General features: G+C 46.5%; 1 protein-coding gene across 1 annotated transcript; it reads left to right on the top strand.

The window, feature by feature from the left end:
• Positions 1 to 27,686: 27,686 nt before the first annotated feature.
• Positions 27,687 to 128,610, top strand: Serinc5 (serine incorporator 5). Its single transcript, XM_028855975.2, has 12 exons — positions 27,687 to 27,886; positions 67,370 to 67,537; positions 88,109 to 88,287; positions 88,690 to 88,772; positions 90,873 to 90,966; positions 97,824 to 98,035; positions 100,402 to 100,497; positions 103,860 to 103,986; positions 115,816 to 115,882; positions 119,758 to 119,797; positions 120,421 to 120,565; positions 124,473 to 128,610. The coding sequence occupies exons 1-12, from the start codon at positions 27,860 to 27,862 to the stop codon at positions 124,618 to 124,620; spliced, it is 1,386 nt and encodes a 461-aa protein (XP_028711808.1). The 5' UTR covers positions 27,687 to 27,859; the 3' UTR covers positions 124,621 to 128,610.
• The last annotated feature ends 15,569 nt before the right edge of the window (positions 128,611 to 144,179 follow it).

Raw genomic sequence — 144,179 nt, 5'->3', positions numbered from 1 at the left:
TCCTCTCCTCTTAAATGAACACTTGTCTTGACTAGTTCTGGAATTGGATCTCTGGATTTCCATAGTAAAAATCTTAAAAAATCTACTAGTGATGTCATCAACCTCTGGAGCTTGTTTACTCACCTGGCGCTTTAATTTTATCTCCTCTTACTCCCATTCAAGCTGCACATAGATGACCCTACTGACATCTAAGTCCATCTGTCCGTGCTCACCCCCCAGGCCTGAAAGTTAGCAGGAATGAAACCTCTAAAGCCTGCTGTCTTACTCACTGTTCTGTTGCTGTGAAGAGACACCATGGCCGTGCCAAGCCCAGTCTCTATGTTTCTCTCTCTGCCTCCAGATCAGGGTGTAGCTGCTCCAGCACCTGCCTGCATTCCACCATGCTCCTTGCCATGATGATAATGGACTAAATCTCTGAAACGGTAAGCCAGCCCCCAGTTAAATGCTTTCTCTTATAAGAGTTGCCTTAGTCGTGGTGTCTCTTCACAGCAAGAGAACAGTGACTACTATGCCCCAGAAGGCTTTAGGATTTCACATCTTGACGATGGGATGTGACAGAGATTAGCAGGCCTAGAGGCCATCGAGGATTCACCCCTCCCTCATGGTTGGCTTTGGACCCCACCTCCATTTCCCTGGTAACAATAGAAAGTAAGCTTCAGCTTTGCCCATCTGAGGACTAGGGTCTTGTTGGGCTCATGAATGGAAAACTGCTTCCTCCTGGTCAAAAGAATGAACTCTACTTCAGTCCTTGGATAGAGACATGCATTCCAATCTGCTTCAAAGGTGAAAACATTATATACCATCGTCTCCTCCCTTAATAATGATTCCAGCTGGGCCTGCTGATCGTCTGGACAGGGGACTAGCTCACAGGAAAGCTGACTCACCTGAGGAGAAGCTGATGGGAAGAATATTTATTCCTTCAATAAGAGAACGTTATCTCAGGGCAGCTGCTTTCAGAGCGCTCCCATCATCCAGCACTGCTAAACCTGTCTGCTTTTCTGATTCTAAGTCAAAAGAGTCAACTTTCCCCTTGCCGTTTCTGGTCCTTTTTCTTACAGACACTGGCCCGAATCCTAAGCATGCTGTCCCTGACACTCTGGACTTCCTCACTTGCTCTCTCAAGCCTCTTTGCCCTTTCTGCCACAAAGCTGATTGCCAACCTCCATTTTCTGAACAGGCTGGCAGTCCTGGACCCTCAGTCAAAAAGGCTCGACTTCTCTCTTCCTTCTGTCCTTGTCTCCTTCCTGGCAGCTGCTGAGATTCACAACCTGTCTGACCTGTCCTGTTTCTCCCAGACACTAATAAAATTGCCCTCAAACTTCCTTCCCGGTCTGTCTCTAAATTCATTCGTTAACAAGACTGAGACCCCGAGAGGGAAGACCAACTTCCGCAGTGACAGCCCGAGCCTTTCTTTAAACGCCCAGGCAGATGCAGTTCAGTGACAGCAAGCTTAGCAAACAGGAGGCCCTGGGCTGGATTCCTAACATTGAAAAAAAGTAATCTGGAGAGAAAAAAGAATGCACACCATGTCAAAAGTGATGTGCTGTAGCTGAAGCATTGCTGACAGAGGTTTGCAGTGGTACACCATGGAAAACGAGGTGAGCACCCAGGAGCTGAGGCAGAAGGACCACAGGCTGCCCAAGAGTATCCAAGAGGTCCGGCTGGGCTACATGAAGAGACCCCGTTTTTTACAAAGGAGAGAGAGACTCTCCAACAACCTGATCGAGGCAGCTCGGAGGGTAAAGACACCTGCTGTGCAAGCTTCATGACCTGGGTTTGAACCCGGAACCCACAGGAAGGAGAGCACTGACTCTACCAAGTCAGCCTCTGACCTCCCATGGCTCACACAGCCACCTTCACATCAAACACACACACGCGCGCGCTAAAAATAAAAATATCGTCATGTGAACAACCTAACTTTATACTCCATACAGCAAGAAACTAGAAAAAGAGTGCAAACTAAGCTCAAAGTCAGCGGAGGGAAGGAAATAATGGAAGTCAAGGCAAAAATACTCAGTAGCTTAACTTTGGTGCATGATTTTTAACTTTTTAGAGTTAAGATTTTTGTCTCCTGGATGAACTCCACTAAGGGAGCTTTTCCTTCTGAAGTTTCTCAGAAGTCTTTGTAAAAACCAGCAGTGTCCCTAAGTTTTTGTTGTTGTTGTTTTGAGACAAAGTGTCACTAGCTGAAGCTTGCCTAAAGTTCACACGTGACATGCAGCCAAGCATGACCCATGACCCGGAACTGATTCACCTGCCTCCACCTCTGACGTGCTGGGATTCTAGGTGTGCATCTCCAGGCCCAGTTTTATGAAGTGCTGGGGCTCGAACCCGGGGCTCCATGCATACTGGGCAAGTACTCCACTGACTGAGCCACATCCCCAGCCCTACACAGTCTTTGCTTCCCAATATTTTGATTTGCCGCCGACGTTTGTTGTTCCTCCCAGCCCCGTGACCGCATCATAAACCCATTTCTTCAAGAGGGTTTGCTCTTCCCTGAATACTTTGCTCCCCGAGCATAGAATACAAACAGAATACAAAATGTATTAATCAACAGTTGTCACAGGGGACGCAAAAATGCATTCATCAACAATTGTCGGAGGGGGACACAGGATCCTCCTTGCAGATTCTTAGGCTTCCTGACAAAATAATTTGAAAATGGATTCAGGAAGAACTTGAGGACAATTTGTTGGTATCTGAGAGGAAGAAAACAGGGAAGGCATTTATTTCGTCCTGTGGAATGGGCCTTAAATCCCATCAGCCAGCACGTGAGTGCACCTTTAGGGCTATCCTGCCACACTGGCCATTGTTGTGGTTCCTAGGCGTCACAGCTGGATAGGACTCGTGCTTGGTTCTCCCGTGGCAGTGACGTAGTATTTTATGACACTGTAGAAGTTAGAGTGTGGAAAGGAAGGCTTCAGGTTAGACATAGTTCAGATCTTCCAGGTTGTGTCCTAAGTGTTCAGTGTCTTCAGCAGTAGGGGCTTACCTTGAATCCCTGAAAAAAAATTTTCAACCTTATTTTTCTTTACAGCTGAACAGCATTCCATTGTGTATGTGTACCACATTTTCATTATCCGTTCATTTGTTGAAGGGCAGTTAGACTTTTCCATTTCCTAGCTATTGGGAATGGAGTGGCAATGAACCTCGCTGAACAAGTATCAGTGAAGTAAGATGTTGAGTCCTTTGGACATATGCCAAGGGATGGTGTCGTTGGGTAAATGCTAGGCTTATTTTCAGTCTTTTGAAGATTCTTCATACTGACTTTCAGACTGGCTACACTAGTTTGCATTCCCACAACGGTGAATGGAGAACCATAGATTATGGGGAGCTCAGCCTCATGGGATACATCTATAAGATAGCTAAGACCCAGGGAACATCGAAGAAAAGACGTATAGCTGTATTTAATGAAGCAATTCCACATAATTTATCTGGTAATCAAGAGAGATTTACTTCTGAGATAACTTACAGCCAATAGGGATTGGTTTACAGGATCCAGGAGCGATGTGGTACCACCCAGCAGAGAACTCTGGCTTGGTGTCCCATCCAGCTTCCAGGACCACGAGGTATCCAGAAGGGGCCAAACACAGTCTGCACCTCGAGGCTTAAGGGGCTCCCTCAGCCATGCCCCAGGGGCAGGTCAGCAGCAGGTGTGGCGGTTACCTGCCATCACTCTAGGGGCAGTGCTTCAAGGCCAAAGCTGAAACAGCCACCCACTACAGAGATAGAAAGATTGTGAGAGCCAGAGGAAGTCTCCTAGAAATGGCTGCTTGAACAAGATTTGAACAAAGACAATATCATTAGACACGCTAAGAGAGAAGGGGGGAATCTCACAGGGTTTCACCCACAGACAAAGAATCACAGGCAGCTTGTGATTGCTGAGAGAAGGCAAATCAAGCCTCTCTCAGGGACGAGTCCTGTAATCGTTTATCCAGTACACAGTGGTCAGCCCTGAAATCGTATTCACACAAACAACAGAAATGGACCCATCGGGCTGTATTTATATATTTGTGCACACACACGTATGTAACAATAATAAAAAGAGGTTATCAGTTTGAAAAGGCTGAAGGGCACGGGAGGGGTTAGAGGAGAAAAGGGAAGGGGGAAGTGTATTTTAATTTTTTAAAAAACTTGATAGTTAAAGAAAGAAGAAGAAAGAACACAACCGAGCGGACAAGCTGCAGCTCTTAGCAGCTGCCTCCGGAGAAAGCGACATTGTCAGTATCGAGACAGGTGGCATGCTCAGCGATGACGGAGGTCTTCAAGGGTGACAGTGCAGTTGGAACTAGGGATGTACAGACAAATGCCACAGTGTCGGGGCAAGCGGGCTTGGATTCAGGCTGGCATTCAGAAAAGGAAGAAGGAGCGAGGAAAAAAGGAAAAAGCCATTCTTTCTGAGGCTGACTCAGAAATCAAGTGGGCAGGCTTGGGAGTGAGAATCTGCAATGTAGATGTAACCAATCGTCTTATTAAATAAGAAACACAGGAACAATGTAAAAGAGAAAGCCGAGAGGTCAGAGCTCAGAGCTAAAATCTCACCCTTCCTCCTGCGGTGTCCCAGCTTCCCGAAAGAGAGCTATATCCTGTCTGTCCATCTTTTTATAGTATTTTGTTCTGCCTTCTCATTGGTTGTAAACCCAAACACGTGACTGCCTCGTCACTGTCTGAATGTACAGCCCCCCAGGTCTTAAAGGCATATGTCTCCAATGCTGGCTGTATCCCTGAACACACAGAGATCTATGGGATTAAAGGCGTGTGCCACCACCGCCACACTCTTGCTATGGCTCTAATAGCTCTGACCCCTGGGTAACTTTATTTATTAACATACAATCAAAATCACATTTCAGTACAATTAGAATACCACCACACTGCAAGGATTCCTTTGTGGTGGTGGGTGGGGCACTCCTGAAGAGTGGAGTATATCCCCCATTAAGAGGATAGTTATAATTCCCATTTCCTTATCATATCTTTGAGTATATCTTGTTTCTTTCTACCTCTGGCTTCAGGAAGTCTGCTTTCTGTTATAAAACAAGGTTTTCCCCTTATTACAGGAGTCCTTTGGCCTTGTTTGGGCAAGAGAAGTGCTTATGTTCATATCAGAAAGAGCATTATGATCACCCACCGACAAGCCATTTGTAAAGAGGTTCACTAATATCAACCAGGCTATTTGTGCCAGAGGATATCACCATGTTGGTATTACTTTGACTTAAAGGGAGTGCCCAACTGGTCACACTACAGTGGTGGTACCTACTGTCTATACTGGAAAGGATGTTATGGGCCACAGGTCATGCCATTTGTACAGGAGATAGTCTATATAGGGCCGGACATGTCCCAAATAGTGATCAGGCTGCTGGTTGCTAGTAGCTCTTTTCTTCCTCTTTCTCTCTGCCTACCATCCCCTACCACAATGACTATGATGTGACTGGTTGCCCTGAAAATTGTGCCATCCACAACATGTATGATCATACATAAGTGGCCTTGTTGTGAGGTCTCTCAGGGTTCTTATCTTCCTAGAGGAAAGAATTCAGTCAAGAGACACAGACAGATTAAGCAATTTGTTTGGCAAAGTTAAACAAAAGCATATCTTCTTTTTTTTTTTTTTTTTTTTGGTTTTTCGAGACAGGGTTTCTCTGTGTAGTTTTGGTGCCTGTCCTGGAACTCTCTCTGTAGCCCAGGCTGGCCTCAAACTCACAGAGATCCGCCTGCCTCTGCCTCCCAAGTGCTGGGATTAAAGGCGTGCACCACCATGCCCGGCACTTAAAGAAGTTTTTAATGAATATTTATGAAGTAGGTGACATTTTCATAGGGTCCCTTTTCCCTCTCATAGCGAACTAGATCTTCTTTTCATGGGGATTAGTTCCCATGATCCTCTAGAAGGTTCATAGAGGAGGAGGGGTATGGTGATACTGTAACGGTGTTGAGTCTTTTCGGGGTACAGACCATTGGTCAGGCCACATATGTGGGAGAAGGCCCCGATGCTTTAGCTTCCGCGATCTACAGCTTTCGCTAACTCCAGCTTTAGGGCTGTTTAACCACAAAGGGCGTCCTGACACAGCTGCCCTTCCCCACAGTTAACTTACACAGAACTCCGTGCTCTCCCCGTACAGGCTGAGGTCTCCCTTACCGAACAGCGAGACCCACATCCTCCCCAGCTTCTTGGGCCTCTTTCACTCCCTCCTCAGGACTGATCCTGAAAGCGGTCTTGGCTTCCCAGCTGGGCACGCCTCCTGTTTTTCCCCTTCCTCCACCACTCTTGGGCACTGCCACTCCAGATTGAAGGGGAGTTCCTCAGACCGCAAGTGCAGGAGCCCCAAATACAGGAAGCAGATTGCTAAGCTGCAGAAAGAGAAAGAAAGGAAGAAAGAGGAAGAGAAGAAAAGAGAAGAGAGAATTTGAGAAGATCAACCAGGTATGGCACATTCCAGTAAACCCAGTACTTGGAAAGCGGCAGCCAGCAGGAAGCCGAGGACCTCACAGTCATCCTGGACTAAAGTTCCATACTTAAGCTAAATGAGACATTGCTTTAAAACAAGACCAAGGACTGGAGAGGTGGATCAGTGCGTAAGAGCCTGTGCCGTTCTTCCAGAGGATCTGAGTTCTGTTCCCGGCACCCACTAGAGCAGTTTGCAACTGCCTCTAACGCCAGCCTTATATTGGCCTCTGCAGGCTCCTGTACTCATGTGGCGTATATGCACACAGACACATACACACTCACGAATACAATTTAAATAAATAAGTAAATATTGGGGCTGGAGAGATGGCTCAGTAGTCAGGAGCACTGGCTAATCTTCTAGGTGACACAGGTTCCATTCCCAGCACCCACCTGGTGGCTCACCACCATAATTAACTCCAGTTCCCGGAGAACCAACACACTTTTCTGGCCTCCTCAGGTACTGCACACAAACGTGCAAACAAAACATCCATACACATAGAAGTTTCTTAAAACTTCAAAAATCTTTAAAAGTGAAGGCAAACAGCAACCAAACAGAACACCTATCAACAACAAAATAAATAGCTTTATTTTACAGCACAAAGACTACAGTTAATAAAATTGTATCGCATTAGGGGTTTTTATTAAACAAGAACAAACTGTTCTTGTCCCTCAAAATTAAGAATATAAACTGACAACTGTATTAATTTGCTTCATGACAGAGACTATTTTACTGTCTCGTATCTAATAGCATCATGGTGTACATCTTAAATATATATAACGGAATTTATTAAAAAGAAAACAAGGGGCTGGGATGTAGCTGTGATAGAATGCTTACCTAGTTTGCATGAAAGCCTGGGTTCAAAGCCAGCCCTGCATAATCCAGGCATAGTGGTGCAAACCTGTAATCCCAGCACCTGGAGACATAAAAAGAAGACCAGGAATTCAATGTCATGCACTGCTAAGTATTGAATCTGAGGCCAACCTGGGATACATGAGAATTTGTCTTGAAAAAAAAAAAAAAGGAGTAAATTAAAAACAACAACAAAAACCCAAATAAATAAAAAATAAACGTGTGTGTGTGTGTGTGTGTGTGTGTGTGTGTGTGTGTGTGTGTTCAACTGTGTGCATCTGTGTATGTGTGTTGACCTTGTCTGGGTTTTTCATGAGGCTCCAATAGGTCTACGACGATCTGTGTAACTTCCTTCATCTCTAGTCTCTGAAATAGTTTTTGTAAGACAAAGATTCACTGTCCCTTAAAGTTTATTAAACAAATTCCTAAAACTTCCAGTGTGAGCTTCTGCGTGGACCGGATGGTGTCTAGACACCCTGACAAATTTAGCAAAACAAGTACACATGCTCAAGTGAATCTTTTTAAAATTATGCAAATGTTTTGCTGAGCTGGCTAAAAAAAAAAAAGTAAATAAAAAGGCAAGCGGAATCACAAATTCTGAAGGAGCAAGAAACCAGATTCTTCCCTTGGAGCATCTCCAGATCCTGGCTAAATCCTAAGGAACTGGGATCTCAGTTTTGCTGGCTGAGTCCGTTACAGGTGGGGAGGGGAGAAGGTCCACTGCAGAGCCCCCCAGAGTTCTGCGGAGCTGGGTTGGCGACAGACGAACCCAGCTGCAGCTGTGGAGACAGCAGAGACAAATCAGGGCCACAGTAAGGAGACTGGCTTCTGTCCACCCTCACGCTGAGCATAAGCAGGGGAAGAGTCTTCCTGGAAAATGTAAAACTAGTTTTTATTGGGGCCCAGAGTGGCCCAGAATAAATGTCCTCATCTTTGTAAATAGGTGTGGTCTCAGTGACTACGTATTTCTGACCAATGGGACGTAAGTAGTTGTACTTATTACATTTCAGTTTGGACTTTTCCGTGTGTGAATGTAGGTTCTTCTCTTCCTCCTCCTAAGATGGGGTTTCATGTGGCTCAGACTGGCTTCAAACTCACTACCTAGTCAAGAATGAGATCTGATCCACTGTTTCTAACTCTTGAAAAAGATTCTGTTAACAAACAATTTTTTTTAATGTTCTTTTCTGACTTGAAACACAGCTATCACATGAAGGATTCTTTAAGGAAGGTCCCAACCTGTTTGACCCAAGGTGTGTGCAGTGAAAAAGAGCCCCAATCATGGTGGAATGGAGAGGACAAAAATGTGAATTGTGTTTGTTTTCATTCCAAAGGAATCTGCAGCATTCTACGCCTGTGGGGGAAGCTGAGCTGAATTACTCAGGAAAGGAATGTGTGAGAATATGTGTGTGAGAGGTGTGTGAGATGTATGAATGTGTGTGTCTATGTGCACATGAGTGGGAGTGTACATGTGTGTATGTGTGTGAGTGTATGGCCATGTACATGTGTCTAAATGTGTGTATATGTGAGTGTATGTGTATAAGTGAGTGTGTATACGTGATTGAATGTGTGTATATGTGTATGCATATTTTAGTGTGTGTATATGTGTGTGAGTGTATGTGTATATTTTAGTGTGTGTATGTGTGTGAGCGTATGAGTGGATGTGGTGGATGTGAGTGTGTCTGTTATTTAGATGTGTTTTGCTTATCATAATATACTCATATTGGTTGGGCATAAAATGTAAACACTAAACTGAATTTAAAAAGTGTAGTTTTGCCGACTGTAGGGACAAAAGGGACAAAATAAAAGGACCAAGAGCTCTACACACCCAGAGGCAGACCAGTGACCTGTGCCGGCACACAGCTAGACCCTAGCTCCTGGTGGCTACTGCTGTCTGGCCCCAGATGGCCCATCCCAGGACGACAACCAGTGTCACAGACTGTACTGTCTCAAGCTGCCGAGCTGCCCTCTTGACCTCTGTTTTAAAAGCCCCTTACGAATGGTCCAGGAGGTAAGCTCAGGAGCCTTCTCTCCACTGCATAAAGGGCCTCCTTTCCTTGGGGACCGTTGGGGTGGGGCAGCCATTCTGAGAATTTGCCCACCATGTTTCTGTTTGCGGTATCTAATCTTTACTAACACTTTCATATCTGTTCTGGCGTGGTAAACAGTTTTACCTATATCTTGGTCTCACTGCTGCCAGCACAGCACTAACATATTTTGATAAAATACTCTTTGGTTAGGGAAGATATGAGGGGTGAATATAATCAAAGCACACGGTATGCATGTATACATTTCTCAAAGAATTAATATAAATAGTCTATTGACACACTCATGTTATTTCTTGCTATTTGTGAAAATGATGGAACTATATTTTACTCAATTATGTAAAATACCTACCATAGAACATAATTAGCAAAACTGGTCTTCCCTAAGCAATCACTTGCCTAAGCAATCACAAAAGGCTTCACTTTTGCCTGAAAAAATAATGTGTGATGCAAATAATGTGAATAATGGAATGCGTTATACATTCCACAGAGAAATTAATTACAAAATTTGTTTGAAAAAGTAGTACACTAAATCCAGCCTGGTTAACATAATAATAAATAGGTTACTATTTAATCTATTTTTATAGAAATCATAAGAACAAGAACAAGCCTATATGTGATTTTTCATTATTTAATTTATAATGTATTATTTGCAGTGAAAATGATCAATTATCAGTTACTGTGAAAGTGTGCATTAGAATCTGGTGCTATGTGTTAGTTTTTGGGTCTTTTTTTTGTTTTTGTTTTTTGGCTTTTTTTTTTTCGAGACAGGGTTTCTCTGTGTAGCTTTGCACCTTTCTTGGAACTCGCTTTGGAGACCAGGCTGGCCTCGAACTCACAGAGATCCGCCTGGCTCTGCCTCCCGAGTGCTGGGATTAAAGGCGTGCGCCACCACTGCCTGGCTCTGGTGCTATGTGTTAGAAGTAATTAAGTTCAATGTGAAATTTTAAGATATAATACCACCAATTGCATTAACGGCTAGCATTAAAATTGCTTTGTGTATTTAAGGAGAAAGTGGCAGTGATATATGTGGTATTAAATGACTAATGGGTTTCCAGGTAGCATATGATTTCAGATTTTGTTATAGAAAACATTAAACATTGTTATGTGAGATGAGCATTGGCTATAATTGGAACAAATGCTTACAGATAAGGTTTGATGACATGTTTCAAGTATCTTATTGAATAATGCCTTCCAACCCAAATCAAGTCATTTTTGAAAAATTCTAGGCAGAGTTTGATCACAGAAGTTAGCTCTGGTATAAAAAACATGGTGGTTCTACCTGAAGACACCAAATCAAGGTTAAGGGGCTTCACCATACCACCAAAGAACATTTTTTTTTAAATAAAGATAAACAAAAAGTTTGCAGCGGCAAAAATAAACCAATCCCTTTCACCTCTCACCTCAGAATCCTTTTTACCAAGAGTCCTTCCCCACCCCCCTCTACAGCAGCCCATGTCTGCTAAGGCTCAGAAAGGAGGGACCTGTCCTTATCTCTGTTATCCAGACCACAGTGTATCCGGCCACCTCACCTTCCTCTCAAAATTAAGTTCCATTTTCTGAAAGAGTGTCATCTACTGATTTATTTAGGGACAGGGTTGCCTGTAGCCCAAGCTAGCCCCACACTTCTTGTGTAATGGCTGACCTTGAACTTCCAGTTCTCTTCCCAAATGCTAAGACTGCAGATGTGGACAGTTACTTCCTGTTTTATGTGCTATTGCAAAGGTTCTTTCCCAACTGAGTGACTTTATAAGAGTCTCATTAAAAAAACAAAAACAAAACCCTTACATTTTGCGCATGTTGTGAAGGAGCCGCAGCACATAAGGAGGCCTGAGGACAAGACTCACGTGTGGGCTGTCTTCCTCCACCACGTGGGTTCTGGGCTCAAACCTGGGTTATCAGGCGTGGTGACAGGCACATTGACCTGCTTAGCCCTCTCTCTAGCCCTAAATTCTCAATTTTATTTTATTGTTATTTTTTATTTTTAATTATGTATATGGGGTGTACCCTCCGAGGCCAGAGGAGGCTGATCCCTGACACTAGAGTTATAGGAGGTTGGAAGCCATATGACATGGGTGCTAGGAACCAAATGAGGTCCCCTGGAAATGCAGACTGTGCTCTTAACCACTTAGCCACCTCCCTAACCTCTCTAAATTTCCAACATTAATTTCCAACATTTCATTCTTATGTGTGTGTACGTGAGTGTATGCACATGTGTGTACCTGGGCATGTGTGTGCAGAGACCCAAAGTTGACACTGGATATCTTTCCTGGTTGCTCCCTACTTTATTTACTGAGGCAGGATATCTCACTTGTCACCTAGTCTGGCTCTGTCTGGTCCTGGGAATCCCCTCCCGGTCTCTGCCTCCCACAGGCTGGGGTAGCAGGTGGCCCCCATGTCTCAGTGGCTTTTATGTGAGTTCTGAGACTCCAAACTCGTCCTCACTCTTTAACCACTGAACCATCTCCCCAGCCCAATGTACAAATAGAAACGTGTTCAGGTTGGAGAGATGGCTCAGTGGTTAAGGGCACATGTTGTTCTTGCAGAGGACCTGAGTTCAATTCCCATCACCCACATGGTGGCTCACAACCAATCATAACCCCAGTTCTGGGGGATCCAACAGGTGTGCATGTGGCGCACATACATGTATGCATGCAAATATTTTGTGCATGTAAATAAGTCTTTAAAAAAGACACATATATCTGGGGATGAAGGAAGACTTGGGTCGGTTCATATGTATGGATTAGTCATAAGAGAAGAATTTTCTGGCATCTTTGAAAACTCACCAGGGCACTGAATCCTGAGGAACAGCAGAATGGCTAAGGGGAGTGTCTTAGATGAGATATAAGAAGCGCTGTTGTAGTCACTGAATCTAAAACACTGTAATTGTAGGGGCTCGTTATTTTATAGGCTCATAAGGAAGAAAAACATTGCCAATTAAGCTGTGACAATCTTTTTTTTAACCACCCAGAAATGTTACACTCTTCAAAGAGCCTTTAAAAGTGTAATTATAAAGTTTTTAAAGCTTATAAAATAAATGGAATAAAGTATTCTAAATTGTCTTCCTCAGTCAGTGTGGCTCACAGAGATCACAGCTTGACTCAGTCCATTCCTTCCATGACGGTGAAGTCACACACATGGTCTCCACTACCAGACTGAAGCTAAGCTGCTGTTCTGACCCACCAAGAATGATCAGGATTACAGAGAAATAACTTGAAGTGGTTCTAAAGAAGAAAAATAAGGCTAGAAGAAGAAAAAAGTTATTTTTGTTTTACCATTTTTTACTTTTTATTTTCTAGACAAGGTCTCATGTAGCCCAGGTTTAACTCAAACTTGACTTGAATTTGCCATGTAACTGAAGATGACTTTGACCTCATGACCCTCTTTGCCTCTACCCCCCTACCACAGGATTACAGACACATGTACCACTATACTGGGTTTTGTTCAGTGCTGGGAATTGAACCCAAAACATCATGCACAGAGGCAAGCACTCTATGAAGTGAACTACATCCCCAATCAACATTTTCTGTTTCTTCAGCAATTTAAAATAAATTCTCAGGACTGGAGAGACGGCTCAATGGTTAAGAGCATGGGCTGCTATTCCAGAGGTCCAGAGTTCAGTTCCCGGCAACCACATGGTGACTCACAACCATCTATAATAGGATCTAATGCCCTCTTCTGATGTATGCAAAGCACTCCTACATAAAATATAAATAAATAAAATAAATACTCTGGGCTAGATATGGTACTGAATGAACAGACTAGGAGTTCAAAGTTGTCCTTGGCTACATAAGCTTCAAGCTACATGAGGCCCTGTCTCTAAACAAATTCTCCAGTTGAATTTATTTTAAAAGCATTTCTAAAGAAATGGACCTAGACTGTTCTTACGCAACGGAAATCCCACTGTGAAAAGCAGACAGGATTCATGGGATTCTCTTCCTGTACTATCCCAGGGGGGAAATTCTGCCTTTTGTCCCTCACAGAGCAAGGGAGACAGACATCTTTCAAGAGAAGCCATCAGAGAAAGCCTTTTATTGATTTCATAAAGCTATAGGGTTCTGAGGCCAGTTAACTGGCTGTGGTTCTGATCCGGCAACCACTTCCAAAGAGCTTACACTTCAAAGATGCTCTGAGTGTAATGACTCAAAGGGAGACACCGGGGGCCTTTGTCTAAATACTGACTGAAAAGACAGGCCAATATAAAACAGTATAGTTAAATAAATGGGCTCACCTCTACCGGGTCTTTTAGGAAATGAGAGTAGATCAGTGAGGAAAGCTGAGGGGGGTTGGGAGAGGGGGATGTAAAGAACATAATTTAAAAACCATTTTGTGTGACTCAAAAGTCATTTTGTGTGACTTTGGAATAATGTAATGCTGGTGACATGGAAGTTTGCCACTAGACAGCTCTGATAAGAGCTAGGCCTCAGAAGTAAGTCCTAGTAGGCCTCCGGGCAGCTCACTTACACCTAGTCCAGGACAGGCCTTGGTATTCGAATGAGCTAACCCCAACATGGTGTTGATGTGTTGTGAATCAGTCCCTGAGAGCACAAAGCTACCACCTAACGAAATGACACCAAAATTGGAACTTTGGGGGCGTTCTTGAGGACCAACTGCTGTGCTCCCAAAATGCCTCGCCTCTAGCTCATGTTGATACCCATCAGCAAAACTTGAGACTTTGCCAGAGACCCTGGCTTCAGGGACCCCTGAACTGTCACTGGTCCACACAGGCCTGGCTGTCAGCACTGGCCATTGGCCCGTGCTCTCTAGGACCTCCCGGACCTCCGTCAGTGCCATCCCCCTGCCTGCCACAGCTGAAGGACTTCACAGCCGACCTGCAAGCTCCCGAGCATCCTCACAGGAGAACGGAACGCCACAGCAGCCTTTCTGCCCAAACAACCATCCCCTGCTCGGGGAGATGTCTGTTTAACTTTTACGATAGCACGAGATTAGAAGGAATGTTTGTGTGAATAAACCGAGCATATTCGAAAGACAGATCTCGTGCGGACATCCTATTTGCTGAGCGCCTTACAGCCCACAGGCCATGCTCTCCGCGGGGCACAGGGAGGGTTGGGGGTGGGTGGGGGTGGTATAAATTGCCTTTGTCTCCCTCACTTTTCTGTCAATCTCAACTATAAGCTGTGCTTACTTGAAATCAGGATAGTGAACATTTTGAGGACTGAATTTTAAAATCTAAGAACATAGAATACTTTTCCCTGGTATGCAGAAGAACAGAAAGGAACCATCTTTAGAAGCGCTTTGAAAATGTCATGGTAAGAGTGGATAGTAACTGAGGAGGCCTGACAAATGCCATGACCGGCTCCTAGTAATTCAGGTAAGAGCCGGGCCTCGAGCCCTGCTTCTGGAAACTGAGCAGGTGGTTTCTGAGGACAATCAATTACCAAGGCCCCTGATAGTAAGAATGAGGCCTGGACCACACACACACACCACACACACACACCACACACACACACACACACACACACACACACACACACACACACACACACACACACACACACACACACACCACATACACACACACACCACATACACACACACACCACATACATACACACCACACACACACCACACACACACACACACACCACACACACACCACACACACACACCACACACACACACCACATACACACACACACACACACACACACACACCATCCCCCAGTACCTCAAGGCAATAACCAAATAAGAACAAAGCCTGGGACTTGTCCAGGCTTGCCCAGAACATGGAAAAGCTGTAGCCTTAGCCCACCCCTGCTAATCCTAACCAATTAGGAACGTACTAATATGATTGCCACTTGCATAAACCAATACTAGAGAGAATGATCGCCATTTTTGCCTTTGTGTTGGTGGTCTTTTGTGGGACTTCTCCAGGACCCTAACAGTAACTGCACTTTGATGATTATTTTCCAAATCACGAGAATATATCTTATTTTAACCAGGCTGGGAATCAAGCTGAGATAGCACCCAAGAGTTCAGGTCTAGGAAGATTGACTGAGGTAAACACAATGTCTGTGGGTGTTGGGATTATCCTGGCCCTAGGTGACACAGAAGTCACTTAGGCTGTTGCACAAGTGACATCACTCATAAGAGTGGGATTTATGAACTAAAAGCAATGTCCAAGATTTAGGGAAAAGGTCTTGGATAAGTATAAACATAAATTCTAGGAGGTAAGACAGAGTCTGTCTCATCAGACAGCAGAGGATCACCAGGCTGTAAAATGACATCATTTCTGGTGTTCCAGAAAGAGCGGCTTCTCACCTCATTCCATTGAAGAGGTGAGCTGTGTGTTTAACTTTCCTGGCTTCTCCAGTGCTTATCTGTGTGCACAAGGCTATTTGCTCTCTACATAGGACCATAACAAAGGCAGAGTTGGGGCAGTTTGATAGTGAAAGGTCGTAGCCAGGTCACAGTCTTGCTGGTCATTATCCCAGGACTGTTCACACAGCCTTGCAAACAGGAAGGAAATTGGTGCTGCTTGGGGCAATCTCCCTCTGCCTCACAGGATGCCAGTCTATCATAGGTCCATGATTCTGGAGCTTAAGATAAACTGAGTGTAAGAACCACTCAGAAAGGGACAGATCAGCAAAATGGAGTTGGGTTAAAAATTGGATCCCTCAAAAGGAATCACTAAAAACCTGAGTGCACCAAACTGAAAACCCGAGTGCACCTGATACACCTTAGAAATGGGGGACATGTCTCCTTACCGTTGGCATCAGGACCAGAGAGGACTAAGAAATTGAAATTAATATGCTCCCAGAAGGCTGGACAGGGTTACAAGTCTGTTGAGAAACTCCCTCCCCTTTCATTAGTGTGGAATCTGAGTCCCCTGGAGTGATGCCTAAGAGTCTTTTCCTTTGTATTGTCTATACTCAGGGGACTCGACAAGCAAATTAATAATGCGATGGGATTCAAGGGAGAATCTTTTTTTTTTTTTTTTTTTTTGGTTTTTCGAGACAGGGTTTCTCTATGTAGCTTTGCGCCTTTCCTGGAACTCACTTGGTAGCCCAGGCTGGCCTCGAACTCACAGAGATCCGCCTGGCTCTGCCTCCCGAGTGCTGGGATTAAAGGCGTGCGCCACCACCGCCCGGCTTTCAAGGGAGAATCTTTACAACATGGAGGCAGAATGTTAAAGTGCGATTTTAGCGCCTCAGAACCGTCAGCACGCTGTATGTACACAACTATGGTAATCGCACACAGGAACCATCTCTTCCTTCCGTCGCCTGCTCAGGCGACACCGCCGTAACCTATTTGTGGTCATCACCTGAACTTCAAAATGAAAGTTCTTTGAAAATTCCTCTCCATAGGGACTAGGGAGTTATGTTCGATTTTCTTTCTCTCTTGTATATAAAAAGCAAACCACGTGAGGGAGGGTTGGTTGGTCCTCCTGCAGAGAGCACCGCTGGACTTGGGAGTAGCTCCCGTGACTGTGACAACCTTTTTTTTTTCTATGCATTTTAAGAGCAAAAAAGAAAAAGCTAGAAGCTGGACTAAAGTGAGATGTGCAGTTTTTGTATAATTTAGGAAAAATTTGATCATGTTTATAACTTAATACTGTGGGATGTCTTTCTGTATGCTGTGAATGTGTTGCTCTGATTGGTTGATAAATAAAGCTGCATTGGCCTATGGCAGGGCAGGATGGAGCCAGGCAGGAAAATCCAAGGGAGACAGTGAAAGAGGCAGGAAAGACGCCATCCCGCTGTCCAGGGAGCAGCATGTAATGGCACACAGGTAAAGCCACGGAACATGTGGCAACATATAGATTAATAGAAATGGGCTGAGTTTAGTTATAAGAGCTAGCTAGCAAGAAGCCTGACCCATAGGCCATACAGTCTGCAAATAATATAAGCCTCTGTGTGTTTCTTGGGATCAAGTGGCTGAAGGATGTGGGAGCCATCTCCGTCCCTTGGATAATTTAATAAAAAGGAAGAATTGAAAATGTTCAGGAGAGCTACAGTGGTGACTCGTGCCTGCCATCACAATGCTTTGGAGGCTGAGGCAGGAGGATTGCTATGGGTTTGAGGACAACCTGGGCTATATTGCAAGATGCCACCTCAAAGAAGACAAAATTCCCAGAAGACAGAAACTGGAAAGGAAAGAGCTACAGGTAGGAGACTCAGGGCACAGTAAGATTTGGTAGGAACATGTCTTTAACTCCAGCTGCTCAGGGAAGGCCAGTGCTGGAGAAGGGCTTCTGGATGGAGCTGCTGATGTTTTTCATCAGAAATAGAGAATTAACTAAGACAGGCGACATGACCTCAGAAAGCCAGTGTGCAAACAGAAGAGAATGAGAGGCAGGTCCCGGTGACAGGGGATGCTAGGCAAGAAGAAAAGGAATGGGAGAGGGGATCTGTAGCCAGCTTTTCTCCAGACCCTGTTTGGGCCCTGTTTATCTAATGTCAACTTCCTGTGGTATAAGTGGCCTGACCCATGTCCAGATAGCAACATTTCTGATATAGACAGCAGGTGCTTCCCATGTTGGAAACTCCTTTGGGACATAAGAATAACATGTGATGTCCTCTAATACAGATAGTAATGGGCAGTAACCCCCTTTACCAGGGGAATGGGTTGGTCAGTCCTTGATAACGTGAAAGGTGGCGGTGTCCCTTGCCAGACACGGAGGAGGCCTTGGGTGTTAAGGAGACAGTTTTCCTTCACAGCCTAAAGAAAACAAGCCTGGAGCAGGAAGGTGGAAAGAAGCAAGATACATTGGAAGCCCTGATAAGCAAATGGGAGGGCTGCTGGAGATGTAGCTCCCTGATAGAGCTGAAAATGTAGCTCCGCGATAGCGCACCTGCCTATCAAGGGGTCCGTTCTGAGCCTCCCTCCCCCAACCGGAGAAGCAGCTAGCCTTCTCAGGAGGGCCATACTCAAATATTCCTCAACGCCCTCCCTGAGGGGAGCTGCTTAGAGTCACTGCTGAGACGCCCACTGTCTGAACTGTAACTCAGAAGGCCTAGCCTTTTTCTCTTTTTACATCTCGCTTTTCTGAATATCAGCTCAAACCTGTCCTCTGTTTGCCCTGACCTTCTCACTAGCTCTGAAGACATCTTTTACTCCTTTCTCCCAACGTGCACACCCGATGCAGCACCTCACAGATCTGTGGCTAAGGCACAGATTACCTATTCTGTGTGTTTGTTTTCCTTTCGAATGCCAATAAAATTGTCCTCGGTTCCCTTTGGAGTCTGTGTTTAGATTCCTTTATCAACCAGACCAAGAACTTGCAAAAAGGACTCAGCATCCCTCATGACCCAGGATGGGAGCTGTACTGTGGAAGCTGCAAGGGATCCACATTAGAACAGTGTGCGGGGCTCTGGGAGAAAGAGAGGGCTGTTGGAGAAAATTGAATTGACATGGTTGACCATGTCATGTGGAATAAGAATGATAGATCAGCAACCGGGTGGTGGTTTAGCATTCATCTGACATCCCAGGACCTACAGGGAGACAGCGGGCAGAGACAGAGAGGGTTCCGAGGCCTGCAGGCCAGGTAACCTGGAATATGCAGGGCAGCAGCAGAATCTGTAAGAGAGACTGTGCTTCAGAAGGGTGGATGGTGAGAACAGACTTTTGAAGGTTGTCCCTCTGGCCTCCACATGTGTGCAAACACGCACACATGCAAGTGCATGAACACATACACACATAAATAAGTAAGATAAATTAAATTAAAATAAAAAATTAATAATGTGTTGTTGGTTGTTTTTTACTCTTTGGCTCTTTTGGCTCTTTGTTCTTTGGGGGACCCGCCACCCAGCTCCCAAATAAACATACACGGAGGCTTATTCTTAATTATAAATGCCCGGCCTTAGCTTGGCTTGTTTCTAGCCAGCTTTTCTTAATTTAAATTATCCCATCCACCTTTTGCCTCTGGGATTTTTCCTTTTCTTGCTTCTGTAAATCTTACTTTGCCTCTTACTCCATGGCTTGCTGTGTAGCTAGGTGGCTAGCCATTTTTTTTTTCTTACTCCTTGATCTCTCTTGCTTCCCTGTCCTCTCCTCCCAGATTTCTCCTTCTATTTATTCTCTCTGCCTGCCAGCCCTGCCTATCCTTTCTCCTGCCTCTCTATTGGCCGTTCAGTTCTTTATTAGACCAACCAAGTATTTTAGACAGGCACAGTAACACAGCTTCACAGAGTTAAAACAAATGCAACACAAAAGAATGCAACACCTCTTTGCATCATTAAACAAATGTTCCAGAGCACAAATGAATGTATCACATCTTAATAATGTTCTACAACAAGAATGACAGGGTAGATGTTCAAGTCAAGAAAGATGAAGGATGGGCACAAGGGAAGCAATGTAATTTAAAGCAATGCCAATCATTTATTATAGGATAGGTACTGGTCTAAGGACTCTACTGTGTATGAACTTCCCCATGCCTCCAGTTTTATACAGAAGGAAAATGAGGTGCATAGAGACAAAAAGGCCAAAAATAAAGCAAAAATACACTACTTTCACAATGCACCCCTGACTACCAGAGCCCTGCCACCAGTGGCTTGTGATGCCTTACCTAAACACTTAAAGCCTAACTCCCAATGGGCCAGTGTCTATTTTAGTTCCTTTTCCTGTTGCTGTGACAGGTCAGTCATCAAATAAGACTCTCTCACAGATATGGCCACAGGACAGTCGGATTTGGGCAAGCCCTCAGTTGAGATCATCAGATGTCTATAGTCCAGTTGACAGCTAAGGATGATTAGGGCGGGGCCTTACCCAAATAGACAATCTCAGAGAAGATTGATGTTGTAAAATTTACTACTTAACACAATAGTGAGGTAATTGCTTATCTGTTCAATAGACTCCAAACAGGTAGTGTAAAGAGCCAGGACCAAGTAACTTCCCTTCCTGCTCTAAAAGAACTCCTGTTTTTCCTAGGTATGAGTCTCTGTCTGAGAAATCACCTGCGGTGTTTCTGTTTATCCTTTAATAACTCTTTCCTGTGTCTGTTCTGGCCTGGGAAATGCTCTTACCCCATATCTATGGGTTGTCACCGTGGCCCTAACATTACACCTTCCTCAAAACCAGAGACGGAATGGGGCACCAAGCAAAGCTGGTCCTGCTGTGGGGTTAGAATACACTGAGAAGACAGACTGACTGCAAGACAGGCTGACGGGGAGAGAATTGAACAAGTTTATCAGAAAAGGCAACTAAAAGAAATCGTATCTGCTTCTTCCTAGCCATAATTTCATAGCTGTTGGTTGCTGACTTAGGAAAACTATGATCTACTTACACTGGCAAGGAGGCAGGTAGGTGGAGGTGCTCCCCGTGCTGAGAGTTCACCTCACACACAACATCAAGACACTACACAGAAAGTGCAGCCAACAGGTCAGGAAACAGCAGAAGGGTATCATTTAAAAATACGGAGGTAAACGGTGGAGAAGTGCTTCTGGGAAAAGAACTGCAAGGCTGGGTGTTGAGACAGAAAGATACTGTTTTTCATTTTATTGCTTTAGAATGTTAGTGAGGTTTAAAACTTGTGCATGTATTGACTTAATAGAAATAAAGTTATTAGAAGGAGTGGGGTAAGGAAATCACGGGGCTCTATTTTTGCCTGGAAGCTCCACACTTACAGGTTATCTATTTAATTAGCTGTTAGTGAGAATGTTAATTAACAAAACAGTCTATGTGGCCTAGCGTGGTCTGGAACTCACTGGGTAGCCCGTTCCAATCCCCAGTTCATGGTCTTCTGTCTCTACTTTCTAAATACTGCAATTACAGGAATGTGCTGAGTGTATTTCTAAATGATTTTTTAAAATTTTTTTGTGACAAGTTCTCACTAGGTAGCCCCGACTGGCCTGGAACTTACTATGATGGCCAGGCTGGCCTCAAACACTCAGAGATCCGTCTGTCTCTGCTTCCTGAGGGCTGGGATTAATGGTGTGTGCCACCGTACCTGGTGGTGGTTTTGAACCGATAAAGTCCTTACTTAGGATTTCTATGGCTGTGATAAACCACCGTGACCTGAAACAACTTAGGGAGAAAGGGGTTATTTCATCTTACATCCCTCAGGTCCCACCCCATCACTCAAGGCAGGAACCTGGAGGCAGGACCTGAAGCAGAGGCCATGGAGGTATTACTGGTTCGCTCCCATTGCCCTGCTCAGCATGCAACTCAGGACCACCTACCTGCCCAGGGGTAGCACTGCCCATAGTGATCTGGGCCCTTCCACATCAATCATCAGCCAAGAGAATGTTCCACAGGTTTGCTTACAGGCCAACTTGATGAGGGTGTTTCCTCAGCTGAGAGTCTCTCTTCCTAAATGACTCTGGCTTGTATCAAGTTGACAAAAAAAAACAAAAAACAAAAAAAAACAAAAAAAAAAAAAACAAAAAACTAGCCAGCACAACTGACCCCTTGTTATATCACTTGTTACCCCAGATACATCACTATTCAACTACAACTTTTTCCTTTCTCGTTTGTTTCAAAGATGTCATGTCAATATCACGGTATAAAACATTTCAACGTTTAGAAGTCTCACATAGTCTTTGAAGATTCAAACTCTTTAAAATATTTAGTCTCTCTGAAACATCCAAAGTCTCCCTCAAATTCCAGTCTCTTCACTGAGGGCTTCTGTAAAATAAAAGTTAGATACTTCTTATTTTAAAAAGGAAAAGCCAGGGCATAGTTGCAGTCAGATCAAAGCAAACATCAATGTCCAACCGTGCAAAGCTCAGTGTCTGGTTCTGGGACCCACAAGCTCCAAAAGGCTTAGGACGGTGCCGCGGCTCTGGCTCTGCCGTCCTCAGCACACACAGCTTGTCTTGTAGGCTTGGGCCAGCTCCACTCCACACCTGCTGCTGCCCTTGGCGGTCATTCTACGGTACTGGCATCTCTAAAAAGCTGGGGTCTCCACCCTAACTGGGCTGTGCCCTCACCAGCAGCCTTAGCTGCTGCTCTCCTCAGGGCCTCAACTTCTCTCCATGAACCCTTCAGTCCTGGATTTCTTTTGTAACTGAGGCTGCGTCTTCACCAATGGTTTCTCCTGACCTCCGCAGCACCAAGCCTCAGCTTCTGCCCAAACCCTTCATGCCTTCAAAATCAGTACCACTTGGGGCTCTTACACATGACTAAGTACAGCTACCAGCACCAGGTTACAGCTTTGGCCCCCTCTAGACCACAGCTTCTATGTGCTGATCCAGAGTCTGCCTTAACGATGCTAATCTCTTCTTAATCGTAGCTGACTCTTTGGCCCCAGCTGACCAGTATCGATTGTCCAAGGAAAGCAAAGGATTTACATTAGTGGTTCTGGACTCTTCTTAATTGCAGCCAATTCTTTAGCCTCAGCCAACCAGAACCATAGACTCTCAATTCCAAATACTGAATGTCCCTGATATAGTCTTACAAGGACTCTCAACCTTCCCTCTGAAACTTCACGAGCCAAGTTTCCATCATCAGTACTGCTCTCAGCATTATCTTCTTGTCCAAACTATCATGATAGCTCATTAAACTCTGATTATTCAATAGCTTTTTCAGAGCAAAGTCCCAAAGTTCTTCATAATCCCCCTAAAGAACATGGTCAGGTCTGTGACTGCAATGGTCCACTCTGTGGTACCAACTTCTGTCTTTGTTTGCATTTCTACTGCTGAGATAAAACACCATGACCAAAGGCAGCTTGTGGAGGTAAGGATTTATTTTATCTTATAACGCTCAGGTCACACTCCGTCACCAAGGGAGGTCGGGGCAGGAACTGCAGGCAGGAACTGAAGCAGACGCCACCGAGGAACACTGCTTACTGCCTGCTCCCCACAGCGTGCTCAGCCTGCTTTCTCATATAACTCAGGACCATCTGCATAGGGGTAGCACTACCCACTATGAGCTGGGTCCTCCTTCATGAATCACCAAAGAAGAAAATATCCCACAGATTTGCCTACCGGCCAATCTGACAAGGCATTTTTTGTCAATTCAGATTCCCTCTTCCCAGATATGTCTAGGCTTGTGTCAAGTTGACAAAAACCAACCAACACAGGTCCCAAATGATTTTATACAGGAAGATCATAGAAAAAAATTTTGTAATACTTAAAGTTCAGCAGAGGGAGCCAGGAGGTAGTGCCACATGCCTTTAATGCCAGCATTTAGGAGAACAGAGGCAGGTAGATCTCTGAGTTTGAGGCCAGCCTGGTCTATAGAGTGAGTTCCAGGATAGTCAGGACTACACAGAGAAACCTTGTCTTGAAAAACCAAAGAGAAGAAGAAGAAGAAGAAGAAGAAGAAGAAGAAGAAGAAGAAGAAGAAGAAGAAGAAGAAGAAGAAGAAGAAAGAAGGAGAAGGAGAAGGAGAAGGAGAAGGAGAAGGAGAAGGAGAAAAGGAGAAGAAGAAGAAACTCAGTAGAGGGGATGGGGTATAGCTCAGAGTTGAGCACATACCTAAAATGCACCACCACCAAGTCCTCATGCTGACAGCAACAGCAACAACCAACAGAATTTGTCATTAGTTTTCTTCCTCAAAGTTGTTAAAGGCTAAAATTTTTAGGGGGCTGAAATTTTATTTGTTTTTAGTCAATTCTTGAATTGGAAATGAAATTTGTAATGACAATTCCTAAAAAAAGGTTTTAAAGAGGGGTTGTTGTTGGGTACGGTGATGTACACCTTGATCCCAGTACTGTGATCACTGTGGATTTCTGGAGTTTTGAGGCCAACCTTGTCTACATATTGAGTTTTGGATCATGCAGGGCTATCTAGTGAGACCCTGTCTCTAAAAAGTGGAGAGGGTGTTGTCTATTCTACATTTTGATTTTAATAACACACATACATATCTTACTATTTTCAGTTCAGTATGTGGTATTTTTAAATATTTACCTCTATCAAAAAAAATCTTCAAATTCAAGGAGGGGAAAAAAAGCAAATTACAAGCTACTTATTTCTAATTTTATATGTAACACACATATATAATTATATTATACAAACTAAAGCTAGTTTAGTTAATTTAAGAAAATTTTTGTGGGGAGTCTATTTGACTTGGTCTGCCAAGAATTACAATCTTACTAAAATAGATCTGTTACTGCTTGTTCCTGAAAAAGCCACATCAAAAGGACCTGACTGTACAACTCCCTTCAAGTTAGGAACACCATGTCTCACGTCAAAAAGTATGCAGGCTACTTAAAAATAATAATAACAAAATTAAGGTGCCACTGTTTCTGTTGGTCTCCTAACAGTACCTCTACTCTTCGTAGTGAACCACAAATATAAAGGATGCTTCAAACCAGACAGGTCCTCAGAGTGGGGAGGTGAGGAAACCTCCACGCCTGGCCACAGTAATTTCAGATCTTTGATCAAAAGTCGAAGAAGAGTACACTCTCTTTTTTCTTGCTGACAAATCCTGTGTAGAGTTTGTTTGTACAAATAACAACAAGCCTACGGCATTCCAGGGGTCAACCCAGTCCTTCAGCACAGGGGTCTATATTAAGGAGACTGGAGGGGCTGGGCACCCTTGCGAGTTGGAGCTGGAGGCAGAATTAGACTGATGTGGAGCCAGAGTTGTATCTTGCCTTGGCTAGAGGGTTGGCCTTGAACTTTGGCTTTCTGAGCTAGTCCTGGCCTTACAGCAGCATGCACACTCTTGCTGGGCTTGGCTTGCATGTCAGAAGTAAGTCTGCTGGATGTGCAGCTCAGGGTTTGGGGTTTGACCTCCTTGAGCTTCATGAAGGCTTTAATAACTTAATAACTTCAGCAGCCACAGGGATGGTGCTGGCATTGCTGAACCCAGGGCTTCCTGTATGCTAGGCAAGTGCTGTATCACTGAGTTCCCGTCTCAGACTATAAGCTCTTATGCTGTGCTTCTTGACAAAGTTTTCTTCAGCAACTTGGACTCCAAACCATGACATGATTCCTCTCTGTTGCTGGAGTTTCTATTTTTCTTTTTGTATTTCTGGGAATGGAACCTGGGACACAGTGCCTGTTAGTGCTGATGTGAAACAGCTCTGACTCTCAAGGGAACAAGAGATTGTTGATTCCGGGCCAAATACGGATAACCACGGCCTGGGAACATAACTTCAGGTTGGCCTGAATGACATTCTGTTGCAGAAGAGGGTACATGAACTTTTATAGTCTCAGAGAAAACTCATAAATGAATGTATTTACCCAACACTTGGGTGGGGATATTAGCTCGGAAGGACACTGCAGAGTTGGGAAGTAGCTATAGGTTTCAGATGTGCTCATAACACTCAACTTTATGGTTGGAAGCTAGCGCTCTTCTGGGCAGTACATTCCAAAGGTTTTACCTAATAGTCATGAACACGTTAGGTCAGATTCTGGAGGTGGGCAGTAAATGGTTAGTAAGATGACTAGAGATAGCCCAAGATAACTTTGATTTTCGATCTACAACATCCCATCCTTCCACAATCATGAAGATCCAGTCTAGTCTGCCAGACTTCAGCACTAGCGTGTTAAGAAAGAGAAAGCACATAGCGTCCACAGAAAACTTCAGTTCACACCAGGCATGGTGAGGGTCCTACCACTGAGCTACATCCCAGCCTGCATCCAGTTTTCTTGATGCCATTTGTAAAACCGGCTATGTATGACGTGATGTTTGCACCACACCACGGTCCACATAGAGCTTGAAGGGGCTGGGACCAGAAGAGAAAATCACAAACTATCTTCTCATTTCATCCAAACATAGTCATTAATACAAGTGGTGGTTAAGTCAGAGCTTCAAAGAGGTCATGTTATCTAGCCTGTTCTTAGTGAAGTTAGAATTTGCAACTTCCTGACTGTGGGAAGCTCAGGCTTTTGTTAACGTGGTTTTTTTTGGTAACACATTTGTTGGCATGTTGGGGAGAAACTCATGCATGCTGGGCAAGTGCTCTACCATTCAACTCCAATTCCAGCCCTTCCTCCAGTTCACTGCTCTCTCTCCAGGACATTGACATCCATACTCTGAATCCTAGCATAGGTTTGGCAAACAAATAAAAACAAAAAAAGGACTCCGGTAGGAAGCCTCTGATCCTAACCCATTGATATTTGGTGAGGATTCTCCTGAAGGAGTGGATAAGTCCCAGCTCAAAGGTTTGTGGGTTTTGCGCCCCGCCTACACCTGCTGGGCGGTTTCCACCAAGACAGAAACTCCTGGGGTCCAACCGGTTTGCCCAGGGGTTGAAGTTCGAAGTCAAGTGACCTTCCTGCAGCAAACAACAAGGCTCACTGTTAAGCCCCACGGAGATCCTGGCTCTGAGTCACAGGCTGCCACCCAGCAAGTGGCTGTGCTGACTTGATTTGGTGTACCACCTCCCACACCCCTTTATTTTTAGTTACAGCCACCGTCTTCATAACTTTTCTGGCCTCCAAGTAGGGCCTGCTCCGTTGTGTATGTCACTCTAAACTCCTGGATCTAAGTCGCTGGAAGATAAGGCACCGATTGTTTTCTCTAGTCTCTTTACCTCCTAATCTTCCCGAGACACTATTGTCAAAGGCTGTCCAGTGAATATCAAGCCCTGGGTTGTGCGCGGGAGGACCAGACACTAGGATTCCCAGCTTTGCCTTTTCGCTTCCTGAGACTTCAGGGCAAGCTATTTAACATGCTTGGGCTTCCACGTCACCTTCCTCAAATGGGTACAGTAATGTTTATCTGCAATACTCTTTCAGTAAAAAAGGAATTGGTGTAAAATTCATACTAACAGAAATAGCTCTACATTCAAAGTGACTATGAGGAGAGATTCAGGTGGAGAGAGAAAAACGCGGCCCTCCCTTGGCATCCAACAAACAATTGTTAGAATCCTCCTTTCAGCGTGGGTCAGGTGAGAGGAAGCGGGGACGCCAACTGAGTCCCTGGATTCCGAGACCGACTCTCGGGACAGAGCTCTTACCAGAGCCCAGAGACCCCAGAGTTCCGCGGGACAGCAGGTGGGAGAGAGAGCCAGGCGCCGGAGGATGGGTGGACCCCGCAGATGAGGGGGTTGGGGGGCCAGAAGGGTTTCCCGAACAGGGATCTGGCGGATGCCTCTGAGGAGGGGAGGCGATCACAGCCCAGTAGCAGTGGTCCCCCGGTAGTGGGACCAGCGCAGGACAGTCGGGAGGGGTCTCTCACTAGGGCTCCAGGCTTTACTAGCTAAGGCAAGCGGTTCTAGTTCACCGGAGCCAGGGCGGAGGGGCGCCGCCGCGAAAACCGGGCGGGCCGGTAGGACCCGGAGGCTGATCAGACGCATTCCCACCGCCTAACCCGGACGGAAGTGCGGAAAAGGAAGGAGCCCACTGGACCGCCCGGGGAGGGGCGGGGCCGGCTAAGGGGCGGAGCCTGAGATATGGGCGGGACCTGCGAGGTGGGCGGTCCCGGGGCGGGGCCTGGGCGGTCGGGGCGGGGCCTGGGCGGTCGGGGCGGGGCCTGGGCGGTCGGGGCGGGGCCTTAGCGGCGGTTGTTTTCAGGCCGAGGTGCGCCGCTCTCAGCTGGGGCTGCTGGGCTCGCTGGCGGCTAGCAAGCCAGACCCGCTTCCGTGCGTGCGTGCGCTCGCTCGCTCGCTCGCCGACTGAGCCGTGAGGGCCCGAGTGGCGGGCCCAGCGGGCAGCGTCCCCGAGGTCGTCGGCCGCGGCGATGTCTGCCCGGTGCTGTGCTGGCCAGGTGAGCGAGACGGGCTGCCGCGCGGGTTGTCAGAACCGTGGACGCGGCCGCGGGGTCGCGCGCCCGGGGCTGGGGTTCCGGAAAACGTGTGGGCGGGAAGGAACGCGGGGAAGCCCGAGAGGCAACCCCGGCGACCTCGGCGTCAGGCCTCTGGGATTCCGGGCTGGCCGGGCGAGCGGGGTTGGAGCCGAGGATCCCATCGGTGCCCGGGACGTGTCACCTCCTGCCGGCGCCTCGAGTGAGTGAGTGGCGCTGAGCTCCGCCGCTCTCCTGCCACTGCACCGCCTGTGGGATGAACCGAGGGAAAACGTGGGGTTGGACAAGATCTCTGTTTCCACACTCCGAATAGAACTCGAGTCAGTCCAGGCAAGGCGCGTTGGCATCTCTAAGTCTGGAACGTGGGCTCTGTAGTCGTGAGAACGTCCGGAAGCCTGATTTGCAAACTCCCGGGCACAGGTCTGGGCGCAGGGAAGGCTCAGCCCTGCTTCCTGGCTTTACAGACCGGACCCGACCCAACCCTGACCGGGCACGAGCCTTCACACCCTCCTTTGCAGCTTGTCTTGCTGGAACCTGTTTTGTAATTTTGCTAGTTGTAATTCTCGATAGCCAAGCCATAGGCGTCTCCTAACAGGAGAGAATTATTAGGTTTTAGCCCTTTAATGCTAATTTCCCTTCTATCTGCAGGGTTAGAAAAACAGCAGCGAACTAGGTAAAGCCATCTGGATGTTCTTCTCCCACGATGATTATGTCTTTTTGTTTGGTTTTAATGGGTTACTAAAAATAAAAACAAAACCCCCGGAATCTGATCGCGGTGGGTGGGCATTGAGGTGCCGGACTGGTCTTGTTTACTTGGAGCATCAGGACAATGGAGGCCAGCAATAAGGGCTGTGGGGTTAAGCTGTGTCTCAGGACCCACCGGTTACAGTGGCCAGTAATCCGTCCTGCCTTCTTTGAGGTGGCCGTGTGGAGTCATCTTGGTTTCTGAGGTCTAATACTGTGCTTGGCGTGTAGTCATGCTGGCATTTTCAGAGATGAGGAAATCGAGGCTTTTGATTTGAGCTAAAATGACACCCCTCTCCTCAAGTCTGGAAAGCAAAGAGCAAAGGACAGTGTCCCAGCAGCGTCCTCCATTTTAACGAGAGCTTTTGAGACCAAGAGGGGCCAGAAAAGATTGTTTTAAGAAAATTGCAAATCTCCCCCCCCCCTTTTGCCCTCTCGCTCGCTCGCTTGCTTTTTAACGTGGTGCTGGAATGGAACCTCGAGTCTAGTGCCTGTGCGTGCTAGGCAAGTGCTCTGTTACTGAGCAGCACTTCAAGTTCATTATTCTTGTTCTTTTGTGATACTCTTCAATTTAGTGCAACACTTTTCATTGTATAGTAATTGCATGTCTGAGGACATCTGCCCTTCTCCCTTGGAAGCCCTTTGAAGCTCATTCGGGACAGGTGCCTGACTTCAGGCTCTGAAAATTTTTGTTAGTACTTAAATGAGTTTTAAGAAAATATTGGTATGAGTAATATTTTGCCAGGATTTATGAGTTGTTTCTAAAACCCCCGCTTAGGACTTAGGAAAGAACCAAGTCTTGGCGATTCCCCACAGGATAATGACTTCTGCTTTCTCAGTGCTACTGGAGGCCTCACTGTGGTCGCTTTCAGTGGAGTGAGCAGCCAATCACACCGTGATTTTATAGAGTTGGGAGGGACTGTGGACCCCCTAGCAGGAGTTTATGTGAGGGTATGTGGATGTAGAGGGTATGTAAATGCTAGAATGCTTGCCCAGCATGCACTTGGCTGAGTTCAGCCCCTGGCACTGTACAAAAGAAATTAAGCCTACCAGTTGTATCCTTATTGTCTTAAAAACACCTACTAAGTGCTAGGAGGAGGCTATGTTGTAGGAAACCAAACATCTCTGCTGGCAATGACCTGTGTGTGTACATAAGTGTAGGGGCATTTCATTAGCGTGTAAACAACAACAATGAATCCAGTAGTGTGACAAGGCTGGGTGGTAAAACGTCCTTGGGAGGGTTGAGTGAGAAGCTTGTCTGAGAAGATGCCTCTAGAATTGAGGTGCATTGGAGGGGCACAGGGGCCAGACTGGCTTAGAGCAGATGAGAGCACTCGATGGGCCAGATATGATTGGAGATTGTCAGCCTGTAATCCCACACGATGAGTCATACCCTCTTTTCTTACTCTTTAGTCCAGACTGAGCAGGAACTCAGCCCGTAGCCCAGACTGCTCTTGACATCGTGGTTATTCCCCTGCCTCAGCCTTCTGAGATGACAGCCATGTGCTACCACACCCAGCTCCAAGGCATTCCTGGTCATTTCCTGCCTGCCACAGGACAGACAGTCTGCCGGTCATCTTCCTCATGCTCTATCTACTGTGATGCTCAGATTTTGCCTAGGTGTTGGCTAATGGATGCTAATGGAGGCAGAGATCACATAGTAGTACCTCACCGTGACACAGGCCTCTAGGGACAAACAGAAAGCTTCCTGGCTCTTCTGACTTAGGGGCTGGCAGGGAATGAAGGTGTCAGAGCTGTGACACCCTGTTAGAGGTGAAATGAGATGCATGCTTTAAAAACCATCTAGACAGCCTTTCCAAGACAGTTGGAGAGCGAGAGTGGTCAGGGTTTCCTGCAGGCAAGTGTAAGCATTCATGATAATCATGGGGCTGATGATGGCGATGACAGAGATTTATTTCAGTGCCCAGTATGCTGTCTGGTTTGCAAGTATATCGTCATTTTAGGTAGCAGCCCTGTCTTTCACAGGTGAGAAAACTGAAGTACACACACACACACACACACACACACACACACACACACACACACGTACATACACACATGTACACACACACACACACACACACACACACACACACACACACAAAGAAAGAAAAGAAAAGAAAAAAGAAAGGAAGAAAAAAGAATCAACAGACAGATCCAGACCTTTGGGTAATGGTTTTCCAGGTTCTGGTTGGCTGACTTCTCTGCTTGACAAATGTCCCTTGTTTTTCTTAGTACAGCACAAATAAGTGATGGCACTGAGTGGGCTTTTGACTGTTTTGGTAGACATGGCTGCCCATGGGAAAGGGTGAGAGAGGTTTAGTTTCTTCCTCATACCTGGTCCAAGTTACAAACACCCACTTAGCGACTTAGGTTCTGCCGAATTGTTTTCTGTGGCTCTTCCTGAAGTTCTGGGAAGTTGTGACTTGCCTTCTTGATGCTGTGGCATGCATATTGAGTGGAAAGATCCCTGGGGCAGATGTGAGCACCCGAAGTTAGCAGGCAGAACTTGGCTAACTTCCGGACAGCCTCAGGCAACCGTGACTGCCACAGGAGCAGGGCTTGTGGACAGGTCCAGTGTATGATTGCCATTGGCCAAGTGAAGACCCAGTCCATCTCGACAGCAGTTTCATACAAGGGTAAAGTGCCCAGATGTTTACAGACAGGTCTGTACATCCTCTCCCCATCTCTCCCTCCTCCGCTCCTCCTGCCTCCTTTTTTCTTGAGACAGGGTCTAACAGAACTCACACTGGCTTCCAACTTGAGGGTGACCCTAAATTCTGATCTTTCTGCCTCTAGCTCTACAGTGATGGAATTGCAGGTGTGTGGCTGATTTTTTTCTTTTTTTTTCTTCTCTTTCTTTCTTTCTTTTTTTTTTTTTTTTTTTGAGACACATCTCATCATATAATTCTGACTGACCCGAGTCTCAAACTGAAGAGTTTGGCTTGGCTCTGCCTCCTGAGTACTGGGATTAAAGGCATGTGTCACCATATTTCTTCTCCTTCCTTCCTTCCTTCCTTCCTTCCTTCCTTCCTTCCTTCCTTCCTTCCTTCCTTCCTTCCTTCCTCCCTCCCTCCCTCCCTCCCTCCCTCCCTCCTTCTCTCCCTACCTTCCTTCTTCTTTTCTTTCCTCGAGACAGGGTTTCTCTGGGTAGCCCTGGCTGTCCTGGAACTCACTCTGTAGACCAGGCTTGGCGTCAGACTCAGAGATTTGCCTGCCTCTGCCTCCTGAGTACTGGGATTAAAGATGTGTGCCACCATTGCCCAGCCAAGAGCATATTTCTTGATCATTGAGGTTTTCATTAATGAAAAACCACTCTAAGGTCTATTATGTTATTCACAAAGCCTTTAATGCTACCAGGGACTATCATCCATTGTCGAAGGTTAGAGAGCGAAAAACAACCCAGGACATTTGTTAAAGCATAGTGTTTCATTTGCTAAGTATTGGGTAAAGAACTGAACTTGCATTTCGTGCAGCATGAGCTGCCTATTTGTTCTGACAGGGCCTCACTGTGTAGCTCTGGCTGGCCCAGGTTGTACAGAATTTGAGAAGATCTCCTGCCTCAGCCTCCCAAGCATTGGAACTACAAGTGTGGGCCACCTGAAGAGTCGGCCTCTTCGGGAGGGGAGTAGGAAAGGGGGGTGAGTAGTGGCCCAAGTACAGTTTCGGGAGGGAAAAGTTCCGAGGCTAGCCCTTGTAAATGTGGCTGTCAGCTCTGCCCGCTAGCCGCTCTGGTCGGTTCGGTTCTGTCCTCCACAGAGCTGGAGCCTTGGTCTTGCTAGTTTATCATAGAAGAACGGGTTGTCTTTCTCTCTCTCTCAGGATCTGCTTACTCCATCTCTGTCTCTTCATGCAGAGTATCTTTAATTATTATTTGTATATGATGTGTGCGGAGGGGCGTGGCCACCACGGTGCACGCATGTAGAAGTCTGAAAACAGCCTGTGGCGTGGGCACTCTGCTTTCACCTTGATGTTGGATTGGGGTATTGAACTCAGGTTGCCAGGCCTGCATGGCAAGCACACACACACATGTGCACACTCATGTGCACATACACACACACACATGTACACGCACACATGTACCCGCACACATGTACACACACATGCACAGAGAAAGACAAATAAAAAATATAGACCACCTACCACAAAATCTTGATGACACCCCCAAGAATATTCTTCTAGTGCACTGGACATGTGGCCTGCTAGTACAGTGTATCACATCTTGTGTGCAGAGCATGTACCATGACCTCGCTGAAGGTCTTGATGAGGCTTTGGTCACAAAGCTCCTGTCCCCCTGTTCTTTGTGGGGTCTCATCCATCAGATGCTCTCACTTTGGAAGGGGTCCAGGCACAGATTTATTCTTTTCAAGATTGATACTCTTTTGAAATTATGTGACAGTATTATGAAACAGTGAGGAAAAGAAAAATTACTGTTACCCAGAGAGAGCCATGTTCTGATATTCAATATAGCCAGTCATTTTTGTTTAATACATGTGATTTTATTTTGTAAAGCTGAGTCATTTCAGTCATTTTTAGTCTTTTCTTTAACTTTATTGTTTAATATGTATACTATTGTATTGTTTAATATATATATACCGTTGTTTAATATATATACCATTTAATATATATACCATTTAATGTATATACTGAGTCATGGTTCTGACTTTTTTCTTGTTGTGTCTAGTTTTGTTTTGGTTGCAATGAATTTGAGTCCTGTGCTTATCACTAGTATGGGCACTTTTAGTTTTGTAGTCATTTACATTTTTTTTTAGTGTAGAAAATGCAAGCAGAATACAGTGGATGCCTGCACACTGCCTCAGCCCTGCTGTCAGGCAGTCGGTGGAGCTGTGTGCGATACAGCTCACAGTGCGCCGATACTGGAGTAGTGGCCCAGCAGTATCTTATCTTGGCAGGGTTCACCACATTCCAGTGTTGGAGAGGTAACTCTCTGCCCCATTTTTCCCTTGCACAGAAAAGCGAGTGAAGGTTGCTGGGTGATCTGGGTGGTTGGTATGCAGGTGCCTCCCTCATGTCTGGATATCTGGCATGCAGGTGGCTCCCACACGTTTGTTTTCTTAGAATTCATGGTAGCTGCCCAGGACTAGCTGACAAATGGCTTTGGGCTGGGTCTTTGTGGTAGAGCAGAGAGGGATGAGTGCTGCGGAGCCACTGGTACGTAGGAAATGGAAAGAAGATTGTGACTCATCTCTGGGCTAAAGAGATAAAGTCACACCCCTGCCCTGCTACTTGTTCCCTGCCTGCTGTTTTCCATGTCAGTATTGCCAGGAGATTTCCCTCAGATCCGGGTATCCGTCAGTGAGTAGACTGAGTCCCATCAGCCTTATCAGTAGTTGCCCAAGTGTTTAAATGTAATTATCCTTAAACCTCTCAGAGGATAAAGCAATGATCATGATGCATGATGGCATGGCTACTTGTTATTTCAGAGCTGTGTAAGTCCAGTTGTCTGGATCCTTTGATACATTTTGATACACACACACACACACACACACACACACACACACACACACACACACACACGGCGAGACCTTGCTGTGTAGCCCTGGTTGGCCTGTGTGGTGGTCTGAATAAGAATGGCCCCCATCGGTTCATATATTTGAATGCTTAGTTACCAGGCGTGGCACTATTTAAAAGGATTAGAAGTTAAGAGGGGTGGCCTTGCTGGAGGAAGTGCGTCATTAGGGGCGGACTTTGAGGTTTCAAAAGCGTAAGCCAGGCCCAGTGTCATCTCAGCCTGTGGACCAGCATGCAGCTCTCAGCCACGGCTCCAGTGCCACGTGTGCCACCAGGCTCCCGCCATGATGACAGTGGACTGCACCTCTGAAACTGTAAGCCAGCCCCAATTAAATGTTTTCTTTGATGAGAGTTTCCTTGATCATGGTGTCGCTTCACAGCTATAGAATAGAGACGAAGACAGCCTGTTGCTTGCTGTTGGGCCAAAGTGGCTATGAATCCTCCTGCCTCTGCCATTTTAGTGCTGGAATGATAGGCATTCTTCTCCTTCTTTTTCCTCTTCCTCTTCCTCCTCCTCCTCCTCCCCCTCCTTCCCCTCCTCCCCCCTCCTCCTCCTCATTTCTTCTTTTTTTTTTCTTTTCGATTTTTCAAGACAGGGTTTCTCTGTGTAGCTTTGGAACCTGTCCTGGAACTCACTCTGTAGACCAGGCTGGCCTCCAACTCACAGAGATCCACCTGGCTCTTCCTCCCGAGTGCTGGGATTAAAGGCGTGCGCCAACACCGCCCGGCGCCATTTCTTCTCTTTTTTCTTTTCCCTCCCACACAGGTCTTACCTGTATCCTAGTTTGGCCTAGAACTATGTACGGATAGCCCCGGCTGGCCTTGAACTCACTGCAGCCTTCTGGCTTCAGCTTGTGCAGTGCTGGAGTCAGGTGTGCCCCGCTAACTCAGCTAAGGAAGGCCCTCACACAAGCTGCTGGACCTTCGGTACTAGCCTTGCCTCGCCTGTGATTGCTTCTCCTTCCGGGACCACGCCGTGTCTAGTCCTTTGAAAGGTGGTAAAACCTGCCTCACATGCCCATGCTCCAGTGTCCTTGGTCTTACCACAGAGGCTGAGAAGTGATGGCCCACTCCCCCGATGACTAAAGCCCACGTACCCTCTTACCACCCCAGGGCGGATGCTAGTGAGTTTTCATTTCGTACTGCTGTTTTTTGGTTGAGTTTAGTGATGATTGAATGTTGAGAGCAATGTTGGTCAAATTACCGAACTAAACCACTGTGATTGTCCTTAAATCTAGGCTTTCTGAGTAGTCAAAAGTGACCCTCTGTGGCCCTAGTAAAAGAATATTTTAAAGCATTTACTACATCTTCTAGTTTGATATTAATTATTTTTCTTATTAATGATAATTTAAAACGATTTTTACAGTATAGCTGTGAGTCAGTGTAGTATGTATAGGAAATTCAAACAGTGGTTTGGTTTGATTATATAAACCATCTGCCTGCATTTTAAGAAGGCCTTTGCTCTTGGCTTTTCTTCTGTAGCTTGCCTTGTGAGATTAAAGTTGCTGAAGTGTTCGGAAAGCAGCTGCTATGGAAAAACTTAGTTGGACTGGGTTTGTATCACAGGGCGAGTTTTGAAGCTCTGTGGGTGTGTAGTCCTGTTACAGTACAAAGTGATTAGATAGCCTTCTTTGCTTCTCAAGAATACTGTCTAGTCAAAAGAAAAGTGGGACAAACTCATATCCACCCCCAAAGTCTTGTTTATGAGAAGATGGGGAGTGGAAGGAAAATCAGACTTCTGTTTACACAACATTTTTATAGACTGGCTAATTGCATTTGGAAACAAAGCTTGTGAGGTCTGTGTGGAATTTTCCCCCAGCCTTTTGTTCTTGGACGTGGTGAGTCCTTTAATGGAGGGCTGGCTCTCCTGACTTCCTCTGATCTCAGGAACAAGGAGGAATTCGGTCTTTTGTTCGTGACTTCATGCCCTGATCTGCACTGGTGTTCTCCGGGACAATGGCAGTGCTTTGTAACCATAGTAATGAGACTTCTCTGACATAGGATTCTGCATCTGTGGTGTTCCTCAGCTTTGCAAGTGGACCCTGGGGCATGGTTGACTTACTCCATCGCTGCTGTTTTTGTGTTAGAGCTGACAAACTCCTTAAAGCAGCATGTCAGCTGATTGGGGATCCAGGATGATACAAATGAAAGGCTGCCACTTATCGACAGCTTGTGAATCGGTAGTTTTGTGGGGTACTGTCTATCCTAAGGTGGCTTTCTTCACAGCTCACTGAAGGTTGTCCCCTCAGCTTTGGAGCTTTGCTCTCTGGGGAAGGAGAGTGGATAGGGTTGTGTAGAGTGGGACACTCCCCTTCGGAGCATGCAGAGTAAGTCCACACGAATGGGCTGGAGGTATCCCATGTAGCCCTGCAGTTGTACACACAGCTATGTCTGTGTACCTTGACCGTGTTTTCCAATAAGAAGGTCCATACTTTTTGCTTTGTCTCAGCCTTGCACAAGAATCTTTTATCCAAAACATATAAGGATAAAAATAAAAGCGAGGGCTCAATGAGATGGCCCAGCTGGTCAGGGTGCTGGCAGCCAAGCCTGGTGATGCGTGTTCAATCCCCGGGACCTGTGTGGTTGGAGGACCTGCAAGTTGTTCTCTCCCCCACATGCATAGTATAGTAGTCCCCACTGCCGTGCACGTAGAAGTCTGTACATCTCAGCGAGCTTCTACCAGTTAGAGTGGCCGTTCGGAAGCTATGGGTGGTGCTTCACATTGGAGTTTACACTTCCCATTATCAAGTTTATTTTTAGGTGCTTAGCTATCACCCAAACCCAAAAGTCTGTGACAGACTTAGAACTAGAAAACCAGCCCAGGCTGGCCTGGAACTCACTCAGCAGCCCAGGCTGGCCTGGAACTCACTCTGCAGCCCAGGTTGGCCTCAAATCTGCAATCCTACTGCCTCAGTGTCCTGAACCCACTATGCCAAAAATAACACAGTGTGCCTTTTTACCACGCTAGAATTCATTAACCGACAAGAAGTGCATGAGGTCTGCCAGTCTCTTGGCTGCCATTTACCAGGTAGTCAGGGTTGGACCCTGCCCCAGGGCCACAACAGGAGGATGAGTAGATATTTGTCACCATCTAAATCGTCATTGTCAAGGTTCATGCAGCTTCATTTGACAGATTCTTCAGCACTGGGAAACAGAGCTGGACGGGGAGGCGTCCAAGAAAGAGCCGGAGTGCCGAGGCTGCAGGCTGTGAGCATGGAGAGGATGCTCCACACAGCACTGGGCCGCTCTGGTGATGGCTGCACCATGGGGAAAGTGGAGCCTGCCGAGAGCAGGTGCTGAGGGGCTGGGGTGAAGGCAGGAAGGTGGGAAGAGCAGGGTATAAACAGAACACGTTTCTCATCTGGTCTGAGAGCCAAGTCTGCCCATTTTCCTCCCGCCTTCTTCCTCAATGTTGGCCAACACTGCCTGTAAGTCAGTCCTTCTGCCACAGGTCGGTTCTAATCATACCATCTCTGGTCTGAGTTGTCAACCTGACAGGAGGTGAATGTGATGGATTTCTGAAGGGCTAGTCCTTTGGAAATGTCTCCTCTAGGGCTGGAGAGATGGGTCTGTGGTAAAGAGCACTTACTCTTCCAAAGGACCCGAGCTTGGCTCCCAGCACCGCGTCAGGTGCCTTTACAATTGCCTGTAACTCCAGCTCCCAGGAGATCTGATGCCCTCTTCTGGTCTCCAGAGGCACCTGCAGGTACGTGTGCATGCACACACAAATAAAGATAAGCCTTTCTTTTTTTTCTTTCAAGAAAAGAATCTCTTCTGTTAGCTTATGATTATAAGTGTCAGGTTGTTTGACACATATTTGTAGTCATGTCTCCTTTATCATTCTTTTTTTTTTTTTTTTTTTTTTTTTTTTTTTTTTGGTTTTTCGAGACAGGGTTTCTCTGTGTAGCTTTGCGCCTTTCCTGGAGCTCACTTGGTAGCCCAGGCTGGCCTCGAACTCACAGAGATCCGCCTGGCTCTGCCTCCCGAGTGCTGGGATTAAAGGCGTGCACCACCACCGCCCGGCCTTTCCTTTATCATTCTTGATACTGGTCATATGTGTTCTTTCTCTGTTTAATTAATGTAGCTAGGATGTTTATTGATTTATTACTGTTATTATTACATCGTTATTATTGTGGTTCTGGAAATGGAAATCTAGGGCCCTGCACATGCTAGACAAGTCTTCTACCATTGAGCTTCATTCCTTTCTCTTACTTATTTGAGACAGGCTCTTTTTTGCTACATATATCTCAGGCTGGCCTAGAAACATAAAATTAATAGATTTATAGATAAGATAACCCAAACTTATTAAAGCCTTCAAAATTAAGGAGTTTAATTTTTTAACGTTTATTTATTTGTGTGTGCGTGTGCATGTGTGTGTGTGTGTGTGGTGTGTGTGTGTGTGTATGTGTGTGTGTGTGTGTGATTTAGAGAACAACCTACTAGATTTGCCCCCTTCCACATGTAGATTCCAAGGATTGAAGCAGGGATGGCAGCAGCCGCTTTACTGATGCGCCATCTTGCCAACCCCTTTTTATTTTATTTTTCACGGGGGCAGTTAGTTGGGTGTTTCCCACCGTCTTTCTGTTCTTCTAGCTCAGATGTTTTCTGAGAACCACGGTGTGCAGCAGGTAGGGCAGTCGGCATGCTGGGAGTGTTGCTAGAGGCCTGGGAACCTCGCTTTGGGAGCAGGTGGGCAGGGCTACCTGGCAAGTTGAGTCCTGGGTCTTGTGCTGTCACTGAAAAGCAATCGAGCTGCACTCGGACAGTAGCAGAAATAAAAATTTATTGCAAGAAAATGGAAAATACTGTCAAGTCTGGGTAGTGGACCATTTATGGGCCCAGAAGTCCCTAGGGTGGGGAGTGTTTTACTGTTCTGAGTTTCCTTCCTCCCCACGCCCAGAGTGGAGGTTTGAAGCTTGATTGGTAACTCTAAGAGCTGTGTAAGCTGCTGCTCGCTGACCGTGCAGCTGCCTAGAAGTTACCCGAGAAGCCCCAACTGTCAGTGCAGGGGACACAGTCCGGACAGTGAGCCTGAGGCTATTGCTGGGCAGGGCCAGGCCTAGCCGCTTGAAGCCTGTGCTCTTTAATTGGGCCTAAATGTGGACTTAAAAAGTTGCTTTCTTTAAGTGTTAGTTTTGTTCCCGCAAGCAGCTTTAGTAAGATAATTAGGAGGGACCAGGCAGCTAGAACACAGGCTGCGGTAAAATGCCACATTCCCCCGGCCTGCATTTTAACCCTTTACGTTTCACTGCTCGTATCTGGCTGCCTATGGGTACTATCACCAATAGACCAAGTTCAGCCATTCACCCCAAAACAAAAACAGCAAACGTAACGATGAAGTAGGAAAGCAGTTTATTGAGAAGGCTGCTGAGATCCAGCAGCCACACGCCTGCCTTCAAGGAGCTAATAGAAAGCTTTGGGTCGTATAGGGAAGGAGCCAGAGTCAGGGGTCGGGGGTGGTGGGGCGGGGGCAGGCATAGTGAAGCCGTCGTGCTCCAACTGTAGTCTGCTTGGTTATGAGTTCAGGACAAACCAGCAGAGCAGCAAGAAGTTGGGCTGCTGCCTGCCCGTAATTTCAGTTCCCATCACAGGAAGCTTCTCTGTCAGACCTGGGACCCTCGAGTCCAAGGTGTGACTGCAGTCGGGCAGACGGTGGTCTGGAGCTGGGCAGTGGATAGTGGGCAGTTAGCAATCTCTCGTTTATGATGCCCGGCAACTCCCGGAAGTGTCTTAGTTGTGTATTGATGTGTTCAGTCTTGGAGGGGGAGGATTCCCTCCTTAGAGGAGTACTCTTTAAATGAATCCCATGTTTGCCTCCAGATTCTGCCCAGAATATAGGATAGCAAAGGGAGGCAAGTATAAAATGAAGGCAGGCGTAGTAAGCGCGTATCCTGTTTCCCGTTACCCATTAGGCATCTGCAAGCCTAAGTGAGGAGTTGGCCTCTGTAAGTAGCAGTACGTATCAGAGGGACACTTTTTCCTTGCTGAGGATGACTACCAAGGCACAGGGCTTTGCATGGTGCTAAGCAAGGCCTCTGCTGCCGAACTGCGTGTTAGCCCCAACTGCCTGCCTCACTCTTAGAGTGTTAAAGTAATAGCACACGGGAATTAATTTTAAAACAGTACTAAAGTGACTGGAAGGTGCTTCAGGGCTTGAGTACTGCTCTTCTTCCAGAGAACCTGAGTTCGATTCCAGCACCCAGTGCCAGGTGGCAGGCAACCTCTTGTAACTCCAGATCCAGGGGAGTTGATGCCCTCTTCTGGACTCCAGGATGCTCACATACATGGCAGACATTCACACATGGCAGACACTCATACACACACAAATGAGAATAAAATCTGCTCCCTCCCCAAATCAACCAACAAACAAAACCTCAGTGCTTTATGCTTTAAAAATATATGGTTAGTATAAGCATCTAGGCAATACGATTATAAAGAAAAAACTGTGACTTTTGACCCTAGGAAGAACAATCCCTGTCAGTACTTGGTTGTGTTTCATTCAAGTGTTATAATAAATTGGACTGTTCTCTGTGTTATAACTTAATCTCAAATAGGAGAGAATATTTTCAATATTTTAAGAATTCTTAAAAAGCAGACCTCTGGGCAAGGGAGATGGCTCAGTGGAGAAAATTTGGAAGGTAGGGACAGGAGATGCCAGGGAAGCTGGCTAACTGGCCTGGAGAACTCTGCGTTCAGTTCAGAGATCCTGCTTTAATGGTCAAAGTGAAAAGTGGTCAGGAAGATACCTGTCGTCAACTTTGAGCCCCACCAACACACTCACACGTGTGCTCATGTACCATCACACACACAAACACACAACACCTGTATGACCTATTTCATTTATTAAGATTAATATTTAATAAATAGCATGCACATCTGTTTCACTATTTTTCTTTTAGACATTCGGTGCATTAAAAAAGATCGTATGTGTTATGATACAGTGCACGGGAGGCTTTGGTAGGTAGAGCTAAGGTGCCTGCCTCACAGTGGGTGAGAGACAGAGCTCAGTGAAGAGTTTTATTTGGTGGGGAAAGAGAGAGGGGAGAGAGGGAGGGAAGGGGGGGTGCACACTTTGTAAGAATAGAGAGAGGAAGGGGCAGCGTTTTTCTTTAAAAAGAGGTTTTTATGTCAGGATACAGGGCGGCACCAAGGGGTGGGATTTCAAGGGGTGGATCAGAATATTAACAATAAATAATATCTCTTATGCTAGGCTTAGAGACCTGGAAATGGGGTGCTGCAGAAACCACTGTGCACAGTACACTGTATACTCACACTGTGTGTGCAAGATAAACCACAGGTCTCATGGGAAAAATTAACATGGGGCATAGCACTAAACATCAACACTTTGTCACTAACACATTCTTAAGGAAAAGGAAGCTTGAGGCCGGAGAGGTGGCTCATCAGTTAAGAGCACTGTCTGCTTTCCCAGAGGACCTGGTTTCGATTCCCAGCACCCCCACAGTGGCTCACAGCTGTGTGCAATTCCAGTCCAGTGGGTCTCACACCTTCTTCTGGGCTCGGTGTACACTAGGCGCGCAAGTGGTACACACATGCACATATACATCTATACCCATAAAATAATTAATTTTAAAAGGGAACCTGGTGAAACTAGTGTTGACAATTTTACAGACCTAAAGTTGCTAAGAAGTACCTAAGACTATGATAAATTTGTCACTTTGCTTTGAAAAAGACTTGGCGTGCTTGCAGAAATAGGTGCTGGAAGTTCCAGCCTCAGGTTGCTGTGGCGTGGCGGGAGGAGGGGCATCAGCAGTTGGATGGAAGCCGGTGCCCAGGTCTGCTGTGGTGTGACCCAGCACCATTTCAGTTGTGTGCATCCGGAGGATGATTAGGCAGCTTAGTTCGCCTGGGTTCTGTTCTCTGGTATCTCACAGAAAAAAACAGCGCTTCCTGTTGAGCTCAGATCATCCCTGACACACAAATCCTGTTGGAACGTGTGTACTTTGAAAATAAGAAGAGGATGGACAGCCTAGAAGCTCTGGACTTGCAGGCTTTCTTCAAGGAGGATAACCCAGTCACACTCCTGTTGAGACATGAGGTCTGGAATAGCCAAGAAGCCCTGAACTTTCAGCTTTCTTCATGAAGGATGTCCTCAAGTCACACTTCTGTTCAGCTGTGAGGTCTGGTGTTGGTCCAGCAGGCCCCCTTTGGATCTGCTCCCAGAAATTTGGTGCTGGAAGGATCTGCCCTTCTGACCCATCTGTGTGTTGCTTTCTTTTACTGTATTAAGCAAACAGCTCCAGAGGCAGGATCTTCCTGTCTGGAGTCAGCTTTTTTCATTTTCAGTGACCTCTGACTCAATCCTTCTTCCTGCTAGCTGCCCAGGCCCGAAAGAACTTGGCTGTGTCCTGCAGAGGGACACAGTATGACAGTCAGAAGGGACAGTACGGCCTTGTCAGCGTACAGCACAGCTTTCATCTCAAAGGGAATAAGAGAGAGTTTTTTTCTGGAATCCTTCTGAGTGGTCAAGACTTGGAACCACAGGTTAGGTGTCCCCGTGTGGTAGTTTGAATGAGACTGGCCCCTGATAGGTTTGAATGCTTGGTCCCCAGTTAGTGGAACTATTTGAGAAGGATTAGGAGGTGTGGCCTTGTTGGAGGAGGTGTGTCACTGGTGGTGGGCTTCGAGATTTCAAAAACGCATGCAGATCCAGTCTTTCCTTCCCTGCCTGCAATTTGAAGATCACGTGAGCTCTCAACTCCTTCTTGCCACCAGCTCCCTACCATGATCACCATGGGTTAACCCCTGAAACTGTAAGCAAGCCTCCAATTAAAGGCTTTCTTTAAAGTTGCCTTGGTCATGGTGTCTCTTCACAGCAAAAGAACAGTAATTCAGTCACTCCGAGTTGCCTGTTGCCACATGGAAGTGGTTCCATAGTTTTACAGAACAAAGACATTTATGAATTAAGGGGGGAGCTACAGCAAGGTAGAGGGAGCTTTTCTCGAGGCCTCAGATGTTAGCTGATGACATTGTAGCTTTCGGGTTGGTGGAAGTTAGTGGTCTGCTAAATCAATACCTTTAAAAGGCTTTTATCCAGTAGTCACTGGATGTTAGTTCTGACGCAGAGGTGGGTGAGCAATGGCTGTTGAGGCTACAGCTCGCCCGAGATGAAGAGATTGGACCCGCACTCTTCCAGCCACTCCACATCCCAGCCCTTGTCATCCTCTGTAAACACAGCTGCTTTCCAGGATTTCCTTCAGAGCCTCCGGCTCCCAAGTCACAAAAACTCCCAGTTTGGCTGTTAGTCCCGCTGTGTGAGCAGCTGAAGTGTCCACCTGATCCATAAACAAACCGGGACACTAGCAGAAGGGGGTGTGGTGTGCTCTGGAGTTGGGAGGCGTCACCTTGAAGCCTGCAGCTGCCCAGGTTCCCGTGGCATGCTGCCAAGCCTCCAGGTGCTCTCCAGGTGCCGCGTTTATCGGAGCCTCAGAGTCCGGGAGGCCACAGCTCATCTTCTGGAGCCAGAAAGATGTGCGCTCACCTCCAGTAACTAAGGGGAGCAGGCTCCCAGCATGGGACCTCTGTCAGGGCCCCACATTGCCATGCAGCTTGCAGCAAGGACAGCTGCCCTGCTCCTCTGGCCCCTCCCCCTCCTGCAGCACACCAGTATGCAGTATGCAGTATGCAGTACATCTTGAGAGTCAGTGGCTGGGCGTCCGGCTTTTTTCAAAGCAACCCAGCAGAACTCATGGCTATAAATTTTAAACACCCTCTTGTGGTTTAAATCTTGTATTGGCTTTTTTTTCCCTTCCATGTTGTATTTTTCTGTGATAAATTTGGTTTAAGCTTTTTGTCTTTTTATGTCTCTTAAACTCCCAAGCAGTTGCTTACTTTGTTGTTATTGTTCCAGAAAATTCTACCCTGTATGTGGATCACGAGATTTAACAGAAAACAGTCTTTACAAATACTTTTGTACCCTGAGATGTACTCTGGGAAAGCTGCAGGTTGCTGAGTAAGGGAAATTAGGCCACTTCAACAGCACTGGCTAACCAATGAGGAACCTTATGCAAATCATTTTGCCCAGCAGTGGCTTCTGGCTGGAGGCTTTGGAAAGCTTGAAGCAGTAAATTACTTCCTTATGGTGGTGGTGTTGGGGGGGTGGCCTGCTGCACTTGGAAGTTTCCTGCAAACCGGAGGTCCAGTGGACCTGCCTCGAACCCTTCTTATCCCGCAGGGGTGAAGTGCAGAAAGCGGACTCCTCAAATAGGATGCTGCTGCTCCTTCAGGCTTCTTCATACGAGGCCAGGGCATGTTACCATTGGGAAAAGGTCTTTTTCTTCCACTCAGTGCCGTTTAAAGTAAGTCTTTGGGAGTATAAAAATTAGCAAATTGCATACAAAGTCTAGAGCTCCTGATGGAAAATATATCTATTCTAAGGCAGATACAGTGGTACAGTCTGTAATCCTGGAAGGCAGAGGCAGATTCCAGCTAGCCAGGGCTAGACAGCAAGAAGATGTCCCAGGAGACCCCAGCCCAAGGCAAACCAGCAACAAACCCAAACAGAGCACCCCCCCCTGCTGCTGAGGCTGAAAGACTGAGCATTTAACCAGCCTCAGTAATGCAGTAGAACCTGTCTAAAGAACAGTCCCATATGTGTAGTCCCCCCATCTATGTAACATGTAATATCCATGTATAATACATAACAGGATGTATTAGAGAGAGCCTGTTAGGTATTGATAAGAGACAGTAGAGAAAAGCTGTGACGTCACTCTGTGAGCTGTGACATCACTCTGTGCTGAGCATCACCAGCCAGGGCCTCGCTGAAGAGGGGCGCTGGCTTTTTAGCTGAATCAGTCCTTTCATTCTTTTTTAAAAATTATTTTATGTTTATAAATGTTTTGCCTGTGTGTATTGTACGTGTACTATGTGTGTATGTGCCTGGTGGGTGCCCTTGAAGGTCAGAAGAGGATGTTGGATCACCTGGAACTGGAGTTGTGAGCTCCCAGGTAGGTTTTGGGAATTGAACCCAGGTCCTCTACAAGAGCAACAAGAGCTCTAAATCACTGAGTCGTCTCTCCAGCCCGGGCAATTCTTTCTTAGGAAGGAAGTCCATGCCTAGATCTGTTCTTTGTGGAACACTGCCTCAGCTTGTATCGGGCCCGGGGGATATAGTGGTACTGCTCAGTTAAAGACACTCAGACCTTTGGGTACAGATCTCTTCATACAGCTTAGATCTGCAGAATAGACTTGTCCTGCTTCTAGTCCTGTAAAATTGAAGGACAGATTGGGACCTAGACGTGCTTATGTGTCTGAGGACACAAGGTTGGACTTTAATAGTGGCTTCAAACCTCAAGGGCATTGTGTTCAACAAGACAAGCCAGGTGTAAAAGGACAAATATCTATATTTCATTCAAATGAAGTAGTCGAGGTACTTTTTTTTTTTTTTTTAAGATTTATTTACTTATTTACTTATTTATTAATTATGTATACAGCATGTATGTCTGCAGGCCAGAAGAGGGCACCAGATCTCACTACAGATGGTTGGGAGCCACCATGTGGTTGCTGGGAATTGAACTCAGGACCTCAGGAAGAGCAGCCAGTGCTCTGAACCGCTGAGCCACCTCTCCAGCCCCAGTAGTCGAGGTACTTAAAAACAAAACAACAGGCCCGTGGTTGTGGTAGTGGTGGCATGCGCCTCGAATCCCAAACAGAAGCAGCAGATCTCTGTGAGTTTAGACCAGCCCGGTCTACAAAGAGAGTTCTAGGATAGCCAAAGCTACACAGAGAAACCAAAACAAACAAACAAACAAACCCCCCCCCCAACAAGAGAAATGGGCTTTCTAAAGGTTGGAGGGCAGGAAGCATAAGGGGCACCTGTGTTGACTAAGGATAGTGAATGTCCTTAATGCTGATGAACTACAGGCATGAATGTGGCTAAGGTGACTTAATTTAAAAAAATGAGATGAATTTGGGTGTGTGGAGGGGAAGAGATGGCTATGGCAGTAAGATTTCCCCCCTTGCTGGAGGGAGTTGGAGGACAGACATGGTGATGTATCCGGTTTGCAAAGGAGAAAAAGCACAGGAGTGCTTCTATGTGTAGATCCTTGTGCAAGCAAGGACGTTTCTGAGAGTTATCTCAGCAGTGATCTCTACAGAAGATTACTACAAGAGGTTGGAGGGTAGGCAGTATCTCTCTTAATTTCAGAGTTTGTTGTGCTGTCTAGGTTCATCTTGACACATGTTGGTTGCTTTTTAAAAAATTCAAAGCTTCTTTCAGCAAAGCCAAATGTGTAAAAGTTGCCATCTTACATAATTGCCTTCCCCAGAGTTTGATAGTGATTTTGATATCCCTGCCCTTGGAGAGGCAAGGGGTATAGGGAGTCCTGGTGCTTGATGCCTTTAGAAAATGGCCTGGACCATATCAGAGTCAGGCCACTTTTGCACAGGACGGAAACCGAGATGCCAGGCTGGCTGCACATCTGGTGTGACTGTGGTGTCACTTATTTTTATCTGCAAGCCCACAATTTACATATGTAAATGGAGGGTTTTTCCCCCCCTAAAGTACTGAAGTGTAAATAGAACTACAGAAAAGGAGTGTGCCACCCAGAGCAGTGGGTGTGAAGATAGAAACTCAGCTGTCACATTGCTTTGTCTCTGTTCCAGCTGGGCTGTGGGCTATCAGCAAGTATCATTCCCAGTGCTGTTCTGGTGCAGGACAAGGAAACAGACAGGGAGCCCCCGTGTTAAGACTGAGCCATTTCAAATGTGCGCTCTCAAGAAAACTAAACGTTGAAAGAGCCATAAAACACTTCATGTAAACTCTATAAAGCCTTTTACAGCAGGCTTACAACTTCAGGAACGTGAAGTGCTGCTAATTTGCCTTTGGGGGCACTTGGTTCGTGTTAAATGAACAGGTGTGCAGAGACCCTTCCTTTGCCGAAAGTGGGCTTGGACAGATGCCTGGCTCCCACTTCCCTCTTGAGCAGCCATGCCTGACCACATAACTTAAGAAACCCTATTGTATTGTTGTTGGTGGTAGTGTGTGTTCGAGCAGGCGTGGGTCCGGTGTGTGAGAGAGCAGGTGTGCGTGTGCCGTGCTGCGCACGATCAGGTCAGAGAACAGGCTTTTGGGAGTCGGTTCTTGCTTCTCACTGTGGGTTTTGAGGACTTGAATGCACGTTGGCAGGGTTGCAGAGCACACATTTTTCACCGCTGGAAAAATGATCACTATTTAAAACATTGAAATGCACGGAGTACTTACGGAGAGGAAACACACTCCCCTGCCTTAGGATCATCTTCAAGCTCTAGTCTGATACATTCATTTACTAAACAGTAACTTTATTGGAAAATACATTTTGATTTAAAAAATAATTACTGATTATTGATTTCTTTTTTTTAAAGTGTGGTTCTGGGCCTGGAGAGAAAAGGCCCGTCAATAAAGTATTTGCTTTGTAAGCATGAGACCCAATTCCAACCCTTGAACCCATATAAAAAATGCCAGGCATTGGCTCCTGCTTGTAATCCCAGTCCTGGCCAGGCACGTAGATCCCTCAGGTTCACTGGTCAGCCAGACAAGACTATTTGGCCAGTTCCAGACCACTGAGAGATCTTTTCTCAAAAAAAAAAAAAAAAAAAGTGGCTGTCACCCGAGGAATAACATCTTCACATGCGTGGGCACGCGTGCACCTGTACACAGGTACACATTCAAAGTGTGATTTTCCTGTTCTTTTCCACTTGGGTAGGCTTGGTAGGACATTCCTTAGGCTGGCTTTGGTGTTGCTCCCAAGTCTGGTCCTGTCCTCACCTGCAGAGTTGTGGCCATGATCGTCTCGTTGCCAAGAGTCCGAGCTTCCCACAGCCGCAGTGGAGGCAGTGGCAGTGGCCCCCTCAGCAGCTGGAAGAACTGGTCCAGGCGTCACAGCATCTGTCACATCTGTCACAGGACTCAGCAGCCCTGCTGCATATGTGAGCAGTTGTCTTGGTTGATGTTCGTTATTTGTTCTGACTGGTTAAAAAGCTGCCTGGTCCCTCCGGAAAAGGATAACCAGGAGTTGAAGGTAGACATGCAAAAAGGAGTCCTTTGTTGGTTTTCTTTTTGTGGGGCCCAGATATAAAGTTTGAATAATGAAGCTGTTGCAGATTGTCCCTCAGAGGAAGGGCATCTTTGTTTTCCTGTCCCCTGAGATTTCCTTAAGCAGGGAGGGAAGCCACCAGGTAAGCCACCCTGAGCAAGTGTCACCAACGAGTTGTTGTGTTTGAGGAAGCGAGACTGCCTTCCTTGGAAGCCCAGGCTGTGATGATGCTCAGCAGCTTCCTTGTCTGGAGCTCCAAGATCGGTGCAGAGCTTTTGGAGAACCCGCACTGTGGGGAGCCACCTCTGACTCCAGCGAGTCAGCTCCCTGCTGCTTTCTGGTTGTGACTTCCCTGCCTGGTGCACTGGCCCAGGCTGTGAACCCTAGTAAATCCTTCCTTTCTTCAGTTGCTTTTGTTCCCTCAGGTCCCCGTGAACTAGTGCCACTTGTGGGCGGCTCTTGGTGGCTGCTCCCGGCTAGAGGAGGCTCCACAGCTGTGCAGGGTGCAGTTGAAGGAACCGAGCTCCTCTGAGCGCTTGAGGAGAGTTACTGGACGTCTCTCCCTCAGGTTTTCTCATTTGTGGAGAAACGGACTTGACATGGCTCCGGTTTCTTCTATCCTGTATCTTCTACTTATTTTACATTTCCCTGAATTTTTCAAAAACCATCATATATTTTGGGTTTTGTTATGATTTTTAAAGTAGCACATATTCACGCAAAATATTTTAAAGTGGTACTTTCTTATTCATGAGAAGTATTTGAAATTGAGAGTTTGCGTTGTGGGCTGTGGGAGGATTAAATGAATCTGTACCAGTAGCTGAGGACCCCCTCTGTTAGCCTATTTTCTGGTACATTAGCAAATAACCGAGGTAAAAGAGGAGAATTTGTTTTTCTCTTGGCTTCAGAGGGTCAGCCATCAGTCACTTGCTCGGGTGCTCTGGGCCGACAATGACATGATACATCATGGAGGAATACATAGTAGAGAGCTTGGCTGTCTTAGGTGACCATACAGTTAGGAAGAGGTTGGGGGTCCCCAAACCCCCTTCAAGGGCACCCACCCCAGAACATTCTTTCCACTAGGCTCCACTGCTTAAAGGTTCTGCTTCCTCTCTTTAGCCCATAGTCTGGTGTGGGACACACGGCCTTCGGGGGATACTGAGTTCCAATGTAGAGCAAGGGTTATTGGGAGGATTAAATGAATCCACAGCGAGGACTGAGGACCCTGTCTGACACACGCCGTTTCCCACTATTTAAGAATGCTTCCCTGAACGGTGTGTCTGTGTCTGTGTCTGCAGAGCAAGCTTCTGCGCTGGCCCTCAGTGAGGGCAGCCGAGGAAGGTGAGCCTCCAGAGGGCTGCTGTAGGGTTCCTTGCCTTCATGCTTTTCTATGGGGCCAGGTGGAAGAGACGTCAAAACAGTGTGTTCTAGATAACCCACAGGTGTGCTAAGGGAAAACCGACTTGTGAAGCCAGATGGACTTTGGTTCATTCCTGAAGTGATTTCTGTAGTAGGTGACCTTCCAATGACTCAGGTTTTGGGAAAGGGATTGTGATCCAGTAGAGTTCTTGTTAAGATGAAGTGAAAGCCCTTTAACAGGGTGGGGCTGGGGTGGGGGTGAGATGGAGGTGAGGTGAGGGCGGAGGTGAGAGGATGGGGTGGGGTGGGATGGGGTGAGGTGAGGGTAGGGGTGAGGTGAGGGTGGGATTGGGGCTTGGGCTTGAAACTGCAGGAATGATCAAGAATGGAGGCCACTGATGTCCACAGTGGGTGCTGGACAGAAAGTCTGTGCTTCTGATTTCCCGTTTCTGACCATGCTGACAGCTGTGCTGATTTTGATGCTTTTGGTTCATTCTGGACGCTTGATGGTCTCAGGAATTTGCCGAGTAAAGATGCATTTTACTCTTCCTCCCTCGGAGCATCGACTCTCTGGGCCCTGCTCTCGGGGGGTGCTGTTCTTCACAAAGTATGTTGCTTGTACTGTGTCCAGTGAGAAAGTTAGAGATAAGAATCAGATATGACTTCAGCAATATGACTGTCTGTCCTCCCCAAACCCAAGTGTATCTGTTCATAAAAAAGCAAGCTAAATACCATGGAATTCCCCATTTCCCATTAGTGTTTGTGCTGTTCTTTCTGCTTGCCATCTGCCCGTACGTAATTGGGAGCAGGTGGGGGAGGCGTAAGGAAAATCTATGGGATTAAGAAATAAAAATTAAATGGTGTGTGTGTGTGTGTGTGTGTGTGTGTGTGTGTGTGTGTGTGTGTGTTGAAATGTAAGGTCTGTTACTGGTCAGGTATGGTGAGGTCGGCAGACCAGGGGACAAGTACAGTGTAAATAATCATTGTTACAGTTGTCCAGAGGGAAGGGACAAGGACACCATTCAGCTACCTGGGAAGCCACAGAGGTGGGCTGGATTTGTTCCTTTGTGTGGCTTCCTTGAGAAAGGCCCATAAGGCCATGTGTGCCTGTTGGGGGTGAGGTGGGTGGGGCAATTTCAGTGTGCTTTGGGTGGTTAGTCTGGCTCAGAACCTGGGGGAATTGCTAAGGGCTGTTCCTTGCTGGAGTGAAGGGTCAGGGGAGGATAGTGTGGAGGGGAGGCTTTTGCTTGGTAGGTTTGACCTCCGGGAGGGCATGTGAGCATAAGTGGTCTAGGGAGCTGGGTGCGAGAGATCCAGGTTAGAGTGGAGAGGGCATACTTCCGGGACTGGGTCCAGGGTCCAGCACGGATCCATTTTGCTCCTGGTGGAATTGAGTCCTACAAATTCTCACGTGTCTTGCAGACACCACACATGCTCACACTCATCAGCAAAACTTCATCTTCCTCCTGAGAAGCCACCTTGAAACAGTGGCCTGCCCACCTCCTGGTGTGATTCTTCTTCAGGAGGACACGGTAGGATGTTCTTCATGGCAAGGCGACGTCTGTTTACAACAGCAGCAGAGAGTGAGGTTTGAACCATTTTACCAAAGCTGTTACTGAAACCCACTTTATGGTATTTTTCTTCTGATAATTGTTGATTTTGGTAGGGTTATTCTTATCTTTATACTGATAGAATATATTTTATAAATAAGTTGTATTTTATGTGGAATGTAGCAAATTAAGTTGACTAAATTTTTTTTTGGTTTATAAATTTCTATTATTTGATTCTTTGTTTACTAAAAATTTTCATATTCATTTAATTGAACAAATTTAGGCAGACTAGGAGTGTAGCTCAGTGGTAGAGTACTTCCTTAGCTTGGTAAAACTCTGGGTTCTATCCCCAGCTCCACAAAAAAATAAACATCAAAACAAAACAAAAACCAAACAAGCACCTAAGCCCCAGGAAATCCAACTTATAAAATTCAAGCTTAATGCTGAAAACCTGGAAAGCTAGACCGTGACAGAGAAACAAAGGTCACCTGACCTCCCTCAGCCCTGGATGGTGGTTTCTTTCCCAAGGATGTCTGTTAGCCTATCTCTGTATTAAAGACTTCTTCAGGATGGGATCCTGGTCTGTCTGGATCATCTTGTTACACTGAAGTTGTGTTTAAGCTCCCTGGAGACTTCCTGCTGGGCTCACCATCACTGAAGGGGCCCTTTGAATAAATGTCTGGGGACACTGGACATGGTGTAATCTAATCACAGGTTGACTTTAAGTCTGCAGCAGCTGTTGGGCTGGTTTTTAATGGCCACCTTCAAGTACAGGTTCCAGGTGAGATTCTGTGTGTTAGGATAGACTAGAAACTCCCAGAATGCCCATGATGCTGGCCCATAAGCCCCCCACTGGGACTGCCCCCCCCCCCCCAAGGTGCTGGTGTCGGGAAGCGGGCCCTGCTCTGGGCTGCTCTGCATGATGGCTGCCTTCTACTTCATTGCTCCATTTCTCACCAGGGCTACTCAAGATCTCCAGCTGTTCCCAGCTGTGCCAGGCACATACTCTCATTGCCACCCAGGCTTTGCCCTGCTCACCCCAGCAGGCTAATCTCTCCCAGTCTAACCTGCTCCGGCCACCCCAGAATCAGGAACTCTGTTTTGTCCGTAGTCTCTTCTGTCCGTAGCTCAGGTCGAGTGCTGCCTGAGCAGCCTCCTCCGCGGAGGCTGGTAGCTCCCTTCAGAGGCATTGTGTGTGACTCGGCCATCTTGACCCAAGCAGACTCCCTCCTTGGCTTCCCTGACAACCAGCACCTTGGGTTTTCCTTCTAGAAGGAAGGAATGAGCCAGGTCAGGTGTGAGTCTTCCAAGGTACCCCTCTTGCTTAGTCCACATTCATCCCACCAGCTGACTGGAGAAATACAGCCTTGGACTGTGCGAATAACAGTAATTAAGATTCATTTCCTCAACTCCTCTCCCTTGGGCCTGCTTACCTCCCAGCCCAGTGAACAGCCCACACTGGATGTCTCCGCTTCGCTTCCAGTCCTCACGTTTGACTTCAATGCTGGGGTACTGGCCTTCAAAATCTAGGGAGGGTGAAAGTCAGGGCACACTGCTTCCACGGTGAGCAGTGATCTCTTTGCAAGTGACCCGGGAGACCTCTCTTTAGATCCCCGATTGCCTGATGAGTGAAGAAGAAAATAAGGGGGAGCAAAGAGGTCTTGCCTGCAACTGTTTTCATTTCTGCTGGTATTTTGGGAGAAGTGACTTTTTTATTTTATTCCTCCTACTGACCTACAGTGTTTTGAGGGTCGAATCCAGGAACCCCAGGCATGCAGGTGCTGGGCCATTGGACTGCGTTTTCACCTGGGCCCTGTTTCTTTGCAGGTACATTTAAGCAGAGCACTTCCCAGGTTGGTCGTGCCGGGGAGTTGTGTATGTGATAGTTGTCTGTCAGCTGTTGTCACTGAGGCGGTACACCCTGATGGCAAGCACCCCAGTTCCAGCTCTTCAGGGTTGGGCCTCAGTCAGCCTTGGAAGGAGGACCTGGTTCAGAAGAGGGTAAAGGGGGTGGCTGAATGGAGGGCTGCCTTAAACTTGTGAATCTTGTTTCGGGGACGAGCCAACACTAATTCTTTGCATTTCACATTGGAAGCGGGAGGAGATGGATTTCCGTGATGAAATGAAAGGGGAGCTTGGATGAGGCGTCCTAATATTTGGGGGATTGATGGATAGTAAGATTAACCATGAGGAGGTATTTTCTCAGCCGTAAAAACCAAGTGCAGCTGCTGCTCTGGCTTTGAGGGAAAGCTGCCCAGTAAGTCCTCTCATGTCCCCACAGCCCTTCATCCAGAGCAGAGTGCCTTGGAAGGGTGAGGGTGGCCTGTGGGGCCAGTGTGGGTCTCCCTCCTCCCCACTCTGTCTCTGGCCCCTGCTCTTGCCTCTGGACCATGGCACAGTGGTGGTTTTCCAAACTAGAGCTAGTTGCCTGACACCTCATTTTCTGATTTACATGAAAATTTTACCTGCTTATTGAGCATTTTGTGGACCCTAAAAAGTGGTATTCGATGGAATCCTGACTGCCCTAAACAATCTAACGTTGGTAAAGTGTGGGCAGAGCTCTCACTCTGAGACAGATTTGGAAGGAACCATCATGGGGCTAGGGATCAGTTCAGTTCATTAGAATGCTCCCCTAGAATACATGGAGCACTGGGGTCAATCTCCATCACCAGATAAACCAGGCAAAGTGGAGGTGGAGGCAGGAGGCTCAGAAGTTGAAGGTCATGCACAACTACAGAATGAGCTCAAGGCCCGAGCTACGTGAGATCCTGCTTCAAAAACAGACCACAAAGAGAAACCCTTCTCACTGGGCGGTGACAAGGTTTAACTTGAGTACCAGCCTTTCTGTGGTGTGGGCAGGGGATGTGACCCGTAGTTGGCCCTACAGAGAGGAGGGGTGGGGAGGGAATTTCCTGCTCTTTGCTTCTCAGAAGGTGGGGGAAGGAGGTTCATCAAGGGTACAGCTGGAGCTGCGGGAAGCCACTCGGTTTTGTGGCCAGTCTGGGGTTAGGGCATTGTTCTCCAGCTTTTGGTTTGCTCTGGTTGTGATGGAAACCTTTCAAGATGCACTAGACGCTTACTGCCCATTTGCTAGGAGGAGCAGAATGCTGCTTCAGATTATTTACCATGACTTCGTGTAGCAATTTTGAATGCCTCAGAGTATGTTCCACCGCAGACACTGAAATGTGGAGCCCAGCGGCCAAGTCACTGGCGGAACCCTCTTCCAGAACGCCGAGTTGTTCATGGAGCTGTTTGTAGCGTTTTTAATTGTCCACTGATGTCTCACTCATCACTGAGTCTGTCTCGAACCATGGCCTTTCTCGACATCGGTCTCACTTGAGGCAAACCAGAAGACTGATTATATCCAAGGCTTTCCACCCACATCTGCAGACATGACCCCGATTGAGTTGGCTTTCCAGGATGCTAAGTGGGTAAAATTGATTTACTAGAATGTGAGCTTCCGGAGGGCAGAGGTTGGATTGTCAGGTCCTGGGGCAGTGTTGCTTAGGGAAGCCCTGGTAAACACTTGTTATGGGAATGTTGTGTTGTCTGTAGTGTTGTAGTGCATCCAGGTGTCTTACGGGCTGCATCTGGGCAGAAAATTTTGCTTGGGAAGTGTGTTCCCTATGAAGGAAGCCCTTCACACGGGCACTCCTGAGCCCCCGCCCTCCCGGCTCGGCTCTCCAAGAGCAGAGAAATGAACTCATCACTGTTCCCATGCCAGAGCATTCCTCTCCATCCCCTTGGCTCTGTGACCTGGTCTCCAGCCTGGAGGGTGCTCTGAGGCTTGGCAGGGCTTGGGCGCTGAGCTGGCACTCGGTGGCTCTTGGAGAGGGCTCACCACAGCTCTCCATTGCAGCTCAATCCCCAAAGACACGGGAGGCAGGTCTGGGGTTTAGAGCTTCAGTAACTGCCAGCTGATAAGCTGTTATTTATAAAGTGAGATAAGCAAGGTTCCCTTTCCACCTTTGAGGAGAGTGTGTAGAACTAATTTGCAATAGGGATTTAAACTCAATGCGTGCTTCCCCCATTTCTCCAGACTACTTTTCCATTTTGAATTCCATGGATTCATTTCCTGGCAACATTTTCTTCTGGAATGTAAGGTCCGATGCTCCTCCCCAACCCACCCCCTCTGCTGAAGATAAGAAGATACTTTCTCCTTGATGGGTACAAATGATGTCCCTGCACCCGTACTTTCTTCTCCCTGATAGGAAAAAGATGAAGATAGCTTTAGTTGGAGCCCTGCTTGTTATATGCACAGAACCACCTCTCCCATGTTGTTGGGATACTCTTCTGGCTTCAGACTCCAGACTGTAGCAGGTGAACACCTTCTGAATCCACTGCTCCTGCTCTTGACTCTTAGGTCAGTGGTTCTCAGCCAAGGAGCAGTTGTCTGGAGATGTTGATGATTGTCCGAGTTGTGGGGGAGAGGGAGGCTGCTATTGCGTCTAGCTGAGGAGGCCAAGGAGGAGGTCAGGATCATCTTCCACAGAGTACAGGTCATCTTCCACAGCAGTTATAATCCCCACCCTCACCCAACATCAGTAATGCTGACTTGAGGAAGCTTACTCTCCATGCTCAGCCTCTTAGGAATACCCATTTTCTGTTGAACTCAGAGAAAGGTAGAATTTGTTTACCTTATCCTTAAACCTTGTAGAATCCCTTTACTAACCAACAGGAATGTACACCATCCTGCCTTTTCCATGATGCATATGGTCACAACCCACAGTAGACACCTGCAACCATGGATAAGTACCAACTTTACATATACTCTATGCTTTTCCCTATGTGTCAATATGATAAATTTATGATAGGCATGGTAAGTGATTACCAATACCAAATTGTAATAAAAAATTCTAACAATATACTGTAATAAAATTTACTTTAGATTAAAGAATTACATGTTCCTGGGATTTTCCATTGAGTACTTTTGGACTTTGATGAAATCATAGATGAAGAATAACCAGTGTTTTGTGTGGTGTTTTCTGTAAGGCATGTAAGTAGAGATGGCAGTATGTTTTTGAATGATTGAAAGACTCCATCTGCTGTCTGGGAGTAGAGAACTCTGTAAACATCCTTTCGTGTGGAAAGTAACCCTAACCGCGTGAGAAAACGCTCCCCAGAAGAACAGCTCTGTCCAGGGCCGGTTGTAACTCCATCATAGGTGAGTGTTCACAGCCTGGCCTTGGGTTTCCAAGGCTGGGTCCTGGTGGCCAAGGGCACTGACTTGGTCCTCAAGGACCAAGTACTTCTTGTGGAAACCAGTGTGTTCCAGGATACTGAAAAGGACTCCTGACAGCCCTCAGTGTCCTGCTGCCCAGCGGGAACCACTGAGAAGCCTGGCCACCAAAGAGGAAAAGTCAAGAGGGGGGTGGACAGGGCTGTAGGAGCACTCACTTCCGGGCTCTGTGCTACGTAGCTTCCTCTTCACCCGCTTGACCTTTTAGGTGACTGTTTAATATTTACCTTTCATTTGTTATTGCTAGAGATCCCACCAAGTAGAGTTTATTATACTAGTTAAACAGAAATATTATCAGGGTCACAGAGATTTCTTTATTGTTTGTTTGTTTGTTTGTTTATGCATGCCAAGAAATCAAAGTCAGGATCTTTCACATACTAGGAAATATTCAACCACGGGGCCACATCCCCAGTCCTAATGGTTGTGGTTTTGTTTGTGGTAAAAACATGGAATGGAATTTTATCATCCTCAACATTTTTAAGAGTACAGTAGACATTTTTAATCTTTTGTGCCTCAGTTACCTGGTGGCCTTGCATTAGTCTCCTGCTGAAGTAGAGTTCTTTTATTAGCTCGCTGATTCATCTAGCAAGTATTTGAGTGCTCACCACCTACAAGATGGAGCAGGAATGCTGTTTGTTTTCTTCCCAAAGGGAAACTTGGGGCAATGATTTTCTGTCTATAAGATAGATACTTGTTGCAGAGTTCAGAAAATATAGACCAGTGTAACCACTCGTCCTGGCATATTGATACATCTTCTGGTGTGTGTGTGTGTGTGTGTGTGTGTGTGTGTGTGTGTGTGTGTGTGTGTTGTTGCTGTTCTGTCTTGTTTTTATCTCCAGGGCTGCTCTACTCAGTGTTCTTGTGTTATTAGCTGCTTTCAGTTAACACACCATAGATTGCTTTCTGTGTGCCTGGGAAAGTCATTGCAGCGGGCATATTCTAAGTGTGAATCTGCTGAAATTTAAGCAATCAGTCGATCAATACTCTATTCATTTGAACATTAAAATTTCCTTCCCTTTCATCTTTCCTCTTAGTTTTTCTTGTTATTCCTTCTCTTTCTGTCTGTTTTGTTTGTTTGTTTGTTTGTTTTGTCTTTTTGTTGTTGTTTTTAGACAGGTTACAGCTCTGTAGCCCAGGTCAGATTGGCCTCAAACTCATTGCAATTCTCCTGCCTCAGCCTTCCAAGTGCTGAGATTGTAGACATGAGCCACCAAGTGCCTGACATCTCTTCTCTTCTTAGACACGTAGTTGGTCATTTTTACAAATATCTTTCTTTCCTTGCTCAGTGATGGGAATGAGGTTCCGCGTTCACCGCTACCTTCCCAGGAGCAAACGCTGCTCTTAGTAAACATGCATACAACAAACACTGGCAGAGTGAGTGAATGGCCTGGGTGTTTCTGTAGAGGCAGGAGCTGGGATTTGAGCACAGGGCAGGATTTGGTGATGAGGTAGTGAGTTTGGTGCCTGGGTGGTTGATCTACTTGGCAGAAGACTCAGAGAACACTTCCAGGTCCCTGCTGCCAAAAGTCCTAGAAGTCAAGTATGCCAGAGAAGATGGACATAGAAGGGAGGTGACTGGTTGGCCTCTTACTTTGTAGGCCAGGAAAGAAAAATTGCTTCTTCCTTGCTTACCCCCGCCTCCCATCTCAGCCAGTCTCCCTTTTAGAGGAAACCAAGGTTTGGCCAATGTGCTCTGTCCTGTCGACTCATGCAAGCAGGCAATAGAGAGAGCTCACCAGATGAAAAAACCCTCCCCGCCTGGCACCTTAAGTTACATCACTTCCCTAAGCCCTGGTCTCTGCTCTTTCAGATGACAGCAGCAGCAGCAGCCATAATCGTCGTCCCTTGCAGAGAGTGAGAGATTGGCAGGTGTTTGTTAATATGGATGAAGTAAGCCTTGTTCGTGTGGGATAAATAACATTGCTAATGCACGTGTTTGTGTTGAGTTCCCTTTGGCACAGTCCTTCTGTGAGTCTGGGATGAGCGACAGCTGTAACCGGAGGCCTAGCCACACTTGGAACTGTCATAGCTGAGCTTGGCTTGTTTGTTACCATACATGTCAGTGAGCAGGAACCAATGTTAAATCTGTAAATTGTGCTTTAGTTAGATGATAGACATCTGAGAAGATGGTAGGCCAGCCCCCTCATGGAAAGGCCCTACCATCTCATCTTTAGCTCACCGGTTTTTTGCAAAGAGGGGAACAAAGACTATTTATGATCCCAGAGCTGAACCACCCTCCACCCCCACCTCACCCCCCCCCCCCCCCCACCCCGTCAGGTGACCACCGTTTTCTGAGATTCATGGTGTCTGCCATTCATATTTTCCCACCTTTTCCTGGCTGTCTCAGGCACTTCTTGGCCAGTGTCTGCTGGTATCAACTCTGCATCTCCCTAGGTGCTGCCTGGCCTGGAAAGTTGACCCAGAACCTATAATGGCCACTAATAGTGTGTTAGTGTCGAGTACTCCCTACAGTGTGGAATTCAGAAGTTCCCTATTCTCCGTCTCCTGTCACACGGTACACACTGTCTCAGCAAAGGACTCCTCCTTCTTTAACCCCATTTCACTGTTTCATAGATAGGTGTTTGTAAAGGGCTGTGCCCACGTGCACTACCCGGCATGCACTGCCTGGCTCCATGGTGGCACCTGTACTCCTCTTCCTAACCCTCATGCAGTAGGATAAGCCCTGCATAAATTCACAGGCCGGGGTGAGGGATGGGGATCAGCTGCAAAGTGCTGATTGTGCGGTCCATAATTTCACAACCCAGAGCTGCCCAGTTTAAACTCTTGGCCTTCTAGTTTTCAGATCGGGGCTACACAAGTCCTTCCTATTATAATAAAAACCCGAAGGTATTAAGGAGTGTGAGCATTAAAATGGTGAGATCCAGAACACTAGCATCGAGAGGTAAAAGTGCTTGCAGCTGAGTCTGAGATAACCGAGCTGACCAGATAAGAGGGCAATCCACACAAGACACTGCTGTTTGTTCATGCAGTCTTGCTGGTAGTTAAAATAGACTAAATTATAAGTAGGGACAGTTTTTAACAATTCTCTTCCTTTCCACCTGCTCTAGTCTGCCTATTCCAAAAAGGTGATGAACACCCAGACCAACCTGTAGACAAGGAGTTAAACACGAGGTAGTCAAGAGAAACCACAGCTACGTCTTGGTAAACTGTAAGACTTAACAATCCACAGCCAGTCAAAGAACAAGGCCTGTGCTGAAGGTCTAGCTGGGTATGTAAATTCGAGAACAAAGACTGTGTGGTCTTAACAGCTAGCTGACCTCACAAAGTCAGCGAGTGGTTGGCTATGACTAATGGTCCGTAGACAGTGTCAACAGCCAGCCACAAGTGAGAGATGCATGGAGGGCATCAAAGCATGGCCACTTCTTTAAGTGAGTGAGTGTGTGAGCATGCACGATCATCTCCCTGCTTGGATCAATAGAGTGTGTGTCGAGCATGTGGGTCCCTATTGACTCAGCCTCACTATGCTCAGAGAATTAACAGTCTTAATAAAAATCACCCCAGTCTCTTCCCAGTTTCTACCATAAGTCCTATTAAGAGCCCATAGACAAACATTTCAGCACACCCCCTCCCATACTCTCCGGCAGCCCCTACTGGGTCCCTTCTGGAGCTTCGCTTGCCGTCCAGAGCTCTGTTTTCTACAATAGAGCTTTGATCGTTCTTTTATTTTTTTTCTCTCTGTAATAAAAATTTCATTTAAAGCCCATCCTTTCGGTTGCTCATGAATTTCACTCCATGGGTTCACGAGAAAGGGACCCAGAATTGACGTTTTGTGTGATCATGAGCAAGGGCACCCAGACTCCTGAGTTAAGCTTCACCCTCAAGGACCCCCACCATCCCTGATCACCCCCACCCACTCCTGCTGTTTCACAGCTGCCTGCTGTCAGCTTCAGAACCAGATAGTTAGGCCTTTGGGACTGTGGAAGAAGATTTGAACTGCAGAGGGAAGGGCTCTTGAGTGAGTTAGGTACCACTGTTGGCTTGTGCTTACCAGTGACACTTGCAGGGTTCCTGATGTGTCCCTGTTTTCAGTTTGTACTGCTGGCCTGGACTTCCAGGTAATGGGGATATTGTGTTTTGACTTAACAGAAGTAACTGAAGCCACTCCCATCCTTAGCTCATGGTTCCTGGCACATGTCCTCATAGGCCTCCGTCAGTCCTGGGGATGATGATCTCACAGACTTAGTGGGCAAGGCCGGGAAGGAGAGTGGAGAATGGTATTCACTTTTTGTGGAACGCATTTTGGATTCTCCTTAGATAAAGGGAAAGCGGTGAGAGCAGCTGGCCTGACTTCATTTTGAGCCTTTCCCAGGCAAGGACAAAGCACCTTTGACTCCTGAATGCCTGTGTTGAGCATGCCTCAGAAGTGAGCTGGGGCAGTGGGAAGGGCCCTAGGAGTGACAGATGGCTCTTTGTGATTTTTTTGAGGGACAGAAGGACTTTTCAGAAGGGAAAAGAATCTTAAGTCCATACTGTGTTTGCAAATCCTTTTACAGAAACATCTTCAGACCTCATTGCTTTTCCAAAATACTTAGATTTTCCCTCCCTCCCTCCCTCCCTCCCTCCCTCCCTCCCTCCCTCCCTCCCTCCCTCTCTCCCTCCCTCCCTCCCTCCTCTCTCTCTCTCTCTCTCTCTTTCTTTGACAGGATGTCATGCAGCCCGGGTGCATGTGCTGCTCTTTAAAAAGAAAGAAAAATATGACTATTTGTCAAGTATGGTGCTATGTGCCCATAATCCCAGCACTTGGGAGGAGAATCAGTAATACAAGACCCATCTCTGATACATAGAGAGTTTTGAGGCCAACATGGACTTCATAAGACCCTGTCCCAAAGCAAAGCAAAACAAAAGTAATACACACATAGTAAAAGCTTGAGTATAAAAAAGGAGATGTCTCTTTTCCCTCCCCATATCTAGGTCATTCCTCTGGTAGTCAGTTAGTAGTCTTGGATCTTCCCACATGGCTCTATGTACCTCTCTGCATAGTCAGTCTGAGTCAGCACATGTGGATTGTGTTAGTGGAGGCGGCCACACTCAAGATCTCCAACCACATAGCTTAAACAAAAATTCAGTCTTGAGTTTCCAGAGGCCCCAGAGCAAGGTTTTGACCGGTTGTCTTACAAATGGCCCCTTAGCATCTTCTCACAGGGCAGTCCTGTGACTCTGTATTCTCATCTCTCCTGATAAGGACAAAGCCCGCTGGGTTAGGGACCATTCCAGTGATTCTGTTCCAACCTTACTCTCTAAAGACCAAACAAAGTCACATTTTTAGGTACTGGAGGTTAGTACTTCAACATGTGAATTTTGAGGGAGAAAAAGGTTCAGTAATTCTAACCTACTCATTTTAAAACAATATCCCATTGGGTAGAGAGCCCACAATTAATACTAGGTAGGCCTTGTGTGGATGGATTATACAGTTTTTCCCAAGGTTTGTAACTAAGTCTTTGAATACTTGTAGGTATGTATCTACAAGGATGAACTCTGAAGAACTGTAAGCATTGCCCTCTGAAGAGTTTAAAAATTATACAGAGGAGAGCTCACAAGGCCTTAACCCTACAGCAGCTAAGGGATGCCCAGAGCAGGAGAAATGGTCTTCCCCAAGGAAGAGCACACTAATTAGTTATCTAGTACCAAATAGTCAGCTCTAAAAACATATGTACAAATAACACCGTATAGAATGAGTAGGTTGTTTTCATGTATTTAGGAATATACATACATGCATACATACATACATTCATATGAATGTATCAGCAACAATGAAAGCAGGCCACAAATTTGAAAGACAGTAAGGAGGGATATATAGTAAAGGGGGGAGGCAAGAGAAGGGCAAAATGATGTAATTATAATCTCAAAGAATAAAAGGACTATATATATATAATAAAAATATATTTATATAAATATTTAAAAATACACACACACACACACACACACACACACACACACACACACACATATATATATATATATATATATATATATATATATATATATATATATATGAAAGACCCCCACTCCATTATGAGGACATGGGGCGTTGGGCCGATGAAATGCCCCCCCCCCCCCCCCCCCCCCCCCGTCCCAATAACTTAGCCCAAGAAACGCCATTCTGAAGGAATCAGAAAAACAGGAGTTCACAGCTGTGGCCAGCCATCCGGCCTTGAGAGAGAGATAACTGTGGTCGGCGGCCTTGGGAGAAAAACAGTTGAGTCAAATCAGGATATTTTATGGCTGGCCCCCTGGCCTTGAGGAATAAGCAGCTGGGCTGGAAAAACACCCACCATACCCTGGGCAAGGCCAAGTCAGCCACACATCAAATTTCTGAGAATTAAGAATACGACCCCAAGTTCACCCTGGCCTTCTTTGAAACAACCAATAGGAGCCCTGTAACTATGCTTCTCGCTTCTGTAACCGCACCTCTGCCCCTGGGATCCTATAAAAAGTCCCCCTTGCCCTAGGAAGGGGCACAAGTTCTCTGAGAGACTTCGCCCCAGGTACCTGTGTATCTAATAAACCCTCTTGCTGTTTGCATCTGATCCGTGGTTTCGGCGTGTTCCTTGGGTTTGGGGTCTCTCCTGAGGGAAGATCTCCCCTGGGGGTCTTTCATATACACATGCATACATATATACATACACACACACACACACACACACACACACACACACACACACACATGAAAAATCAGAGTCCTTAGTGCTCTGTGATATGATGCGAGTAAAAAATTCCATGTTCAGCATGTGGTCTGTGACCTCAGCCCCGGCTGTGACTGTGATGGCTTGTGCTGTTTGTTTGAGGAGTTTGCCACCCACATGACATCACCACTCATTACTCATCCAGCATCCGTTTACTGAGTCGAGGATGCACAACACTGCTTTGTTCATGTTTCATTTTTATTTTAAACAAAAGGCTTTGGAAAAGAGTAGTTTTAAGCTCACAGCAAAATTGAGTAGAAAAGAGAAATATTTTACATCTGCTGTGTTACCACAGAGGTGCATCTTCCCCGAAGATGCCCAGCATCCTCCCAGGATCCACTTTTCCATATCTTCCCATGGTCCCCAGCCCCTCACAGCATCCCCCCAGCACAGCGGCACGTTTGTTATGTCTAATGAGTCTATATCTCCTCTTTGTCTGCCAAAGTCCTTGGTTTATGTCACAACTGTCACAACACTGTAAACCCTACATTTTTTGTTTTATACGCCTGACTTGTTTGCAAAAGGCTTATGCCTTGTAGAGCCAGGCACAGGACACTAGCTTTTCTCTCCAAGCTTGTGACACTTTAGAGTTAGGCCAGCCAGTTGTCTAAGGTGAAGAACAGGATGAGTGATGCCAAGGTAATAAGGCTCTGGAGACGGGCTGGATGAAACCTAGTTTATCGTAAGTTATGTTCTCCAGAACGGTGGCCAGTCAGCCCAGGTGCAGTAACTCTCCTGGAATTCTGCCGTGCCTTTCACGGACACGGTTTTCGGCTTCACCTGGCGCGTTTGTCGGGACTCAGCTCAAGGCTACACGTGCATTCCTTGTCTGTTGGTGTAGTTTGCTTTGAAGAGCGACTGTTGGTGTAGGAGAAAAAGGCTACTGTTGAATTCCAATATTATTTTAGAATTTTTATACAATATGTACATACGTATAAATGTACATCTGTCTGGTTTTTGGCAGTACTATATAGACCAATTGTGTTGCATGTGCTAGGCAAATTCTCCACCACTGGACCATAGCACTCTAAGTAAAGAGTGACGCTTGATAAATGCTGTGCATACATTGATACAGGACTTCAATGATAGAGTAGGATTGAACAGCTTGCTTCATTGTAGTGTTTTCCATAATCACATCCTTTCCGTCACTATTTAGACAAATTTAAATGTCTGTGTGTGTTCATTTTCCCTTCTGTAGAGGTAGTAAACTTACCTACTGATTCTGCTGTGGGTAGTTCTATCGTTAGCTTGAAACTTTCTAGCTAGTTCTAAATTACCTGAGATGGTCAACCTATAAAGGGAAGAGGGTTACTGAGCTCACCGTTTTAGAATGTGATTGGCTGTCCCTGTTGCCTTGGGCCCGTGACAAGTAGCACATCACGAGGGGAGCAGACAGCAAACAGAGGGAGCCGGGACCCCCCAGTCCCTTCCTGTGACCTGACCTTTCTTGAGCTCTTAGAATTGTACCATGCTGGGCCAGTCTTCCACTGTGTGGTCACATGGGCGGTGCTTAAGGCCTAAACTATAGAAAACTGCTTCTAAAGGAGTTTTCTTTCCAACTGGACTAAGTGTTGTCACATTTGAACTTGGGATGCAGCAAATCTGGTTACCTGAGACAATGTGACTTAAAGAAAAGCCAGGAAAGAGGAGGGAGAGCCCAGAGAATCAAATTAGTTTGGAAGCGGAGAGAAGAGCAAGAAGAAAGAGAAAGACTTGAGCATGTGTGTAGAAAGATAAATAAGTCAGAGATTGACAATGAGGATAAAGTGGCCTTGGGAGGCAACTCTGTTGGTTCAGTGCTTTTTCTAACATATACAAAGCCTTGGGTTCAACGCTAGCATGTTATAAACCCAGTGTGGTAGTGCATGCCTGTAATTCCAGCACCTGGGAGGAGCCTAATGCCCAAACAAAGCAAAAAGAGAAAGGATGAATGAATTGTAAAGGAAATGGAGGTATAGCTGATAACAACACATGCAGCAGGTGTTAGTATCGCACAGTGCGATCTGTTGGCTCGGCCTAAGGAGAATAGCTTCCCTTGTAGTGACAGCCTAGTTTTCTGAGCCTTTTGAGTAAGGTGGTGTGGAAAGTTGAATGAAGGATGCATGGAGGACATGTCACAGTGCAGGACAGAGGCTCAAACACTGGTGCTTTCATGAAGTGAGGTAGCATGAGACGTGAGCAGACTTCTGAGGTCTACCACAGCATTTTAATTTGCTGTCTTAGCTACATACCTGTCAACTAGTCTCCTTGTACATGATGTTTATAATGAAGTTTTTTAACTGGTGTTTGTTTTGAAGCTTTGCAAAGTCCCAAACTTCCTTCCAGATCATCACCAAGAAATTGAATCATTAAGGCTTAGGTTCAATATAGAACAGTGTTCATACTCAAATATTTGGATGTAATTTGCAGTTTTTGTGATTCCTTTCATAGAAGCCCTGTTGGGTAGCAGCTCCTCCCTGAAGTCAAATGCATCTGAGGGAGCTTCCAAAAGACCACAGCAGTGTATAAGGGACAGGTAGCACATGTCCTGTTACCATTGTTACTTTATAAGTGAGGACACTGAGTCTTGAAGAAGGAAATGGCTTTATCTCCAGGTGGCAGAGTCTAACCACCTCCACAAAGACTGACTTCTAGCCTGGACTGCTATCCACTGCCCAGCTGCCTTGTGTTTTCTCAAAGACCAAATAATGGGGGGCAGGGAGACTTGAATTGGTAAAGTACTCGCTGTGCAAGCACAAGGAGCTGATTTGCTTTCTAGGACCCACATAAAAGCTGAGTGTGGCAGCACACCTCTGTAATCCCAGCGCTGTGGAGGCCCGAACAGGAGGAGCCCTTGGGCTTGCTGGCCAACTTATGCAGCTGAATTGATGAGATCCATGTTCACTGTGAGACCGTCTTGAAAAATGAGGTGGAGACATGACTGAGGGGTGACACCCAGTGTGGACTTCTAGCCTCCACATGCATCCACACACGTGTGCCCCACACATGGCACAATGATCCAGTTTCCCAGGTGAAAGCCTTGTATGCTGTTAGTGGTACAGCACGAGTGCTGTGCTCACTGAGAAATAGTGCATGCAGAAGAGGTTCCTAGCACCCTGTCTTTGGGGTTTCAAGTTGCAGGCCCCCTCTGGAAGCACAGCCTTTTCCTCCCAGCATGTTCCTAGGGTTTGCAGTTCGTACATAGACTCTGGACTTTGACATTGGTTGTTGGGTCCAGCTCCTTGTTTCCCACGTTCTCCTCTTTTGTGTCCTCCTTGTTTTAGTTCTTAGCTGCTGTTTTTGCCCTTAGCTGATGCCAGAAACCCTTGTTTTCTCTTAAGTGTAATGACTGTGTACTTCTGAGGAAGTCCCTTTCCTGCTTATTCCTGGACACCTACCAAGTCATCAGTGCTCATCATGTGAGACAGTTCTAGCAAAGACTCTGCCACACGCTCTTCTCATGTCCTGTGGTCATGATGACCAAAAGAATAGTCATCTGGTAGCCTGGAAGGTCTACCCGCCAAAAGCCAGGGCAAATGTTTGGAAAGCAGTGCATCTGTATATGATGTCAACTGGGTCTCCTATAATTTAGTTCAAACCTGACACTACCAAGGTTTGGTACAGTCTCACAAGATTGTCCCAACTTCTAAGGTCACTCACAGTTCGAACCTCTCACAGCCTATCTTGGGTATAAAACTGAGTTCCGACCCTGTCCTCATAGGGTTCAGTAATTTGCTAAATCACTCACAGAATTTAGGGAAAGCTCTGTTCTTATATTTCCCCGCTTTCTGTAAATGATAAAATTCACAGCCCAATGAGCAAGATGAGGAGCCCCAGAGGGTGTGAACCCTAGTAGTATCTGTTTCCACAATGATGGGGCGCATCTCCAGTGCACATGGATGCATTTTCGGACAGAAGTTTTGAATCCACTGATGAGGGTTTTTGTAGAGATGCCAGTGAGTATCACAACTGATTCAGTCATTAGCCATCGGTCATTTATCTTGATCACCCACTCCCTCCCTGAGAGGAGAGAGTGGGGAGCTGAAATTTCCAATCTTCAATGTCATCTGGCTGACTTCTGACAGCCAGACCCCATCCTGTCTGGCTGGGGAGAGGGGGTCACCAAGAGTCGTGCCAGTAAGTATAGACTCGGGGGTGGCTTAAGGGGGCTTATGAATAACAAGACACTTCTCACCCGCCCTTGAAATTCCAGTGGTTTCGGAGGCTCATGTTCCATGATCTTGAAGAACGATTTTGTGTTTCTTGCTAAGTCACAATGGCACACTCTGAGAGGATGTTTGTGTCTTTCCTAGTTGGCCTGCTGCTGCGGATCTGCTGGATGCTCCCTCTGCTGTGGCTGCTGCCCTAAGATCCGGCAGTCTCGGACCACCCGCTTCATGTATTTGCTCTACTTCATCCTGGTCGTCGGCCTCTGCTGTGTGATGATGGCACCGTCTGTGACCAAGCAGATAAGGGAGCATGTAAGTTGGTGTTTGTCGATGGAGTTGGAGAAACAGGATTTAGAGGACTGGGTTCCACACCGCTGTGAGTTGGGGTTTGTTACGTCTCTGTTGCTGTGATAAAACCTCGTGGCCAAGCCACTTTTCTAGAAGAAAGAGTTCATTTGAGCTTATGATTCCAGAGGGCTAAGGGTCCATCGTGGTGGGTTAGCATGACAGCACATGGTAGGCATGGCAGCAGGAAGTTGAAAGCTCACATTTTTGAACCATAGCACAAAGCAGAGAGAACAGAGTAGAAGTTGGCAAGGCTTTTGAGTTAGCATGCCTCCACACCTACCCCCATGACATACTCCTTCCAGCAAAGCTTCCCTACCTAAATCTTCCCAAACAGCACCACCAACCAACTGGGGACCAAGTATTCCAATGCCTGAGGCTGGAGGGGACATTTGTCTTTCGAACCACTACACTTGGTCTCTGAACTGTCTCAAAGCTTGTCCACTGCTTCCTGGCCAAACAGGCAAGCCATTCAGCAGCTCCATCTTTAATTAATCAACCAATTAATGTTTGGTATGATGTCTGGGGATGTCTGTGAATGTGATGATGTATGATGTATGTGCACAACTGTGTCTGGGTGCTCGTGAAGACCGGAGGAGAACGTCAGGGGTTCTGCTCTCCTTCTCCGCCTTGTTCCTTTGAGACTGGGTCTCTCCATGAGCCTAGAGCTGGGCTGGTGATTAGAGGCCAGCAAGCCTCAGTGATACTCTTATCCATCGCCACAGTGCTGGGGTTATAGGCATGTGTAGGCATGCCCAGCTTTTTACATAGGTACTAGGATCCAAAATCAAGTTTTCATGCTCAGGTAGCAAGTACTTAGCCACTGGGCCACCTTTCCAGTCCCCAGTAGCTTTATCCTTAGTGGCAGGATAGCCATAGTGAAATGCTGATGTCAGGGGATGTTTGGTCTCTGTTTTGTTTATAGCTCTTTCTGATAAAAACACACTCTTTGCTTGTAGAACTCTGCACATCTCTGTCATAAGGATGGCTGTCAGTATTTCGAGTCACAGCTTGTTATGAGCACTTAATTTAGCCTTATGGAAAGGATGATGCAGCTTAGATAGTACCATAGATACCAGGAAGTGGTTTGTGAGGCTTTTAACCTTTCTAGACAGACCACGTGTACAGTGTTGTCTCTGAGAGGAAGGGCAGGAGTTCAGCCATTTCTTGGGCAGTCTGTACTCAGGGATGCCTGAAGTGTGACACATGGCGGACCTTTTCCTGTTTCCCCATAGTAGGCCTCCTGATGGGCTATATTAGAGTGCAGTGTGCTGTAGTCTCAAGAAACCCCAATAAACAACACAGTTCTTCCTGTCCTAGGTTCTGAAAAAAAGACTAAACTATCAGCAGGTAGAGGCCAGATACCACGCTCATTACTTACCGAGCCACATGAAATCATGTGACTTGTGTGTGCAGTGAGGTGGGTTTTCTCCCGAGCTCCTAAACCAATCAGCCTCACCCACCCCTGCTCCACTGGATGACCCATGGCAGCTTTCTTCTCCTGGGGCTCAGCTGGCAGGGAAAGAGGGTGGCAGTCAGTTGTGGGCACCTCTCATCCCCGGGGAAGTGGTAGATGGAGGCTGAGCTGCTGAAGCCCATTTCCCTTTGCTGGACCCTCAGCCCTTCCCCCTCCCAGGCAGACAGTGGGGAGACAGAGAAGCCGGGCCTCTAGTGGTGCTGCATCCCTCCTGTGGTGATGATAGCCTGGGCAGCACCTAAGCAAACCGTGCCCCCCAATCCTGTGCCACACTGTGGCCGTTTAATTACCCTCTGTTTAAAACAACCATTTTCCTCCCCCTTCTCTTTATTCTGGGAATGCAACCCGGGGTCTGGTGTGAACTAGGCAGTCCCTCGACTGACCCACACCCCAGCCCAGCAAACATTTTCTTAAAAGCTCTTGGTCTATTTTTATCCTGTTTATCCTTCAGTTAGCACAGGCCTGCTGGAGCTTCTTCCTGTTGGCCAATCCATTTCCAATCACAGTTGTATGTTTTTTTATTAGAATATAAACTACTGTAAAGCCTCCGATTAAGACACCACAATGGGAGGTATGATATGTTTTTTGATAAGAAGTACAGTTTGTCACTCAGAAGAAGAGATGTGAATTTTTCTGAAGCCTAAAACAAGATGAAAATCCAAAGGTTCCACATGGAAAGATACTGTAGAAATTTAGAGGCAGGGAGGCTAAGGGTTTGGCTGCCTTGAGGAATCCATGCCAGACTTGGTTTGTGCTGGGTGATATATTTACCACCCAGTCCCTACTAGCGTCATGGTTTAGCTTAGTATGCTTGGGGAAAGAAGTTTGGGCCTATGGGGCTGAAAATGTGGCTCTCAGTTAGCAACACCTACTGCACTTGCAGAGGATTGAGTTTGGTTCCCAGCACCCACTTCATCACTTCATGCAGCTCACAACTACCTGCAGCTCCAACTCAGGGGATTGGCACCCTCTTCTGGCCTCTGCAGGCACCTGCATTTACATGCATGCCTGCTCCCATATATATATATATTTAAAAATCAAAAGTTTAAGCGCTAGAACGCTAAAAGGATAGATTTGAACTCTTCTGCTGCGGGTCTGTTTAATCTCCCTTTACACTCATTCATTTGAATAGAACCTCAGACGGCTCAGCAAGGCCTCTACCATTGAGCTACAGCCCAGCACACCATTTACTACTTTCGTTCTTCTAGTAGTGTGATGCTGCTGTCTTTTTAAGCTCCATGCAGGAGCGGCTGCTTGGTGACCCACTGTGGTCCTGTGGTAAGAAGTCTGTGTCCCAGCCGTCTGGGGTGTGAGCTCTGCTCTTAAGCTTTCGGTCCAAGGAGAATGAAAGCCCCAGGTCCGAGAGACGGTAACATCTCAGGACGAAACACTGCAAGTGCAATTGTGTAGGGGTTAGAAGCAAAGGGATGTGCTTCAGCATACATTTTATAATTACACACCTGATTGCCATTCAAGCGTCCTGCCCCTGCTCCATGCAACGTTCCCTAACAACTGGTATCTGTGTGTTGTGCTATCTGTGCTTCCTGACAGAACCTTCAGTAGGAAGATGTTGACTGGTGTTGCCCAGGAAGGCTTCATGGAGGAAGCGGCATATATAAGTAACAAGTGTTTTAAGAGCTGCTTTCTGTAGGGTAATACCGTATGCCCGACTTTCGTTCGAGCAGTCTGCCTGTGGTTTCATCCTTCCTCAGCACTGTTCTTGCCCGGACGGTAGATGCTGTCAGTACCCCATCCTACAGGGAGGAAGCAACGAGTCATCTGACCAGTTTACCTCAGCTCTTAACAGCCACCTAGAGTCAGAGTTGGGGTTTGAACTGTGCGAGTATGTGCCTCCTTACTGGGCTGTGTAGCTAGAAAGGCAGAGAAAGAGCAAGGACGAGAAGGACAGGATAAAGACTGTGGGTCACATGACCAGAACCCACAGGTCCATGGATAAAGGAGGAGCCATTGTAGATTCCTAAGCAGATGTGATCATCATGGAACAGGGAGAGACTGGGGGAGTGAGCACCGGGGTGTGTGTGTATGTGTGTGTGTGTGTGTGTGTGTGTGTGTGTGTGTGTGTGTGTGAGAGAGAGAGAGAGAGAGAGAGAGAGAGAGAGAGAGAGAGAGAGAGAGAGAGAGAGAAAGACTTGGGACCAGAGATCAGATGGAGGGGAGGGGCAGGGGGAGGGAGGGTCAGGGGGAGGGGAGGGGCATCTCTGGAGCCTCATGCCTGCCTCTGAATATACCTATTGAAAAATGGCTTGGCCAGGCTTCCTGCATAGGGAGCGAGGTCACTCTGGGTGAAATAAGTCCTTTTCCCTCCACAGGGGGACAACTGTCTGGCCACAGAGTCAGCTTGTTTTGTGATGCTAGAACCAGGCTGACCTCCTGCTCAGGCGGTGCTTGAGGGTGGCCCTGAAGGGTCTCCTTGCAGCGCACGGGAGTCCTTGCCTGTCCTCTGTTGGCCTGTGGAGACTGGAGAGATGGGATTAGCAGAGGAGACAGGACTACAGGCTTGGGGCCTGCTCGGGTGTGCCGCGCCTCCCACCCTGCATTCTCGCCTCCGAGTGAGGCCCTGTCAGGGTCACAGGGCCAGCGGTGTGTGGGTTGCGAACAGGAGGCTTCTTTCTGCTTTCAGAAGGCTGCCTGTGTATCGTCGTGAGAGGGGACGCTGAGGAGACGCGGGGGCAACTTGGCCCTTCTTCGCATGAGAGAAACCTCTCTTCCCATGAGAATGTCGCCTCAGAGAAGGGTCTCCTGCACGGCTGAGTCACAGCATGGCTTTCTGCCTTCTGGGAGCATTTTCCCCCATGTCAGATTGTAGGAGCTATTTTAAGCATGCTCTTCTTGCCAGCCACTGTGGTGTTGAAGCAGGTACAGAACTGGGGCTTTAGTGGACTTTAGGATGTGGAACCCAAGAGGAGAAGCAGGCGAAGGAATCTGCACTGACAAAATAAGGTCTGTCTGCCTGGTTTGGGAGAAAAGGTGACATTTGAGTGCCCCAGAGCTGGTCCTTTGGGAGGGAGGACAAAGCTTCTTGTGTGCTGTGGGACATGGGTCCCCGCCTTCCCCTCAGATCTCATCGGCCAGTGTGGGAAGAGCGTTCTGTGCTCTTACGTCCTAGGTCCCTGTTCTCCCTGCATTGACGGAGATGTCTGCTGACATGGTGATTTTAAAAGCTGAAAAACCCATATATATCATAAATAGTGTGGTGAACTCATTTGTTTGGTATATAGAGTATGGAACGTGATGTAACACAATTGTTTTAAGTTTCAGTTGTAAAGAAATACTCATTTGTTGGGAAGGGAGCCTGCTGCGACCTTTGTTGTCTTTGTGTCTGTCGTTCATTCATTTGTAGAAGGTTTGTGCTTGCCTGTGCCTTCTGATCTCGCTGCAAACGTTTTATTTTGCACACTGTTTCCCAGAGGCGAGTCTGGGTAGTTTGGAGTGGTAGTGACTTGGAAACTGATTATCGGAGACTAAGGGGGTCCAGCCCCTCGATAGTCCCCTCCCAGGGTCCGGGAAGAATCTACAACCAGCTGATAATTAATCTTTGATGAAAAGAAATGAATCTATGTACACGAAACTCCTTAGTCCATATACTTTATTATTCTGTGACAGTTATAAGCTTATATTCTGCTCTCATATTTAGGTCATCCTTAGCCTGATTTCTCTCTACACTTGTCTGCGATCCCCTCTAAGTTCTATCTTAATTCCTTCGTCTAGTTCTGCCCCTTCTAGGTTCTCATCCATCTTGTTCCTTCCCATATCATCTCCTCTCCCATCTCCTTCTCTCTCATCTGGCTCTTCCTCATCTTCCATCTCGTTCCTCTAGTACTCTCCTGTAGCCCTTCAATCTACTTCTTCCCATCTCAGTTTGTTCCTCTCAAGTTCTTACCCATCTAGTTCTTCCATTCTCTTCTCTCTTCTCTGTCCTCTCCTGCCCTGGAAGTCCTGGTATATATACACTTACAAGCAGTATTCCCTTAGCAGTGCAAAACCAGGCTTCCAGGGTCAAATGGAGGGGTGATAAGAATCACACAGGGAGGCAATAACCGTTAATTATCACTTGTAACCCCAAAGGGAAGTGACCAATGGGGAAATGAATTAACTAAAGGCTAAATTCAGGTAATATCTAAGAAGAGGGCTCTTATGTGCTCAACTATAATCTTAAACGTGGTTGGTAGAAAGTGTTAAGAATCTATAAGTTGCTAGGTCAATGGGAGAAAATAAAACTGTCTTTTTTTTTCCTGTAGTTCCTATCTGTCCAAGCTGTCTGCCGTTTTTCTGCAGGGTGGGGGAAAGTGTGCTCAGTCTCTAGGCAACCTGTGTACAGCTAGATGCCTCTGGTGATAGTTAAAGGGAGATCTGGAACTAGAGGTAAGGTTTGGGAAAGGAGGAAGTAAGGCTTAATTGGCACATCTACCAGGCCTTCTCAAACAGGTAACCTGGATGCTTAAGTCTGTTCTTAGAGAGTACAGAGGTATCTCTGATAAGGTACTTTCCTCTATCCGGTGATGGACCTGGCTGGATGCTACCAATAATGATAATTACAGGGAGGCTTGAACTGGGAGTTCTGGCTGAGCATAGCTGTTAGCACAGAAGTTTATCTAAATATTCCTAGAAGTGGTTAGGTAAGTAGTTAGAGGTCTATAAAGTTAGTAAGGCTGTAAGAAAGGAGGGGTCTGAGCTAAATTGTGTAAAGCTATTACTTAATGTCTACCTGACCTAGGCGGTGTCCCCTTGTGGAATTTACCTTAAGTCAGGAGACTTGCCTGTGGGTTGTTATCACTGTTAATCCTCGGAAATTGGGTGACCACCTGGGTGATGTCTCCTTTAGTCCTTGAAAGTGGCTAGGGGAGATATCTGATTCCAGAGAAAGCCTTTCTTGAGGCTGTTCTCCAAATGCCTGGAATGTGTATGTCTAGAGAGTGACCAGTCCACATTGTTAGCCCTTCTTAGGGAAAAATCAATTGGGAAAACTATGAAGGCACACATGATTTTCATAACAGAATACAGCTGATAATATAACAAGCCAAGTAACACCAAAAACTCCTTGGGATTTGGCTTCCTCTGGAGGAGTTCCTTGATCCCTCCAGGTAGTGACTTTGCCATAACCAGCTGAGTTCTTATGATATTCCTGCGGCCCGCAGCAACTGATTGATGACTTGGACTAGTTTCCTTCCCTAGGTGAAAAGGGTTTTGTGCTTGTCTTCAGCACGGGTTAGTAACACCGCAGTGTATGGAGGGCCTCCAAGGAACACAGCCCCAGACCGAGTGGGACCTGGATGCGAGGGTCTCCTGGCTCCTGGCTCCACGGCATGGTAAAGCAGCGTCCTGGTCCTGTTCTCCTGGCCTGGGTGAAAGCACTCAGGCTGATGGCTCTCGCCCTGCTCCTGACTCCTGGCCACATCAAATAGCCCAGATGAGCAAGGACAAACTCCAGGAACTTCTGGTGGGGGGTGGGGTGGGGTGGGGGGTTGTAGATTGCCTTTAATTTGGTTGGAAAGTCCCCTCATTGTCTGCCTTGAGAGGTGCTGTCATGGTGTAGTGAGACCCTGGCCCTGGGCTGTGCTTGTATCTCAGAGTTTATACTAAGCATTAGCAACTCTTGGAATAGCTTGTGTTTCTGATGGAGTCTTATGTGTCAAAATGGATACCTCCAGAACCATGAGCTAAACAAAATTCTGTTTTCTTTTTTAGTTTTTTGAGATAGGGTTTCTCCGTGTAGCTTTGGAGCCTGTCCTGGAACTCACTCTGTAGACCAGGCTGGCCTCAAACTCACAGAGATCTGCCTGCCTCTGCCTCCCGAGTGCTGGGATTTAAGACTGTGTACCACCACACTGGCTTAATTCTGTTTTCTTTAAACTAATTACCTTGTAATGAGGCATTTTATCATGGTAACAGTAAATGGAATAATACATACTTTTTTTGTGTCTGACCTCTTTAACTCAGCATGTTTTTGAAGGTCAGTCATATTATAGCATATATCAGTACTTTCTTCCTTTGTACAGCTGAACAGTATTCTACTTTATGAATACTCCATATTTTATTTGTCCAGTCTTCAGTTGATGAACACTTATGGTATTTGTACCTTTTGACTCTTAATGATAATGTTACCATTTTTTGTGTGGATAATTGTCTTCTGGGAATATACAGTGAATTTCTGGACTAATGCAGACTGTGAGAGACCAGCTCCCACAATCAGCTCAGGGTAATAAAAGAAATGCCTCAGAGTATCAAGGGATGGGAAACTTTTTTATGTGAGGTTATTTAGGAATAAGTTTTAATCTACCTATGACTGGTGAAACAAGGAATCACACATGCTTACTGATGGTAACTTTCTCTTTACTTCTTCTTAAGAAATGGTCTCTGACTCTCTTTGTCTTCACACAGATACATTCCACATTGTTACATTCCACACTGTTACATCCCTCACTCAGTGTGGGAGTGCGCGCACGCACGCACGCGCACACACACACACACACACACACACACACACACACACACACACACACCTCACTGCTCTTAACATAGTTCCTTCACATCCCTTCCTCAGCACATACCCACACACATTTATTCTTGCCCTCTGCACAGCTCTTTTCACCTCAGTTCTCTCCATAGCTTTTTACTTTTCTCTCTGGCTATTCAGCTGCATTGCTCATTCAGCACGTACCCACACTTTCTCACTCACACTCACTCACTCACTCACTCACTCACTCTTCATCCTTATTCCTCTACATCTTTATTCTACTACCCATCACAAATTCCCAAGCATGCATGTATATATATCCCCATTCATTAGCAACTTGTTAGTAAAAACTACAAAGCAAACTCTCAGGGACAAGTATTCTAAGAGTCACACTTGGCAAAGACTTGGTCACCTTAATTGGTGACTGACAACAGCTGTAGGTTGTAACAAGTTCTGGCTGTCTCTTAAAGGGATAGCTTTAAGGGTTATAAGGGAAGAAATTAAACCAATGAGAGATTTAAGGAAAAGGCAAAGAATATGTGTACTATTTTATGTAATTAATGATATCCGGACATGGTTAGTCAGTTAACAGCCTTTTTCTGTTTATCACCTGAATCTCAGGACCTAAACATAGTTAGTCTGCTGATCCTAAAATCTTGCATTAAAAACTGGTGTAGAAATAAATACACAGTGTTAATTGTTATTTGAATCAGAGTGGGGAGTGCCAGTGGAGGAAGCTTAGGGCAACACAGGTGCTATTGATCTCTTGAAGGACTGAGATATACCAAGGCCAGACACCTGCACTATCACTTCTAGTTCACTGTAATTCTTTGAAGGGTTTTCATCAACAAGGCCAGGCACCTGCAATTCCGCTCTGTGAAAGTTCTACGAGGACACTTTGTCTGGCCAACTTGGCCTTGTCAATGGCTAGGGATGGAGAACAAGACCTCTAAGTGTCTACAGTCCACATGGAACAATAGACCTAGTATGAAGCATATCTTAGTGTGTTTCTGTTCATCAGAATTATACAGTTAAGTAAGAAGTCATCTCCTGACCACCCACAAATATGTGTGCCCATAAGATTGAGATGTAATCGTGAGATTACATGTACACATTACATGAAAGTGCATGGTAATAGGGAGATATCATAGCACAAGAAATTACAAATGAAAGCAACAGTATTCAGAGTCAGTGGCCTGCAAGCTTTGCTGGACAGGGTACCCCACTTAGAATCATCCCTCTGTGGGTTGACATCTGAATTATCAACTGCTATAAACTGTAATTGCGTCATGGCCTGCAATAGCTCGTGACAATCGCTCCTGACACTGGACTATATGAAAACACCTTGCTTCATCTTTGAGGAACTGCTAAACTGTTTTCCAAAGTAGTTACACCATTTGCGTCTCCACTGTCGTGTGAGACATTCACAGTAAGTGATGTGTTTCTTGTACCCTTGCCAACCCTTATTGTTATTTTTCTATCTTCCCATCCTGGTGTGTCTGAGGTGTCATGATCTCTTTGCTGGTGTCTTGAATGCTACCCTGAGCCCCTGCTTCCCCTGGGGCAGCTCATTCATCTCTGCCTCTGGCTATCTTCTGTGAAGAATTGTGGGTAGGAGTACCTTCACTCAGAGCAGACCTGGGGACATTGTTAAAGCCCCCTCCCTCCCTCCCTCCTCCCCTCCCCCCCTCCCCCCCCCCCCTCCCTCCCTCCCTCCCTCCCTCCCTCCCAGTACTGATCACAGACTTTCCATGGACAGGATGTGGAAGTATTTGGTTTGTACTGTGCATTTTACTCAGTCACAGATGAGTTGGCCATGCCGGGCTCCTGCCCTCTGCCTTCCTTCTCCAGATAACTGATCTCGAGGGTGAGGACACTCTTGCTATTTCTCGTTCCTCACTGGAGTCACCCCTTGCGTTTTGAAGAGCCTTCCTAAGGACAGCATCTAGTTGTCTAGTTCGTTTGAATGTCATGTCCCGCTACTGTGGTGGTTTTTGGAGATGACAGCGCCATGCAATATGCTTAAGACTGCAGATTGGCAGATAAGCTACTTCCTTTCTTGTCTTCATCTGAAGAACTAAGAGGACTGTGATGACATGATTGCCAGTGTTGTGTGTGGCTCGCCTTCCTGGGCTAGTCTCAGGGATCTAAGAACTAAGATCTTCAGCTAAAGCCTCTAATTAAAGAAATGAACAAAAATAGAACACAGCCACATCTATGATAGGTGACGGTAAACAGCAGGGGTCTGTTAAGTAGTACACAGAGGAAACAGTGTTGCTTTTTAAAGGATATAATTTGAATCAGTTGGTAGAAGAATAAAGGAGAGTCCTAAGGGGTCATTTTACCCTTGACAGTTGACATGCCCATGAAGTGAAGTGTCTTGTCCAAGGCTGAAAACACGAGTTACAGCGGAGACTGAAACTTAGGGTCCCTGGTCACTGGGCCAGAGTTTTCCTGCTCATATCCCTAGGTTTCCTCGTTGGCCAGATAACTCACAGAAACAGCAATCCTAGCCGAAAGCAAGCCTGCCTTCCTCTGGCTCCTAAACACTCTGGGTACAGGGGCAGGGAGAAGTAGCCTGTCTAGGAGGTGCCTTCTGTGACAGTGACATCCATAGTAAGCAAAGCTTTCCTTGACTCCTGGATGGTCTCTGGACACAGTGGCAGGAAGAAGTATCTGCTGACCTTCTGGAAAGGTCACCTTCCCCGCTGCCTCCTTCCCTTCCCGCAGCCAAAAGCTGGGCTCAGAGAAGGACTGCTGGCCCGAAATGAAAAGCGGAGTAGCCACAAAAGAAGGATTCATTCGGTGTTGCATGGAAAGCTGGACCTGCCCTTGGTTGTGTTTCGTGTATCTGTCTTTTTAAAGCAAGCAAACAGCACTGGTGAAAAATATTTCACTTTGCAAAACACCGTGTGGTTTACTTGGTTCAGAATGGCGAGGTTCACGCTAAAGCCTGAATGTCTGGCTCTAGTTGGGAGTGTGGTCTCTACCGCTTGGGTGTTGAGAGCGCCGGGACCTGGGCTCCAGGGTTGTTGGAGTCACAGCCCCGGGCAGAACTCTCCATGCGCAGCAGCTGCAGCTGCCTGTTATGGTTGGTGGTTTTTGTGTTTTTTTTTAGTAGAATAATATCAAATAAAGAGAAATACTGCTAGTGCAGTTCTTTGATTCTAGAGACTTTTCAAGTTTATTATTTTAACCCAGCTGAGAAGAAATGGCTTTCAAAAGTTCCCTTCCTGAACATCAACCGAATTCCATGTCAGATGCCTTACGGGTCAATTGTGTAGAACCTCAATTCATGTGGGTCACTAGGAGCCCATCATAGTCTCAGTGGGCTGAGGGTTAGGGGAGCTGGCCCCGAGCTCCACCTCTTACTTCCCTGGCTTCCATCCCTTCCTACTAGGGGTCTGTTAGGGACACAGGTTTGAAAACAGTGCTGTCTTTGGTCTGAGGATATCTAAACCAGACGCCAACAGTCCCTGCAAGCCTCCTCTCTGCTGCGCCTGCCCTCCCCACAGAGAACGGTGCTGGGAAATTGTTCTGTACTTGAGGAGGCAGCACTCTGAACTATGCCGAGAGGCTTTTGTTAGACTCTGAATCAAGGACTGAGATTGACGCTTGTCTAGTAACCATGAGCTTGCCAGGAGCCAAAAAGCAGCAGGCAACCCTCATTGTCCTTGTCTGTCAGATCCCTAACACAGAACTCTTTGGAAGGCACCAGATGTGAGCGGGATCTTTTTCAAGGTTGTCCTGGCTAAGGGAGGGAGAGAATGATGACATGAGAGAGTGAGTTTTTCTCAGTCCTTTCCCTGTGACCATCGAAAGCATCTCTTCAATGACTGGCTCGGACACACTTGCAGATAGAGAGTAGCGAAGTGCTGCAATCAGAACGAACACCACCATCTGTTCAACGTGGAGGCGGAGGAACAAACACCAGCGCAGAGTGAGCTGAGCTGAAGTAGCATCAGAATGATGGGGTGGGAATAAGCACGCAGATGTTGTTAGCGCAGTGGCACCCCACCCCCGGTTTTGTTTTCTGTGGCATTGATTATATGGGGTCAACTCACAAATATTACATGGAAAATTCCAGAAATAAATAATTCAGATCCCTAAATTGTGCAGCACTGCCCCACTCTATCCTGCGTAGATTATGAATTATCCCTTTATACCACCAGCTGCCATCTTGGTTATCAGATCTGATACTGTGGTATCAGTACTTATGTTCAAGGAATCCTTACTTTGTTTGCTTGTTTGTTGGTACCGGGGGTTGAACCTGGGGCCTTGTACATGCTGGGCAGTTACTCTTCCAGTAAGCTGTAACTAGCCTCTCCCACCTCCTCCTCTTCCTCTCTCTCCTTTAAGATCGGGTCTCTCTAAGTGTCCTAGGCTGTCCTTGAACTTGTAATCCCCGTGCCTTAGCTCCCATATGCTTTGCCATTCCACCCAGTTCACGTAATTCTCACTTTGTGTGGCCCCAAGTGCAAGAGCAGTGACTCTGGCTGTTGACTACAGTGTATTGCCCTTAGCATTTCATTTATCGTAAGATCTGTGTGTATATTACTCAGCTTAATTCCCACAGTTTTAGGCATCCATTGTTTTTGTTTCTGTTTTTTGAGACAGGATCTCAAGAAGCTCATTCTGGCCTCAATCTCACTACTAGCTGAGGATAACCTTGAACTCCCTTACGTCTGTCTCTCCCTACTAAATGCTGGGATTTGCTGCTATTACAGCTGTTCCCTGCTGTACCTGCAGATAAAGTGAGATAAATGTACTCTAATTTTGATGCTCTTCACAAAGTATAATAAGGACTATTACTCTGGGTAAACTCTAACTCAGTACATTCTTTTTGTGGTGTAGAGTTTGGAAGCAGGGCCTGACTGTGTACAGAACAGCAGAAGTGCTGTGTAGCTCACGGGTGCTAGAACATGTACCTTTCTGCCCCAGGCACTCTGGTGCTGGGTGCCGTGATGACAGGCATGTACCACCAGCTTCTAAGTACATTCTGTGCTTTGTTGAGAGAGAGAGAGAGAGAGAGAGAGAGAGAGAGAGAGAGAGAGAGAGAGAGAGAGAAAGAAGAAGAAGAAGAAGAAGAAGAAGAAGAAGAAGAAGAAGAAGAAGAAGAAGAAGAAGAAGAGAGAGAATGAATTTGAGGTAGAATCTTGTTTTGTAGTAGACTGTCCTAACCTGGAACTTGCTTTGTAGCCCAGGTTAGCTTTGAACTCAAGTGATCCTTGTGTCCCTTAACCTTAGGAGAGCGTATGGATTACAAACAAGCACCGTGATGCCCAGATTTGAAAATCTGCTGCTGCAAGCCGGGTGGTGGTGTCCAATCCTTTAATCTCTGGGAGACAGAGACAAGCAGAGACAGGTGGGTCTCAGTGAGTTCGAGGCCAGCCTGGTCTACAAAGCAAGTTCCAGGACAGCCAGAACTGTTACACAGAGGAAACTCTGTCTCGAAAAAAAAAACAAAAACAAAACAAATCTGCTGCTGCTTTTGTTGATTTACCCATTCCTGTAAGTGTAGTTACCCCAAACTGAGGTGCATTAGGGATAAAGTATAACCAACAAAGGGTTGTTGCAGAGCACTGGACCTCAGGTAGGGGGCGCAATAGTCTGGAAACTGGCTTTTGTGGTGTAGGCCTGTAATCTCAGCACTTAAGGCTAAGGCAGGAAGATTTCAAGTTTGAGGCAAGTGTGTATGGAAGGAGACCCCGATAATAGGCTGGTTGGTGCACACTTGTGGAAGTCTGTGAACTCCACCTGGGGATGTTTGGAGAGAGCTAAGGTGAGGGAGAGACTCAGCCTGGCACCCTGGCCGCTTGCTCACTCTACCTGAGAAAACTGGAACCCCAAGGGGTGCAGTTCAGCGAGATAGTTCTCTGCAGTCAGCACACCCTCTAAACCAGACCCTCACCAGGGTGGTTTCTTTTTGGTTGTGCAGGCTGTGGCTCTGGAACACATGGAACAGATGTGAGGGTTTCTGCTAACGCTGCTTAAGGCTTCTGCGCATTGGATATCTCTACCCAATTCCCCTCTTCATCAAAAAATAAACACAAATCCTCTTTACTCGCTAAAAACGACATGCAGAAGGCTCTACAGCTGGATTCACTAAAGCCGCTGCTGTGAAGCAGATCTGGTGAGGGAAAGGGTCAAAGAGGAAAGGGTCAAAGGGGAAAGGCCACGGCCAGAAGATGCACTGAGATAACCCCGATATCTGTGCCCCCTCTCAGCTCCTGCTCTTTTAGTAGATAGTAACAATAGATAGTGAGCTGTCACAGTTGACATTTGGCTTTTGAAATATAAATGATCCACGGAGAGATGAATGAAACTCAGCTCAGCCCAATTGTATTGTAACCAGTGCTGGACCAGGACTTCTAGAGTCTGGACCAGATCATTGTACTTTAGCCATATTTAAGCACAGCACGGGTTTTGAAAAAAGTATTCAGATAATAGTTAACTCAGTCCCAAGTGCCCCACAATTTATGACATGTTTACACTGAGATTCCTTACAAAGTACGTCTGGCTTTCTTTCACAAGAATGGGTAATATTGACTCAGAGGTAGCGCCCAAGATTTAGGGTCCAGGGAGCTTGACTGAGGTAAACACAATGTCTGTGGGTGTCAGGATTGGCATGACCCTAAGGGACATAGAAGTCACTTAGAGCCGGGCGGTGGTGGCGCACGCCTTTAATCCCACCACAGGGGAGGCAGAGGCAGGCGGATCTTTGTGAGTTTGAGGCCAGCCTGGTCTACAGAGCGAGATCCAGGACAGGCGTAAAGCTACACAGAAAAATTCTGTCTTGAAAAACAAAAAAACAAAACAAACAAACAAAAAAGAAGTCACTTAGGCTATTATAAAGCATTAAGTGGCATCACTCATAAGAGTGGGTTTTATGATCTAAAAGCAATGTCCAAGATTTAGGGAAAAGGTCTTGGATAAGTATAAACATAAATTCTAGGAGGTAAGACAGAGTCTGTCTCATCAGACAGCAGAGGATCACCAGGCTGTAAAATGACACCATTTCTGGTGTTCCAGAAAGAGCGGCTTCTCACCTCATTCCGTTGAAGAGGTGAGCTGTGTGTTTAACTTTCCTGGCTTCTCCAGTGCTTATCTATGTGCACAGGGCTCTTTGCTCTCCACATATAAATGTGTACCTCAGCAGTTTACTGCTCTGTATTAAGCTTGCTAGTGGGCAGACTTTTCCCGTAAAAGTCTGCTAGTAAGCTCTGTAGGCTCTGGGCTTCCATTGTAGTACAAGAGTGGCCCAAACAATGCCAGTAAATGAGCATGGCCCCTCCTAGTAAACTTTATTTACATAAATGTCTGGAGACTGGCTGGATCTGACCTATGGGCTGTAGTTTTCCTGGCTCCTATTTTAGCCCCTGAGTGGTTCCATGCGGTCATATACAGTTATTTTCCTTTTTCTCTGAGGGTCAAACGTCATGGCCTAAACTTTATGCTCTGGCAACCAGAGTTGTGGCTTAAGTTGCAGGTAAGGGCTGCATGAAGCACATGCCTAGCAGGCAAGCAGAATTCAGTGTCTGTTCCTCTCTATGAAATCGTGGAATCACTGGAAATAACTGACAGGGAGATGAATTATGTGTAGGCGTCTATTTCAGACACCTTAGGGATGAGGAGTAGTGAAGGATGTAGGGATGAGGATGTGGGGTCCCAGGCTGATTTAGAGAGAGATGCTGGAGGAGCCAGAACCCGAATGTCTGCTGTGCGTGGTTCTCAGGAATGGGGTTAGGAAGCAAGTGGTCCAGGCTTTCAGGAGCACGAATGAGTTGCTTAAGTCTGTTGGCATCCTGTCCTACGGAAGACAGTTAAAGCTCATGTCCTACCAAGGTTTAAAAAAATCATAAATAGTTCTGATTAACAGATGAAAATCCTTGAAGCATATATAAAATACATGCATAGTTAATGTATGTATATTCCTTGGGTTGTCTGCACAGCCTTTCACGAGAAAGGTAGCTCCTTGGCAGCCTGGATTTAAATTGATTAATTAGCCAGTAAATTCTATAGCACTGGGATCAGACCTAAGGCCTGTGCACGCTGGGCAAGCAGCCTACTAGTTGAGCTGCACCCCAGCCTTGGAGTGGGATCCTATACCTGTTTTATTTGATGCTTATATCCCCATGGCCTGAAAAATCCTTGCACATAGTAGGTGAGAACGAGTGGATAATCAAACTCTACCTGCAACACACATGTGTGTCATGTAGTGTGTAGTAGGGTAAATAGTACCCATACAAACTCTAATTTGTCTGAGTGTTTCCAGTTTCCCCAGAAATGACCGTGCATGCAGTTGTGTCTCTTGGGATGGTTCACACGTTTAAGAGGGTCTTAGCTGATTGGATTAGCTCGGAGAGAGTTGTCACCAAGGCTCGAAGAACCCTCTGAGTGTTTCCTTCTCTGGGCTTAGGACTACCTTCCTCTGCTCCTTCACCCCCATCCGCCCAGGAGAGCTGACCGACTCCCAAGGGTTGCCTCCTGCGCCATGTGTATGCTGGCCACCCCCAAATCCTTACCCCTTTCTTGCTGGCCTGGAACTTGCTCTATAGACCAGGATGGTCTTGAACTTGACCCATTCCTCCTGTGTCTGCCTCCCCGCTGCTAGGGTTGCAGCCTTGTGCCAACATGCCCATTGTCTCTAGCCCTGCTGTCTTTCTGGGGGCCCTTGTGGGACCATCCAGCCATAGCCACACCTCCTCCAGGATAAGCAGTCCTTAAATAAATGGCCGCCCTCCTGTTCTGTGATTCACTTCTGTGAAAACTGGGAAGCCTCCTCCCAGGTCCCTGCGCCTTTATTCCCAGGTGATGTCACATCTAACGGGACAGCCTCTCATGGCCCTGTTCTCACGGTTCTTCACTGGCAATTCCTCTTACTTCTCCCGTGGAATTGTGACTCGTGTGGTCTACATTGATTTTTACCTGATTCTCTGTCAATGGAGGGTGAAATTCACTGACTTCACTCTGTGTCTGGAAGAGCCTTTTCTCCAGTCTTCTGGGAGTTCCCTGGTTTAGACTGGAAGCTTGTTTATTTAACTCTTCAGTTAGAGCTGTTTTCCAGCTATTTGATCATGCTAGTCACAAACAGAGTGTGGGAACTATATCATCAGTCTGCCCGTATGCGGCGCGTGATGCTCCTGGTTTGAGAGGTGGTAGGGTTAGGTAAAACCAGACCATGGATTTTTAATCCATCCCCCCCCCCCCCGTTTGGCTTTTAATAAGGACAACACACACACACACAAACACACACACACACACACACACACACACACACACACACACACACACACACACACACACCCTAATTGGTATTGCTGTTTTTAAATACCTCTGGGTTCCCCAGAGGGCTGCAGGATGCTAACATATCCAGGGAAGAGGGGAAGAGCCCTGGTGGTCCACTGTCCCGCAGAGGGTGGAGACTGCCCAGTATTCCTGTCTCACCGTTGTGCCCTGGTTGGTGACAGGCTAATACTGCTGTCAGAATTACTTCAAGGAGAAGATCTAAGGGAGCCTGAAGTGGAGACCAAGGGAGACACACACACATTCTCTCCCTCCCCCCTCCCCCCCCCACACCCCACCACATTCTTTGCAAGTGAGGACTGATGAAGAATTCTTAGATACTGTTCTTCCAGTTCTGTGAGTTAACTTATCACTCATGCAGAGCTGCCCGGAGCTTTTCTCAGCGGCATGATTTCATTTGAAGCTCCAGAAATTTGATAGAATGAAATGTAAGACAAATTAGCTTTGCTAATATCACATTTTCATCTCTGAAGTCATACTGTTGCTGAGGCATGTGACTGCCATCTCCCTTTGTTTCTGAGAGAACCACTCCCTCCCCCAAACCTACTTTTTCTCTAAGTGTGCATCTTCTGGACCCCTAGTCGATGAGACCAACAGACCATTCTGTAGCCGTGTGTGTGTGTGTGTGTGTGTGTGTGTGTGTGTGTGTGTGTGTGTGTGTGCGCGCGCACATGTTCACATGTGTAACGGAGGCCAAGGGTTGATGCTGGGTGGCCTCATTTGGTTCCTAACTTGTGTTGAGCAGGCTCTCTCACTGAACCCTCAGCTTACTGATTCATCCAGACTGTCTGTTCCCGCAGACCTCAGGGATCCCCCATCTCTGCCTCCCCAGTGCTGGGATTAAGACATGGACCTTTTTGCATGGGCAGTGGGGATCCAAGCTTGGGTACTCAGGGTACCGTAGTGAGGGCTTTAGTAGCTGAGCCATCTCCCTCCTCTTGCCTTAATTTTTGGTCTTAACTTCCCCAAACTTGAAGATGTCAGGACATTGCTGGTGTCTCACCAACAATGATAGAGGATGATAGAGGATGATGATAGAAGATAATGATAGAGGATGATGATGGAGGATGATGATGGAGGATGATGATAGAGGATGATGATAGAGGATGATGATAGAAGATAATGATAGAGGATGATGATAGAGGATGATGATGGAGGATGATGATGGAGGATGATAGAGGATCATAGTGCTGCTGCTTCCGGCTCCTTTGGCCTGAGCTCGATACTTCTGCTCACGCCTCGGAAGGATTTCCCAGATGGACTTCCCTTTAGGAGGTGACCAGATCTGCGAGTTCTGTTGATGTTTTTGGAACTTGTGTTTCATCTTGTTAGTTCTGCAGATCAGTTTCAGGGCCTTGCATGTGCTTTCTAGTGTCCTACCAATGACCTATCTCTCTATCCCCTCATGTTTTGAGGCAGGGTCTTGCCTTGTAGCTCAGCCTAGCCCAAAGCTTGGTGTGTGTCCCAGGCTGGCTTCTAACCTGTGATACTCCTGCGTCATCCTCTTACATACTAGGACTAGAATGGAGTGCCACTGTGCCTTGCTGGAGCTCAGCTCTTACAGACGCGGCCATCATTCTTCTCATTGGCATGGGTCTGCAGGAAATCCTATGACCCTGTCATAGAGCTCCAAGATGCTCACCTTACCATGTTTGGATCAGGCACTCCCATCAGCGATCCTGGCAGCGTGTCTGACCCCCTCTCCAGAAAGCTCTTTGTATCCTATCTGGTACCCTAGTATATGACTGCTGTAGGTAAGGAGCTGTAGTTAGCTCTTCACAGGAAGTAGCTGGAGGAGTTTTCTGGGCAACATTATGAGATTATTTCATTTTAAAGATAGGGAAATTGGGAATGGGGGAGGTGAAACTTACCCAGGTGAGCAGTGGAGTCAGGTTGTAAATCCATATGAACTATTTAGTTTTATTTGACGGTTTTGGCTTTGAGTTTGATTTCTCTATGGGATGGGAGGAAAGTCCCTGCTCCCAGAGGCCTGCACAGAACAACACAGACTCAGTGTGTGATGTCCTCGGATGCCCAGAGCAGACTTAAGAGGTAACACCCTTGAGTATGGAATCTGTGTGTGATGTGTGTTTTCTTTTCCCAAAACTGGACTAGAGTTTGGAACAGCAAATATTTAATCAGAGAAAATTCCTGTTGTTAAAATCTTGTTGGCTTGTTCAGCTTAGAGGTTATTGCCTAAAAATACTCACCACTTACTGAAGGCTGAATGTGCTAAGTCACCCACAGAGCATAAAGGAGTCTTGGTTAGCATTTGGAGCAGGGGTTATTTGCCCACTTTTAGTTTGGATCACATTTGCAATACCACATACCCACCCTTGGATGTGCCTCAGGGGCTCTGGCCACAGTCGGGCCTGGCTGGAGTCAACAAGGAGGAGGGTTTGGTGGGAATGGGTCAGGGAAGTCTTGCCTGCCCGTGTTCAGAGGGAGAAGAAAAGGAAGGAACGGGCTAGGAGGAAAGGAGAAAGCCCTAAGTCTTCAGAAAACATTGTGTGTATATAATGGTTACAGTACTACACGAGTGTGTGTAGGTATGTGGATGTGTATATGTGTTGTGTAGATGTGTATACACACATTTCTATTTGTGAATGAATAAAAGTCACCCACCAACTAAGTCTTGACTCTGCTGTAGGAAGGAGTGACTTTGGAGTGATTATGTAGGCAGTTTCTCACTTTTTATGTTATTTATTGTGTATTTCCAGAAGCATACACACCTATACCCTATAAATGCAATGGAAATTCTGATACTGAAATTCACTGGAGTAAATAAAGATTGAACAGTGCTTTTATAAGGACTGTGTCTTTGAAAGGGGGTTTAAAGAAAATTAAGAAAAAGTCTGTATACTTTACAAATGTTTTTAATTTAATGTGTATGGGTGTTTGCCCGTATGTATGTATGTATGTATGTATGTATGTATGTATGTATGTATGTGTGCCATATGTGTGCCTGGCACCTGTGGAGGTCAGACGAAAGCCTCAGTTCCACTGCAGCTGGGATGACAGAGCCTGTGAGCCACTGTGTGGGTGCCAGGACTTGAACTGTGGTCCTCTGGAGGAGCAGCCAGTGCTCTTACCTGCTGAGCCCTCTCTCTAGCTATGAAGTCTTTGGAGGCTATGTAGTTTCTTTTTTGTTCAGTCTTGGTTTTGTTGTGCACATAACTGTCTTTACCATGGTTCTGACTTAAGGCTGGACAAACACTCACAGACGGTTCCTCTCTAGCTCAGTTCTAACAGGTAGTTTTTCTCTCTCCTTCTCCCTCAGATTCCTTTTTTTGAAGATTTCTGTGCAGGCATTAAAGCTGGGGACGCCTGCGAGACCCTGGTGGGGTACTCTGCGGTCTATAAAGTCTGCTTTGGAATGGCTTGTTTCTTCTTCGTCTTCTGCCTGCTGACCCTGAAGGTCAACAACAGCAAAGGTTGCCGGGCCTACATCCACAACGGGTAAGTCTTCTGGAACCCGCCCCCGCTGCTCACCAGCACCGACTGCTCCTCCCCTGATCTGGGGAAGATGGGCCGCATGGCACTGGTAGTCCCAGAGCGACAGTGCTGTTTGTAATGCCTGGTGCCGTGATAAGAAATCCAGTATACACAGAGTTTATTGTTTCCACTGAGGCCTCCGTCAGGTCATTTCCACCCTGCCCTGACACGGGGTTTTGGATAGTCAGAGCCATGCCAAGTGGGCCGAACTGTGAGAGGAGGCATCTGCAGCCACTTGGCCATTCCCCTTGATTTGGAGAGATCACTCCCGATGACCGGAACACGGGCCGGCATGCTACCTTCTAGAGATCGATCTTTTGTCCGTCTTTGAATATCACTTAAATACATTTCCCTTTTCTCTTCCAGCTTCTGGTTCTTTAAGCTTCTGCTGTTGGGGGCTATGTGCTCAGGAGCGTTCTTCATCCCGGATCAGGAGACCTTTCTGAATGGTACAGAAGGGGTGTTCCCGGGGGCCTGGCTATTTTGTTTTTACACATTGTAAAGTTCTTCAGAAATGTGATCCAGTGTGTGTGGATCATTGAACTACTAATTCTTTTATGACATAAAGAATGTCTGGGTGTTGGGGATTTAGCTCAGTGGTAGTGCGCTTGTCTAGCAAGTGCAGTACTCTGGGTCTGGTTCCAGCAGTGTATGGGAGCTTTTCAAAGGCAGTGTTACCTGCCTGCCCTTTCCCGTCCCCTGTTCCTTCTACTCCACTTGTGGACAGCCCATGAGAAGACTCTGTCCCTCTGTTGGCTGAGGAACTGGAATGATAAACTTACTGGCCTGGAGAGTAAAGTGTGTCTTTAATATTTGCTTGAAAACAGATCCGGCACATTAGAATGCCTCTGCCATGAGGGGGCCTTATTCTCTCTGGGTATCACACAAACGTGGCAGGATGAAACAGTTGTTAGCTGTGAAAATCGGACAAGGAAGGCATTCTCCAGTCTCTTTCTAAATACACTGTATGTGAAGTTATGTAACATTGAGTTATAATCCTTGCTTTTATTTAATATGGACCTAGTAATCATAACTGAAACAAGGCTTCTTCCCAGGGAAGGAACAGTTACGGATGGGGATGAAATCTAAATTAAAGTGGATCCAACACATCATTCAACCCAAATCAATTCACTTTCCTAGTGGAGATGGCAGTTGATAGGCACCAGCCACACTGCCTTAGATGACAGGGTCCAGCTCCATCTTTAGGGTGTGTCTGTCAGTTTTTCATAGACTTTTACAAATGGTGTCTGAGTCTTCCTTCTAGCTATGACACTGTTAACTAGTTTTGTTTTTTTTTTTTTCTCCACAGAGGTAACTTTCGTGTATATTTTAGCATATTGGAGATAGATGTCTAGAGTTCAGTGACCTAAGGTCCTCAGGTCAGCTCCAGCTCAGTCTTTCTATAGACAGTCTGCAACCTACATGGCATGGTCACTTTGTAACAGCCCAACACAGACCTGACTCCTCTTACCTCCTTGCCACACTGGACAGTCAAGGCTCATGCCCAGTAAAACTTAAACTCCTGATTTTTCTAGCAGCATTTCTTTTCTCGTGTGAGTCAGGGGCCACTGTGGACTTTGTGAACTCCTGCATTTATTGAGACAGCTGAGGTTCATCATGAGATTCAGCTTGGATGCTCCAGGACCAGACTGATGTCCAAGTCCCAGCCATACCCTTTATGTGTGAGAGGCTTTGCCAGTTACCTTAGTACTGCGCTTTTGCGGCTGGGATAAAATACCCAGACAAAAGCATCATAAAGGAGAGAGGGCTCGTTGGAGAGCGTAGTTCATGGCAGGGAGTCAAGGCAACATTTGAACTGGCTGTCACAAGGCTGGGGAGAAGAGCAGCAAGTGCCTGCTCAGGTCGCTTTCTCCAGTTGACACAGTCTAGACTCCTTTGCCCAAGGAATGGTCCCCACAATTAAGATGGATAGCCCCCTACAGGTGTGCCTCCAGGCCTATTGTAGCTGGAGAATTTCTTTCCAGCTCCCGCCAAGTCCCGCCAGTCCCGGAGCCCACTTGTAAAATAAACACACAAACTCTTCCATTATTTAAACTGCTTGGCCATTAGCTCAGGCCTATCATTGTCTAGCTCTTACTTTTATATTTAGCTCATTTCTATTAATCTATACTTTGCCATGTGGCTCGTGGCTTACCGGTACCTTACATCTTCCTTGTCCTGGCTGCAGCTCCAGGCAGTATCCCCCTCTGCCTTCCTGTTCCCTTAATTCTCCTCTCTGTTAGTCCCGCCTATACTTCCTGTCTGGCTACTGGCCAATCAGTGTTTATTTATAGAGAGCGATATCCACAGCAGCCTATTTCTCCAGTGACTCTAGAGTCTGTCAGAAAGACACCAACCATCATACTAACTCACATAGACTACCAGTTCTCATCTCGTGTCTAACAAGTGAGTATGAGGTTAGTATGTATGGCTGTGTGGGAATGAAATGTTTCAGAGGTAGAATGACCACGGATCGAAGGTTTATCTTCTTGGGAGTTAAACGCATTCAGCGCTCACCTCGCCGCCCTTGGGGCTGTGTTCTTTTGCAGCCTGGCGCTATGTCGGAGCTGTGGGGAGCGTCCTCTTCATTGGCATCCAGCTCCTCCTGATTGTGGAGTTTGCACATAAGTGGAACAAGAACTGGTAGGTGGTTTTGTGGAAAGCTCTCACTTTTTGAGTCAAAGAAACTGCCTGCCCCTGGGAAAGGCTCTGCTTTGGGTTCCAGTCCACTTGTATCTCTCCATTTCTTCTTCTCCGTTTTCTGTCCGCTCTGCCCTCCTGTCTTGCTTGTGCCTGTTGTGACTGGCCATGTGGGCCGTGTGTGACTGGCTGTGTGGAGCATTTGTGACTGGCTGACTGTGTGGACCGTGTGTGACTGGCTGGTTGTATGGACCATGTGTGGCTGGCTGGTTGTATGGACCGTGTGTGGCTGGCTGGCTGTGTGGACCGTGTGTGACTGGCTGGCTGTGTGGACCGTGTGTGACTGGTTGTATGGACCGTGTGTGGCTGGCTGGCTGTATGGACAGTGTGTGACTGGCTGGCTGTGTGGACCGTGTGTGACTGGCTGGCTGTGTGGACCGTGTGTGACTGGTTGTATGGACCGTGTGTGGCTGGCTGGCTGTATGGACCGTGTGTGGCTGGCTGGCTGTGTGGACCGTGTGTGACTGGCTGGCTGTGTGGATCATGTGTGACTGGCTGTGTGGACTGTGTGTGGCTGGCTGTGTGGACCATGTGTGGCTGGCTGTGTGGATCATGTGTGGCTGGCTGGCTCTGTGGACCATGTGTGGCTGGCTGGCTCTGTGGACCGTGTGTGACTGGCTGGCTCTGTGGACCATGTGTGGCTGGCTGTGTGGACCGTGTGTGGCTGGCTGGCTGTGTGGACCGTGTGTGGCTGGCTGGCTGTGTGGACCGTGTGTGGCTGGCTGGCTGTGTGGACCGTGTGTGGCTGGCTGGCTCTGTGGACCGTGTGTGACTGGCTGGCTGTGTGGACCATGTGTGGCTGGCTGGCTGTGTGGACCGTGTGCATCTGTGACTTGGGGTTCCTTCATCTAAGCCCCCCTCCTACAAGGTTAAGAAACAGAAGCACAGAAGCCACAAGTACTTCAGAGCATGAGACTCTTCTGATAAGACTGAGATGAAATAGTTTTTTTCTATAAAAAAAATTGTCTCCACTTTCCAAGACACACACCATCCCTTTGTTGGGAAAACTTTCTGTCCTGCTGTAGGAGGCTGTCTTGCCTGTAAAATGGTAGACTCTTTAGTGCCTTGAGAACAGAATTCACATCCCAGGCCATGAGGAAATGCCTATTAATAGCTAGTTCTTTCTGGTTGAGCTAGACTGAGGAAGCGACAACCAGACAAGGCTCCCGTCCTTGTACAGGGGCCAAGTTGATGCTGTGGTTCTGAACAGAGTGCCATCGCTCTGATTTGGTGTCTGTTTTGGTGATGTTGGTGATCAACTCTGGGCAGGTGTTCACCACTGAGCTAACTTTCTTTACTTTAAAAATGATTCTCTTTTATACCCAATAAAGCTGTTGGTTTATTTATGTCTGTCTGTCTCTGCAGTTCAAGCTATAAATTCATGATCCTCCTGCCTCTGCCTCCTGAGTACTAGGATCCCAGGTGTACATGAACTATGGCTGCTCTTTTATAGGTTTTTCTAGGCATCATTTTTATAATACTGAATTTTGGCAAAACAACAAAAACAAACAAACAAAAACACAAACAAACCCAGTGCCATTAGTGTGCATTTTATTTTTATGTTGAGTAAGACAAAGCACACTCTCCAGACTTTCTCAATATTTTCTATTTTGAACGTATTCTTCAGTTGGACATTGTTCTGCTTTTGTTTCTTAAACATGGTGATGATGTGGCGTGGCAGCTGTGTGTGGGGAGTACATCGGTGAAGACACAGTGTAGTACCAGCCGTTTTATTACTGAGTGAATACTGATGAGTACAGCCAAGGAGGACCAGACCTTAAACGATGCGGTTGGAGAGACGGCTCAGTAGTTACGAGCACTTGCTGCTCTTTTGGAAGATCCATGCTTGGTTCCCAACACCCATCTCAGGCAGCTCACAACCGTCTAAAACTCCAGCTCCAGGGCATTGGACTCCCTCATCTAGAGGCGCGCGCGCGCGCGCGCGCGCGCGCGCGCACACACACACACACACACACACACACACACACACACACACACACATAAAAATAAATATTAAAAAAACAATGTTTCCAGCATACTGACCCACACAGAAGTGTTACTGGTATATTTTGGTAAGTTGACTTGTGCTCGTGTAAGAGTTATCGCATGCTATTCACATTTTGAGTCACTTCTAAAATCTAGTGATTTTTGCTGTCATCCCTTCTAGGCCATGTTCTGAGGCAGTAGAGTTTTCTTAAGGATCAGCTGAGGGGTGCTGTAGTTTTATTTGGCCCAATGATTTTTGTACAGAGGACCCACAATAAGTAATGCACTTTAGCTGATAATGCTGCATACTGTCTTTTGTACTTGATAAAATCTGTGTGCTTTATGCTGAGACATCGTGTCTTGGACACTGAGTCCTGACTTGGGTGTCCCACAGCACGTTCCCCTGAGCATGTCTGTGCTTCTCTCCTTGAGTGCTTTAACTGATTCCTGAGCCAGTTTTTCTGGGACTGACTATTAATGCCAAAGTTTAATGGGCCCTTAGGAAGAGTTTGCTTGCTTTGAAAACTTCCTAGAAACTGCTCAGTAAGAATAGCGTAGGAGTTTTGCAGCCAGGCTTGAGAGATGGTGGTTCCGCAGTTAAGAACATTCACTGCTCTTCCTCCGGAGACCTGAGTCCAGTTCCAGCGCCCATGCAGGGTGGCTCGCAACTTCTGGTACCGCCTACACTTCAGCTTCAGAGGCTCCTGCATTCACTCTTAGACTCCTTGGACACTGCACACATGTGGAATATATCTATACAGACGTATACATACACGAAAACAAATCTTTAAAAAAAAAAAAGACCTTTGCAGACAATAATATTGCTTTGATGCTAGGAATCCCAACAAAACCTTTTTGTTAGCACACCTACAGTTGATTCATCAGCCTAAAGTTAATACTGAGCTGGGAAGCTCACTAAAATTGTTTCCTTACTTTCAACTTTTGTGCATTCCCTCCTTTTTCCCCCCTGTTTTGCTTTGATTTAAATAGACTTGATTCAAGGCTAAAACAGAAAATGTGATGACTGGTTTTAGGGGAACAACTTAGTAGATGGAACTTTTTCCTTTCCCTTTTATTTCATTTATAAATATATCAAAAGAGAAGAGCCTCAAAGCCACAAGGTACACATGCCATGGACCTGCAAGCCTGCTGAACACAGGTCTTCTGTCCCTCCCCATTCTGGAATGTCACTTTGACAAATGTTTGTTGGCACCTCTGACACCAGATTTTGTACTATAAAATGGTGTGGTTCGTTGGATTAGATGGTTAGTAGTTGTGGTTCTGTTTTATTTTTGCTGTCTAGGTCATATTCACAATTTGAAAGGTCAGTTCTATATTACTGAAAAAATGGAAGCCTGGCCAAATGGCTCAGTTGGTAAAGGCACTTGCCACCAAGCTTGATGACCTGAGTTTACTCCCCAGGACCCATGTGGTAAAAGGAGAGAACTTCCATAAATTGCCCTCTGATTTCCACATGCGTGCTGCCCTCCCATGTGCCCCCCCATAAATAAATAGCTGATGAAATAACAGAAGGTAGATAGTATATTCAGGTGTTGCTAATGGGAGTTGATGTTAAAAGCACTGGAGATTGTACATTTGCCTTGGTAGGTTTAGTTTGGTCCTGCCTCTCATCGAGCCTGGGCCCAGCCAGCCTTCCCAGCCTGGGACTCTCTTCCTGTTGGGTGTGTAGATTCTGCAGTCTCCCGGTACTCTCTCTCTCTCTCTCTGTGTGTGTGTGTGTGTGTGTGTGTGTGTGTGTGTGTGTGTGTGTGTGTGTGTAGGCTCTGCAATCACCCCGGTACTCTGTGTGTGTGTAGACTCTGCAGTCCCCCAGTACTCTGTGTGTGTGTGTGTGTGTGTGTGTGTGTGTGTGTGTGTGTGTGTGTGTAGGCTCTGCAGTCACCTGGTGCTCTCTGTTCTCTGTCTGGGGCTTCTTACTCAGCCCGTGGTCACTATCTTTTTGGAGTATTGTGCCCCAGACAACAGTGATGGGCATGGAGCCGGGAGAGATGACCAGTCACAGGATGGACTGGGTCGGCCTCCAGCAAGATGCCATCAGGAGCAGGGGTGAGGCCGGAGCAGCACAGACAGAGCCTCTCTGCTCACCTGCTGCCCTGTGTTACTTCTTTAGAGCATGCTCAGTGAGGGCGTGGCGTTGCCCAAGCACCGCCCTGCATGGTAGCCATAGGATGGGGACAGCCTTCGTCTGCTCTGTGAAGCTGATAGCGTTGTAGCCGGGACGTGATACTCAACACAGAATCCTGCAGTTATATGAAGGACTCATGCGTGCAAACTACACCATAAAGGGTGCAGGAGAGCAGGCTGCCCTTTGGGAGGACCCCGCTCAGACGTAAGCTGGCCCGGCTGGTTTAAGGAACAGAGGGACATCTGTGTCTGGGGCCTAGAGGCGTGGGAAGAGCGGGGAAGATGATATCAGAGCTGGCCCTGGGCCAGATCATAGTGCCTCTGAGGCCTAGTGTAAAGGCTTTTTAAAGTTGTTTTCACTCAGGTCCTTGCACCTGCTGGGCAAGTACTTTACCACCGGGCTGCATTTCCGGACTTACAGCTTTGGTTTCTAAATGAAACGTTGGGAGAGTAGAAGAGGTTTGAAGGGAAGACTGTAACCAAGTCGTTCTTAACTTAAAAAACAAAAGATCGGAGAGGGCCATAAGTGCATGCTAAGGAGGCCGGTGTAAGGAGGGCTAGCTCTGAGGGGTGGAGCTTGGAGCCAGGTTGCAAAGGCCCAGGTTCTGTATGATCTGAACAGGATTCAGGTGTGGGTGGACCTGGAGGTGAGCCGAAGATGTGGAGGTGAGGAGAGGGCCTGTGGTTCTTGTGTTTTCTCTTTCTCCCAACAACGAGAGTGTGGCTGCCATGTTCTGAAGTGAGAGCAGAGGAGTGGACATGGAGTCCTCGTGATGTGCCAAGGCTGGCATGTCAGTCTGACCTCCCAATGGAGAAGGAGGAGGAGGAGTCTGGAGCTCAGGAAAGGCTAGGACCGAACACTGAACCTGGACCAGTGTAGTCAGAAATCCCTCACATGCTAACAACCCAAAGACCAGAGGAGGAGCAGGCTGGACCCTGCCCCGCCCACCAGTCCAGTGGTCAGCTTTTGGTGTGTACGGCACTGTGTATCCTTGCCATTCGTGATGTTTTGTCCCCCATTTTCTTGGTGTGCCTGTCGTGGGGGTAATTCTGAGGTCATCAGAGTGCCCGGCTTCGTGTCGGGACTGCGGTGGTCATTGTCATCTCAGCCTTCCTTCCTGTTTTTCCGTCTCTGGCGAGAGCAACCTTTCCATTGTGAAAGCGTTCTAGCAGTGTTGCTTGAACCCCTTCCAGCTCTGTGGAAACGTTAGGCAAGCGGCTTTCTCTGAAGAATGGGGGAGCGTGGTTGTGGGAGCACGGTGTGGGTGCGTGGTTGCTGACACCAAGAGCAGCTGAATCATGAGGTGGATGACAGTCAGTCAGCCAGTCTTCCTTGGCTCTGTCCTCTTTAGCATTTGTAGACACCTCCTCTTCGTTCTGAACAATTTCTACGGAATTATGTCACCACTAATCTTGCTCATGCCTTTATTAATATTTATAAAAACTGCAAAGTAGATTCCTCTCTTGGTTTCTTTATGGTATATCCCAGTAGACCTTCCCCTCCCCTCCCCTCCCCTCTCCTCTCCCCTCCCCTTTTGTGTGTGCATGTATGTGCATATTCATGTTTATAGGGGTGAACACTTGTGCATGCATATGGAAGCCAGGGGACTACTTGAGCTATCATTCTGTCCACCTTTTGGTCTGGAACTCTCCGAGAAGGCTGGACTAGATGGCCAGGTTACAGCAGGAATCCAGCTGTTTCCACCTCCCCAGTGCTGGGTTACAAGCGCATGTCACCATGCCCAGCTTTTTAGACTACGGAACTCCGGTTCTCGTGCTTGGGAGACAAGCACTTCCTGACCGAGCTGTCTTCCCGGTCCGGTGTTTCTGTCCCCAACTTTACAGAGTTATTGAATCATGCATATGTGAGTGTGTCTGTATGGCAGTATGTGTTTGAGTGCAGCGATCGCTGAGGCTTCAGGTCCCCTGGAGCTGGACTTACAGGCACTTGTGAGCTGCCTGATGTGGGTGCTGGGAATGGAACTCAGATCCTCGGCAAGAGCAGTAAGTGCTCTTAAGCACTGAGCCGTCGCCCCAACCCCTCTTTCCCTGATTGTATTTACTGCGGTGTTTCTCCCTTAATCAGTTCTCAGAATTTCGGAGAGGTGGTCCTGATGCAGGCCCTCTTCAGTGCAGAGGGAAAAGAACAGGGGCTGGCAGGGCTTCTGTGAGCGGAGCTGTTTCTCCTCCAAGAGAGGGTGGCCTCAGGGGAGCTGCCGCCAGCACTTAGATGAGAGGTCATGGCAGTTCCAGGCTCTGCCCTCACAGAGGAAGCTCGAAGCCCACCCCACTGAGTTACTGTCTTTGTTTCACACACCAATGCTGCCGCTACCTCCCCGGGTGCTGTTAGCATCCAGCATGGAGGAGCGAGGGTAAAGCTGGTAGATGTTCATTTTAGGTGATGCACACACTGGGCTCAGGAGAAGAAACTCATGTGTGCAGATGCTTCTAAGCCCAAGTCAGCAAGTCTGCAGAATCTGAGAACTTTCTGGCTGAGGTAGAGTGTCATCACTGCTAAAGGTGTCTTTGGACCCATGATCCCAGTGTCCCCGATGGGGCCTGATCCTATCAGTCAGTATCTGAGGGATGGGAAGCTCCAGAGAACGGAGGCCTTCACTGACTTGTTCTCTCTCTCCTCCACCTCCCCTCCCTCCTTCCCGGAGAAACAGGACTGCAGGCACTGCCAGTAATAAGCTGTGGTACGCCTCCCTGTCCCTGGCGACGCTCATCATGTACTCTGTTGCTGTTGGAGGCTTGGCTCTGATGGCATTATTTTACACACAGGGCAATGGCTGCCTGGACAACAAGATCCTCCTGGGAGTGCATGGCGGCCTGTGCCTGCTGGTCTCTCTGGCAGCCATCTCGCCCTGTGTCCAGAATCGTAAGCATGGCTTTTCTCTTTTTCTGTATGTATTTTCATTTGGGAGTTTGAACGAGCACAGTGGTTTTTTGAAAGTCCAAGTCATTCTTTAATTTCCCGTGGATGGGGCTCAAGTCTCCTCTTCATATTCCATGCTTATTTGGAGGGGATAGCCAGGTTTACTTTGTGTCCAGGAAGATCTGAATTTAAGCCAATACATAGGAAGATAGACAGTATACTATAGGGAGCCTTTAAATGGGAAATGTGCTCAGACTTTGTTATGTGAGATTTCTGCATTTGGCTTGTTATGTCCTGGAGAAATTTGAATGACAGGGCCCAGGAGGAGCTGTTTCTGGGATTGTCCTAGGCAGGTGAAGAGCAACCAAGGACAACCTGGCTAGTGAGTCAGGAAATAGGAACTCTCATCCTGGTTGTTTCCAGTCTCATGACCAGATTCTACTTCAGTGAAGTCCGCAGAACTGTGTGAGCTTGGCCTTGGTCAGGCTGTGTCAGAGCCACAAAGGAGGGGACCGTTGAAAGTTCCTTAGAAAGTGGAGGTGTGAGCTGTCACAGTACACTACCTGTGACCCCGTAAGCTTGCGTGCTCAAGCTGTGCTGCCGCCAGGTTATAAAGATGTTCCCAGGCTGGTGTTTCTCGAAGGACTCTTCCTGTATAGGTGATTAATCTGATGTGCTGTTCAGATTTCTAGATGGGAAAAGGAGAGAGGACAATAAGTGTGTAGCCCTTGGAATCCTTTCCAGAACAGTGGGTTTGAAAAGCCAGGCATGTTTGTGTATGTATGCCTGTAATCATAGTACTTAGGAGACGGAAGGGAGAGGATCCGAAAGTTAAAGCCAGCCTCGACTGCTTAGGGGCATTTGAGGCCAGCCTGGGCTACATGAGACTCCTCGCCTTCAAGGAAAAAGGGAGCAGCTAAGGAGCAGCAACCAACTTTACCAGGATAAGATGTTGTCCGTACTGAGTCTTCAGCTGCATTGCAGAAACTGAGGCAGTTACTCTCCCAGTCCTCTGCAAATGGTCAGTAAAGAATTTCCTAAAGCAAACCATTGGTAAGCTGACTGAAATCTCCTTTGGGTTCAGTCCTACCTTCTGAAACAGGCGTAACATTTTGAAATTTTGACTAGTGCCATTAGTGGATGTCTAATTCCAAAGAGCAATATTGTGAATGCCTATTACAATGCCGCTATTGATAATTATCATTGAAAAACAGTAATTTAAGAAGGAATTTCAACAGAAGGTAGCTGGGATCCTTTCATGTCAGCAGGTGGTTGAAAATATCCGCAAAGAGAGATCCCAGTCAACAGATTCTGTAGTTACTCTAAATGATTCCAATACTAAGTTGTAACTTAAATATTGGAACTTTAAGGCCCTCTCCCAGTGAATGCCACGCCCCATAGCTTTTCTTTTTAGCAGGGACTAGGTCTTGTACTTAGTGAGGCCAAGAGTGTTTTGGTGGTGGTGTTTTTTTTTTTTTTGTTTTTTTTTTTTGTTTTTTGTCTTGACAGCTAAGTACTTATGCTTCGTGGATTATCTAATGACCTTGTTCATCTACCCATGCTCTGTGAAGTTTGTCGGTCTATCACGCTAAGCTAAACAACGATGCCGATTTTCTTCTGATCTCATGACTTATGAGCTAATGTTATAAACTTCAGCGGGGAGGGGCCCTGAGAGATGGTTCAGCAGGTGAAGGCACTTCCTGCTAAGCCTGAGAACCTGAAGTTAATCCCTGGGACCCACAAGGTAGAAGGAGAGAACTTACTCCTGCAAGTTGTCCTCTGACCTCCACACATCACACATGCTTGTGCACTTGTATGTATGCATCCATGCAACAAACTGTCCATACATACATAATACATACATACACACATACACACATACATACATACACACATACCTACATACATACACATACACACATGCATACATACACACATACACACATACATACACACACATACACACATACACACATACATACATACATACACACTTACCTGCCTACATACATATACACATACATACATGCATACACACATACATATATACATACATGCACACACACGTACATACATACACACACACACACATACATAAAATTAAAAGCCCTCGGGGTCTGGACACTGTTGCATGTTATAGGTTTTTTAGCATTGTTTATGGAGAGATTGGAAAGAATTTGGTGTCCTTAAATGGCAATATGAAGGTAGGCATATCCTCACCCAATTTTAAGTTTTTTCTGAGACAAACACTTCATTAGTACAGGCGGGTGTAGAAGTTTAAGGAGCTCTGTGAGTGGGGATGGAGTCCGTTTAAGGTCCGGGTCTGCTGCTGGGATTTTAAGGCCGTCTTCGCCTGTCTCCTGTTCCAGGACAGCCCCACTCGGGGCTGCTGCAGTCTGGGCTGATCAGTTGCTATGTCACATACCTCACCTTCTCGGCACTCACCAGCAAGCCTGAGGAAATAGGTAAGGAGCCTTTTCCAGTGTGTGCCGATGGTACTGTGTCTTCATTTCCCTAGAGCCTGAGCTGTCGAGGATTCAGTAAGTCAAAGAAGCAAGATGAGCTAGGCCTTTTCATGAAATCAAGTCATTAACTGCAAAAACAAAAATTTCTTCTCTTAAAAATTTTTCATTATTTTTGAACCGTGTGTGTGTGTGTGTGTGTGTGTGTGTGTGTGTGTGTGTGTGTGTGTGTGTATGCATGTGTGTGTATGTATGTGTATGTACGTACACATGCATGTGTGAGTGCAGGTACTCCAGGAGTCCAGAAGGGGGCATATGATCCCCTGAAGCTAAATTACAGGCCACCGTGAGCCACCTGACGTGGGTACAAGAGCCACAAGGGCCATTCACCACTGAGCCCTCTCTCTAACCGCTGCCCCGCCCTGCCCCCCAGCATTTTTTGAGTCTTCCCATTGTGCAGAAAAGACATGACCAGAGGTCAGCAGGTCAGCTTGTAAGTTGTGTTCAGGCCTCCTCTGCGTTTTCTCGTTCTGCTTTGTCAGGAACCACTTTATTTTATTCTGTTGTTTTCTTGTTTTGTTTTGTTTTTGCTTCGTTTTGTTTTTTAGTTACTAATTTTTCCCCTGTCAGGAGGTTATTCTCTGACAGTGAGAGGGAGTTGGAAAGTATGAAGGTAAGAAGGGTGAACAATACAGTTTGAACCCGGATCGGTCTCTGGCAGGTGACAGTCTCACGGTGCTGTCCGGTGACAGTTATTACAGAGACAGTGGAACACAGAGAAGGGCCATGTCTGTCAGAGGCAGACTGTCGGAGCTCTGTTCTCTGGTGGTTTTAAGAATCCAGTGAAAATGCTCATGATGTGCGCATTAGTCAGAATGGTGACCAGCACACAGCAAGTTCTGTGGGGTGTTACCTGTTACTAGTGTAAAATTGTTACAGTGATTATTTTGAAAGCTTTTAAAGGCAGGGTTAGATAATCCAAGTGGACCTAGAACTCCCTATGTAGACCAGGCTGAACTCAAAACCACAGAAATCCACCTGTCTGCCTCCAAAAGTAAGATATTAACCTACATAAGTAGTAGTATATTCTAACATGATATTATGAGCCCCTGAGCCTTATGAACAGGTGGCCAAATTTTCATATTGATTTTTTAGATCAATATATTTTATATTTATCACTTTTGTGATACATAAGTATGCATAAACACATATGCATGCAGATACATGAATGTTTGAATGTTCAGTTATATTTGATCTTCCATAAATCAAGTAAATGTAGTCTTAATTGAATAGAAAATAGAAGTTCCTAAATTTAGAAAACAAATGTAGTGATTATTGAGATATTATAGGTCTTCTTTGTTTTGAGAGAAGGTCTTACTGTAAAATCAAGTTGACATGGAACTCACTATGTAGCCCAGGCTAGCCTTGAAACTTGCTGTTTTCCTGCCTCAGCCTCCCAAGTGCTGGAATCAGAGGCACATGCCACCATGTTCAGCTCAGGTCTTGTCTTCATAGTTATGGTTGGAAGTAGTAATTGGAGGTCTTATAGTAAGTATAGCTTATCCTGAGTTTAATTACACACAAAAAAAGCTCAATCCTGACTTAGTTTACTGTGGGGTCTCAAAACTTCCCCCCCCTTTTTTTATTATATATTTTATTTTACAATACCATTCATTTCTACATATCAGCCACGGGTTCCCCTATTCTCCCCCTCCCACCCCCTCCCCTTACCCCCAGCATACCCCCCATTCCCACCTCCTCCAGGACAAGTCCTCCCCCAAGGACTGCGATCAACCTGGTAGACTCAGTCCAGGGAGGTCCAGTCCCTTCCTCCCAGACTGAGCCAAGTGTCCCTGCATAAGCTCCAGGTTTCAAACAGCCAACTCATGCAATGAGCACAGGACTTGGTCCCACTGCCTAGTTGCCTCCTAAACTGATCAAGCCAATCATCTGTCTCACCTATTCAGAGGGCCTGATCCAGCTGGGGGCCCCTCAGCCTTTGGTTCATAGTTCATGTGTTTCCATTTATTTGGCTATTTTTTTTAATAATTGAGTAAAACCGAAATTTATTATAAGCCACAGTCATCCTAGGGACTTCCATGCTATATATATAGCCTCTATGGGTCTATGGGTTGTGGTCTGATTGTTCTTTATTTTATATCTAGAATCCACTTATGAGTGAGTACATACCATGACTGTCTTTCTGGGTTTGGGTTATCTCACTCAGGATGATTTTTTCTAGTTCCATCCATTTGCCTGCAAATTTCATGCTTTCATTGTTTTTCTCTGCTGAGTAGTACTCCATTGTGTATATGTACCACATTTTTTTCATCCATTCTTCAGTTGATGGGCATCTAGGTTGTCAAAACTTTTTTTTTTTTTTTTTTTTTTTTTGCAATTGCTTGTGTACTAATATCTGATTTCAACTTAATGGAGGTTTTGTTCACAGTGTTTTTTTTTTTAAAAAATAACAAATATTTCCCCAAAACAGTAAAACACTTTTATTTTTAATTAGTACTACCTGAATATAAATGTTCAGTTTTGTTCACATCTCATAAAAATCATTTCCCCCACTGCCCTCGAAAATAAAGGTTTTAAAAACCACAGCTGACATGGTTATGTTTACTCTTTTGAGGTGAACACCAGTGATAATTCCAGTTTGACTCAGAGTGTGTGTTTGCAGAATGATTTCTATACTTTCAAGTTGACAATCAGACCTAGCTGGATGTTAATAATTGAAGCACAATGTTTTTTTTTTTTTAAATGCTAATTGCTACTGAGAGAGGTATTATAGAAACATTTCTATCCGGCCTCTTGATTCATCTCTTTGAACTTTGAGACTACCTCAGGTTTCCAGGTCACAGGCTGAAGGAGACCATGTCCCTCTGTCAGCTGTAGTAACCTGTCTTCTCTGGCTTGGGAGCCCAGTTCCAGGCCCCCATCACACTGTCTGCAAGTGGGTTGCTCACGCCAGGGGGCCTGTGCTCTACCCTCTCTTCAGAGGCTTGTGGATCCAGTTCAGAAGAAAGCAGAATAATATTTTTAAATGGATCTAACTTCACTTTTACTGTTTTCTCTTTAATCTACAAAAAAGAGCTAGAGTGACTGACTCCCGAGTCATCACATCCTCCAACACTTAACACGGAGGGGCGTGGGGCGCTCCTCTCGTGTGCTGATGTGGGAGAGCAGTTTTCTGAGCTAATAAAAGTGCAGCCATGCAGAAACAGATGGTAGAGTAGAAGTCCCCAGTGTGAAGGCCTCAGGGTCGGGAGGAGGCATGCCAGAGCTCTCTGATCTTCCCAGATGAACGCTGTAAGGGGCAGCAGACCTTTCTCAGGTGACTGTGTTTGCTTTGTGTTTACAAGTTCAAGATGAACACGGGAAGAACGTTACCATATGTGTGCCTGACTTCGGTCAAGACCTGCATAGAGATGAGAATATGGTGGCCTGGTTGGGCACCTTGCTCTTGATCGTCTGCATCTCATATTCATGGTAAGTCCTAGGAGTTATTGAAGCTCAGCTTACAGACTTTAAAATTATAGTTGTTTCCTTGTTAAGAAAAAAAACAAAAAGCCAGCAGTGACATGACCTCCTGCGTGAAATCCGTGTGCTCATTGCTCCGTTAGATGGGGCAAATTCAATAGAAGCATGCTTTGTTTAAAAGTTGATTGAAGATTAGTTGCTGAGGCATCCGAAGAGTAAGGGAGCACATAGTGAGGAAGACGAAAACATAGTGTATGCCAGAATGTCCTGGCAGAGCTCTAATCCAAGGGGAAAATGGCGTTTGTTTTGTTATTGGTGGAGAGAAAGCCGGGTTGTTTTACGCGTGGTCCAGTGAAGACAGGAAGCGTCCCCTCCTCTCCTGTGCTGAGACTGGTCATGCTATCACTCCCAGGGTCTGTGGGACGTATGTGATGTAGGCAGGGTGTCTCACGTGCCTGTGCCAAGGAGCCTCCGCTTTACAAACACTTCAGAGGTTGCTGGAGAGAAAAGTCAAGGATAGAAATGGTTGGTTACCTATTCTGGGTACATACTTCACTGGTAATGAAGCTTCCTTTCAACAGGAGCCTTTTCAGAGTGAGGTTTTACTTCATTATGTTTTATGTTTTGTTTCTGTGTGTGAGAAATTCAGCTTGTCATGGGCACGTTATAATTTTCCTCTCGCTGAAACTAAACAATCCTGGTGGTGACAGCCTGTGGAAAGAAAATGTCTGAGTACGTTGACATGCTCTCTAATCCTGCTGAAAGGAAGGGGCCAGCAAGGGCCTCCACGCTACAGAGTGTTTGCTCAGAACTGTGACCCAGCCAGGAAATGCTCGCTTGTGTACCATGTGGTTAAAGTGGTGGTTCTCTGGCCAGCTCTAATCCCCAGTCTGCCTGTGCTACGTGACAGCCCTTCCCATATGTCTGAAGGAACCCTTCTGACATTTAATCACATCAGTTGTCTGTCTAGTACCTGCGATCCTGAAGCAGAGAGTGTTGTGGTTAGGGAGATGGCCCGGTCAGTAAAGGGATGGCCGTGCGAGTGTGAGGACCTGCGTTCAGATTCACAGCTCCAGTGTTCGTGTAAAAAGCTGAGCTTTGTCGCCCACACCGCTAACCCGAGTGCTGGGGATGTGAACAGGTGGATCCTGACTTGCTGGCCAGCCGGTGTGGTCATTGAGCTCCAGGTTCAGTGAGGGACCCTGTCTCCGAGAGTAAGGTAGAAAGACATTGAGGAAGGTCCCCAGTGTGTGCTGGCCTCTCCATGCACACACACAGAGACATACACAAAAGTAAACAACAGGAGATTCAAGTCTTTGGCCATTTCCAGTGAGCCCATACCTCATGAGCCACGTTTCCTGCTGCCTGTGTGCTAGCTAGTTGTTTGCCAAAGTCAGAGTAATCTGGGAAAAAGAACTTTAATTAAGGAAATGATACCCCACTCGGTTGACCTGTGGGAACGCCTGGGGTGCGTTTTCATGGTTAGTGATTGATGTGAGGGGCTCAGCCCACTGGAGGTGGACCACCCCTGTGCAGTGGTTGGTTGTGTTAGAGGTGGACAACCCCATGCAGTGGCTGTGTTAGAGGTGGACCACCCTGTGCAGTGGTTGTGTTAGAGGTGGACCACCCCTGTGCAGTGGTTGTGTGGACCACCCCTGTGCAGTGGCTGTGTTAGAGGTGGACCACCCCTGTGCAGTGGTTGTGTTAGAGGTGGACCACCCTGTGCAGTGGTTGTGTTAGAGGTGGACCACCCCTGTGCAGTGGTTGTGTTAGAGGTGGACCACCTTGTGCAGTGGTTATGTTAGAGGTGGACCACCCCTGTGCAGTGGCTGTGTTAGAGGTGGACCACCCCGTGCAGTGGTTGGTTGTGTTAGAGGTAGACAACCCCTGTGCAGTGGTTGTTAGAGGTGGACCACCCTGTGCAGTGGTTATGTTAGAGGTGGACCACCCCTGTGCAGTGGCTGTGTTAGAGGTGGACCACCCCGTGCAGTGGTTGGTTGTGTTAGAGGTGGACCACCCCTGTGCAGTGGCTGTGTTAGAGGTGGACCACCCCGTGCAGTGGTTGTGTTAGAGGTGGACCACCCTGTGCAGTGGTTGGTTGTGTTAGAGGTGGACCACCCTGTGCAGTGGCTGTGTTAGAGGTGGACCACCCCTGTGCAGTGGTTGGTTGTGTTAGAGGTGGACTACCCCGTGCAGTGGTTGGTTGTGTTAGAGGTAGACAACCCCTGTGCAGTGGTTGTTAGAGGTGGACCACCCTGTGCAGTGGCTGTGTTAGAGGTGGACCACCCCTGTGCAGTGGTTGTGTTAGAGGTGGACCACCCTGTGCAGTGGTTGTGTTAGAGGTGGACCACCCCTGTGCAGTGGTTGTGTTAGAGGTGGACCACCTTGTGCAGTGGTTATGTTAGAGGTGGACCACCCCTGTGCAGTGGCTGTGTTAGAGGTGGACCACCCCGTGCAGTGGTTGGTTGTGTTAGAGGTAGACAACCCCTGTGCAGTGGTTGTTAGAGGTGGACCACCCTGTGCAGTGGTTATGTTAGAGGTGGACCACCCCTGTGCAGTGGCTGTGTTAGAGGTGGACCACCCCGTGCAGTGGTTGGTTGTGTTAGAGGTGGACCACCCCTGTGCAGTGGCTGTGTTAGAGGTGGACCACCCCGTGCAGTGGTTGTGTTAGAGGTGGACCACCCTGTGCAGTGGTTGGTTGTGTTAGAGGTGGACCACCCTGTGCAGTGGCTGTGTTAGAGGTGGACCACCCCTGTGCAGTGGTTGGTTGTGTTAGAGGTGGACCACCCCGTGCAGTGGTTGGTTGTGTTAGAGGTAGACAACCCCTGTGCAGTGGTTGTTAGAGGTGGACCACCCTGTGCAGTGGCTGTGTTAGAGGTGGACCACCCCGTGCAGTGGTTGTGTTAGAGGTGGACCACCCCTGTGCAGTGGTTGTGTTAGAGGTGGACCACCCCTGTGCAGTGGTTGTGTTAGAGGTGGACCACCCCTGTGCAGTGGTTGTGTTAGAAGTGGACCACCCTGTGCAGTGGTTGTGTTGGAGGTGGACCACCCTGTGCAGTGGTTGGTTGTGTTGGAGGTGGACCACCCTGTGCAGTGGTTGTGTTAGAGGTGGACCACCCTGTGCAGTGGCTGTGTTAGAGGTGGACCACCCCGTGCAGTGGTTGGTTGTGTTGGAGGTGGACCACCCCTGTGCAGTGGCTGTGTTAGAGGTGGACCACCCCTGTGCAGTGGTTGTGTTAGAGGTGGACCACCCTGTGCAGTGGTTGTGTTAGAGGTGGACCACCCCGTGCAGTGGTTGGTTGTGTTGGAGGTGGACCACCCTGTGCAGTGGTTGTGTTAGAGGTGGACCACCCCTGTGCAGTGGTTGGTTGTGTTAGAGGTGGATCACCCTGTGCAGTGGTTGTGTTAGAAGTGGACCACCCTGTGCAGTGGTTGTGTTGGAGGTGGACCACCCCGTGCAGTGGTTGGTTGTGTTGGAGGTGGACCACCCTGTGCAGTGGTTGTGTTAGAGGTGGACCACCCCTGTGCAGTGGTTGTGTTAGAGGTAGACCACCCCTGTGCAGTGGCTGTGTTAGAGGTGGACCACCCTGTGCAGTGGCTGTGTTAGAGGTGGACCACCCTGTGCAGTGGCTGTCTTAGAGGTGGACCACCCTGTGCAGTGGTTGTGTTAGAGGTGGACCACCTTGTGCAGTGGTTATGTTAGAGGTGGACCACCCTGTGCAGTGGCTGTCTTAGAGGTGGACCACCCCTGTGCAGTGGTTATGTTAGAGGTGGACCACCCTGTGCAGTAGTTGTGTTAGGAAGCAGGACGAGCAAGCCTTGAGGAGCACGTCAGTTAGCTGAACTCCTCTGTGGTCTCTACTTCAGTTCCTGCCTCCAGGTTCTGGCCTTGGGTTTCTGCCCTGAATTACCTCAGTGATGGGCTGTGATGTGGAAGTGTAAGATGAAATAAATCCTTTCCTCCCCAGGCTGCTTTATGTCATGGTGTTTATCACCGCAACAGAAGGCAAGCCAGCGTGTAAGAATGTTGGTGAGTGGGGCTGGAGAGATGGTCAGCAGTTCCAAGCATTGACTCTCTATTCTTCCAGAGCTCTGAGATTCAGTCAATACTTGGCAGCTAACAGCTGTAGTAACTCCAGCTCCACGAGATCTGATATCATCTTCTGGACTCTAGGACACTGCACACACATGCTGTACAGACATACATGCAAGCGAAACATTCAGATACATAAAATAAAAAAATAAACAAAAATCTCAAAAATATTGGAAGGTCAAGAGAGAAATAGGTTACTAAGCTGCTTATAGCTCATTTTCTTAAAATCAAATAGAGTTGTGTTTATAAAAATTCCCAGAAGGAAGGGTTGGAGAGCTGGCTCAGTAGTTAAAAGCTCTTGATGCTCTCGCAGAGGGTCAGGGTTCAGTTCCCAGCACCCCGCGGCAGCTCACAGTCATCCATAACCCTGGTTCCAGTTCAGATGCTCTCTTCTCTCTGGCCACCAGGCACACATGTGCACAGACATAATTGCAAGTAAAATGCTCATACTCATAAAAGAAATATTAAAAAACAAAACAAAACGCAAAACTGGAAACTCCTAGGAAGAGATGGAGCAAACTTGTGGTAGTGGTGGCGTTTGAGATAAGTATTTCCCTTCATTAGTTTTTGTGGTGTTTTGGTTTGTGTTTATTTGCAACTAAATTGGCTTTCTTTTTGTCATTTGGTATTATCAGAAGAAATTATAAGGGTACTTAGCAGAACAAAATACTGGTTGTTTGAAGGTTAGTCAGCATCCAGTAAAGCTGGGGTAGGGAAGTGGTTGTTCCTGTGCTAGCCCAGAGGTTTAGGTTTGCTTTGGGCATCTGTAAAGGAGCAGAGTCCTACTGGGTTGTAAGCTGCATAGACTGATGGTTGTGGGGGCGTCTCACAGTATGGAATTTTCACCCCCTCACATTTTCCCCTGCTTCTCGGTTGTAAATGCTTACTTTTAGAGCTGGGTATGTTGGTGTGTGCCCATAATTCTAACTAATATGGGAAGCTGGGGCTGAGGCAGGAGGATTACAAGTTTGAGGCTAGCCTCAGCAATTTAGCAAAACCCAGTTTTGGTTTTTTTAGTCACTTTTAAGACTGGGAGTATGGCTCAGTGACAGAACTAGGCATACAGTGTATGCACAAACATAGACATACAAACATATTTACACACACACACACACACACACACACACACACACACACACACACACACACACACACCAATACAGGGATTCAAGTCCATTTCCCACGAGTGCATAATGTCACCACAACTTAGCACAGCAATTCTTAACTCTCAGCCTTTATAAGGATCTGGGTCTGAAACGCATCCACCCCCAACCCCCTGCCAAATCACTTTTAATTTGGGGCTTAAGTGGAAATGAATTTATCTGCTTCCATATGTATAAAACCCTAGACTTAATCCCTAGCACGATACAACAACAACAACAACAAAAAACTACAAGGATCACTTTTGAGAGATGGCATCACAAGTGGAGGTTGGCAAAGGATAGTTTGCTTCCCAAAGATGTCAATTTTCAAAGCTGACAGCTGCTGTTTAGACTGTCTAGATGCCAACAGCAAATGTTGGTATTGAGTGCTGGTAATTAAACGGCAGAAGTGCAGTGCCTGGAATGAAGACACGAAGCAGCAGTGCCCAGGGCACAGAGGGTAATGGCGCTGCCCGTGGGGGCCTCTGTAACACATGGGCGAACACACTCTCAGGAGCTGGCCGAGTGTCCCGTAGGATCTGGAGACTGATGCTTGCTGTAATTACCCACCGCAGCACCAGGAGGAGTCAGCGTTTAGAATGTTATAAACAAATGGGTTGGCTTCAAGATCACAGGGCCTTGAAGAAGACCTGCTGCTAAGGGAGGGCATGATACCATTGATGGTTCGCAGTTGTTTCCAGAGTTTATGTGGTTGAAGCATGGGAGGTTGGAGAATGTTCTCCAATGAGGCCACGCTGTCTGGGTAGAAGCTGTTATTTGAGCATGATTACAGGAATGGTTAAATTCTTGGTGGACACTGTATAGGCTAGAACAGATAGTGTGCAGATTAAAGGGGAAGAAATTGGGAATTAAAGAAGTGGTCCGTTTAAGACCCAGGATTGTCTGGGGCTACTTTTTATGATATCATAGGAAGCACAGTCCACTCTTGGTTCTCTGGGGGATTCTTGTCTCACTCCCAAATGCTTCCTTAGGCACTTCATGACTTCCCCTGCAAGTGCCTGCCTTGAGGAGATTTCTATCAGGGTCCAGACCAGATGCTACAAGCGGCTAAGGATACTAATCTGAGGGATATCAAGTGAATCTAAGCACACGGAGTTCTTTAGTCCGTTCACTTTATTCTAAGTCAATTCCATCTACACAGCTTCAGCGCTGTCCTCACATTCAGCTCCTCTCTGTGCCCAGTTTTCCTGTCCTCATAGTTTTAGTAAGCTCCTATGCTTTTGACCTGATCTTCCTCCTCCGTCCCTTCCTCCTCCATCTGTATCCTTCCTGGCTCCTTACCCCGGCCCTGATAAGATCTGCTTTACCCTCTACAGAACCTCTGTCTTCCTCTCCTTTCTCTGGCCATGCGGTTCTGTGTCTGCCTCTGGAATTCCTCTTCAATCCTTAACTGCACCTGGTTGTGCAGAAAGTCCTATTGTCCTCAGTCAGTCTCTCTGCCAGGCCCCTAGCCTGAGGGAAGGGGATGGTCTGAGCTTCATTTGCACAAGAAACAAAGCTATGCATCACAGCCTGCTTGTCTCCTCAGCGGGGGAGTTAGTTACTTACAAGTTTAGCAGGTCTGGGAAGCTTAGCTGTTTGCCAAATGGTCTATAGTATTTGGGCCCATAAGAATCTCATAGCAGAAGACAGCTGAAATATTAAAAACTGGATAACACCAAATATTCATAATAAATGGCTTGCCTTTTGACAGACCCTTAGCCAAAGTATAGCTTTAATACACAGCTGAATCTCTGTAGTGTATTCTTGCGGCCCTCAGGAGGCGCTGTGTCTGCCCTGGTCCTCCTGCCTGGGTACTTGCTAAGAATTTACTTTACTCTAGTGTCTTGTCCAGACCTTGCTTCCTGGGTAATGCTCTCTCTAGACCCCCCCTCCCCCCGCCTGGTGCCAAGGAGTTACCTCTGTGGAGGAGCACCCCAGCCAGGACCCCAGGATGGCCCTCACCTTGGCCCATTTGCCAGGGTTCCCTAGTTAGTCCAGCCTTCCCACCCTCCCCTGAACCGGGTGACAAAGTCCAGCTTCCGCTGGGTGTAACTGGTCCTTAACTCCTTCCTTGTTCTTCAGATTCAGATTGCTGTTTTGTTATTTCCAGCTGAAGTTGTCAGGCTGGGGAGGACCCGGGAGTCGTTTGTACTTGTAAAAGATGGAGTATGTTCCTGCACCTCTTTACCTCAGCTTCCAGAACCATTGGCTTCCTTTGCTCGAGTATGTGGAGAGATTGACTGTTATGGAGTTACTCTTTTTATTATCACTGTGACAAAACACCTGACCAAAGAAATCCTAAGGGAGGAAAGATTCATTTTGGCTCATGACTTCAGAGGGTTCTGGTTTGCTTTCTGTTACCGTTAATAGATCACATGGCTGTGCTGCCCAGAACGGGATAGTCATTTGGGAAGAGGGAATCTGAACTGTGAAGATATCCCCACCAGATTGGCCTGTGGTGCATTTTCTTGATTGATAATGATACAGAAGGGTCCAGCTTACTGTGGGCAGTACCACCGCGGGCAGGCAAATGGAGCAAGCCAGGAGGATCAAGGCCGTAGGCAGCACCCCTCCATGGCCTCTGCATATGCTCGTGCCTCCAGGTTCCTGCCCTGTTTGAGTGCACTGTGATGAGGAACTGTAAGCTGAAATGAACCCTCTCCTCCAGAAGCTGCTTCTGGTTAGCGTGTTTTATCACAGCAGTGGAAACCATAACTTAAGACAGTGACCAAATGCATAGAGAAAGGCTTGATTTTACCTTACAGCTTGTAATCCATCCTAAAGGAAGTCAGGGCAGGAACTCAGGGAAGGATCCTGGAGGTAAGAGCTGAAGTAGAAACCGTGGATGAGTGCTGCTTGCTGGCTTGCTCTTCTTGGCTTGCTCAGCATGCTTTCTTGTATTACCCAGACCCACCTGCATGGGGGTGGGGGCGCACCACCCACAGTGGGTTGGGCCCTCTAACATTAATCAGTTAAGCTCTGAGAACTAATGGCCTTTCCAGCCCAGTGTTCCAAACCTGGTTAGGTCTGTCACAGCCAGAGCCCACTCTTGGTACACTGTTGTAGCTGGTTTCCATTGACGTGACAGAGACCACCCCAGAGATGGCTTGGGGTGACGTCCTTTGCTGAGGCAGGATCCTAAGCTGGGTGGCATGCACAATTAGATTATTAGGAAACATTTGTGTTATAAAGTATCCCTTGGTTATTTTTATGTTAGTTATGCTTAAGAGGAAAAGAAGTAACTCTTTAGTGTTTACACCATCTAGGAAAATACCCACTGAATCTAAAAGGGGACAAGCTAAGAATCTATATTAAATGCTAAGCGACTTCCTGGTTCAAAATAGGCTGTTGACGGCAGTACAGCATGCCGTGGGGAAGAGGGTTGGTATGATGTTCTGGTAAAGAGGCTGGCTTAAGCTGAGAAAAAATGGTGATAGAAGAGCGTGTTGTTTCTCTTTGTCCTCAGCCTGCCACTCTTACTTAAGAAGGAGGGAACGGTGGTGGATTGCTTTTCTGTTTTAGAAATCCTGCCACTGCCTCAGCAACAAGCCAGAAGCCTTTCGTGACTGTGCACCAGGAGCGTGGGGCAGCCTCCCCTGGTTCCCACAGAATCCTGGTCTCCTTTGATAGCCATGAATCACTGATTACAGAGCACTGTGGGAACGTGGTGGACTTGTCACACAGAGGCATGGGCTGTAACCTGGGCCTGCCCTATCAGTTTTCTAGGGTGAGTAGAGGCCTGTGATCTCCAGTGGGAAAGTCTGGAATCTTCTTGGGATTCTCTGTGACCACAGGACTTGGGCTCGCTCGGGCATGAGCTGAAGCAGGTGTTCAGAAGGCACGTGCGCTGTGCATTGATCTGACAGTATGGCAGAATTTAGAGTATTGCCATGGTTTCTAGAGAGGAGGGAAGGAAGGCGACGTTTTGGTGAATGTGTGAATGATTGATTACAGGGAACTTGGGCTTTGTGGGTGGGTCCAGAGACAGTAAACAAGCTCTGTGGCGTTAGCGGTTCTCTGAATGTGACAAACTGCCTCATTCGGTGCCCTAGTCCTCTGTCCACCCTTGCTCCGTTACGGGGTATGGTGACTGACGTCTGTACTCCCGTCACTCAGGAGGTTGAGGCAGGAGGATTGCTATAAGCTCAAGGCTAGTATGGACTACATAGTAAGTTTCAGACGAGCAAGGACTGCATAGTAAGACTGTACCTCAAAATAAAGAAAAAAAAAAAAAAAAGGGCTGGGAAGATTATGACCTGAGTTCAAATCCCTAGAACCCACATAAAACTAGGCATAGCATGTATCTCTAATCCCAGTGCCTCCACAGTGAAGTGGGGGTGGGGAAGATGGGAGAATTTCTAGAAGCTCAAGAGACCTAGAACAACATGAGACCTTGTCTCATACGGAGTGGTAGGAGTGGTAGGTAAGGACGTACACCCAAGATGGTCCTCTGACCGCGCCTGCGTGTGCGCATACACACACACACACACATGGTGATGGGGAGGGGAGGGAGAGAGAGAATATTCTAGGTTTTAAGAACTTGTGAAACCATTGTTTTCTTTAGTAATTTTCAAGGGTTTTTGTTTATTTGTTTGTCAAGACAGGGTTTCTCTGTGTAGCCTTGGATGTCCTGGATCTCACTCTGTAGACCAGGCTGGCCTCAAACTCACAGAGATCCGCCTGGCTCTGCCTCCCGAGTGCTGGGATTAAAGGTGTGCACCACCACTGCTGGCAGTTTTCAAGAGTTTTATGGGAAGGCCGTATGCTGCAGCTTCACCTGCTCTGCATGTCGGAGGACGCGGTCCCAAGGATGATCTGCATGTCAATAGTTTTAGACGGGACAGCAAAGCCCTTCCCTGGTCTAGTGTGTCTGAGGGTGGGAATGAGGCGGCGAAGGCCCTTGAATCAAAACTTTTGTCTTTCTGAAACTTTTAATCCAGAGAACTATGAAATGGAGTGGTTATTGCAATGCTACTAAAGACTCTCCTTCAGTTTTCAATCGAAGACTTCAGATACTGAAGTTTCGGTAAAATTCAGACGTGGGTTTCCCTCCCGAAGCTTCCTGCTGTACTAGAGCATGCTTGGCATGCAGAAGTCTGACGTGCAGGAGCAGATGGCTGTGTTCCTTGGGAGCATGGATACCGGAAATTTTTGTCTTCCCCTGAGTCAGGAAGTAGAGTGGAGGGTTAGGGTCCGGATCCCAGAGGACCTCTTGGCTAGTGAGGGAGGCATTTCTGTTGCTTCCCTAAGGTCATTGACTGAGAGCAGACAAGACCCGCCGCCTCCCGGGGTTGGTTTGGTGACCCGAATCTTACTTCCTGCCTGTCCCCTGGGAGCCGGGCTTCTTGAGCAGCAACAGTCGCCCACTCTGTCCTTGTAAGCTTGGTTCTGTGTGAGCAGGGACAACTGCATTTTCGTGGAAGAGGCCGAGCACTCAGAACAGGGCTCGCCACATGCCGCACTCATGGCCTCTGGGAATCATCGAAATGAGTGCGTTAGGCTAAATGTTGAGTATATTAGTTTGTTTAAAGTGCTTCCATGTTTTTATAGAAGGGAGAGATAAATAGTTTTACCTTTGCAAGTCAGTTTTACATATCATTTTAGCTCTCTGTGTGAAGGAAAGACAGGAAAAAGTTTCGGGGCAGGGTCTACTGTAGGCCAGTCTGGACTCAAATTCACTGTGTTGTCAAGGATGCCCTTGAATGTCTGACCTTTGAGCCCCTCCCTCCAGTCTGGGGTTCCAGGTCTGTGTAACCTCACCCAGGGTATGTGGTGCTGGAAACAGAACCCACAGCTTCGGACATGCTGTGCAAACCCTCTGCTGGCTGAGCTGCATCGCCTGGACTTAAAGGGAGAGAAAGCTGCCCAACAGTAATAAAACAGGCAACGGCTTCTGTAACAAATTCCAAAGGGAACGTGTCACTCTGCCGTTCTTTGCTCTGGTCCCTCTGGCTTCTCTCATAACTTTTGACCTCTAAGTGAGACTCATCAGAGAGAGAGAGGGGTGAAATTATGAAGTGATCTGAGCATTTGAGCGAGGAGCAGCAAGAACCCATCCATGCTGAACACTGCAGTGGAAGAGCAGAGACAGCCGCAAACTTGTGTCTGGATGAAATGATCTAATACAGTGTACATAAAAAGATCACTGTGGAATCAGCCAACGAGCTTGGATAGCAAACGGAATATCACAGCAGCTCGCGTTCATCACTCAGTGGCTGGTGCGGGGTTGTTCCAGATACCAAATCAAGCTTCTTACATGTATAATGGTGTAGGTATTATTTTTCCATAAGATCTGCATACATCCTCCATGTATGTTAAATTGTCTCTAGATGGTGTGTCTGACACAGTGTAAATAATATAGGACATCATTAGTTAAGAAGTAAGGGCAAGGGAGGAGGATCTGCTCCTGTCAGCACAGACACACCCTTGCCCCCTAGATACCTTTATGCAAAGTTAGAGAAACCCACAGATGGAGACGAGGAGGGTAGATGTGCTTTCAGCCTGCGCCGGAGCTGTGGGCGCAGTGAGCCTGGGCCAGGCAGCTTTCTCTTCACCCAATGACAGCTTCTCACTGTGTTTCTGGACTCTGCTTTTCCCTAGTTTGACATCAACAACAAGGTCAAGTTCAGATGCTCTGCAGAGGCGCTACGGAGCTCCTGAACTGGAAGTAAGTGCCTTTCCATTTCTTCCCTTGCTTCAGCCCTTTTCTTAGGACAGCCTTTATGTGCTGGTCTTTTCTTTCTTTCTTCCCTTTTCTTAAAAAATGAATTTTGGTGGTACACACCTTTAATTCCAGCACTCAGGAGGCAAAGGCAGGTGGATCTCTAAGTTCGAGTCCAGCCTGGTCCCAGGACAGCCAGAGCTACATAGAAAAACCCTGTCTTTAAAAACCAAAACCAAAAGCCAGGCAGTAGTGGCGCACGCCTTTAATCCCAGCACTGGGAGGCAGAGCCAGGCGGATCTCTGTGAGTTCCAGGCCAGCCTGGTCTCCAATGTGAGTTCCAAGAAAGGTGCAAAGCTACACAGAGAAACCCTGTCTTGAAAAAACGAAAACCAAAACAAAAACAAAAAACAAACAAACAAACAACCAGTGTAACAAACAAAAAATGAAACTTTTCATACAGTATACTCTGACTATGATTTCTCCTCTCTTGTCTCTTCCCAAACCCCCACCCCATCCATCCAACTCCATTCTTTCTCTCTTTAGAAAACAACAGGCCAATTTACAAACAACAAAGCAAAGCAAACAAGGGAAAAAGAAAACAAGGAAAAGCACAAGAAACACATAAACAGAGACACACACTCACGTGTACACACACAAAACACATGCACACACAGAATCAGAAACCAGAACAGGGAGCAAAGGACAGGTAAGGTAGGAAGTGCCCAAGCAGAGCCTTACGAGACAGAACACCCAGAAATGTCACTGAGTTGGTTTTGTGTTGGCCGTCTACTGCGGGGTGTGGGGCCTGCCCGGAAGTGTGGTTTCTGTATCTAGGAAGAAAACTAATTTTTCCATTCACTGTGCTGATATCTTTTTTTTGGCATTCATGGTTCTATTTTCTTTTTCTTTTCTTTTTGGTTTTTCGAGACAGGGTTTCTCTGTGTAGCTTTGCACCTTTCCTGGATCTCACTTTGTAGACCAGGCTGGCCTTGAACTCACAGAGATCCGCCTGCCTCTGCCTCCCAAGTGCTGGGATTATAGGTGTGAGCCACCACTGTCCTGCCTCATGGTTCTATTTTCTATTCAAGAAAGAATAAGATTTTTGTATAGAAAAAGAACTACTGTCCTGTGTATTAAATGAAAGAACTCTTGATTTTTCCATCAACAGTGTTGGCCTCTTGCCTGTTACCCTGGCACCCACCCAAGTCCGAACTGAACCTTGTTCAGCTACTCCGTGTTTACTCTCTTTGGCTGTAATAGAATACAGATGTTCTTTTTGTTTTAAACCATTCACCTGTTTGACACCCATCTGTATTCTCCATAGAGAGCGTGGCTGTGGGGTTATGTAATACTGTTCTGTAGGAAGACAGACAGTCCAGGGAGAGAATTGCACATGCTCTGCAGACGCTCTTGGGCATGGTGGGCACACTGACACCACCTTTATACAGCAGTTCCATCACACTTGTATCATTTATAAAGACGGTGGAACTGTAAGCACACCGGTGAGTCCATTCGCAGCATGTCACCGTCCAAGGGAGTCTGTAGCCCACTGTCAGTCCAAAAAGCCTGTTGTTTTCTTTCCTGTACAGAAATTTTTTAACTGGAGCTCTTGATGAGGCATAGACCACAGTCAGAAAACTCACACATACAGGGTAGTTAAGACAAGACTCAGTCTGTACTGAAGGCTGGCGAGGACCTGGGGCTCACTCCAGTAATGGCAAAGTCTAATATTTAGCACTTGCCAGGTGCTGAGTGCGGCTCTGAGCTTCCCACGTGTCAGTTCCTCATTTAGTGCTCACAAAAGCCCAGCAAGGGGCTGTTCTTTGCATTTTACAGAGGGAAAGAGATTGCCATTGACAGGGATGTGGCCCCGGGGTACATGTTCTTGACTGCACTCGGCTGTCCCTGGTCCCTGCTCCTTGACGTTGGCTTTGCCTGGCATCTGGCCGCTGGCTCCATTGGAGTAGCATTGACTGGATGGACAAGCCCTGGTGTCTTTCCAGATATGGGCACTTGGCTCTGCAGCTGGCTGTCTAGGGCGTCCCTTCCCGCGCCTGGCCTGGAGATAGTGAACCATTATGAGGGCTTGTTACTCTGCCAGCGACATTCACCAGCCCTCTCTGTCACTTCAGGGAGAAACTGTGCTGGGTTGAATAGGTGGCTGCTGTCTGTTAGAGAGCAGAATGGGTTCCAGAAGCATCCTTTGTTCTCAGCACTGACTGGGTGGCCACCTGCTGAGGGTTGACTGTTATGGTTTCAATGTCCCCATTGTGTACAGAGCTCAGCCTCCCACAGCAGCAAAGCCCCCAGGTGAGATTTAAGAGAGAATGTTGTTCTTTTCCTCTGAGGGGGAAGCTGCCCACTGTTTGCCTCTGAGCGAGTGGGTTGAGCTTCCTCAGGGAGTTGCCTGGGATATACCTTTGAAAAACCAAGCTGTTTTTTTGCTGTGGTAACTTAAGCTTCAAAAGAAATAGGACCTCAGCGTGAATAAAGTGGACCCCCTGCTGTTAGTGAATCGCAGCCCGCCTCATGTGGTCCAGGTCTTGTGGAGGGAAACAAGGGCTTGACCTTGAGTGGACGTGTGGGAGGAAAGGCTGATGCTCCCCCCGGTTTTTGTAGTCCAGCTGTCTTCCACTGGAGATAGCAGAGCCCTCGCTTCCCAGACAGCCTCAGCATCTGCTGGGCTTCTTATTCTGTTACCGGTCTTTCTGCGATTACGTAATAAAACTTAGATAATTTCATTTCTTTTTCTTTGAGCTTATTGTTTTGAACAAGTAAGAAAAAGGATATAAAATTCAAATGTACTAAAAAAAAAAAAAAGCGCTAGTATCCTAGCCATCTGTATCCACAGTCAGCTCAGCAGTCTGATCTGTTTTTTTGTTTTGTTTTGTTTTGTTTTTTATAAGAAATGCTCTCACTACATATCCCACACAGGTTGGAATCCACTGTGTCACCAGGCTAGCCTTGAGTTCACCAGGTTGCTCAAGCCAACCTTGAACTTGGGATGCTTCTGCCTCCTTCCTGAGTGCTAGGACCGGAGTGCAGCACCATCCCTGCTCAGGGGCTGGCTTTAATCTGTCCTCCCCATTCCCACTTCACACTGGGCAGCTTCAGCCCCCTGAATACCACATGCCACTTACTATTGTGAAGCATAGATCCCAAGGTCTTCATCCTGCGTGTCTCCCAGCTCTGTCAGGAAGCTAGTTTGCTGGCTTCCTGTTAAACCTGCCTGATTTCAGTGTCTTCAGCTGTGAGCATGATCCTAGCCCCAGCCCCAAAGGCAGGAGAAGAATTGATGAATAGCATGCAGAATGGATCACTAGAAAGCGCGGGGCAAGTAAGGGCCTCATCTTGTCTGCTGCGTGTTTCAGTCCGAGTCATCCAGAAGCAGGAGCTGAGGCAGACTGGCTCAATAGGATAATTTATTAGGGGCCAGCACATATAGAAGGGAGGAAGGAGACAGAATTAGGCAAAGTATAAATAAAGTTAAAGAACATTGTAAGCCAGACTAACCCCAGGACATGCTCCCCAACACACGATGCCTCTGTGGACTGTTAGCTGGGCCTTTATATGCCTTCCGAGGTCAGTCCTTCGATAGAGGATGCGCAGACAGGGCTTGCTATAGGACAAGGCAGTTCTGCAGCTGAAGCTGTACCTGACGGAGCTGGCGTACAGGCTTTGCTCCCAGGGTACCTAGCTAGGACATCCTCATGCCCACGAGGGCACTCCTGTAACTGCACCCAGTGTATCTTGGCCAAACCTTTTGAGGCCTAGCACAAGCTTCTGATGGCAGCTCTGCCACGTGGGCAGCGTGCAGTGCCGGGGGGGGGGGGGGGACCCAGAAAGCAGGCGTCTCACCCAGTGCCTTTGCCCCACAGGTCGCCCGGTGCTGTTTCTGCTTCGGTCCAGATGGAGAGGGTAAGTGCAGCGTTTCTGTTCGGGGCCTGACCGCGGCCCTGTAGACCGGGATTTCTCTCTGTGGGCGTTTGCAGTTTGGGCACTATGTTGGTACCCAACTACGCCCGTTCCAATGCTGGTTTACTGTTTATCTTCTTCTTACATCTTCCTCAAGGGTCGCTGGGTTTTGTTTGTTTTGTTGGCAGCTGGCAGGGAAAAATCACTAGATTCTGGTTCATGTCTAAGTTAAGTAAGAGTTGGAAAAAATACAATGTATTTATTTTTTAAAGAAATGATAGGAAAATGCCAAGAAGTCCCTGCACCTCTCTTGGGTGCCATTTCTTCTTGTCTGCTTGCTTTGCTTCATAGAAGGTAAAGTCCTAGGGGCTTGAAAGCTCACGGGCTACCCTCTCCGTTAAGCTTCTAATATTCTCTATATCTTTAAATACTCTTTCTTCTGCCCTACTAAAGTAAACATATTTGCTAACTCATAAGACAATTTCTGGGGTGACTGAGGTGCAGGTGGCATTTGTAGCTTTTTCCACTTAGCAGCACCTCAGACTGTAATGTGGGAGCCAGGAGCTGCTTAGTGCTGACCGCGTGTGGCCTCATCACTGCCCTTGGGCCCTCTCTGTCCCCTCCAGACACCGAAGAGCAGCAGAATGTCAAAGAGGGACCCCGGGTCATCTATGACGAGAAGAAAGGCACTGTCTACAGCTACTCCTATTTCCACTCTGTCTTCATGCTGGCTTCCCTCTACGTGATGATGACCTTGACCAGCTGGTTCCAGTGAGTGCCCATTCGAATGCCTCAAAACTAAGCTCAGAGTAAATATTCCGTACAGTCAAATGGTTGTCTGAGAAGCAACCAAACAAACAAAAGCCAAGTTCAGTGTGGTTCTCCAAAGTGTGGAGTCATCTGCTGCCCAGCTCTCAGCACACTCATATTATAGCCTTTGTAGGCAGCAGCTGACCACTCTGCCTGGTAGATCAGCATCCTTTCCTGGACGTCGAGGGTACTCACTGCAGTCAGGAAGTAGCAGGTGCCTGGAGGTGCTCAGAGGCAGACCATGAGTGTATGAGAGGCCTTGAGTCCCATCTCTGTACTGAGAGACAAAGCACACAAGACTGGAAGAGCTAATTCCACTTGGCAAGACTGTAGTGGCAATAGAGGAAAGGTTGTCTTAAGAAAGATTAATACAGCCGGGTGGTGGTGGCGGCGGCGGCGCACGCCTTTAATCTCAGCACTCGGGAGGCAGAGGCAGGCGGATCTCTGAGTTCGAGGCCAGCTTGGGCTACCAAGTGAGTTCCAGGAAAGGTGCAAAGCTACACAGAGAAACCCTGTCTCGAAAAACAAAAAAAAAAAAAACCAAAAAAAAACAAACAAACAAACAAACAAACAAAAAGATTAATAGTGGGGTTTTTTCCCTACTTCAAAATATGTATCTTTTATTCTTTCTAGTTTTTAATTTGCCCATGCCTAATGGATCTGATTTTTCCTACATGGAGATTCATACATTTTGTACAGACCCAGACTTCCAGTTGTATCCATGTGTTTGTTAGTTAATAGGTATTTGTGTGGCTCTCATATGCCACACTGATGTGAGTACCAGAGGTTATACTCTAGTGGGATTGACAGATCATGACCCAGATCCCTTGCATTGTATCAGATAGTGATGAGTGCTGGGGAATGGGTTACCTTGGACCAGGAACCACGGTCTAGAGCCTAGAGTAAGAAAACACTTCCTGGTGGACATTCTTCCTGAGGGAAGGATGGACTTTGATGTTTTCTAGTGATCCTTTGAAATCTCCTGGAGGAATTTTGGCGTGGAACATCTGAGAAACGTTGAGGATAGGGAGAAATCAGAGCTCTTTTTACATCCTGCTAGGAATGTAAAATGAAGCCTGTAGCAAGCTTTCTTGTTGGACTATCTTTGGATCACCCGCCCCCAAATTATGACACTAAAACTTATAATTATGAAAGTTTGGCCTGTAGCTTAGGCATGTCCCCAACTAGCTCTTATAACTCAAATTAACCTGTTTCTGTTAATCTGTTCTGTCACGTGGCTCAGTTACCTCTGCTCTGTACCATATGTCTGACCTCTTCAGAGTCTCACTGGCGTGTCCACCTCTCTTCTTCCCAGAGTCTTCTTTGTCCCTGAAGTCCTGCCTAACCTCTTCCTGACCAGCTATTGTCCATTCAGCTCTTTATTAAACCAATCACAGCAATATGTCTTAACACAGTGTACAAATCTTCCACAACATTTCCCCCTTTTTGTCTAACTAAAAAGGAAAGGTTTTAACTCTAACATAGTAAAACTATATACAATAAAAACAATTATCAGGTAAGAATTACATTCACAATGTCCAGCCCATTTGTATTTGGCAAATTCAGAAAGATTACTCTATTATTATTATCTATCCTATCTTTATGATTCCAAAGTTTTATACCTAAACCACTCTCTATAATAACTGTATTACCAGCCCAGAAATATTCTTTTAGACCTTAAAGCATTTTCTTAGATAAACAACTTAAGCTTTTATGTCTTTCAACCTTATCACTTTACATCTCTTTTGTGAGTTTCTTTTCTAAATTTGGTAACAAGGAAAACTGTAACTGTAACTATCTAGTCTTCAACCCCATCAAATAACCAGGAAGGATATAATATTACTTGAGTAAACAGGAAGTACAGAGCAAACGCTTTTCAAAACTATAGAAACAACAGAGACAGCTGTATTTCTTAATTATACATTACATTTTTTAATGAGCTGCACAAGTACAATACCTTAAACAACAGTAGAAAACATATGTACAGTATAACAAAAATAACCTTAAATTTGTATAAATATACAAAAATATCTTAAACAAGAGTAGAAATGCCGGGCGGTGGTGGCGCACGCCTTTAATCCCAGCACTCAGGAGGCGGAGCCAGGCAGATCTCTGCGAGTTCGAGGCCAGCCTGGGCTACAGAGTGAGATCTAGGAAAGGCGCAAAGCTACTTAGAGAAACCCTGTATTGAAAAACCAAAAAAAAAAAAAAAAAAAAAACAAGAGTAAAAACATATATCGAGTATGTTCTAACAAAAATAACCTTAAATTTGTATAAATATACAAAAACATCTTAAACAAGAGTAGAAAGAATACCCTAAACAAGAGTAGAAACATATATCGAGTATGTTCTAACAAAAATAACCTTAAATTTGTGTCAATATACAAAAATACCCTAAACAAGAGTAGAAAGATACATAGAGTATGTTCTAACAAAAATAACCTCAAATTTGTATCACTATACAAAAATCTAAACCACTGCCCACTGCCCATAAACCCCACTCACGTGCTTTGTATCAGAGCCTCTTAAAGGAGCCATGTCTCTATGTGCCACCAGCACCAGGCCTACTGAGAACTTTTTTTTTTCCAGCTTTTTCAGGTACTGTGTGGATTTACATGCAGGACATTGGTTGCCAAATGTAGCAAGCTTTCTTGTCAGACTGTCTTTGGACCACCAGCCCCAAACTAATGACATGGAGACTTAGTAGTAATTATGAAAGTTTGGCTGTTAGTGTAGGCTTGTACCCATCTAGCTCTCACAACTCAAATTAACCTATTCCCATTCATCTAAATCTGCCTCGTGGCTCAGTTACCTCTGCTCTGTGCCATATGTCTGACTTCTTCAGAGTCTCACTGGTGTGTCCACCTCTCTTCTTCCCAGATTCTTCTCTGTCCCCAGAAGTCCTGTTTAACTTCTTCCTGCCTAGCTATTGGCATTCAGGTCTTTATTAAGATAATCACAACAATGTATCTTCACACAGTATACAAATACCCCACAATAGAAGCCACATTTGGAAATACAGTTTGGCAATAGTTTGAAAAATAGTTTGGCAGTTCCTTGCATTGTTCAACAAAAATCATAGTATAATCCAGCAATTTTCCTCCTAAGTATAGATCTAAGACAAAAAGGAAAAATACCAAAACATTAGAGGCAAATACTCAGGTCATAGTAATTCCTAACAACACAGAAGTCAGGAATAGCTCAAATGTTCATACCTAATGAGATAAGAAAGTGTGTTACTCAAACACAATGAAATACTATTTATCAATAAAAAGGAGTGATGTAAGGTGAATGTCCCCAACCCGAAAATCCAGAATGTTCTCAAATCTAACATGACATGGGAAAGCTCCCATTTCCGATTTTGGACTTGTTCAACTGGTAACATCTATGTAAATATTCCAGGATGAAAAACTCTAAAATCTGGTCCTAGGCATCTCAGATAAGGGACACTCAATCAGTGCTGATACATGGTGTAACACTAGGAACTCTGAAACAATTATGCTACGTTTAAAAAGCCAATTATAAGAGACCACACGGCTGCATTTACATGAATTGGCTTAGAAAGAGCAAATCCTACAGACAGGAAGTGGGTTAATGAATGCAGATAATGGGGGACAGTGGGAATGAGAAGACAGCTCAGGGGTACAGGATCGGGGAGACAACGATGTTCTAAAACTGGTTGTAGTAATGATTCTACAAGTCTGTAAGTGTTTGAAAGGTCACCAAATGACACATTCAAAATGTCTGTGAGTTATAACTGCGTAACTGCTAAGAAAGGAAGTTGAGGCTGCTGGGACGGAAGTACCTAGCAGAGGAGCCCCTCCCCTCCCATTCTGCTCTCACCACAGCTCTGTCCTTTTCTCAACAGTTACGAAAACGCCACCATTGAGACCTTCTTAACGGGGAGCTGGTCTGTCTTCTGGGTGAAGATGGCCTCCTGCTGGATGTGTGTGATCCTGTACCTGTGGACTCTGGTGGCCCCTCTTTGCTGCCCCTCCAGGCAGTTCTTGGTGTGAGGATGTCCAAGTGCCCCGTGGCTCAGCAGGCCTGCGCCCGCCCCACTCTGGAGGGCTGCCCTTTGAACGTGCGCAGCAGGGTGCCCTGTGAAAAACTGACATTCTCTGGCTATCTTACGTGGGTCTGACAGTGCTTCCAGGGAACAAAATCTCCCAATTAGCAATTAGTCTAAAATCCAAAAGGAAACTACCAGTTTGACAAACTTACAGGAATTGAAATCTTTAGCCAAGCTGATAGGTGCAGTTATGTCTTTATGCCTTACCCTAAGTGGTAGCTAAAGTTCTGTTGCTGTTCTTCTTGGGTGTGTTTTAACCAGAACAGAACTCAGGGCACAGCATCCATCACAGGGATGAAAATGGCCTGGCATTCTCATCCTTGGTGTAAGGAAGCAAAAACAAAAGCATTGAGTTCCCAGCCCTCAGGTGGGCCTTGACCTCTGTCACTCACTCTTGCCTCCCGGAGCCCTCCCAGCTCCCTGTTTATAGAGTCCAAGAGGAAGGTCCTCTACCCTCAGCTACTTCCCTGTGTCCCTGCCCCAGCCTTTGAGGTCACGATGCTGGGAGTCAGGGCCTTTCCTCCCCGCCCTGGGCAGAGGTCCTTCATTCTTGTCGGGGTAATCTTTGTAATAATGTGAAAAGCACAATTTGATCTCACCTCCATGGAGTTCTCCATCATCTTATGCCTACCCAGTCCGAGTCTGCAATAACTATGGCGCTTATTTATGGTGATGTTCATGTGATTGTAGAACAACATTGTTCTCCTTGCCGGAGCAGCAGAGGATTGCAGCTCTTAACTTGTGTCGTTAACAGAAATGCTTTAAGGGTCTTAGCAGGAAAGTTGATTCTTGGCTGCAGCTTCTCAGCCTTCTCAAAGTGTTAAGAGAAGCCCCCTCCCCCCTCCCCAGCCTTCCTCACTTGCAGTGTGCCCCAATGTTAACCTCATGGCTCCCTTGAAGTAGAGAGGCTGGGGTGAGGAGCTTCAACCGAGCTCACCGGACAGATCTGGACAAGCTGTGAAAGTGAGAAATTAGACTTAAATGCAAAGGTAGGTGGCTGGGGGCATCTCACAAAGCCAAGGTTATATCCACAGAAATTTCCCAAATCCGCTTTTGGAAAGGAATGCTCACGGTATGCGTTTTCAGTGCTGATGTTCTTAGTCCAGGATATTTCCCAGTGCCAAGTCTGCTGAAGACTCTGGTGGAGGTGTATTCTGCTTCCATGTGGAGTAGAAATACTCTCTAGACAGCCCAGAAGGACTCAGTCTAGCTGGTTTTTTTCTGTGCCTATCTGAACAAGTCAGGCAGAATTGGGACCCACCTAAGCCTGGTTCCCATGTGCCAAAATGTGGATTCTTACTTCTGCTCACTCACTAAAAGTGCCATGGTGGGTAAATGGGGTGGATTCTTTGAAGAACTTGCCTGATTTTCAGTGCTTGAGATCCCCTTTTAAAGGGTGCACAAATAAGGACACCTTGTTTGTACACTACATCACAATTCCTTGTTTAGGTCAGGGGCTCTTTAAATTCAGCAGTTTGAATACACACGAGAATCACAAAAGGCATAGGTACACACTAACTCTAAACAAGTCTGGTTAACCTAGGGGTCGGAATGTGGGCTGTGTGGGCCAGCTCCATGGCAGCGGCCACTGCTGTGTCTGAAGACATGCTATGAGAAGAAACAGAGGCAGCTCAGGTAGTGGGGGAGCAGTATTTCCCTCCTGCTGAGGTCTAGGCAAGGCCTCTCTCTGCCTTCTCTGCCCAGTCTGGCCGCCAGATGGGGTGACTTTTGAATTGGTCCTCATACCAGACCAAGGTCAGGCTGACAAGGCCACACATTCCTGGGCTAGCCTTTGTTGGATCCCTTTCCTCTCCAGAAAGCAGCTCAGGGAAACGCAGGGCCAGGCTTCTCTGTCAGCCAGCCAGGCCCCACTTACTTTCCAACGGCCTCAGTGGTGGCTGGGTGTGTGCCCTCCCCTTCAGAAGCTAGGTCTTGCACTAGAGGAAGCATCGGCCACACCCATCTTTACCCTCAGCTGCTAGAGTGGGATTGATGGTCCGAAGGGAGATGGCTGCACTTGAGAACTGTGGATGTCTTAGTGAGGTAGAAGTTAAGAATTCAACCTTTAATCTCAGCAGAAGCAAGGAGATCTCTGCGTGTCCTAGGCCAGCTAGACCCTGTCTCAGAACACCAAGTTGACGTCATGGTCAGCTGTGAGAAACTACTCAGGTGGTAGTCCATTTGTGGGTTTAAGAACCCTGTTAGGTCTTTGTACTTGAGAAACTGGAAAGTGTGCCAATTGCCTTGAGTTAACAATGGCAGTGTTAACGTGCTTTAGCCACCAATAATTGTAAAGATAACAGACCTTTGCTTCCTGCCATACTCACACAGGACTATAAAAACGCATGCCTTGGAGCTGCTGCTCCGACCCCTTTAGTCATGGCAGACCTGGCAGCAGGGTGTTAGAAACCGTATGTGTTCCTCTTCCTCTTGTTTTTATGAGTAAAACACTTAAGCCGGGGGGGGGTTCTCCTGGCAGTCTCGCTTAGACATGATACCTAGTTGGAGACTGGAGACTGTCCCAGTGTTCACCCTTGGAAAGCCTGCCACGCCATTGCTGGAGAGTTGGCCGAGGCTTCTTGGGAAGCCAGCAGATGAATTGTTTTCCAGAGGTTTGGGGAAGTTTTAGATAGTGGGTAAACTGGTGGGGAAGGAGTTGGAGGGAGTGTGGGGTATTGAGACTTTGGGGTTCTGATTCCCATAAGGAATGGCCAGCAGGAGTTTCCACACGACAGCCATGTTTCCAGTTTCACAGATGACTTCATCGTAGTGTTAGCTGCCCCCTTCCCAAACTGTCCCCCCAGCCTTTTTCAGATGATGTACTTAAGTTTTGTCAGATGGCCCATCCATCATTGGTGCTCACGTTACCCTGGAAAGGACCTCCAGAGCCGTATTTCACTTCCTGGGCTGTCTTTCCACTGCCTTTCTAAGCAGTATCTCGTGTTGGTGTACTGAAATGTGTACCAGTGCACATCATATACACTGCTAAGAAGTGAAAGGGCCTTCAGAAATGAGACTGAACACCCAGAAAGGACGCTGGGCCCTCCTCCATCAGAAATGAGGTTGGCACCTGGGCCATAGAATCTGAAAAGGGTTTTTTTTTGTGTGTGTGTAACTTACCTACTAGTAAACATTTTCATTTCCTGCAGAGATGAGCTCTCTAGTGTTTGGGTGACATCAGCAGAGAGGAGGGCTGATTGATCACAGGGTCTTTAGTTCGCTCTTCTTTTCTGTTTTCCATCAGTGAACCATTCGCAGAGACAGTTATTTTGAAAGGCCGAAATACTTGGCTTTTACCAAAGAGGTGTATTTGATTTTGTTGTAGTTGGGGAAGGGCAGGCAAATCAGGGCTGCATTTGCCCAAATTGACTTCGGCAGAAGTTTAACCACATTCATGTGAGCAAAATGATGGATGAACTCTTTAAGGTACTCCTTTGGGGAGAAAGGATCCTGGGAAATTCTCTCAGGTAAAGAAAGATCACAGCAGATGAGTAATATATGTCTTGAGAGCTATTTATAAAAATTTTAAGAGGATCATTTTGTCTTCATTTATTAAAGATTTAAACTTTTTTACTTTGCAAAGAAGAACTACAAACATTTTTATAGTCATACCTGTTAATTTTTTAAAAGATTTTTTGGAAACAATTAGCTGTAGCCAAATTTCGTGGTTACGTTTTTTCTATATTGGAGTTTGAATGCAATTTGTGTGGTAAGTCTACTGTTCATTTATAAAGGTCTCTGACATGGTTAGATTTTGCTACCTTTTAAAATTGTTGTTTTTTTCCCCCATTAGCCACAATGTCAATTAAGGATTTGTATCTTTTTTTTAATGCTAATTTTTCTATGAAGCACCTGAAATTGACTGGCCTTTTCCTATGTAAAAAACTCAAACTTGTTAACTCTGTACTTAAATAAAATGTAAACCTGAAAACCATATTGTTTGTTTTCTTTCTATTAGACACATGACTAAAGCCTCCAATTAGCCTTTGCCAGGGTTGGTGCCTTCACATGTCAGTCAAGGATCAAACATCTTGGCAACTATTCTTATGGTTTATAATTAACAAATAAGATGAATGGTTTGTGGTATCCAATTTAAGGTCTTAAACTACAAATAGAATTGTAGGTGGAGTTTTCTCTGTCCTAATAGCTCCCCCAAATAACTACACAGAGACTTAATATTAATGATAAATGCTTGGCTGATAGCTTAGGCTTGTTACTGACTAGCTCTTACAACTTAAATTAACCTATTTTTATCTGTGTTCTACCCTATGCCCCGTGGCAGTACCTTTTCTCAGTACAGCATGTTCATCTCCTACTTCCTCTGCATCTCATTGGAGAGTCCTCAGACTCTACTCTTCTTCCTAATGTCCACCTAGTCTGGTTTTCCTGCCCAATCTCCTACTGCCCAGCTATAGACCAGTCAGCTCTTTATTAACCAATGAGAGTTTCACATATTTACAGTGTACAAAGATTGTTCCAAAGCATAGAATGGCTAAATCAAGCTAATTAAGATGTATTGCTTCTTTTTTATGGTGAGAACACATATAGTTTCCCCCCTTGCAGCAATCGTAAGTACACTATTAAGTGCAGTCACCATGTTTTACAGCATTCCTCCTGAACTTATTCTTCTTAGCTGAAATTCTAAGTTCTCTAACATGATCCCAAAGTCCTTGGTAACCACAGTTTTATGATCTGCGTCTGAGTTTACCTTGCTTGTTTGTGTTTTGGGTGTTACAGGTTGAACACAGGGCTGATAGGCAGGTCCAGTAGCACTTAGTTACAGCCCCGGCCACCCTGTCTCACTCTAGCCTGGTGTTAGAGACCATAAACAACACCTACCCCTTCTCCTAAGCTTCCAGCCACAAACAGACATGATCCTGTCCAAGTTCACTCTAGGGAAACAATTTATTAGGCTTCCTTACAGAAAGCTTTGGAAGTGGTTATGTAAGGGATGTAGGTGTTCTTGTCCCCCACACTCCCAACAGGGCACACCTGGGAAGCCTTTGCCCAGAAAGGATGAGGGTTTCCCCATACCCACAAAGATGGTGCTTCCTTCCTCTACTCTTGTACCTATATACCCCACCCCACCCCCCACCCCGAGGCTACATGAAATTAAGGCAGTGTCTGGATACTCAGATAACGGTTCTGTGACACTCTCCATTCCTCCATGATGAGTAGCCGGTCAACAACCCCTGCTGGGATGATCTTTTTTTGTAAAGGGTGCCACTGAACTTCCCAAGATGACGGTTGCTTAGGTTGGAGGACACTCAATACTTAGATGGCCTGATTTGTATGCCTACATCTGCACTGTTTTACTTAGCAAAAAACTCTTTCAAGTTACTGCGTATTGCAGGAAACCCTTTGTTTTAAAGGCTGAATAGCATTCCGTTGCATGCATACCACATTTTCTTGGTGTATTTTCTTCTCAGCCACATAGAGTAGCAAGATCATCTTGTGAAACACTGAGTTCCAGGGCGTTAGCTGCTACCTTGAGAAACACAATTCATCATGCTCTCTAAAGGGCTTGCTGATGCATTCAAAGTTAAAGCCACAGTCTTCGGAGGGGTCTATAAAAGCCTGCATGACCTGTTGCCATTGCCCAGTGATACACGCCCTCAACAAGGCCACACCTAATCACTCCCAAACAGCTCCATGCCTGGGGACTAAGCACTCGGTCTATGGAGGCCATTCCCATGGAAGCCACCACAGCACCTACATCTTGTTCACATTGTCTCTGACACTAAAACATACATTTCCCATGTTCCACTCATGCGTCTCCGATGCCTCAAAGGATACTGGGCATATTCTGGTGCTCAGTGAGGGGTGAAGGGAGGATTTGTGAATGAGGACAGTGGAAGACAAGGCTGGTGAGGAGGCTTTGGCACTCTGGAGGGCTTTTCATGTGATTGAAATGGCTGAACTATCTGGTGGTGAGGTATGGAATGTGGTCATATGTAAGGGGTGAATGATCCTTAGGCATGTGTAACAGTAGGTTCTAGAGCACAGATAGAGAAGTATTGAAGCATAGATCCTGTTGAGGACTAGGGACATGGCTCAGTGGAAGAGCTGGTGCTTAGCAAATCCAGGGCCCCGGGTTTGGTCCCTAGGGCATATAGACAAAACACCAAAGTTATGACAAGTTGGGAAAATATGAATATATCACTGAATATCTGGGTCTTTAGTGACTAATATGCCCTTGTAGGACAATTTGAAAAATTCAGTAGGGGCTGGAGAAATGGCTCAGGGGTTAAGAGCACTTGTTGCTCTTGCAAAGGACCCAAGTTCAATTCCCATCACCCACATGGTGGCTCATGACTATCTGTAACTCCAGTTCCAGGGGATCCACCAACCTCTTCTGACCTTTGCAGACACAGTGCACACACATGGCACACATACATACAGGCAAAACACTCATACACACAAAACGTCTAAAACCTTAAAAGCCAGATGTGGTAGAATATACTTTTAATACCAGTACTTGAGAGGCAAAGACAGGTGGACTTCTGAGTTTGCGGCCAGCCTGGTCTACATAGTGAGTTCCAGGCTCCACGGTGAAACCTTGTCTCAGTAAACAAAACCAAAAGAAAAGAAGTGCAATAGAGAATCACAATAAATATGAAAATCGGTGGCCTGCCCCAGGCGCCAAGGAAAAAACACAGGCTCACCCAGCGCCTTGCGGTGCCAGCAGTCTGGTGCTGTTATGGTGAGCAAATGTATGATGTGGTAAGAGAGAGAGGGAGAGGGACAAAGAGAAGAGAAAAGGGGGGGGGGGCATGGTGATGTCTGGGCCTGGGCTGTTGCTGATGTCTGGGGCCCATGGACTTTCTGCAGCCTCGGTCTGGGTTGATGTCCAAGGCTCCTGTTATCATCAAAGGCTGAGAGGAGGATAGGGCTGCAGAGTTGGCTCCACCCCTCACTGCAACCTTAGGGAGAACTGGTCTTGCCCCTCACCAGCTGCAGCACTCTGGAGAGTGGGTCCTACACCTTACCTGGGCAGCACAAGAGAGCTGACCCTGTTTGCAGGTGTGTGTGTGTGTTTGTGCGTGCGTGTGTGCGTGCGTGGGGGGGGGCAGGCCCTGAGGGTGTGAGATTGGGAGAGCAGGTCCCACTCCCTCGTCTGCATGTGGTGTCTCTCTCCCCCTCACCTCTTGCCACCTACGGCAAGTGGGAGAGCTGACTCACCCCCTCACCAGCTGCAGCACTCGGGGAAAGCAGGTTCTGCACCTCACCTGGGCAGCACAGCACGGTAGAGCTGACCCAGTTGACCGGGGCACAGGTGAGCCAGCCCCAAGAACATGAGTGTTGGAGATCTGGCCCCACCCCTCTTCTGCCATATGGTGGTGTGAGTTAATGGAACTGGAGTTACAGATAGGTGTGAGCCACCATGTGGGTGCTGGAAATAAACTTGGGTCCTTTGCAAGAGCAGTAAGTGCTCTTAACCATTAGGTCATCTCTCCAGCCCCTATTGAATTTTCCAAATTGTCTTACAAGGGCATCCAGTGATATATTCATATTTTTCTAGCTTGTCATAACTTTGGTGTTTTATCTGTATGCCCCCACCCTGTCCCTCACCACCTGTGGCAGTTGGAAGAGCTGGCCCTGAGGTCATAAGACACAGAGCTATCCCTGCCCCTCACCAGCTGCAACACCCAGGAGAGTGGCCCTGCATCCCTCTCCTGGGCAACCAACACAGTATATAGCTGGCCCTGGTGATGTAGGTGTGGGTGAGTCTGCCCTGAGGGCATGAAGCAGGAGAACCGGTCCTACCCCTTGCTCCTTGGGGCACAGGGTGAACCCTGTAGCAAGGGCAAAGCTGCAGAGCTTTCCTGGTGGTGAGGATGGAGGAGAGCTGGCCGGCTGACCAGCCCTGCAACTACCCAGGCCCAGAACCAGGGCTATGAGTTGGCCCAGCCCAACATCCACTCCATCTATGACCTGGTGGAGCATGAGAAGGAGCAGGTCCTGCAGACCCAAAGCTGCGGCATCCTCACGACACAAGGCAAGAAGATATCCAAGAGGAGTCCTTGTGAGGGCCCAGTATCGATCCTGTAGCAGAAACCACAGGCCTTGAACCAGACTCTGCAATGAATATTTGTAAGTAAAGATACATGGACTAAAGGATTTACTGTGTGACTCACTGTGGTATTTTTCTCTTTTTTCCCCTCTCTGTTTTTCTTTCCTCTTAAATTTTATTTTATTTTATTTTATTTTGGGTGGGAGGTTGCAAGGGCAGAGGGTAGATACAAAAGGATGGGGAGATGAGTGGGATCGAGAGGCATGATATGAAAGGCAGAATAAACTTTAGGGCTGGAGAGATGGCTCAGTGGTTAATAGCACGTAGCTGCTCTTCTGGAGGACCTGGGTTCAATTCCCAGTAACCACATGGTGGCACACAACCATCTATAATGGGATCTGATGCCCTCTTCTGGAGTGCTGGTGTACATGCAGAGCACTCATATACATAAATAAGTGAATCTTAAAGAATAAATTAAAAAAATTAAAAATAAGTAATATAAGAATCACATTTGGCTCTACTAGTAGCCAAGGAAATTTTGGTTATTGACTGTCAAGTAGTTTCTGAGTGCTGAAGACGCTGCTGCTGAAAACGACATTTTGTGTGCTGTGAGCGTAGCTCAAGCAGTCGAGGACATTTAGTAGTGTGCATCCAGGCCCTTTCCAAAAGGGCACACCCCACCACTTGTCAATCATAACTTATTCTCCTTGTGAGTCAATGCAAAAATTGTAACTATCTAGTCGAAAGAAAATTCTACAAGAGCTGAGCATTTATGGCAGGGCACACCTATAATCCCGGCACCATGAGTGAATCCCAGGCCGGCCGGGAGTGCATGGTGAGGCCCTGCCTCTGCTTTCTTTTAAAATGCCCTGCTGGAAGCTTCAGGAAGGGGTTGCTTTGGTCCACACTTCAAGGGTGCAGCCCATGATGGCAGGGAAGCGAGGTCAGCGGGAGCGCTAAGTAGCTGGTCATGTGGCATCCACAATCATGAAGAAGGGAGGCATGAATTCCTGTGCTCAGCTCTCACTATTGGAGAAATTATTTTGGCCACTCCACGTAGTTAAAAGGGTATTTATTTAATGGTGTAACTCACAAATTAAGTGAAAGGTAGGTCGCAGGGTCTGGGGAAGGTGTATCGCAGTCCAGCGGTGTCCTCTGGAGCTCTGCACAATCCACCTTTCACCGTTCAGCGTCCCAGCACAGAGAGAGCACACAGAGAGAGCGCTGGCCCATCCAGCTCTCAGGTCCCCAGGCGCCTCCCCTCGCCCCGCCTCGTAGGCGTGACAGTTGCCAGAGTCTCAATGGGGGTTGGAACTTCCAGATCCAAGCTGGAATGGCTACCCACTACACTCACTCTCCTTTGTAGACAGTCCAGGATCCTAGCCCAGGGAAAGGTGTCCCTCACTGTGGGAGAGTCTCCACTCCAATGAATGTACTCAAGGTAATCGTCCACAGATGTGCACAGATGCCCATCTCCCAGCTGATTCCAGATCTCAAGTTAAAAATTAAGTTACTTGTCATATCCTGCTCCCCCACCCCATAAAAAGAATAGTCTACTGTGGTGGTAATCTAATTGTACAGAATTATTATTTTGATTGTATGTTAATAAATAAAGTTGTCTGGGGGTCAGAGCTATTAGAGCCATAGCAAGAGTGTGGCGGTGGTGGCACACGCCTTTAATCCCATAAGATCTCTGTGTGTTCAGGGATACAGTCAGCATTGGAGACATATACCTTTAAGACCTAGGGGGCTGTACATTCAGACAGTGACGAGGCAGTCATGTGTTTGGGTTTACAACCAATGAGAAGGCAGAACAACATACTATAAAAAAACGAACCGACAGGAAGTAGGTCTCTTTTCGCGAAGCTGGGACAGCAGGAGGAAGGGTGAGATTTTAGCTCTGAGCTCTGACCTCTCGGCTTTCTCTTTTACATTGTTTCTGTGTTTCTTATTTAATAAGACGGTTGGTTACATCTACATCTGGCGCCCAACGTTCGTGTTACGAATTCATGAAAAAGCTGTTTGCCTGTGGCCTTGTGAGCCCCAGCTCAGGCTCAAGCTACACTCAGCCGGTTGTGGTGGCACACGCCGGTAGGATTTGCTGAAGGAGACAGAGGCAGGAAGATTCCGAGTTTGAGGCCGGCCTAGGAGGTTTGGGAGAAGCTTTGGCCTGGACTGAACCACAAACAGTGGTGGGACCATGGAAGCAGTGGCTACTGCTCCACGTTGCCAGCTCCTTCTCATCGTGTTGGTGACTACGGTGATGCTGCTACCTGGGACGAAGGGTTTACTGCTGCTGGTTCAGAGAAGAATTGCCAGGACCATCGTGTTACAAGAAAGCATCGGCAAAGGTCAGTTTGGAAAAGCTTGCCAAGACAAATGGTGGGGAGAAATTGTTGTGAAGATTTTCTGTTCTAGGGAAGAATGTTCATGGTTCCGAGAGACAGACATTTATCAGACTGTAATTGCTCCAAACCACAGAGGAGGCAAAAAAAAAAAAAAAAAAAGTCTGCAGGAAACCATGACCATGCCTAACAGTGACTTTGAAATCTTCAAAAAGATGACAGGATCCTACAATGATGATTCCACATGGACTATGATAAAGCCATTAAGCCGATTAACACCATGGAAAAATCGACTTTGGACTACAAACTGGTCAGGACAATTTCGAGAGGACTAGTTGAGATGATCCAGCCTGACAGACTACTTGAACAAAGACCTGAAACAAGCCCTGAACTTTCCTTTTATGCAAAGACTGGACAAATGATACAGGACTTGACAATTAACCCAAAAATTTTCTTTTCAAGATTCCCTAAAGATATCTTCACCCCTAGAAAGCAAAAAGAAAAAGAGAATATAGATATGAGATAGATCATTGAATCTACTCTGAGAAAAAAAGGTAAAGAAATAATAGGATAAATAGGTAGATCATCGAATCTACACTGAAGAAAAAGGGGAAGATATAAAAATGACAAAAGGTAGACTAATGAATCTATTATGAAAAGAAAAAAGAGAAAATATGGATATGATAAGATAAAAAGGGAGATTGTGGAATCTACTTTTAAAAAGGAACTACTTGTTTTAAATAAGATAAGTAATGAAAATTTTTTGGTCTGAGTTTATCACATGTTACTGGACCGGACATTGTTAATATATATAATCGAGTTTTTTTTTTGTCTGGATCTGTCAGATGTTAATGGACTAGACATTGTTAATGTAATCTTGAATGTATATTGCATATACTTATTGAAGATAGTTTTTCTTGTATTAGTTATAAGCTTTTTTAATTTTAGACAAAAAGAGAGGAGATGTGGGGGTATTGTGTCCCCCAAAATATTGTGTATTCTAATAAATTTATCTGGGGTCAGAGAACAGACAGCCACTAGATACAAAGGCTAGAAAATGGTGGCACTCACACCTTTAATCCTAGCATTCCAGAGATAGAAATCCCTCTGGATCTCTGTGAGTTCAAGGCCACATTGGAAACAGCCAAGCATGGTGACACGCCTTTAATCCCAGAAAGCCAGCCTTTAATCCCAGGGAGTGGTGGTAGAAAGTAGAAAGATATATAAGGCGTGAGAACCAGAAAAAAGAAGGTTTTGGCTGGTTAAGCATTTGGCTGGTTAAGCATGTGGCTGGTTAAGCTTCAGGCTTTTGAGCAGCAATTCAGCTGAGACCCATTCCAGATGAGGACTCAGAGGCCTCCAGTTTGAGGAGACAAAACCAGCTGAGGATCCGGCAAGGTGAGATAGCTGTGGCTTGCTCTGTCTCTCTGATCTACCAGCATGGACCCCAATAACTCACCTCGGGTCTGATTTTATTAATAAGAACTGTTAAGATTCCTGCTACAGTCTACAATGTTTACAGAAATAATAGGATGGAAATAAAATTCATCTAGGGTATATATGGAAAGGATAGGTAGCTAATAAGATGGTGATGTTGAAAAAAAAAGTACTGAATGCATTCTAAATTTGTTGCTTGAAAAATAGTTTAGAAAATGCCGTGGGCTGCATATGTGCATATATGTACATGCATGTACATGCACACGGCCTCATGCAAGAAGTAGCTGAAGTTGCCTTAAGTAGGAGCACACACTCTCCTGTCAGCTGCAGCCTGTTGAGCCGGGAATGGACTTTTCCTCCAACTTGGGCAATCAGCCTCTCCATAGAAACTTGAAACTGTGTTTAGTTAAGGTAGCTGCTGCCTCTGTCAGCACTTGGGGGACAGGAACACAGCTCCACATGGCCACCCTCCGCAGCCTGGGGATTTCCTGTAATCTTTGGGGACCTCAATTCGGGTAAACCCAGGATCCCTGGCTTTGATTTCAAGATTAGCCAGTGTGAAGCAGGGTTGGCGTTCGCTAAGAATAGAAATGTGCTCATGGAAAGAATAGAGCAGAGCAGAGAGCGTGTGAGTGTGCACGTGCCAAGGGGGGAGTTGCAGCCTATTCAATGGCATTTTTAATACTGTTTTTAACCATGGAGTTTAAGAGAGAGATACTTGGGGGAGGAATAAGACACTGAAGTGTGGATATGGGCTTCTCAAGGGAGAGTCACAGTAAATGGCTTCGTTTTAGCTATATGTACCAACTTGGAGCTATCCTGGTGTATAGCAGCATCCTCCACACTTGAACATTCCATCTGGAGACTGTTCTAGAGGGGACTTTTTTTTATAATTTTTTAAAGATTTATTTATTTATTATGCATACAGCATGTATGCCTGCAGGCAAGAGGGCACCAGATCTCATTACAGATGGTTGTGAGCCACCATGTGGTTGCTGGGAATTGAACTCAGGACCTCTGGAAGAGCAGTCAGTGCTCTTAATCTCTGAGCCATCTCTCCAGCCCCCTAGAGGGGACTTCTTAAGACTTAGGAAGTAAACAACTCAAAAGTCACTGGAAGACCCTGAAAACTGACCAAATTCAGAAGATGCCCTCCCTCCATCAAGTCCTATAAGCTGTAAGGACTGTACGGGAGAGGACTTTGGCCTGAAAGTCCTGCAGGGACATCCATAGTCCATCTTCTGCAAGTCATCATCCATACTGGGTGCTTCGGATGGGATGGTACCCTAGTAAGGTAAAACTAAGAGCTAGGGCTGTGTAAGGGGTTTAAGGCATGTGCTTTTATTGTAAAGAGGGTTTCTGGTGTATTGTATATTTTGTTTGTGTTCTGACAAATAAAGCTTGCCTGGAGATCAGAGGGCAGAGCTAGCCACTAGTTAACCATAGAGCCAGGCAGTAGTGGCACACACCATTAGTCCCAGTACTTGGGAGGAGGAAGTGGGAAGATCAGGAGTTCAAGGCCACCCTGAGCTACATGAGATTGAACCAGTCTGAAAGAGAAACAGAGCTGGGAGGTGGTAGTGCACACCTTTAATCCCAGCACTACGGAGGTGGAGGCAGGAATATAAGGCAGGTGGAGGCAGGATTTTGCCCCCCCTCCCAATTTGGTCTGAGAATTTGTAGAGGTAAGAAATCCAGAGTAGTTGCTGCTCTGCTTTTCTGATCTTTCAGCTTTTACCCTCAATATCTGACTCTGGGTTTATTGTTAAGACTAATTAGGATCGCGCTTCACTGGTCACATTCCTAGGAAAATATAGGCTTATAACCTCAAAGGGAGAAAAATTCTTAAGTGAATGTCATTTATTGTGGTGAAATCCTGGGTTCTTAGATGGCAATGATGAAAACAGGAGATGTGTTGGCTAGTTTTATGTCAATTTCACACAGGCTAGAGTCATTTGGGAAAATGTTTCCATGAGACTGGCCTGTAGGCAAGTCTGGAGTACATTGATTAGTGATTGATGTGGGGGGGGGGCAACTCAGTAGGGCAGAATCAGCCCTGGGTCCTGGGTTCTATAAGAAAGCAAGCTGTGCTCCTCTGTGACTTCTGCCTTGGTTCCTGTTTTCAGGTTCCTGCCTTCAGGTTCCTGCCCTGACTTCCTTCAGTGATGGACTCTTACCTGAAAGTGTAAGATTAAATAAATCCTTTCTTTCCCAAGCTGTTTTTGGTCATCATGTTTTGTCACAGCAGTGGAAACCATAAGTAAAATTTATCCTTGTCTGGATAGTTTAGGGTAAAAAGGCCCCAAGAGAAGGAACCACTTCCTTTCTTAGCTAAAAGCCAAGAATGTTCTTGGGACTCTCGGCAGCCTCATCTTTGTTAGAGGTCAGAGATGCCAAAAGTGTTGGGGGCTCTGATCCCTGTTCTGGTTCCTGAATGATTTTCTTGTTACCTCTTCAAAGGGGAGAGTGTTAGCATGACAATAGAGAAATACTAAGGGAAAAGCCCTGGCCAAGACAATAGAATCTCTGTCCCAATGGAGACCTAACATTCCTGTTGGACAGTGTCAATAACCTGGTCAGGGGACCCATCCCTAGGAAGGTGGGTTCACCTTAAGCCATGGTAAAGAGACGAGCAGAATAATTATCCCCTTACTGGGATACTGTACTTTTCCTTCCCAGAATTCATGCCCTCCAGTACAGTTCCTAGAAGCCAAGCCGTCACAAGTTTGTTTGGGTCTTCCATCCTTTTGAGGCCTGACTCAGAAAGGTACAGCTTGTCTTTCTTTTTTTCTCATGATTCCTTGTGAAGGCTAGAACTGATGTGCTCTTTTGGTGTGTTGGGCTTCCTTATTCTTTCTCTAAAGCTGCCATCCCCACCATGTGACTGAATTCTATGTCACCGTAACGCAAACAGCATGGCTTGCCTTCTTCTCTATTCTCCTTCTCCTGGCAACTGACAAGGTTCATAGCTTGCCTTCCCTGGGATTCTTCATGCAAATGCTGGCAAAATTGCCCACAGACTTCTGTCTGAGCCCCTTCTTAAATTTTTTCATTCAGAAGACAACCTCACAGTAGAGACAGGACTGATTTCCCAGGTATCAGGAAGAGGCTCGAACCACATCCTGGTAATTTCCCCTGTCTCTCTAACCGGCCTCTCATTGAGCCACTACGTTCAGAAAGCTGAAGATGTCATTAGTGATTGAGGCACCATGGACCCCAAAAGAAAGGCCACTTGCGAAAGATAGAAGATTCAAACAGGCATGCAGAGGAAACAGGCGAAGGGCAAGAGGGAAAGAAGGAACGGATGTTCTGCATTTCCTCCTGATGTCCTGCCTTCCGTTCTAACCCACTTGGGAGGCCCAGCTTGATAAAGTGATGCCCATGGCCCCGCATCTGTGGAGCACTCACGTGGCTGCTGACATTCTCACAACGGCCCTGTGGCTGGCTGTTGGTGTTCTAATCCCTTTAGTGCATGAAGGAGAAGGGCAGTTTTCTGAAATCCTTGCGAAGTGTACATTTGGTTTTAGAGACAACTGTCGAGTGGTTCCCTCACCCAGCCCCGGCTCCGGCCTCTGCCTCACTCTCCATCCTACCCCTTAGAGGACCCCAAGACCTTCCCCCAGGTCTGCCTCTTCCTTCTCAGATTCAGCTCTTTCTCTTGGCTTTTCTGCTGTGTAACTACTGTGTCATGAGAGAATTGTACTTGAGTCCCAGTGAACTTGTACACAGTGCTTTGCAGGGCTTTAAGCCGCTGGGAACTTGGTTTCGCTGCTCTTGAATGTCGGACCAGAGATTACAGTGAATTCCTGGCTTTCCCCTCAGTGGCCCCCAGGCACTTCTTTGCAGATGTCTTTTATTTGCGTTGAAGCCACAAGCCCATCATAGTCATGGCTGGATACTTAGTGTGTGTTTTAGGAAAGGAAATATCGAGATGAGTCTGGAATATCATGTTATTGCCAGAACCCCAAAATTCTTCCAACAACTTCTTGATGACAAGCTAAGTTATGTGGAGTTAGGAATTTTATCTAGGAATGAATTTTGTTATGTGCTATGGTATTTTGTGTGTATTTTCTTGCTTTTTAAGGTGAACAAAGACCAATGTTTTAGATTTAAAATATTAATCAAGACCTCATAAGATATAAGTAGTTATGTTTAGGGTTTGTCCGAATGTTTAAATTATAATTGTTCATTAAATATAGGTTTAGTGTCTTAAGTGCTTAAGAAGATTTTTGTCTATAGGCAAAAGGAAATGTTGCTTTGTTGGCTGTTTTTAGTGTGTGTGTCTTTGTGTGTGCATCCAAGCACAAGAACACGCCCTAGTGTTCATGCGCATGGGCATGTGGTGTGTGGAGGTCAGAGGTCAGCCTCGGGTATCATTCTTCTGATGCTGTCTGCCATGTTTTTGAGATAGAATGTCTCACTGACCTGGAACTTGCCAAGTAGGTTAGACTGGCTGGCCAGCGGGCCCCGGGATCTGCCTGCCTCCACCGCTCCAGCACTGGGCTTGTAAGTACTTACCACCACACCTGGCATTTCATGTAGGCTCTGGGGCCTGAACTCAGGTCCTTCCTCATGCTTGCAAGGTAAGTACTCTCTCTCTAGGCCATTTTGTTGACTTGTAGAAATCAATGACAAAGAGATTATGGCTGGCTGTGGGGGTTCACACCTAAGATCCTCAGGAGGCTTCGTGCACACATGAGTGTGTGCATGCATGTGTGTGTGTGTGTGTGTGTGTGTGTGTGTGTATGTGTGTGTGTGTGTGTGTGTGTGGTCTCTCTGTGTGTAACTTTAATATAAAAGACATAAGTTAAAACTTGAGCAAATATTTCGCCACACAAAGGCTTTCCAGACAAGAAAAGAAATTGGCAGGTGAATGTATCAGTCAGTGTAGGCTGAATTAACCCGTGGTAACAAGTGACTCCAAAAATCAACCACTTTGGAAATCAATATGGCGCTTTCTTAGAAAATTGGGAATCAATCTCCCCCAAGATCCAGCTATACCACTCTTGGGCATATACCCAAGAAATGCTCAATTATACCACAAGAGCACTTGCTCAGCTATGTTCATATCAGCATTGTTTGTAATAGCCAAAACCTGGAAACAACCTAGATGCCCTTCAACTGAAGAATGGATAAATAAATTGTGGCACATATACACAATGGAATACTACTCAGCAGAGAAAACAGTGACATCATGAGGTTTGCAGGCAAATGGATGGATCTAGAAAAAATCATCCTGAGTGAGGTAACACAGACTCAGAAAGACAAATATGGTATGTACTCACTCATAAGAGGATACTAGATGTGGAACAAGGATGACTGGACTGCTACTCATATCACCAGTGAGGCTACCTGGAAAACAGGACCCCAAGAAAGACACGAAGATCGCCCAATGATGGAGAAATGGCTAAGATCTACATAAACAACCTGGACATGAGTGGGAGCAATGAAGGGCGAGGGTCAAGGGAAAGAGAGCGGGAGATCCCAGCTGGATCAAGAACAGAGAGGGAGAACAAGGAATAGGAGATCATGGTAAATGAAGACCACACGAGAAAAGGAAGAAACAAAGTGCTAAAGAGGCCCACAGAAATCCACAAAGATACCCCCACAAAAGACTGCTGGCAATGGCCGAGAAACAGCCGGGACTGACCTACTCTGGTGATGGGATGACCAAACACCCTAATAGTTGTGCCAGAAACCCCATCCAAGGACTGAGGAATCTGGATGCAGAGATCCACGGCTAGGTCCCGGGTGGAGCGCTGGGAGTCTAATTAGCGAGAAAGAGGAGGGTTTATATGAGCGAGAATTGTTGAAACCAAGGTTGGATAAAACACAGGGACAAATAGCCAAACGAATGGAAACACATGAACTATGAACCAAAGGCTGAGGGGCCCCCAACTGGATCAGGCCCCTCTGAATAGGTGAGACAGTTGATTGGGTTGACCTGTTTGGGAGGCATCTAGGAAAGTGGTACCAGGTCCTGGGCTCATTGCATGAATTGGCTGTTTGAAACCTGGGACTTATGCAGGGACGCTTGGCTCAATCTGGGAGGAGGGTACTGGACCTGCCTGGACTGAGTCTATCAGGTTGATCTCAGTCCTCAGGGCAGGCCTTGCTCTGGAGGAGGTGGGAATGGGGGGCTGGGGAAGGGAGGGGGCAGGAAGGGGGAGAACAAGGGAATCTGTAGCTGTTATGTAGAACTGAATAGTATTGTAAAATAAAATAAAATAATAAAAAAAATCTCGGTGATTTACCAAAGTTATTTTTTTGTTCACATTCTCATCTAGTATGGTTGTCTGCAGCTCTGACGCACAGTCCTCTTGCTCCAGGACTAAAGCTAAAAGTGTCATCTTTCTCTGGAAGGGAGGAAGAATATGGCCCGGTCCCCAGTGGCTCCTAGTGTTTTCACTTAGGATTAGTTCTTCTGTTGTCTTTTGCTTTTGGTCAAGGCAAGGGTCGTAGCCGCTCTTGAGGGCAAGAGGTAGGGATATGGACTCCTCCCACCAGGAGGGGGACCTCTAGTTACAGTTCAGACTGATGCAAGAAGGCAAAGAAGTCCCATCCTCCCGCTGGGTGGTCCAGCAAATATGCTCGACACTGGCACGACTTCCCATGACTGGAAATGAGGACAACTATGAAGATCCTTACAATTTGCTTCTCTCCCCATGGTGTGTGTAATGCCACTGTGCTCTAACCTTCAGGACGCGGAGCCTTTCTTGTTATTGGAATTGAGGTGATTTTGATAGTCTTTGGAAACTTTTTTCCATGAGTTAAAGCTTTTATTTTAAAATATAAATTGAGGCCAGGCATGGTGGAACATGCCTTTAATCCCAGCACTTGGGAGGCAGAGGCAGGCGGATCTCTGAGTTCGAGGTCAGCCTGGGAATTCCGGGACAGCCAGGGCTACACAGAGAAACCCTGTCTCAAAACAACAGCAGCAACAACAGCAATGTATATGAATTGAAAAATTTTAGCCAGATTAAAATGTATTAATTTTGTTTAACAAATAAGGCAGTTGGGTAACTAATTTGTATTTTAAAAATTTACTTCTATTTCTGTTTGTTAAAACTATCTGCTGTAACAAATGAATGTTCAAGCAATACTATTATATAAACTAATTTTTAAAGATGTATTTATTTTTATCTGCATATGGGTGCTTTTGCTTGCATGTGTGTCTATTCACATGTATACGGTGCCCATGGAGGCCAGAAGAGGACATCAGCTCCTCTAGAGCTAGAGTTCAGATAGTTGTGAGCCACCATGTGGGTGCTGGGAACTGATCCTGGGTCCTCTGTAAGAATGCTAAATGCTCTCAAGTGCTGAACCATTTCTCCAGCCCCCCCCCCTTTTAAAAGATTTATTTTTATTTTTTAAAGAGTGTGTGTGTGTGTGTGTGCGCGCGCGCGCACGCGCGCGCGCGCGCACACACACACACATGAGTGTAGTGCCTATGGAGGCTAAAGGACTGATTCCCTGTAACTTCAGTTACAGATGACTGTGAGCAGGTAGACATGGATGGCCGGAACCTAACTTGGCTCCCCTGAAAGAGCAACCAATGCTCTTAACTGCTAAGTGATCCTCCAGTCTCGAGTTCAATATTGGAAGGTGCTATGTACAAAACAGTGCTTTAGAGCATCATGTCTCAAAACGTTGGAGGAAAATATACCCTGCAGAGCTTTGGCTTAGGTATCCTTCTCCAGCATGTCA

The sequence above is a fragment of the Peromyscus leucopus genome, chromosome 11 (assembly GCF_004664715.2).
Source record: "Peromyscus leucopus breed LL Stock chromosome 11, UCI_PerLeu_2.1, whole genome shotgun sequence".
Lineage (NCBI taxonomy): Eukaryota > Metazoa > Chordata > Mammalia > Rodentia > Cricetidae > Peromyscus > Peromyscus leucopus.
This window is presented reverse-complemented; position numbering and strand designations above follow the sequence as displayed.

Excerpts from the sequence above, each read along its gene's own strand:
- Serinc5 (XM_028855975.2), top strand. The coding sequence starts at position 27,860 with ATGTCTGCCCGGTGCTGTGCTGGCCAG. Across the intron at positions 90,967-97,823 it reads CATAAGTGGAACAAGAACTG|GACTGCAGGCACTGCCAGTA; the intron begins GTAGGTGGTTTT and ends CCGGAGAAACAG. Across the intron at positions 98,036-100,401 it reads CTCGCCCTGTGTCCAGAATC|GACAGCCCCACTCGGGGCTG; the intron begins GTAAGCATGGCT and ends CTCCTGTTCCAG.